Source organism: Bufo gargarizans, chromosome 11 (genome assembly GCF_014858855.1).
Source record: "Bufo gargarizans isolate SCDJY-AF-19 chromosome 11, ASM1485885v1, whole genome shotgun sequence".
Lineage (NCBI taxonomy): Eukaryota > Metazoa > Chordata > Amphibia > Anura > Bufonidae > Bufo > Bufo gargarizans.
The window spans coordinates 29900743-30029202 of record NC_058090.1 but is presented as its reverse complement, the minus strand read 5'-3'; the positions used below and the strand labels follow the sequence as shown (position 1 = coordinate 30029202).

The following is a 128460-nucleotide window of genomic DNA, read 5'->3' as shown; positions in this document are numbered from 1 at the left end:
AAAACACATTGCCCAACTTCTCCTGAGTACAGGCGATACCACATGTGTGACACTTTTTTGCAGCCTAGATGCGCAAAGCGTCCCAAATTCCTTTTAGGAGGGCATTTTTAGACATTTGGATTCCAGACTTCTTCTCACGCTTTCGGGCCCCTAAAATGCCAGGGCAGTATAAATACCCCACATGTGACCCCATTTTGGAAAGAAGACACCCCAAGGTATTCAATGAGGGGCATGGCGAGTTCATAGAATTTTTTTTTTTGGCACAAGTTAGCGGAAATTGATATTTTTTTGTATTTTCTCACAAAGTCTCCCTTTCCGCTAACTTGGGACAAAAAATTCAATCTTTCATGGACTCAATATGCCCCTCACGGAATACCTTGGGGTGTCTTCTTTCCGAAATGGGGTCACATGTGGGGTATTTATACTGCCCTGGCATTTTAGGGGCCCTAAAGCGTGAGAAGAAGTCTGCAATATAAATGTCATTTGGATTCCGTGAGGGGTATGGTGAGTTCATGTGAGATTTTATTTTTTGACACAAGTTAGTGGAATATGAGACTTTGTAAGAAGAAAAACAAAAAAAAAACAATTTCCGCTAACTTGGGCCAAAAAAATGTCTGAATGGAGCCTTACAGGGGGGTGATCAATGACAGGGGGGTGATCACCCCATAAAGACTCCCTGATCACCCCCCTGTCATTGATCACCCCCCTGTAAGGCTCCATTCAGACGTCCGTATGTTTTTTACGGATCCACGGATACATGGATCGGATCCGCAAAACACATACGGACGTCTGAATGGAGCCTTACAGGGGGGTGATCAATGACAGGGGGGTGATCACCCATATAGACTCCCTGATCACCCCCCTGTCATTGATCACCCCCCTGTAAGGCTCCATTCAGACGTCCGTATGATTTTTACGGATCCACGAATACATGGATCGGATCCGCAAAACACATACGGACGTCTGAATGGAGCCTTACAGGGGAGTGATCAATGACAGGGGGGTGATCAATGACAGGGGGTGATCAGGGAGTGTATATGAGGTGATCACCCCCCTGTCATTGATCACCCATCTGTAAGGCTCCATTCAGACTGTCCGTATGTGTTTTGCGGATCCGATCCATGTATCCGTGGATCCGTAAAAATCATACGGACGTCCAGTGGCGTACCAAGGGGGGGGACGGGGGGGGGGGCGGCCCGCCCCGGGTGCCACTTACAAGGAGGGTGCCATGACGGAGTCACCCCTCCATCCACTGCTGCACCGCGACGCGACTCCGCTAGGCGCCGGCTTCTGTCGAAGGATTATTGCGGCGGCGCGCAACATGACGTCACGACGCTGACACCTCCCCGCCTTCACCGAAGCGTAAGGATCCATTACCAGCGGTCGGACGGAGCCAGTGAGGCATCATCAAAATGTGAGTAAATAATTGTGTAATTAAGGGGTGTGTGTGTGCGTAATTAAGTGGGGGTTTGTAATTAAGGGGGGGGGGTGTAATTAAGGGATGTGTGTGTGTGTAATTAAGGGAGGGGTAAGGTGGGGAGGGAGGGGGTGTTATTAAGGGGGGGGAGTGTGTAATTAAGGGGGGGTGTAATTAAGGGAGGGGGTGTAATTAAGGTGGGGAGGGAGGGGGTGTAATTAAGGGGGGGTGTAATTAAGGGAGGGGGTGTAATTAAGGTGGGGAGGGAGGGGGTGTAATTAAGGGGGAGTGTAATTAAGGGAGGAGGTGTAATTAAGGGGAGAAGAGAGGGGGTTTAATTAAAGGGGGGTGTGTGTAATTAAGGGGGGTGTAATTAAGGGGGGGTGTTATTAAGGGAGGGGGTGCCAAATGCTCTAGGTACGCCCCTGCGGACGTCTGAATGTAGCCTTACAGGGGGGTGATCAATGACAAGGGGGTAATCACCTCATATACACTCCCTGATCACCCCCTGTCATTGATCACCCCCCTGTCATTGATCACCCCCCTGTCATTGATCACCCCCCTGTAAGGCTCCATTGAGACGTCCGTATGATTTTTACGGATCCACGGATACATGGATCGGATCCGCAAAACACATACGGATGTCTGAATGGAGCCTTACAGGGGGGTGATCAATGACAGGGGGGTGATCACCCATATAGACTCCCTGATCACCCCCCTGTCATTGATCACCCCGCTGTAAGGCTCCATTCAGACGTCTGTATGATTTTTACGGATCCACGGATACATGGATCGGATCCGCAAAACACATACGGACGTCTGAATGGAGCCTTACAGGGGGGTGATCAATGACAGGGGGTGATCAGGGAGTGTATATGAGGTGATCACCCCCCTGTAAGGCTCAATTCAGACGTCCGTATGTGTTTTGCGGATCCAATCCATGTATCCGTGGATCCGTAAAAATCATACGGACGTCTGAATGATCAATGACAGGGGGGTGATTAGGGAGTCTATATCGGTGATCACCCCCCTGTCATTGATCACCCCCCTGTAAGGCTCCATTCAGACGTCCGTATGTGTTTTGCGGATCCGATCCATGTATCCGTGGATCCGTAAAAATCATACGGACGTCTGAATGGAGCCTTACAGGGGGGTGATCAATGACAGGGGGGTGATCAGGGAGTCTATATGGGGTGATCAGGGGTTCATAAGGGGTTAATAAGTGACAGGGGGGGGGGGTGTACGTGTAGTGTGGTGTTTGGTGCGACTTTACTGAGCTACCTGTGTCCTCTGGTGGTCGATCCAAGCAAAAGGGACCACCAGAGGACCAGGTAGCAGGTATATTAGACGCTGTTATCAAAACAGCGTCTAATATACCTGTTAGGGGTTAAAAAAAATCGCATCTCCAGCCTGCCAGCGAACGATCGCCGCTGGCAGGCTGGAGATCCACTCGCTTACCTTCCGATCCTGTGAACTGCGCGCGCCTGTGTGCACGCGTTTACAGGAAATCTCGGCTCACGCGAGATGACGCGTATATGCGTCGCTGAGCCTGGGAGAGCCGCCTCCGGACCGCGATCCTGCGTTAGGCGGTCCGGAGGCGGTTAAAGTGAATGGGTCTGCGATCCGCTGCGGCTGCCCCACGGACTGTGTTCGTGCATTGCGGGCCGCAGCACGACCACGGGGTGCACGCGTTCGTGTGCAGGGGGCCTAAGGCTGGGGCTACATGCAGGGTCAGCGTCAGGTTCATGTGGGCCCTTGGGCGATAAATCTCAGTGGACATTTTTTACATTTACATGTCCCCCTGTAGCTCCCACACTGTGAAATGACCCCCAGTGTCTCCCAGAAAGTATAGTGACCCCCAGTGGCCCTTCACACAGTATAATGACCCCCCCTCCAATGTCAGCCACACAGTATAATGACCCCCAGCGGCCCCCCACACAGTATAATGAACCCCCAATAGTATAATGACCCCCAGTGGCCCCCCATTTAGAATAATAATCCCCACTGTCCCCCACACAGTATAATGGCCTCCTGTGCCGCCCTCCCCCCCTATACAGTATAATGACCCCCCCCCCCCATGTCAGCCACACAGTATAATGCCCCTTAGCGGCTCCCCACACAGTATAATGAACCCCCAATAGTATAACGACCTCCAGTGGCCCCCCATTTAGAATAATAATCCCCAGTGTCTCCCACACAGTATAGTGGCCCACTCACTGGGGGTCATACTGTATGGAGGGGCACTGGGGGTCATTATACTGTGTGGGGGCCACTGGGATCCTAAAGTACTTACCTCACCTTGCACTGCAACCATATGCAACCTATGGGGTCACACTGACTGTACATTGCATGCACGTGTGTACCTACCTATGTGGTCACACTGACTGTACATTGCATGCACGTGTGTACCTACCTATGGGGTCACACTGACTGTACATTGCATGCACGTGTGTACCTACCTATGTGGTCACACTGACTTTACATTGCATGCACGTGTGTACCTACCTATGGGGTCACACTGACTGTACATTGCATGCACGTGTGTACCTACCTATGTTTTCACTGACTGTTCACTGCTTCTCCTCTCACAGAATGAGCCACTAGTTCGTTAGGAACACCTGCTGACTGTGGAGCCATCTGCTAGGCAGAATCAATCAAGCGCCCATCTCTCACATTGCATAGTATTTGTATTTGCAGGAGAGAGATACAGTAGAAGTTTGCTTTTCTGATATATTTTACCTCAAAAGGCAGATGTGCAATGTCCGTGACTAGAAATGGCTAAAATATCCTGTTTTAGTATTTTTGAGGCGTCTTTGAAGTTTTTAGTTTTTTTTTGCCCATATAGACCCTATTCACACTGGGTGCCTTACACATGGCAAAATTTTCAGGCACAAAATCTGTCACATCAAGACGTGGCACAAGTTATCCTAGGGGGCTGAAAATTGCCCATCTCCCCGTTGTGTTCCGCTGCAAAATTTACTTTCCGCAGCGTAAATAACATTGCGTTGCGGATTTGCTGTATAGGAATCTGTCCATTCAATTCAATGGCAAAAACTGATTCTGCACTGGAAAACGCTGCAGATTTTATCGCATTTTTTTCCCGCAGCGTTTTCCACTGCAGAATGGAATGGAGAGATTCTCATACAGAACATTTGCAACAAAATCCGCGCGATAACTCGCCAAAAATATGCACCGGCAGATTTTCAGGTGGAATTTTCGAACACGTGTGAAGGCACCCTTAGGGCTCATGCACATGACCGTATGTATTTTGCGGTCCTTAAAACACGTAACTGCAAAAAAATGCATTTTTTTTTCCGTGTGCATTCCCTATTTTGTGGAACGGAACAGCTGGCCCCTAATAGAACAGTCCTATCCTTGTCCGTAATGCGGACGATAATAGGACATGTTCTATATTTTTGCGTAACAGACATACGGAAACGGAATGCACACCGAGTATTTTCAATTTTTTTTGCAGCCCCAATGAAATGCATACGGGCTGCAAAAAAACAAAAAAAATAACGGACATAGAAACAAAATACGCTTGTGTGCGTGAGCTCTTATGCTGCAGAAACCCCTCCGGTTTTTCAGCCTAAATGATGCAGACCCGCTCGTTGTTTAGCTGCATCGAATGTTACTAAACCACGAGCAGACACCCGCGGCCAACTGCCGCGCCAAGAAAGGACATATTCCTTTTTTTTTTTTTTTTCAAGTTCGCCGCTATAAATGGTGGCTGCACAAACTGCAGAGAGGACTCCCATTGAAAACAATGGCAGGTGGATTCTGCATGGCCCCTAATAGCTTTTTGTTGCCGAATGGATGCCAAATTCCGTAGGAAATATAAATGCAGTACAAACAGACTTTATTTTTTTATTTTTTTTGTAGGGGCATTTTTTACCCTTGAGGTACATTTTTTTCTAATCGTAGCATGCTCTGGCAGCTTTAATAAAAATATAAGTGCCAGCGTCTGTTGGCGTTTTTTTAGTGGTGTTTATTTTTACCAATGCTTTTTTTCCTATGCAGCTTTGCAGAGAAAGTGACGACACAAGGGCACATACTGCCTTGCAAAACAACACTAGGCGTGCAAAAAACGGCAGGTGCTTAAACACACTGGGGCACATTTACTAAAGTGTTTGTGCCTGTTTTTAGTCTAAAAAATGCTGTTTCTACACATTACGGATCCACAGAATACAGATGTGCGTTCCACATTTTGCCTAATGGATCGTCCAGCCCTCAATAGAGAAGTCCTATCCTTGTTTGTGATACGGACAAGGATAGGACATGTTCTCAGGATAGGTCGGTAATATCAGGTTGGTCCGACTCCCGGCACCCCCAGCCGATCAACTGTTTAAAGCGGTATTGGCGCTTGCGCAATGGTTGCTTCTGCTTCAAAATGACTTTGTAGAGGCGGTGCGGTGTAATTACAACTGCTCGTCTCTTGCAAGTGAATGTATTGTAATTGCACTGCAAATAAGATGGCGCACAGGTAATTTTGAAGCGGCACAAGCGCATCTACCACTTCAAACAGCTGATCAGCGAGGTTGCCAGGAGTCGGACCGCCTGGCGATCTGATATTTACAGCATAGGTATTCAATATTGTAGTGCTGCACAACCCCTCTAAATTCCACCGAGTTACAACTAAGGCCTCATGCACACAACCGTTAGTTTTTTTGCGATCCGCAAAACACGGAAGCCGCCCATGTGCCTTCCACAATTTGCGGAACGGAACAGGCGGCCCATTGTAGAAAAGCCTATTCTTGTCCGCAAAACGGACAAGAATAGGACATGTTATATTTCTTTTGCCGGGCCACGGAAAGGAGCAACGGATGCGGACAGCACACGGAGTGCTGTCCGCATCTTTTGCGGCCCCATTGGAGTGAATGGGTCCGCATCCGAGTCGCAAAAACTGCAGCTCGGATGCGGACCAGAACAACTGGTCGTGTGTCATGGCCTCATTCCCAAGTCCTGTCCGTGATTATATCTGTGATCAGATGCTTGATGGTTCTTCTCTTAAAATGTCCGTGAAGGATGCGCGTTTGGTCCATGAGTCTGTTTTTGCCCTTCCGTGTGTCATCAGTATTCTGCATCCATTACTAGGCTGAAAATTAGTTTTTGCTTCAAAAAACACACGGTGGAGACCCACAGCATCAGTCGGACATGCTGCAGATTTCAAATTCAGATTGCAAATTGAATTTATAGTGTAGACTTTTTTTTTTGTGCAGTCTGCATATGAGATTTCTAAGGGTGCATTCACGTGGGGCAGATTTTGCTGCAGAAAATCTCTGCAACTGAAAATCAGTTCCCTTCTCCTGAAGGTCTGATTTGCCACTGTGGATTTTTTGTGTTGCGCAGTATCGGTAAAGTGGATGAGATTTTAAGAAGTCTCATCCACAAGCTGCATTAAAAAAAAATCAGCAATTTAAATTGACCTGTGGTGCGGATTTGAAATCTGCAGCATGCCAATTTATGCTGCGCATCTACACTAGAGATGTCCCGAACTATTTGCTGGCGAACAGTTCCCAGCGAACATTGCTTGTTCGCGTTCGGCGCGGCGGGCGAAACATGTGCGATGTTCGGTCCGCCCCCCTATTCGTCATCATTGAGCAAACTTTGACCCTGTACCTCACAGTCAGCAGACACATTCCAGCCAATCAGCAGCGGACCCTCCCACCTCCAGGACAGCATCCATTTTAGATTCATTCGGAAGCTGCATTCACAGTGAGAGGAGGGACAGTGTAGCTGCTGCTGATTTAATAGGGAAATCGATAGCTAGGCCAGTGTATTCAGTGTCTACTCCAGTCCTGAAAGACACTTCTGATCTGCTGTAAGGACAGCGTCCTGACAGCACCCCAAAAAGCCTTTTTTAGGGCTAGTACATCAGTCTGCTTTTTTTTTTTTTTTTTTTCACTGTAATCTAATTGCAGTTGCCTGCCATCATGTGTGTCAGGCTCACAGCGTATACTGTGCGCCCACTTGCCCAGTGCTACCACTCATATCTGGTATCACACACAGTAGCTTGCATTTAAAAAATAAAATAAAAATTTAAATAAAATAAAAATTTTGACTGTAATATAATAGCAGTTAGTTTTCTGCAAACGTGTGTGTTAGGCCTACAGCGTCTACTCTGCCAACTTCTGCCAGTGCCACCAGTGTCACTCATATCTGGTGTCACACACAGTAGCTTGCATTAAAAAATAAAAAAAACATTTTGGACTGTAATATAATAGCAGTTAGTTTTCTACAAGCGTGTGTGTTAGGCCTACAGCGTCTACTCTGCCAACTTCTGCCAGTGCCACTCATATCTGGTGTCACACACAGAAACAAAAAAAACAAAAAACATTTTTGACTGTAATATTATAGCAGTTTTTTGCAAGCGTGTGTGTTAGGCCTACAGCGTCTACTCTGCCAACTTCTGCCAGTGCTTGCATTTAAAAAATAAAAAATTATTTTTTTGACTGTAATATAATAGCAGTTAGTTTTCTGCAAGCGTGTGTGTCAGGCCTACAGTGTCTACTCTGCCAACTTCTGCCAGTGCCACCAGTGCCACTCATATCTGGTGTCACACACAGTAGCTTGCATTTAAAAAAAAAAAAACAGGCAGAGGCAGGCCACCCCGCAGGGGCCGTCGTGGTGCTGTGATTCCCTTTGGCCCTAGAATAATGCCCAGTGTTCAGAGGCCACGTACCCTGAACTCAAAAAGTTCTGAGGACATAGTTGACTGGCTAACACAGGACACCCAATCTTCTACAGCTTCCGCTCGGAACCTTGACGCACCATCCTCCTCCAGCTCATCTTCGGGCACCTCTCAAGTTACCACTCGCCCGCCTGCCGCCACCACCAACACCAGCACCACAGCCGCTTCACTTGATCTGTCAGAGGAGTTATTTACACATCAGTTGGAAGAAATTAGTGATGCCCCCTCTCAACCACCCGCCACTCCGCCTCTCACCTTCAGCAGTTCCTGCTCATCTGCCCACAGTCAGGTGTCTGTCGAGGACATGTTTGAGCGTAAGAAGCCAATGTCACAGAGTCACCCCCTTGTCTGGCGTCTGACAGCTGGTTTGTCGGAACTCTCAGCCCGCCAGCTTTTTCCATACAAGCTGGTGGAGTCTGAGGCCTTCAAAAAATTTGTAGCTATTGGGACACCGCAGTGGAAGGTACCCGGCCGAAATTTATTTTCACAAAAGGCAATCCCCAACCTGTACTCTATTGTGCAAAAGGAAGTCATGGCATGTCTGGCACACAGTGTTGGGGCAAGGGTCCATCTGACCACTGATACCTGGTCTGCAAAGCACGGTCAGGGCAGGTATATCACCTACACTGCGCATTGGGTCAACCTGCTGACGGCTGCCAAGCATGGAATACGTGGCTCTGCAGAGGAGTTGGTGACACCGCCACAACTTGCAGGCAGGCCTGCTGCCACCTCCTCTACTCCTCCTACTCCATCCTCTTCCATAACCTCCTCGGCTGAGTCCTCTTCTGCTGCTACGTCTTGCTCCACATCAACTGCACACCCCCAGCTCCCCAGGGGCTATTCCACATCCCAGATACGACAGTGTCACTCCGTCTTGGTGTTGACTTGCCTGAAAGCAGAGAGCCACACCGGACCAGCACTCCTGTCCGCCCTGAACACACAGGTGGATCAGTGGCTGACTCCACACCAACTGGAGATCCGCAAAGTGGTGTGTGACAACGGAAGCAATTTGTTGGTGGCATTGAATTTGGGCAAGTTGACACATGTGCCGTGCATGGCACATGTGTGTAATCTGATTGTACAACGCTTTGTGCACAAGTACCCAGGCTTACAGGACGTCCTCAAACAGGCCAGGAAAGTGTGTGGCTATTTCAGGCGTTCCTACGCGGCCATGGCGCACTTTTCAGATATTCAGCGACGAAACAACATGCCAGTGAGGCGATTGATTTGCGACAGCCCGACACGTTGGAATTCAACACTCCTAATGTTCGACCGCCTGCTCCAACAAGAAAAAGCCATTAACGAGTATTTGTATGACCGGGGTGCTAGGACAGCCTCTGCGGAGCTGGGAATTTTTTTGCCACGTTACTGAACGCTCATGCGCAATGTAGGCTCATGCATCCTTTTGAGGAGGTGACAAACCTAGTCAGTCGCACTGAAGGCACCATCAGCGACCTCATCCCATTTGTTTTCTTCCTGGAGCGTGCCCTGTGAAGAGTGCTGGATCAGGCCGTAGATGAGCGTGAAGAGGAAGAGTTGTGGTCACCATCACCACCAGAAACGGCCTTATATTGCTGGACCTGCGGCAACGCTGGAAGAGGAGTCAGAGGAGGAATGTGGCTTTGAGGAGGAGGAAGACCAACCACAGCAGGCATCCCAGGGTCCTCGTTGTCACCTATCTGGTACCCGTGGTGTTGTACGTGGCTGGGGGGGGAGAACAGACCTTCAGTGAGATCAGTGAGGACGAGGAACGGGACATGAGTAGCTCGGCATCCAACCTTGTGCAAATGGTTGATCAAGTCAGGTGTTTTTTGTGCCTTTTTTATACAGCGGTACACAGAATAGTATCATGCTGTTCCATCACAGGCTGTATTACTGTATTTTCCCCAGAAGCATTGCTCCAGGGAGACACCATACAATGGCACGCAGAGGGCATATATGCCCCTACTACAGACTTGAAGCCTCCATGTGCCATAAGACATGCTGCTTTGCTTGTACACAGACTTTCAAGCCTCATTCACAGGTCAGTGTTCCACGGACAGCACACGGGCCCATTCATTTTATGGCTCATGCACACCACTGTATGTATTTTGCGGTCCGCAAAAAATGGATCAGTGAAAAATACGAAGGACGTCCGTGTGCATTCCATATTTTGCAGAAAGGAACAGCTGGCCCCTAATAGAAAAGTACTATCCTTGTCCGTAATGCGGACAATAATAGGACATGTTCTGTTTTTTTGCAGAACGTAAATACGGACGTACAGAAACGGAATGCACACAGAGTAACTTCCGTTTATTTTTTGGCGGACCCATTGAAATTAATGGTTCTGCATATGGCCTGCAAAAACAACAGAACGGACACAGAAAGAAAATACGTTTGTGTGCATGAACCCTTAGGCCCCTTTCACACGGGCGAGTATTCCGCGCGGATGCGATGCGTGAGTTGAACGCATTGCACCCGCACTGAATCCTGACCCATTCATTTCTATTGTGCTGTGCACACGAGCGGTGATTTTCACGCATCACTTGTGCGTTGCGTGAAAATCGCAGCATGCTCCTCTTTGTGGGTTTTTCACGTAACACAGGCCCCATAGAAATGAATAGGGTTGAGTGAAAATCGCAAGCAAGTGCGGATGTGGTGCGATTTTCACGCACAGTTGCTAGGAGACGATCGGGATGGGGACCCGATCATTATTATTTTCCCTTATAACATGGTTATAAGGGAAAATAATAGCATTCTGAATACAGAATGCATAGTAAACCAGCGCTAGAGGGGTTAAAAGATAAAAAATTTAACTCACCTTAATCCGCTTCTCTTCTGTCTTCTTCTTGGCTGTGTGCAGGAAAAGGACCTGTGGTGATGTCACTCCGGTCATCACATGATCCATCACCATGGTAAAAGATCATGTGACGGACCATGTGATGACCGGAGTGACGTCACCACAGGTCCTTTTCCTGCACACAGCAAAGAAGAAGACAGAAGAGAAGCGGATTAAGGCGAGTTAAAAATGTTTATATATTTTTTTTTAACCCCTCCAGCGCTATTGTACTATGCATTCTGTATTCAGAATGCTATTATTTTCCTTTATAACCATGTTATAATGGAAAATAATACAATCTACACAACACCGATCCCAAGCCCGAACTTCTGTGAAGAAGTTCGAGTTTGGGTACCAAACATGCCGATTTTTCTCACGCGCGTGCAAAACACATTACAATGTTTTGCACTCGCGTGGAAAAGTCGCGCATGTTCCCGCAACGCACCCGCACCTTTTCCCGCAACGCCCATGTGAAATGGGCGTTAGGCCTCTTTCACACAAGCGCTATTGATTAGGTCCGGATGCGCACCATTTTGCAAGCAAGTTCAGTTAGTTTTCTCTGCAATTGCTTTCAGCTGTTCAGTTTTTTTTCTGTGCAGGTGCAATGCGGTTTGATGCGTTTTTCAGCGTGATAAAAAACTGAAGGTTTACAAACAACATCTCCTAGCAACCATCAGTGAAAAACGCATCGCACCCGCACTTGCTTCCGGATGCAATGCGTTTTTCACTGAAGCTTCATTCACTTCTATGGGGCCAGGGCTGGGTGAAAAACGCAGAATATAGAACAGGCTACGTTTTTCACGCAACGTAGAACGCTCATGTACACAGACCCATTGAAATTAATGGGTCAGGATTCAGTGCAGGTGCTATGCGTTCACGTCACGCATTGCACCCGTGCGGAAAACTCGCTGGTGTGAAAGGGGCCTTAATGTGTGTATTCACACATCAGTTTTTACCACGGTCTGTTTTTTTTTTACCACAGATGCTTACTCTATTTTGTCCACGGATCCATCACTATGGGTCTGTGAAAACCACGGATGCCATCTGTGTTTCACGGATCATTAGGAGGAGATGCTTTGAAAATAGTTTTTCAGCTGTTCAGTGTCAGTGAAACATGGGTGACACACAGACGGCAAAAAATGAACACACGGATTTATCACAGACATTTTCACCGAGGCATCACTGACCATCCTATAACGGATTAAAGCATGGACACAAACGCGTGAATGAGGCTTTAGGCCCCTTTCACACGAGTGTGACTGATTGGCTCTGGATGCGTTCAGGGTGCGTTCAGAGAAACTCGCACCATTTTGCAAGGAAATTCAGTCAGTTTTGTCTGCGATTGCGTTTAGTTTTTTCCACGCAGGTGCAATGCGTTTACAAACATCTTTTAGCAACCATCAGTGAAAAACGCATCGCACCCGCACTTGCTTCCGGATGCAATTCAGTTTTTACGCAGGGCTGCGTGAAAAACGCAGAATATAGAACATGCTGCGATTTTCACGCAACGCACAAGTGATGCGTGAAAATCACCACTCATCTGCACAGCCCCATTGAAGTGAATGGGTCCGGATTCAGTGCGGGTGCAATGCGTTCACCTCACACATTGCACCCGGGCGGAAAACTCGTTCGTGTGAAAGGGGCCTTACTGTTTGTTTTTGGGCTTTTTTATTTGTTCACATCACAATTGTTGAAACATAAAATAAACCGATACCATCTAGCATGAAAAAGAATGATTTATTACACTTTTCATGGAAAATTTGATAAAATAGCAATCTATTCTGCATCAAAAACTAACATTACCACTTTTGAACATAGTGTACACATAATGTGAAAATAAATTACCAGTCAAAATAATAGACAAATGATCCGTCACATAGTGTAGTTTTTTACAGATTTTTTTTTTTACATTTTTTAATTAATTTATTTATTGTCCGGTTGCATTTGTGTACCATGCAAGTGGAATGTCCTGGTGGAGAGTTTTGAAATTAAATACAGCAGCAAGACAATACGACCAGATGACTTAGCAGTGCACAGCATTGCAAGCCCTCGGGCATCTGTCAGCAGTTTTGTACCTATGACACTGGCTGACCTGTTACATGTGCACTTGGCAGCTTAAGGCTTCTGTCCCATGTTCATATTAAAATGATGTTTTAATATATGCAAATGAGCCTCTAGGAGCAACGGGGGCGTTACCATTACACCTAGAGGCTCTGCTCTCTCTGCAACTGCCGCTCCCTCTCCACTTGGATTGACAGAAGCGGGCAGTGTATACATCATCAGGCCAGCGTGGCTCTGTCAATCAAAGTGCAGAGGGCGCGGCAGTTGCAGAGAGCGCAGAGCCTCTAGGTGTAATGGTAACGCCCCCATTGCTCCTACAGGCTCATTTGCATATATTAATAATTTTTCTCAGCAATGCGGGCACATATAAACATGGGACCAACACAGATGCCTTCAGCTGCCAAGCGCACATGTAACAGGTCAGCCAGTGTCATAGGTACAAAACTGCTGACAGATAGCATTTAAAGGAGTTGTCGGGTTTCAGGATGAAATCAGGATCCACATGCAAGAAACTGGTAATCAATATGTACCTGGCAGTTACCACGCTGGGATCTGTTTACTCGGCTGACGTCTCAAGGACAACACATGGCCGCCCTCTCTTCGGTGCATTGCTGAGGTCAGTGATTGGCTGCAGCGGTCATGTGTTGTCGATGTGAAACCGGAGCGACGGCACAGCATCTGCCAGGTAAGCAATGATCACTACTTTATTGCAGACCCTATAACTGAAGTGTCTATAGAGGAACAATATTCTCAGCATGGACCACATCTAAACCGATTTAAAAATATCACTTTTGACCCTAGATTTGACACAATAGCATTAGAATCACAAGTTTCATATATTTTAATAGGCAATATACAGAGTACTGGAAAGCATAAGCGGAACGGTCTCTCATGCATCATGAACATAGACATTTATTCATCGACATAAAACACTTGTCAAGAACTGTCCATTTTCCACTTGTGCAATAATAAAAAATACCACATTCTCCTAGAATATTTTTGAAGTATTAATCAAACCATTCCATTCTGTTTGTACATTACCCTTTATCTGATATTCAAGTACCCAGGATGAGAATGAATCCTAAACACGTCTAATACAATTACTCAGTAAATAAATTCAATACGAAAAAACTGCAAATAAAACAACAACATATATTGCAGTCATTTTATAATTAGTGCAAGAATCGGAAGAACAGAAAATCATATGAAAGCCGAAAACTAAACTAAAATCAGGACTTGTTTTAAGGCATCTCAGATGCAGACGATAAGAAGGACAGAGGAATGTCAGATGAGAGCTTCTTCGCTGAATACAATTAAAGTACCGATTAGAAATTTATTGTACTAAAGTGCATATGGGGGAAGCCATTTTTTTCCCTGAAATATGGGGGAATTCACTGAATATCAATGTTCTAAATATTTCTAAGAAAATTGGCCTCCTTTGTATGAATACAGCGATTGGGCTCATGCTCAAGACTGTATTACTTATCCATGTTGCTCCGATGTGTCCTACAGAGGGCCCATACTGTACCAGTACTTGTGGCAATAGTGGCATGCTCCATTGCGTGCCAAATTTCGGATGCATTCTCCCCTAGACATATCAGTTTAAGGTCTCTGCACAGTAACGTATTTTCTTTCTGTGCCCGTTCCGTCTTTTTTGCGGACCGTATGCGGAACTATACATTTCAAAGGGTCCGCAAAAAAAAACGGTATTCCGTTTCCGTATGACCGTTTCGCAAAAGAATTGAACTTGTCCTATTATTGTCTGCATTACGGACAAGGATAGGACTGTTCTATTAGGGGCTCCGTTCCGCAAAAAATGGAATGCACACCGACGTCATCCGTATTTTTTGCTGACCACACAATACATACGGCCGAAGGGTGAGATCTGTAGCAAAACTGCACCAAAAACCATAAGTAAACCACAAGTGGTGCAGAAAAGCAAAGTAATTTGTGCAGATCTTCTGCAAGACCACCCGGACCCCTGTACAGGTAGCCTAAAGCTACTTTCACACATTGCAGATTACTTGTGGTTTTTGAGCGCAGATTCTCGTTCGTAAAAAAAACTAAGGATCACACGGCGTTATACGCATTTATAATGCTGTATGCCTCTGCACGACCTTATTGTTACAGAATCACAGTGACAACTTTATGTTAGTATGATCCTGTAGAAGAAAGGCCATGCAGAGGCACACAGCATTATAAATCAGTATAATGCCGTGTGATCCTGCAAGACAAGCAGTGTCCAGAACGGAGGATCACGCTCATGTGAAAGAGCCCCAACATTTCTCCTTCCTGCTGGATCCACTTCTGGCTATGGCTGAAAAACCTGCAAGAAAATCTGCCCCCAAAACATCAGTGTGAACCTACCCTTTGAAAGGGCAATCGGGGGGAAAAAAAACTGCACTTTTTGGTTCTTTTTGCTCTAGTTGTGTTTTTTGGGGGAAAATGCATGGAAATAAATGAATGAAATGAATGAAAAAAAACACACGAAATTCATAGAGTTTTAAACAAGAAAAATGCCAGAAAAACGGTGTAAAGGAAACCTAAGGGATAATTTTAAGAAAGGAAAGGGGAAAGAATGTTTCCCTTGTGGCCTAAATCTCTTAATATATAACTTGGCTTCTAAAGACTGAAAAAAATACAGCAGTTTTTTTTTTTTTGCTGGTTCATAGCTGAGAATTAGTGAAGCTTAAAATACAAACTTGTGATCTCGTCTTTGGCTCAGTTCCACTGGATAAACACAATGCACAGTAATTACTCTTTCGAGTTCATCGGAGATGCGCAACCCAACCATAATTCTACAGAAATGAAAGGAAAGGGCAAGCGGAATACTTAATCACACATTTCGGTCACTTAGCAGATGCAGACTACATGTCCCTCACACAGTAAACACCTTTGTATCATTACATGTGTTTTATAGTAATTACTGTCTTTTTAAGCAATTACTTGTTACTTTCCATCAATGAAAGAATCTGCAAGATAGCAGTTAATAGGAATACAGATATTTAAAGAGATTGTACCAAATTAGCAAAACAAGGCTGCTCTCTACCAAAAAGAGTGCCCCATCTGTCCACAGGTCGTGCACGGAATTGCAACTCATCCCCGTGCTGCACTACCAGATGCAACCTGGAAGAAGCAGCCATGTTTCTCAAGAGCTGCATGGCACCCATAACCTGACAAGGTCAAATAAAAGAATGGCACTTGAAATAAAAAACACAACTTGAATACTGTAAAATGTTTTAGATTTTTTTTTTTTTAAGAGATTTTCAAAACGTATCTAGAAGTTTATTGGACATTGTATTTTGGCGAAGAGCCATGAGGAAAGATCTGAACGTGATGCAGGGACAGCTCTGCAAATGTGCGGTGCTTAATGGCTGCCAGGGAAGGGTAATCAAAAAGTTAACAAAAAGTTGTAAGGGGGGCCCAATCTGTTATGGGAAAGGGTAGGGGCCAGGTGGCCCCAAGGGCATAGAGTGCCATAGCTAGGTATGCTGGGCATCTTGTGAATGCCCTGCAGCTTAGTTTGCTTCCCTTCTTAGGATAAGAATAAGACATATTATCTAAAAAATATCTATCTATCTAAATATAATATATTTTTGACAGAGCTGTACAGTTCTGCAAAAACAAGTCACGGCTGGCACTTACATGATGTTTGGTCCAATTGAGTTATGGGCTACTGGACATCAACATGCATTCGAGGAACCATTGCTGGCATAGGGCTCATGCACAAGGCTGTTGCCCGGCCTTACCTGTATTGCGGACCACAAACAGCGGGTCCGCAATATACGGGCACTGGCCATGTGAACCCCGCATTCACTTTAATGGGTCCGCTGCGGAACGGAGGCACAGAACTTTGCAGTGCTTCTGTGGGGTTTCGCACCGCAAAAAAGTAGTGGTGCGGACAGATCACAGACTCATTCAAGTTGAATAGGTCTGGAGCAGTCTGCTGAATCCACACGGATGTTGCCCGTGCATTAGGGACAGCAAATTGCAGTCCCCAATGCACGGAACGGCAGGTCAACGGATGTGTACACGAGCCCTTAAGTGGGCCAGAATTTACTGGGAGTTCCTTGTGGCCTGGAAAAGCATGACCACTAATAAAAACAGCACGGTTTAGTTGGTCTGTACTGTTAATGGCCACCTGACACCTTCAATACCACGTTAACAATGTGGCCCGACTAAATACGGCAGTCCTCATTGGTTTAATTAGAGCCCTCTGCGGCTGTATGGCCATGCAGTACCTAACTGCAGCGCGGCCGCGTTCCAACCATCCCATGTGGTCGTACCCTTATCGTTTTCCCTGCAGTTGTGTATACAAAGGGCTTGAGCATGACCCATAGGTGGAAGAAAGATCATAAAGGGAGTTTTTGAAGTCAGATTTGTTCGAGTTTACTGTACATTGCCTAACTTTGTACCAAATGTATCCAAGAGGTTTGATACATTTTTGTGCATCTTTCACATCAAATATGTCTGGAGATATCCTAGTTTTTATGCTACCTCCCTACAGGAGTGAAATGGTCACATTGTTGCAACCTTAAACCTTAGCTAACCATGTCCACCTTCCCAAAGTGGAAAGAGCAGCATAAAAATCACAAAAAGTTGCAAATTGTTGCCTTAAAATGCAGAGTGCCCAAATTTTGCAACAATTTTACGCCAGAAAACTGGTGAACACGGCTCCATAAACTCCCCAATAAATTCTACTTCAGACCCTGCACAAGACATAAATAATATATCTGATTTGTCTAGTGTTTCTTTAACTATACCCTGGAACTGACCCTTAGGGCTCATTCACACAACCGTGGTTTGGTTCTGCATCCGAGCCGCATTTTTTGCGGCTTGGGTGTGGACCCATTCACTTCAACGGGGCCGCAAAAGATGCAGACAGCACTTCATGTGCTGTCCTGCATCCGTTGCTCCTCAAAAATTCTGAGTTATGTCCTATTCTTGTCCGTTTTGCGGAAGGCACACGGGCGGTATTCGTGTTTTGCGGATCCGCAATCTGCGGGCCGCAAAATACGGCACGTTCGTGTGAACAAGCCCTTACTTTGATCTATACGGTTGTTTGTATTCACTGGTGTTCAACCCATTGGACCTTTTAAAGTTGATGTGTAGTCACTAGTGCCCGATTTATATGATGATGCCTGCAAACGGCGACTAAATGCAAATGTGTTATCGGCTATCTTGAGAAATATCCGAATATCTGAACCATAAAAAAAAAAAATATTAATTCTAAACAAACAGAATCTCGATTTTAATTCTCACTTAAATTAAAGATATCAATTTACAGCTATGTGCAAAATAAATACAAAATATACATAAAAGAAACCCAAGGGGGGGGGGGGGAATAGATTTTAGTGCACATAATCAACCTATAAACACAACACTAATAATTCTTTGAAGAAAAAAAAATAATTTGCAGGCCCATGCATTTACAAATAATTTGACCAGAAGAAGGTCCCCATACCCTTAAACAGCAGCAGATACTGTACAAAAAATAATAATAAATCTTATATAGTGAGGTTGGCAAGAATACATTTTCACAGCCTGGCAATTCAGCATTCATTTTCCAGCATGGAGGACATCATGTTAAATGAGAAAACAGACATTATAGAAATTTTGACAAGACTCTTGATGACCCTGCTTAATATGTTAGAAAAATACTATGATTTGCTAAACGATATTAAAGTTACGTAGAACCTTCACTGGGTTCCATAATCTGATAAAATTATTAAATATCTCACAAAAATTAGGTGAATTTTCAATATTCAAAAGGGGTTATATCATGAAGAATACTGCTTCTCTGGAACTGAGGACCTCAGTTGTAATCAACTAGATCGGTTTTGTTCCTCTATACACTTCCCTGCATCCATCATAGTATTACATTCAAATGATTGGCCAACCATGCAATACATGAATGGGCCAATTCCATCACTGGAGGAGCCATTCTTAGCCTAGATTCACACTAAGGGTAAATTCTTCCGGCAGGCTGTTCCAGCAGAGAAAGTCAGCTTTGGGGGTTCCAAGCAAGGGGCATGGCCCACTTTATGATGTCCATATGTCCTAATAGGTTCTGAATAGTTTCAAAGGATCTACTCCAATTATATATATATATATATATTTATATAAACTGCCCTTTCAGATATTGAAATGGTGTTTCACAAAACAAAAAAACAAAACTCTATAAAATTATATTTTTCCAATAAGAATTTTGTATAACTATCTTACATATAGATGTCTTTTTTACAAATCTAATTTAAGATGGTTTCACTAAAGGGTTGTCCGGGATCAACAGAAATATGGTCCAAGGGGTGAAAATTGCATCATAAAAATAATAAAAGTACCATTATTTATCGGTCAAATTCCCTGCCGCTCCAGTGACCGTCACATGTAAGGTCTTTACTACAGCCTAGTAGACTGCAGCAGGCTTCAACAAGGCAATATTGGAGTGGCGAGGGAATTTAACAGGTAAGGCCGGGTTTACATCACGTTCAGCTTTTCTTCTCTTCTGATCCGTCAGAAGAACAAAGAAACTAAAAAATGATCCTTTATTTTGAGCATCCACTATGTTCATTTAGCATCTGTTTTAACAATTTCCGCCTGAGATCTGTTATTTTAGATGGAAGTAAAAGTACTTGGTGAAGGACTTTTTCTCCCGTCCAAAATTACGGCTCTCTGACGTAAAACGGCTAAAACGGATTCAAAATTAGCATAATGGATGCTCGAAATAAAGGATCCATTTTTTTTTCTCTGTCTGTTTTCCGTTCTTCTGACGGATCAGAAGAATGGAAAACGAAATGGAGATGTGAACCTAGCCTTAGGCCGGGTTCACATCACATCTGTTATTCCGAGTTATTTTTGACGGGGAAGAAAAAAAGTACTTTTTGACGGATCAGAAGAACAGAAAGTTTAATGGTGACGTGAACTTGGCCCAAGTAGTTGGTAAAGAATGGTAACACACAACGTGTCTTCTCGGTCTTAATCCATCAAATGCCAGAAATGAAAGCCATCACACCCTTCATCCTACTGCGGTGCCTTCTGCCAGCTCCCGATACAACCTCGCTCCAGAAAGGAACAGCTCCCGATACAACCTCGCTCCAGAAAGGAACAGCTCCCGATACAACCTCGCTCCAGAAAGGAACAGCTCCCGATACAACCTCGCTCCAGAAAGGAACAGCTCCCGATACAACCTCGCTCCAGAAAGGATTTGAAAAAGGTCCTCCTGTGACCTAAATTTGATCCTCATGTATTGGATGAAGTTTGTGAATTTTTTAAACTTGCAAACACACTGAATAAACTTTATCACATTTTACACATGAACATGGTGTCCCTTTCTGGGATTTAACAGGTAAGTAATTTTATTTATTAATTTTTTTAGAATTTTATGCAATATCACTCTTTGACCTGTTTTTTTTATTTATTTTTTTTATCCCGGACTCCTTAAATAACGGTTTCTCAAACCCTTTCAATTAGTGTTCTTTCTTATCTCAATCCTGATACTGTGCGTGACAATTGACTTTTTTTTTTTTAAAGAAATGGATAACTGTTCTAAGATCAAATATGTAATTTAAATGAACAGGAAAGAAAAAAAAAAAAAAAGGATGAGTACAGTCTATGCCATTTACAATATATTAGTGTGTTCCAGCTGATGGGAACAAACCTTATCTGGAAGACTTAAAATCTTAAGCATTCCGCCTAACAGGTCCTGTGATTGGGTGAATGGCAGACAAAATACAGACAGCACCACTGATGCAATGGGAATGTCTAAAATGTATCTGAGAATCACAATAAGTAAAAAAAACTAAAAATAAAAAAATACTGGGAAAAAAAATGTTAGGCTTCGTACATTACAAAAATGTAATATGGTAATGCGTTTTGGCAAAAGACCAGTCACATGAGCTTCTTGGTACTAGTTTGACCTAACTCTAATATAGTTTTTAAATTACAGACATAACCAGGAAAACATATTTTTTTGTCGTTAAGTGCAATCTACGTACAAGAAATATATACGTCAGCGTGAACAACTTACAATATGCAGGTCTTGAATTTATGGCACTTTTTTTCAAACCAAAATTCTACGCTAAAAAATAATCTTCAAGTAAATTTGCTTCTGCGAGGAGCATGAGCTGGTCAACGGTGCAAGTTTCGGAGACAATTTTAACATTCATTTGCAAAACACAGACTTTGTGCATTTGTGAGAACAGAAAGTCCTGAAGACAAGCACGCGGACTTAGAATACCATAACCAGAAGCCACATAAACTGTTACAATATGGAGCTATTTATATATATAAAAAAAAAAATATGAAATAAATAATATATAAAAAAAAAAAAAAAAAAAAACAATCAAACATAAGCATCTTCTTCATCTCTACCAAAGCTGGATTCCGGTGATCGTGAAGAGCCCGAGCTGGACTTTTGTATGTAATTTCTTAGGCGGACCGGTTGGCGCGACTCTATTTTTGAAACAGTGCTATTAGTCCTAGCCTGAGGTGCTGACGTTTGAGTGACTGGTGGGATTTTCTTGTTAGTAGGGATAACCTCGAAGTGTCCGGCTGGGTCAACAATTGCATTTATAACTGTGGGAGGAGATAAAACACCATTAATATTAAGAAGAACAACAGATACCTATAAAAATTAAAAGAGACCCATCACCTCTACTGACATGTCTATTTTAGTAACTACTTGCATTCCCCGTGAAATGTCAATTATGGAGCATCTATTCTTAGGACTCTGTGGTTTGCCATTCCTTTATTATTCCTGCTAGAATTTATGAATGAATTACTAGCAGTAGTGTAGGGCCTAGGGGGCGGAGCATGACACAGAAATTCAAATGCCTCCATGGAGAATCCCTGTGTTATGCTCCATCCCCTTATCCCCTGGACATATAACACAGTGGGGGAGATTTATAAAAACTGGTGCAAAGGAAAACTGGCTTAGTTGCCCATAGCAACCAGAGTCCACCATTTAATTTTTAGAGCTCCTTTTGAAAATAAAAGGAATAATCTAATTGGTTGCTTTGGGCAACTAAGACAGTTTTCCTCTGCACTAGTTTTGATAAATCTCCCCCACTGTATAAGTTTTTCCCCCCAGAATGTTCCTTTTGAAGAAGAGGTCCAATCACCTCTCCTGACATGTCTGTTTTAGTAACTACTTGCGTTCCCCATGTAATTACAATTCCAGAGAATCTATTTTTATGTCTCTATATTGCGCCATTCCTATTATTACTGCTAGAAGTTATGAATGAATTACTAGCAGTTTGCAGTGAAGGTCCAGCTGGGCGTTACCAGTTGGAGGTGTGCCCCGACACAGTCAGACAACATCGAATCAGTGCTGTTAGTGTCAGACTGTGCAGAGACACCCCCCAACTGGTAACACCCATCTGGACCTTCATCTTTTCCTACAAAACTATTAACATACTCCTCCTGATCTATAACATGCCGCCTGCAGATCAGACTCCATGATCAACTTGAGAGGTCCCCATCAAAATTGCTTTGCAAGGAATAAAAACATCCTAGTAATTTATGTTGCATCAATGTTCCTATATACAAACAAGGGGGGCACTGATTAACTTACAACATCCTAAATTATTATCGTACATGCACAAAGAATTAAAACCGATCCCAAGGGGACATAAATAGTATTCAAACAGGAGACAAAAGTATATGGCTATAGAAGACATACCTTCCAGTTGTTTCTGAACTCTTCTCAAAACTTTCAGAATAGAACTGATTTCCTTAAAAGATAAAAGATATCAAATAATCTAAGTAAGTAATAATAAAGGGTTCATTCCATTAATCCCCCTTAGGGCGGCTGCTAACCTGTTCTGCTGGGGCTGAGCTTTGGCCAGAATCAGTCTCCTTCCTCCTCTGGCAGCTAACAATATAATCCCTTCCTACTTAGGCTAGTTTCACACAAGCCTTAAAACCATCATTGTATCTGGCACAGCTGGATACTGCCTTTTCCTGCTGGAGCTCGCTATGATGGGACCTGTCTGGGATCTAGAGGGTTTCCAGCACGAGTGCAAGGATTCAGCAGGACAGAAACTGGAGCAAGCCCCACACTATTGCTGGAGACAGGCTGGATCCCTTTATAGTCAATTGATTCTGGCGATGCTCCTGTCCATTCTGGCTATGTCAGTATACTAGTAATGAGCGAAGTCGCTTCGTTCAAAACTTCGGATATACCAGTCAGAACCGAAGCAGAGTTCGGTTCCAAGTTTCAAAGTGGTTTCAATGAAGTCTCGCATGACTTTGCAAATAACTGACTTCGGGTCATCGGAGCCATTCATTCTAATACTGTACGGAGACAGATCTCCGTAAAATATTAATCTAAAGTAATTAAACTAAAGTTTTAAACAAAGCGACTTCGGATGTAGCATCCGAAGCTTGCTTCGCTCATCAATACTGGATACGATAAACTCCGGCAGGCTGTTCCTCTGCCGGATACTTTTAACGCTGGTGTGAAACTAGCCTTAGTCTTCTCAGCTACACTGTAATGCTACGGCAGAGGACCTGGTCCTTGTCTGACCAGCAGGGCTGCAGTGAATCGTAGCTCACTATGCAGAAACCTCTCTGTGGGGAGGGTGACAGATACAGTACAAACTACATATAGATATTACCCTTGGTCGCATCTCAACCAACCCCAGCTCTAACCACTGATTGGACCAAACATAAGTCTCATATAAGGCTGGATAATGGCGGTACAGGACGTACTGCTATCATGGGCCTGTCTGATAACCTGACTGGCAGCAAAAGCAACCACACAGGTGGAGTGAAAAACATAGAATTTGGACTTGCAGAAGACGCCAGTAAGCTAGGGATTTAGGCTTCATGCACATGACCGTATTTTTCACCCATGTGCTATCTGCTATTTTTTGCAGAGAGCACTCTGACCCCTTCATTTCTAAGGGGCCATGCACGCATCACTGTATATTGCAGGATCCGTTTTTCCATTCCAGCAATGTAATGGAGGAGGTGTTGCCTAGCCATGCAGGAATCTTTGGTTTGTAATCCAACTCTGGCCACGTCTGCTTGAAGTTGCCATATTGCGGAATGGTGGAGGTACCGGCAGTCAGTCCCCCCACCAATTAATGCTAGACAGCATATCCTAGCAATACGCTATCACTTGTAACAGCACGAAACTCCCTTTAAGAGATGGATGTTTACCTTGTTGGACGTTTTCAGTATTGGCACTTCATTTTCAGAGTTCATTTTTGCTTCGATTTCTTCCCAACTTTTTTCTTTGTTCAAAAATAGAACTCTAGGCGGAAGGGGGAAATTTATCATTTTAATACATTTTTGAAAAAAAATATGTGCTGTCTAGACGGTCGTGGTGAGGAAAAAATAAATTAACCTACTTCATTTTTTCAGTGAGTATTTCGGTATTGGAACATATTGTATGTGATAGCTGTGACACAGGATTCAGCATGAGGTTGTCAAAGATCACCTGCAACATAAGAAAAGAGTTTTGGAGATTTAATAAGGTGACATCAATGTATAATGTTTAGTGGCCGTGTAAACTGTAGTCATGTCAAATTTCTTGTGCTTTCATGGAATAAAAAAATTCCATATATCAAATATCTAAAGAGAATGTCTCAATAGCCCATATTGCATTTGGTAGGAGGAATGAAGGAGGAGTTCGGGTACATCCGCTGTGGATTTGCATGTGCGAAATCCAACAGCAGCAAAGTGAATGAGATTAAAAGGGACATCTGTCAGCAGACTTGTACCTATGACACTGGCTGACCTGTTACATGTGCGCTTGGCAGCTGAAGACATCCGTGTTGGTCCCATGTTCATATGGTGATGTTTTAATATATGCAAATGAGCCTCTAGGAGCAACGGGGGCGTTACCATTACACCTAGAGGCTCTGCTCTCTCTGCAACTGCCGCGCACTCTCCACCTTGATTGACAAGACCAGGCAGTGAGAACGTGATCCGTCAATCAGAGTGAAGAGGATGTGACAGTTGCAGAGAGAGCAGAGCCTCTAAGTGTAACGGCAACGCCCCTGTTGCTCCTACAGACTAATTTGCATATAATAATATATTTTTTCCCAGCAATGCGGGCACATATGAACATGGGACCAACACAGATGTCTTCAGCTGCCAAGCGCACATGTAACAGGTCAGCCAGTGTCATAGGTACAAATCTGCTGACAGATGGCCTTTAAGATAACATGGATTATTTGCAAAATAGAGTCCACGGCAAGCCTGCAGCAAAATTTGCATCAAATCCTCATGTTAAATGTGGATTTTGCCACAGGTTATTAGAGGGACCATTATGGGACCAGAATTACTTCTCACAGGGACTCAAACAACTAGGCGGACTCCCTGGGAAGTCAGTGGCTGCCATATAGGTGCTCGACCAACACACACAACGCACGATAGGATAAATTTAGTAGGAAGGCATTTTAGCCATTTTTATATTTTTTAGAGGAAGTCGGAGTACCCAGAGGAAACCCACACAAACACGGAGAGAACATACAAGCCTCATGCAGATGTTGTCCCTGGTAGGATTCTAACCCAGGACCCCAGTGCTACAAGGCACCAGGGCTACCCACTGAGCCACCTTGCTAAAGAGGAGGTTTCCTTTGAACCACATCTGTACATTGGTTGTTCACAGCATGAAAACACTCCATATATTGATTTTTAAGTAAGGTGTCCCATATTTTATGTTCTTACTATATAAAAATAACAACATTTATACAACCAGAAAATATGATAATGATGACATAAAATGACATATAACTAACAATTAGCTAAATTATGAAAACTTTTTTTTAAACCCTTGGCATTAAATTGACATGTCCATCATTTTAAACTTAATACTCCTAGAAAACAATTTTTTAAAGAATGTTTGCCCATTTTTCTTTTTCATTTTGGCAGTACTATGACATTGAAAATTAAATACAAATTCCTTCTGTGGCAAAAGAAGAGGGAGGACAGCACGCCTAGTCCAATTAGTAGTGGGTGCGCGTCTCCGGGGGGAGTGGAGAGTTCCCCGACAAGGATCAGAAGATCAGGAACACGGAAAGATCTGGTGGAGACAGCACGTCCTCAAGTGAAGTTACTTCACTTGAGGACGTGCTGTCTCCACCAGATTTTTCTGTGTTCCTGTCCTTCTGTGGCAGTCAGCACAGAGAGATAAAACTCCTATATAGATTGGTAACTTCTTGCCATTTTACTGCTGCTGTGATGGTAAGAGGTTATCTGTTAGTATAATAGTAGATTGGGATAACAGTTATACAGCTATAGTGTTCTCTTGACAGGCCCGGATGCTCATAGAAGAGCACTGCACTTATCAGTGTAATGTGTGATGCTTTAATTGAGTCACTAGAGGGGGGGGAGAGGAAGTTAAGAGCCAGGGCAGGAAGTAAAATACATGAGTGACCTCAAAAATATATCCAGAAAACCATCCACACATAAAAAATAAAAAAATACATTGAATATTCAAATATAGGCTGCTAGGGTGCTGAATCTCTTTAATGAGACCAGTTCTGTATGGAGACTTACTGTCAATGCTCCATAGGAAAAGAATATGCAAAGATATACCTCTCAAGAAAGAAAACCATCTCGCCAGCTGCCACCTATTGGAAGTGGCTCCCTATGAGTCAAGATCCAGCTTTCTAACAAGCCTTGGGATCTGACAAGATCTCTGTCTTGGCTATATGCCTTTGTGAAATCCCAAGACTTCTAGGAAAGTTTAATCTTGACTTATAGGGAGCCAAATCAATAGGTGGCGCTGGCGAGATGGTTCTCTTTCTTGGGAGATAACTCTTTGCAAATATAAGCTGTTAATATGGGAGGAAAAAAATTGTGATGGGATGTTTTTTTTGTTTGTTTTTTTTTAAACATACTTAATTTTTATATTGTTCTTCCCTTTATTTGGACTCTATTGTCTGTGTGCAATGGTCTATTTCGCAGCATAGAGGCATCTCAGCCAAAGGCCGGGATCCTGTGGAATGGATGACTGCACATGGATAATGGGGAGGGGTGCGACTCTGCTATAAAGAGGCCACATATGTAGAATGTGTCGTGTCTACCTCTTCTCGGTTTCTAGCCCTTCTCTTCATGGGATCTTCATCGCGATTGTCGTTCACGCTTTGATCAAAGTCTTTTAATCCAGTGGAGCCTGGTGGGACTTTTTGATAATTTAGACTTGCCTCTGGTATATGATGAACTAGCTGGAAAGGGAGCAAAACATGAAGAACTGTACAATAATAATACGCAATCAATTCACACAGCAGGATCCAAAAATATCATGTAATTGTCCTTCTGTCCTTTAGTGTATACAGTAATATACAGATATGTACAACCCCAATTCCCAAAAAGTTGGGACGCTGTGTAAATAAAAACAGAACACAATAGGTCTGCCAATCTCATAGACCCATATTTTATTCACAATGGATCATAGAACACAAAAAATATTAGTTAAAGTGTAACTGCCATTTCACTACCAAATATGTAATTCCTAATATGTGATGCTGAAGGGAAGATATTCATGAAGCTGCATTTTTAAGCTAATTTTACCTTTCTGATGTCTGCATTCAGCCCTTAGCAGCCTGTGCCTCTATTTCAGCAACTTCCTAAGATGGCCTCTGCTGCTCTTCTTTGCCCTTCCTTGAGGCCATCCTGTATTTCCCTCACTTCCCATAAGCCCTTGCTCTCCTCACATGAACTAGCAGGACCAATCAGAACGCAGATAACTTCCCACAGTACCCAGAGCAGTGTGTATCCTCACATACAGCTAACCAGAGACAAGCCCTGCAATTACATTAAATCAGTAAGCATTTCTTTTAACCTCTTAATAGCCAGCTGTCCCTCATTCTCTTCCAGACTGACAGGGAGGGGGGGGGTATGCTTTAGCTGCTTATATCTCTGGGTTGGTACCAGCTAGAAATATAGGCACTCCCCCAGGGCCTCTGGAGTCGGGAATATTCACCCAACCAGGAAGGTGAGCTGGATTAAAGTTTTGTATGGGCTTTGTATTGTCTGAAAGCTGACAGCTAAAAGCTGACAATACCAGAATGACATAAATCTGTTCAGTACAGAGTAAGATATCAATGATAGAAATCGGGATGCTATGAATGAAGCTGAAAGTAAAAGCGATTTCTCCCGACTCTATTTTTAACTGTGATTTCTCCTCTGTTGCTTGGACTAGAGCTGTCATTCTTGTATGAAAGCCTGGACTGTCAGTTTTCAAACAAAACCAGTTGCATATTTCTAGCTGCTACCATTGAGAAGATATCACCATCTAAAGCAGCCCTCCCCCCTCCACTTTCTGCCTGAGCCCAGCTCCAGGCTGTCAGGGCTGAGCTCCTCCTCCCAGAGCTCTTCCATCTCTTGTTAGAATACTGAGAAGACGGACTGCACATGGCAACGCTGTGAGAGGAGAGCTGCTGAATAGGAAAGTAGCATGCATTTGTGGGAGTTATTAGCAGGTAAAACTGAAAATGATAAAATTTTAAATCACAAAAGCACTTATACAGCAGGGTTTACTATACCATTAGGGAATAAAAAATGAAACGCCAGTTACACTTTAATTTAGAAGTTGATGGCAGCAATACATATTAGGTTGATGTGGAGGCAACAAAAGAATGGAAAAGTAAGTGTTAGGCCCCATTCAGACGACTGCATGGTCGCCGTGTCTGTGTTGCAAATCACGAGCAACAGCAGTTCCGGACCCATTGACATGAATGGATCCGGAGCAGAGGTGTAGTGTCTGGAGGAGCTGTTGCAGTGCTGGAACATAGAGACTTGCAGGTCATCATTTATGTCCAGCAGAGGGAGCCAGTTCCCAGCTAGAGATAACAGGGGAAAACAAAGCCTGCTGCACATGAGGAACAGTTCAGCCAGGGCCTGGGGAAGAAGAGGGGGAGTGCAGTGTCAGAGATCCAGAGCAGGGTCCGTTACCAGAGCTCAGGGGTGGTGTGATGCAGCCACCCAAGTGAAGCAGTGCAGCCCAGACAGGTAGAGAGGCTGCAGCAGGCAGAGCATTGTATGGCACTGAAGGAAGAGTGCAACACAACTGTGTCAGACCAGCAAGGCCTCAGAAGTGTCCTGCCAGATTCTCCACTGCAGCAGAGAGAGAGTTTCTACTGTGGAGAGATAGAGATTGAGCACCAAGAGGGTCTGTCGCCCACTAGCAGGATCAGTAGGTGCCCCCTCCTGATAAACTGTATAAAGTTAAACTTATTTCTCAGAGACTGTAGTTACACCCTCCCTGCTATCAACATATCTTCTTGAAAAGACAGAGTCCCTATTAAATATAAGTTTATCTGTTGCACAAGTTCAAGAGCTTTATCTCACGAAAATATGTGTGGAAAAACTGCACATAATCTGCATCGTGTTTAGGTAGCCTTACTTTCCCAGTCCCTTGTTGCCCCGATGTGTTGCTGCCATTAGGTTCTAAATTAGACAGTGTCCCAACTTTTTGTGAATCTATAATTTTTTTGTATGCTTATTTAAAAAGATAATTTAACACCAAGTAGCCCCCACCTTATATGCAGAAAGTCAGTGGAAGGGAAAAAAACAATGTAAATTGTAATGTTTTTACCTACAGAAGGGATATACCGTACCTTAAAAAAGCACCTATTAGCAGGATCAACCCAAATAAACCAGGCATACTTCTGCGTAGGGTCAATCCTGCTGTGTAAAATGAGACCAGTCTTGTGAAAAATTGGCTATGCAGCAAATTAGGGCTTCGGTGCACTGAAAGGACAGGTCTAGCTCCTCAGTGCACCTGAGCTTTCCCGTGCTGTCCACGTCCCTCAGTGCACTGAGACACTGGTTTAATAGGATTGATCCTGCTGACAGGTGCTCTTTATATGTGTTATGAAGAGTGCTCATTTTTTATCTGTGAATGGAATAGATCCAAGTTTAGCGATACGACTCAATATTAAAATTGCATTTAAGACTTTCTAAAGGACTGTAGATAAACCTACTACAAACACTTGACTGAAAGTCATCATGATGTAGCGCAGCCCATGGAAAAGAGGGTCTATTAAAGTGTATTTTCCAGGAGTACAATACTGATGATGACCCTTTCTCAGGATAGGTTATCAATAACAGATCGGTGGGGTCCGACTCCTGGCACTCTGCGGTGAATGCTGTGACCTCGCGTTCATCGGTCGCATGGCCTATGTGCAGCTTAGTCCCATTCAAATGAATGGACCTGGTCTGCAAAACAAAGAACAGCCACTATACAAATGTACGCGGCCTGATCAGTGACTGTGCTGGGAGTTGGACCCCCACCAATAACCTATCCTTATGATGGGTCATCAATAATGTACTCCCAGAGAACCCCTTTAACTCCACACTTGCCAGAATATACAGTACCATGTTGTTTGGCAGTGCGAGTTTTGAACTTGAGCAAAAAAATAATCAAAATCATAAATGACCCATAATCATGGAGGGAAAAAATAATTCTAAAAACGAATAAAAGAAAAAAAAAGAAATAAAATCAGTCATGCACCTGTGATGGGTATGGCCTTTGTGAGGTTCTTTTAAGAATCTGTGTTAAGAAAAAGAAAAAAGAGAATAAGATAAAATCAAGGATGTAAAAATAAATAAAAGTCAATGAAAATGGTCAACTAATTCAATGCAAAATAAGAAGCTATTTCCCCCTTGTTATTCCGCTACTGCCTACTGAAAGGCTAGGCAGCGCTAAAGCCTCATGAGTGACCGCCCTGGATCTCCTTGTGCCCATCTGTTGGTACTGCATATTGATGGTTGCAAAAGAGATGGTAGCATTGGTAGGGGCATATAGGGGTATAGCTATAGGGGTTGAAAAGTTTGTCGTTGTATTGTGGTCTTGGAGCCTGTAGGGGCACAGAAGGTGCATCAGTCCCATGTAAGGACATAAGTACTAGAAATGAGGCACACTATTCAGGGGTACGGCTACAGTCTTTGTATTGCTCCCTAGGGAGTTCTGATTACCCTCTGGGGGCATATCTCAAGAATAGGGATGAGCGAACCCGTGGAAGTTCGAGTTCTCCCGAACTTCAGGTCAAAGTTTTGGTTCAGGACCTGAACTTGACCCCGAACGCTAACCCCATGGAATTCAATAGGGACCCAAACGTTACTTTATAATATTCCGTTATAACATGGTTATATCGTAAAATAATGGCATTCTTAACACAGAATGCAAAACAATATGGCCATATTGACGGTCTGATCCTATACATGGGGTAAGCTTAGACTGTGTAGACCTGCACAAGATTTATCACAGCGGCTCAGCCTGGATAATAAATCTGGTGCAGGGATAGGCAGTTTTGTCTAATGCTATATCAACTATTGGTTGGCTTACTTTGACACATCATTTTGGCACCAACTGGTGCATTTTAGGTAACGTCCCTTTCTGAAAACTCACACCCCTTCCTGATAAGTACACCCCCTTTTCAAGTCAGGGGGAAAAAGTTATGCCAATAGAGTTCACTTCTTTCTTAATGGACTATATTTCTAAGGAATGCTCCTTGACGTATACATTATGTACAGTATAAGAACATTTTACTCAGCTATAATATAGGCGTATCTTAGCATTCATATTACTGCAGCAATAACCAGACCTCCCACGGCAATATGGAACTGGACTTGGATCCTCCTGTGGTCATCTAAGTTTTCTGGGTGTTTAATACTGAGGAGCTATCCTCAGACTAGGACTGGATATCACATAGGTGGGGGTCTAACACCTAGCACTCCCGGAGATTGTCTGTTTGAGGAGGCCACGGTGCTTATTGGATAGCGGCTATGCTTGGTATTGCAGCTTAGCCCCATTCACTTGAATGTGACTGAGCTGCGCCTATGAATGTGAGGTCACTGGCCTAGGAAGAGGTGCTCACCAGAGCCCTGTAGCCTCTTCAAACAGATGATTGTTGGAGGGTGCCAGGTGTTAGATCCCCACGATCAGACACTGAGGACTTATCCTGAGGATAGGCCATCAATATCAAAAACCTGGACAGTCACTTTTAGTAGAATGGCGTGAGTCCTGGAAATTATGGGCAGATGAAAGTAGCCTACATCTAAGGCACACTGCCATATTACTGAACAGTGTTCTACGAAGCTACAATATGATGTCCATAACCAACTTGGCTACTCAAGCAAGGAAGCACTGGTAGGACCGCATTCTTTACGTCAAAGCCCAGAATCAGCAAGAGCTGATCCAGGATTTGTTAACGATGACCTATCCTCAGGATAGGTCATCAGTATCACATGGGGGAGTGTCCAAACCTGACACCCCGCCGATCAGCTGTTTCAGGGAGCCGCCGTGCTCACCAGATGTCTGGTGATCCCAGCCGTCTCCTGGTAGCTATACAGTGTATGGTGCTGTGCTCGGTATTGCAGCTCAGCCCCATGGACTTGAACGGGGCTGAGCTGCAACTAGGCCATCTGACTGATGTTCGGTGATGTCACATGGCATAGGAAGAGGACTAAGCGCTCATGGAGTGCCAGTCTCTTCTAACAGCTGGTTGTGGGGGTCCCAGGTGTTGGACCCCCACTGATCCTGAGGATAGGTCACCAATATTAATTACTGGATAACCCCTTTAAATGAATAAGATGACAAATTATACAGAATCTTCCCCACCAAACTATATATCCTTCTTCTCAGCTCCTCCTGATCTGTAACATGCCGCCTGCATTTTCAATGTAAAGAGTTCCCTTTGAAAAGGTTCATTGTTTGCCGGCAGATGACGGGCTGAGAGGTACAGGCAGCATCAAACATCGAGGTGGAAAAATCAATGAGGGTATAAACCTGTAAATAAATGCGAGAGCGCTAAACTCATCATGCCCACTTACTGCAAGTAATTGCAGGTTAATGAAAGCCATTGCTTGTCTAAGCAATGCATCATTTGTTTTCCGGGCCCTTTAAATAGGATTTATGATTTGCAGCCCTTTCTGCCACTGGAAGCCTCGCAAGACACGTGATATCTGTGGTTTCACTAGACAAAACACAGAATTAAAATAGCCATTACATGCAGGGTGTTGTCGGCACACAGGATCGGCAGGCTGTAATTCTAGGGTACATGACATAGCATGGTGCCCATGACTCATTCTGCCCATGCAAGTGGCATTTTACTATGGGAAAGCATTTTAACATTTTATTTCCCAGTAATCTTCTCCTAATCATCCAAGGTGTGACGGTATTAAGCAGGAGAACTTCTAAATGGCTGACCTCTTAACTTCATTAGCAAGATGGCGTCCACTAGATTTTCCCAGCCAAAGCCTGCACTCTTATTACACAGGAATTTCAGCTAGGTCTATAGTCTTTGGTGGGTACTAATGCCTCATTGTGCTGCTCCTTTTGGATAAATCTAGGGCCCCACAAAATTCGTCACCAGGGGTGGACAGCAGAGGGGCCCCTGTGCAAGAAGACTGTATGAGCAACTTGCATTTAAAGGGGTACAATACTGATGACTTATGCACATGACAGGTCATCAATATCACATTGTTGGGGGTCATACTCCCAGCACCCCTGCCGATCAGCTGTTTGAAAGGGCCACAGCGCATTGACCTCCTCACAGCACAGCGCCATACATTAGACAGTGGCTGTGCTTGGTATTGCATCTCAGGCTAATCACTTGAATGGGACTGAGCTGCACATAGGCCTTGTGACCAATGTCCCTGGCCTGGGAAGAGGGCACAGCACTCAAAAGAGTGCTGCTGCCTCTTCAAACAGCTGATCGTAGAGGTGTAAGGAGTCGGAATCCCCCACTGATTTGACATTGATGATCTATCCTGGGGATGGGTCATGAATATTTAAACCTCTTTAATTGAGTGTGGGGTGCTAGTCATCTACCACCGTTGTGCCAGTCTTGTACTCGCATCCTCAGGCCGTGGATAGAGTTGAAATCTATGGAGCCGTGGGGTCTATCTATACCCTGCTGTTCTCTACAAGACTACTGGACATTAACATACCGGTGCAGGCACATACAGTAAGTGGGCATTTGTATTGTGTGGGGGCAAAAAGCAGGTTTTTATTAGTGTTTGGGGGTAGAAAGGGGTATTAATATCTTTTTCTGCCCCAAAGCAGTAAGACCCCTCTAAATCTGCCCTCCTTTAATATTTTCTAGGCGGCACAATGACAGTGGAAGTGGTACTATTGGTAATATTAGTCCTTGTATAGTGCACTTTGCTTATTAACTGTATGGCGGTAGAATTGATTCTAGTATCGTGGTATCATTTAAGAACTGTAATTAGGCCTAAATTAGTAAGACCCCAGCAATGCCACTAGAAGGTACAATATTTCAGCACATGGGGCCCTTGTTTGAATTTTTTCCCAGCACCATACTTTGTCTATTCTGGCCCTGACCATTATAAATAGGTTGTCAATTCCTTTTTGTCAGAAGGATCTTCAAAATCACAGATGCTGTGGAAACGGTCTGTAATTTGTTATGGCTGTAGTCATTTTAAGGCCCAATTTCACCAAAAATATCTAAATATGGTAGTACTGATGAACCAAAAAGGCAAAATAAAACACTAAACACAAAAAAATGCTAAATAAACACACACATGAATACAAAGTGTCCCCTCATTCTAGCACTAGGAGTAGAGCCATAGGGGTATATGATTTGTCATAATTGTACCTAATTCTGTATTTTATAATGGACAGCACAGATACATGTCAAATGATAGACTGAAGCTCTTAAAACAAGACAATCTTACATGGAAACCTCAAGCGCATTCCTCAGATTCCATACCTTTACCTTTATACACATGATGGATTAACACTATGCGGGACAACAGTCAAAAATACTGAATATGAAAATGCTCACCTCTTCTCTTGCAGATATGATTGGCCCTGGCGTGTTTGGTATAGAACTTATAGAGGTACTGTGTCCTGTTCCTGAAGAGCTCTGAGAATCCCCATCTCCGGCCACATCATGTATCTCTTTAGCTAAACTGGCCACATCATTTACCAGGGTTTGACTCAATCTGCGGTATCAAATCAAAAACATCAGAAAAGGTTTTCTGGCTCTTTCTAAGTAGGTCATGATGAATGAAAAGAGGCAGAGATAAAAAGGAGAAGGTCTGACTACGTGGTGGTCATGCATGGTCCATTAAAATTAGTACTGGGACAGGTTGGATAGAGGATACCACTCGTACGACATGTCAATTTGAGTATAGGCAAATGGTTTAAGCCATCATGGCCAGCTACCAAATATATGACACCTGTCGACTAAAAGGATACAACATTGTGATGGCCAAGGACTGTTAATTAGGACTGGTTAAACTAAGGGCAAAACAAGTCAAACATCCTGGCTCTCCAGCTGCATCCCATATTAACTAGACCATGCCAGTATCAATGCTACCAGCAGAACTTCAATGAACTTTGTCATGTCGAAAAGCTGCTGTAAATTGGGGAATCTATTAAATATCTTGATATCGACGACCTGCTTTACTTGTTTTTCTTCATTAGCAAATGTAGATGGGTAAAGAGAAAAATTCCAAAAACATCTCTCCTTAACACCCTTCTTCTCAGTTATGGAAGACACCTTGAAAGCTGAGCGACAGAATAAATCCACTATAAGGTTGAGATTACAAAGGAACATCCATGAAAGACAAGGACAATCTATCACTCAGATATTTCCCTTTACGTTATTACACTGATTTGAGGCTCATCAAGATAGCCCACTCTAGATGAAGATAGTACTGCCTTCTCGAGCGACTGGCCGACCGGGATCGTTTGGCCTCTTCTACGTCTCGGCTTTGTCTTTAGATGGGTCCATCACTGTGCAGATTTCCTTTCCGATGATGGACGTTGCTGTGTAATCCCAACCTAATTTAAAAATCATTTCTTCACAGCTAAAAAGTTGTCCATACTCTTGGCCAAACGTTGAAGAAGGTGAAAGTGCTCTTCAGAAACTCATCACCCATGGGAACAAAGGATACAACTTCTTTTCCCTGACATCCAGCATTGATTAGATACTTGGCCAGTCCTCCTCAAATCAGCACGTTCGGACCACTTGCATCTAGCGTACAGTATATGACTATTGGCCACCTTGACTGCTGCTCAGATTTCAAGATAATTTGACCAGGGATGTGAAGGCAAGTTACATACCGGTAGCCATTCACATAAACCTGGATCAAATGATGTGACAGTAGTCCTATTTTATACATGCCATACGTGAAGAACATTGGGTTCCCCAAGTCTACGCTGTGGGCACTCACCTGGCAATTTCAGCTATTTCTTCTGACTGGGCCATGAAGTTATGGTAGACCTCTTGGTCATCGTCATCATCATCCTGAAGGGTTCTCTGCCGGGGGCGGACCGGCACATTAGGTGTCCTGGGAGTCTGTGTGGCTGTTGAAGTATGGGATCGTTTGTGTTTAGGAGTACTGTGATTAGAGCCGTATTCCTCCTCAGATGTGGAAATATAATCTGAACCCTGCTGTCTCCGTCTTGAAGCTTATAAAATGAATTGGTTTTAGAAAAAGAGAAAGTCAAAAAAGATCATTACTTTCCTAACACCAGCGGGATAGACAGGTAGGAATACTGTGGATGGATTTAAGATGGCCAACATACAAGTTGCTTGATGGTAGGAATAGTTATGACAGCAATGTCGCTAATTTTTTTCATTCTCACTGTATATTTCGCACCTTAAAAGGTTTTTTTTCACTTCAGCAAATAGCATTTATTATGTAGAGAAAGTTAATACCAGGCACTTACTAATGTATTATAAGGTTGATTCATTTTTCCATCACATTATACACTGACATTATACACAGCCTATGTTCGCTGCTATGCTACCGGCTGACACTTTTTCCTATAGTGTACAGGCACGACCACCACTGATGGACTGTAACTGTAGGGTGGTCGTAACCATGGAAACTGGCAGTGTATAATGTGATGGAAAAATGTATCCAGCCAGCGAAGGAAGCAATATGGACAATCACAATACATTAGTAAGTGCCTTGTATTAACTCTTTCTACATGTTAAATGGCACTTGCGGAAGTGAGACAACCTCTTTTAATCTGTTGAGATTGTACTGAAAAATAATGTGTCTACAGCTTCTATGTAGGTCTATGGGTCTCCATGGTAACAGACTACAAACCTTGTGTAGTCTGATCAAGCAGCCATATGGTCACTCATCTGTGACCTGCTTCTCAATAACCTAATGCAAGAAACCATCACTGCAAGCAGAGCTAGCTCCAGTTTTATGCGAGTCCTTGGTGTCTTTTTTTGTTGGAATGATGAATATAATTTTTTGTCTTTCTTATTTTTACCAAAAAACGCCGCAAAACTGTCAATTGTTAAAATACCCTCGGGCTACTCGCACATGGGCCTGAAAAAAATCCATTGTGGATTTCACTGCAGTTCTGTGGGATTTTGACACATATTTCCTCTAGAAAAATCCACACAAAGAACTGACCTGGATGCTGATGCTGGCTCTGATCACAGGATCAGGGACTTGATACAGTTTGTAGCTTGTAACCATGGAGATGCAAAGATCAACATAGAAGACACAACATTTAAAGGGAACCTGTCACCGGGATTTTGGGTATAAAGCTGAGGACATGGTTTGCTAGATGCCCGCTAGCACATCTGCATACCCAGTCCCCATAGCTCTGTGTGCTTTTATTGTGTAAAAAAAAAACAGATTTTGTACATATGCAAATTAATCTGAGATGAGTCCTGTCCCTGACTCATCTCACGTACAGGACTCCTCTCAGGTTATTTTGCATATGTATCAAATAGGTTTTTTTACACAATAAAAGCACACAGAGCTATGGGGACTAGGTATTGAGGATGTGCTAGCGGCCATCTAGCAACCCATGTCCTCAGCTCTATACACAAAATCCCGGTGACAGGTTCCCTTTAAGGAGTAATTAATTTTTTTTATATTTTAATGTGCATCTGTCAGCAGTTTTGTACCCTATGACACTGGCTGACCTGTTACATGTGCGCTTGGCAGCTGAAGACATCTGTGTTGGTCCCATGTTCATATGTGCCTGCATTGCTGAGAAACATGATATTTTATTATATGCAAATGAGCCTCTAGGAGCAACGGGGGCGTTACCATTACACCTAGAGGCTCTGCTCTCTCTGCAACCGCCACACCCTCTGCACTTTGATTGACAGGACCAGGCAGTGAACACATCTTGGTCCTGTCAAACAAAGTGCAGAGGACCCGGCAGTTGCAGGAAGAGCTGAGCCTCTAGGTGTAATGGTAACGCCCCCGTTGCTCCTAGAGGCTCATTTACATGTATTAAAAACACAATTTTTCTCAGCAATGCGGACACATATGAACATGGGGCCAACACAGATGCCTTCAGCTGCCAAGCGCACATGTAACAGGTCAGCCAGCGTCATAGGTACAAATCTACTGAGAGATGTTCTTTAAAAGGTACCGTATATACTTCGAAGTGGCTGAAATATTTTTTGACTAAAAACATGGCTCGACATATGCAGTGAGACAGGGCTTGGTAGATGGATGTCTAAACTTGTACTGCAACTTGTATTTTGGCAAGAAGTCAACAGATAACCGATAAACATAGAAAATCATAGACCTTAGGGCTAGATTTACAACGGAGAACTTGTAAAATCTACAAGATCGAGAAGCAGTTAAAAGGGGTCACAAATTCTGTGATACTGATGAAGTGACTAATGTAAAGCATTGCTAAATCTAGCCCTTAAGCAGAAAAATTAATTATGCATTGAATTGTGATAATCTGCAGACCATATATATGTTTCTATTGTGTTATTTGCATTGTTTGCAGGGGCCCAGCTATTGGGCGCGTGGAGGCGGCAGTCACCACTGGGCCCTGAAGTCTCACTGCATCATAGGAACACGCAAGTATTATAAATGGAAGGCGGGGGCCGCGTTACTGATTTTGCATTGGCGGGTTTCATTTTACACCTTGAGCGTATGTAGTATTTTTTGAAGATGCCAATGCAAAGTGAACAACAACGTCATCCTCCATTCAGGATTTTGCCGAGCAATATATTCTGGCATGGGTCACCCGCACTGGGTATGCATGGATTTAGAGGATCTGCGTATGGATAGGTTCCCTGCACAGCTTGAAGGCTAGGAACACCTTCTGCAATTTCTCATTGCATTTTACCCCTTTGAAGTTATACTTTTTTCCTATTGGATTTTATTCAGCATTTTTACCATTTTTAAGTTCTTCACTTTTAGTGTGTCTGCAGACTATCTTGCTTTCTGTTTTACACGGAATCCATCTGACAACTGGATGTGTTGCCATTCATTCTGAACTCCTGGCACCTCATAAACACTCATAATAGCTAAATAGATAAGAATATGGCTTAAGGTCAGTTTACACAGGCCGAGAATTGGCCAAATAATTGCTAACAAGTGTTCATTAGCAATTATCTGGAGGTGCCGCTGATTACCCGATGAATGAGCGAAATGCTCGTTCATCGGGTAATGCGATTGTTTGTGTGGACACCTAAATCACTGTTTGCCGGCAGCAGATCATGGAGCTTCTGCTGTCAGCGAACAATGATTCTATATAGGGATGAGCAATAGCATTAGTGATAACTCCTCCCCATACTGTGGAGGAGATCGCTACATGTAAATGTAAAGCGGGCGATTGCCAGGAAAGCGCGCTTCCTTCCCGACAATCGCCTGCCAAATTGTAGGGGTGTAAAGGGACCTTTAAATGAGTGTTTATAAGCTGTCAGGAGTTCAGAGATAAGGGCCACACATCCAGCCGTCAGACAGATTCAGTATAAAACAGAAAGCAAGATAGTCTGCAGATACATTGAATGTCAAGGGCCAAATGGGAAAAAAAGGATTTTAGCCTAAAATGAGCAAAAAAAAGTGTGTGTAGCCTTAAAAATTCTCAGACAACAATAGAAACAGTTATAGGTCTGCAAAAGACAATAGAGAGTACCTATGTAGCAGAGTGGAGAAACTGCAATAATGGAATTTTAAAACACAAAAAATAAGCAATTTCTGGCAATTAATGTAATATACTAATGTAATACTAAGCTGTTAAAAGGGATACTCCAACCACAAACACTTATCACCTATCTACTGGATAGGACCCACGGGACTCCACTTCACTGTGGTCCGGCCATGGGGATGGCACACACTCAGATGCCACTCCATTCAAATTACTCCTCCAGTTCTAGCCACCAGTGGTAAAGAAGGCGAGCCGTCAGTCCCCCACCGGTCTACCAGTTATCCAGCGGGTAAGGTGATAGAGTTAGGTGGATAGTTTGTGGCTAGATTACCCTCAAAGCAAATTGATTTGCAGTATCTCACTCATGACTACATAGCTACCCTGGGAGATTTATATATATTTGATCCTTTTCTTAAAGGAGATGTACCAAAAGATGTATAGTAAGGTCCCCTTAATTCAAAATAATATCTGCCTTGACTTTGGCAAATGTCATAGGGACACTAGTAAGAAGCTCTTCTCTGATAAGACAGGGTAAGACTAAACCCACATGGGACTATATTACATCTCTTGGTAGTTCACCTTTAAAATGTAGAAGTTGACGAGGTTCTGATAGGAAAGGTATTAAAATCAGTGCCACAGTCACAGACTTTGGAATTAAATCAGTTAGTGCGCTACCCAGAGGGAAGGGAAAACCAATTCATTTGAATACATGTTTTTTTTTTTCTGTATTCATAGAACTTCTTGTTTTCATCCAGTTTTCATCCAGACAGAGGCAACATTTTCCACAACTAGAAACAGCAGATCTGCTTAAAATATTCTCACAAGGAACATCAATGAGTTTACACTGTATAACATACCGAGAAATAGAGTTCAAAGTGATCTTGCACAGACCCCCCATTGATAGAGGACCTATCACCTCTCCTGACATTTCTCCCTACATTACCTTTCTCCTTGTCAAAGAGGTACACACTGACACGGACAACACTGGTATTCCCATCAGTGTCAGATAGGTGTGGGTCCCACCTCTGGTACCCACTTAAATCTCCCCCCCCCCCTCCCCGAAGTGATGGGACAGTAGCCATGCATGTGTTGGCCACCCTCCATTCAATGCTATGGGAGTTCCAAAAATAGTTGAGCACTGGCTCAGCCATCTCCAGCAGTCTCATAGTGGAGATTGGAGAGGTGGCGGTGCATGCAACAGTATTTGTCCGGAAGAAGGGCAGCATTCTGCTGGATCCCATTAAAGTCAATGTGCATCTGAAGGTGCACAATGCTGTGCAGTGTTATGGTAACTCTGGTAGTCTGCTCCTTGGGTAGTCTACCGGAGTTACCTGACCAATATCTGAACATAGCCTAAACCAGGCATCTCAAACTCGCGGCCCTCCAGCTGTTGTAAAACTACAACTCCCACAATGCTCTGCTGTAGGCTGATACCTGTAGGCTGTCCGGGCATGCTGAGAGTTGTAGTTTTGCAACAGCTGGAGGGCCGCGAGTTTGAGATGCCTGGCCTAAACAGAAGACGTCCAGTTAGAACCGACTCTTTGTAATGTATTCCAAGTCTACGATTACGGCATATAGGGCTTTATTTGTTAAACAAAAAACGATATTATGCTGGTGATGTCCATAGCAGTCAGTCAAGTTACAGATATTCTTTCTCTGATAAAGAGGTGGTCCCTAAGAATTCAAAGAATGAAATAGCCACAGCAGGGCAGTGAAAAACTTTGTACGGGATGCAGGGCTAGAAGAGCACTGCGCCCCTTTCAATTTCACAATTAGTAGGGATTTTGGCAGATGGACCCCTCCTAATCAGAGAAAGATGGCATACCTTATCAATACGCCATAACTTTATGAGTTGGGAAAACCTCTTTAGGGTACATGGGACTGAAACATTGTGGATTTGATGCCGCAGATTTATGTGCAGCAAATCTACATAGTTTTACAATATCAGCAAACTGCATGAGATCTGCAGCGGCTTTTCACTGCAGATTTCATCAGTTGAAGTGAGTGGGAACAGCGCTACAGAGCTGTATAGATCTAGCACTGGAGCTACTGCAGAATAGCTGATCATTGGAGGTGCCGGGAGTCAGACCCCGCCGATCATATATTGATGGCCTATCCTGAAGATAGGCCGTCAATATTACAATTCTGGAAAACCCCTTAAAAACAAAGATCAACTTCTCCACTTTGCCCGTTCTAGTTTTCATCAAACACTTTGATGGGAACTATATATGTAGGTAAATAAAAACAGATAAACTTACAGGAAGAAGAAGAGTACTTCACACTACCAGATCGTGCCCTAGTTAGTGGTTGCTTGGGTGTAGGCACCACAGTTTTTTTAACAGGCTGTTTAGCTTCTGCCATTACTGGCTTTCGATTTGTAAAGCTGTGATCAACACTACGGCCTGAAAACCCAGTACGCGGAGTGTAAGTCTCGGAGTCACTCGGAACATTGAATGAGCCAGTCCTCTTTCTCGGCATTGCTAGAATATCAAGCCGGGAGAGCTTTTTTGACTCACTGCTGCTTTTAGCTGACGAAGAAGCTTCAGAACTAACATTCAGTCTTTCTGCGTCTGCACTTTCATTATCAGATGCTTCTCCAAGACGAGCACGACGTAACTTAGATGCCCTGGTCGGCCTGGGTGTTGATAGGCTATTTGAACGGGTAAGAGCTTGCTGGATTTTCTGTGCATTTGAAGATATTCGACTTATATCCTCTTTGGTTGATTGAGCAAAGGGTCTCCTCCTTGACAGATTTCTTGAGGAGGAATTTTCATAATCTGAAGATACGGTGTCTGGAATGGATATGTAAGGAAGACTAGTACTTCTTTCTTCATCTGTGAAATCCAAGGAACCACGCGTTCCAGTACTGCGCTTCATTTCAAACCTTTTGGTTACTTCTTTTCTGCTACCTCCATCTACAGGACCCACTCTCCTTTTTTCTGAGAGTCTGTCTCTGGCACTGGGCTGGCCGTATTGATCTTGTATGGAAGATGTAGAAGAAGACTTTTCTTTGTGAAGACCCACAACCCTGCTCTTTTGAGGATGACTTGGTACATTCTTGTCACTAACCAAACTGACTGTGCTTGCCGTATCCACATCTGAATCACCGGACAAGGAATCATCTGGCGGACAAGGCGTATTTTCTATATCATCATCTACATGATTCTGAGAGAAGAGCTTTGCTTCAAGAGCAGCCAAGGCATTTTCAGTTTCTTTAAGAATCTGCTGCGTCTCTCGACTGTAGTCGGTGCTCGGCTTTGTAACATTCATATCTTTAAGCAATGGGTGGGTGGAGATGTTGGGAAGTTTGTTGGGAGAGATGTTGCAGCTGGATTTGTCTTTGGTAAAACTTTCTTGCCTAACAAACGAATCTCTGCTTTGTCCATTTTCTTTTTTCAACAACTGGTTGTCTATTTTTGTAATAATTGAGGCTTCTTGCACGGATTGTTGGTTTCCTTTTGGCTTTACGTGCATATCATGAGCTTTATATGGTTTGTGCATCTCTACATTGGATAACATGGAATTGGCATGGGATAAACTTTCAACCTCGATTTCATTTCCAACATAAAAGCTAGTAGACTTTGGTTCATTAGAAAGTTTATTTGTTCTTTGGACACTTTGTTCTTGACTTCTGGGGTCCTCTCTCCTCCACTTAGTTGTTGGAAGTTGGTTAGATTTTCTGCTAGACAGGACACCATCATCAGACTTGCTTGTGTCGCTAAGGCTGTCCGGATCCAAATCTTCTTGTATAAAGAGCAGACTGTTTGGACCTGAGGAGACAGTTTTCACTTCGTTTTCAATCAATGTTTTCTGAGCAACTTCCGAGTAAGCCTCAGTACAGAGCAAAATAGTTGGTGTTGGACTTTCAGATTTGTCATTTGGTGGAAGTTGAGGAAGAAGCCGCCTTGTCCTTAAAGGGAATGCAGGATCTCCTTCGCTATTTTCGGAATGGTCAATATCTAAAAACAGAAGGAAGTCAATACGTTGATGATATAATTTCCAAAGTAGACGAAGGTGGTAAAATTTGTTATATGAACCTTCTCTAACCTTCCCAAATTGAATTTCCAGGGTCGAAGCTGGACAATTTCCAAAAAGAACAGACTACTCATGATAGCTAAAGACAATTTAGTGACTTACAACCAGCATTGTCTAAAATGCTGACGGAACTCTATACTGGTTCCTCTTGTAGGCATTCCTGAAGCGTAGGTGAAACCTGAAAGACCTCAGCCCTAATGCAAAAATGGTCACATGGCCCCAACCTATCATGTGATATTTATAATACTGATGTCTTCTTAGGTGGCAAATGGGCCTTTAGACCTCCACAGTCACCAGAGTTCAGGTCCAACTGCTTCATCTACACCTCCTAACACTACTCCCCTGATGGTCTGAGTGAACAGAGCTATCCAATGGTCTATAATTATTTAAACAAATGAATAATAAAAATAATATTTTACATTTTTTTTTTATATTATTATATATGTTCTTATTTTATTAAAGGGCATCTGTCAGCAGATTTGTATAATGACATTTTCACTGTCTGGTCCTGTCAGATCAAATTACAGAGGGCGCAGAAGTTGCAGAGAGAACAGAGCCTCTAGGTGTAATGGCAACGCCCCCGTTGCTCCTAGAGGCTCATTTGCATATAGTAAAACATCATTTTTCTCAGCAACACAACAACATATGAACATGGGACCAACACAGATACTATCAGCTGCCAAGCGCACATGTAACAGGTCAGCCAGTGTCATAGGTACAAATCTGCTGACAGATGCCCTTTAAAAGGGGTTGTCCGGGTTCAGAGCTGAACCCAGACATCCCTCCATTTTCACCCCTGCAGCCCCCCTGACCTGAGCATCGGAGCAGTTCATGCTCTGATGCTCTCCTTTGCCCTGCGCTAAATTGCGCAGGGCAAAGGCATTTTTTGGAGATCCGGTGATATACCGGGACTCTCATGGGGCTGCCAGTTTCCGCCCGGCAGTGTGTTATTGAAAACAAAAGAGCCCGTGCTCTGCGCGATTTAGCGCAGGGCAAGGGAGCGCATCGGAGCATGAGATGCTCTGATGCTAGCCTCAGGGGGGCTGTCTGGGTGAAAATAAGGGTATGTCCAGGTTCAGCTCTGAACCCGGACAACCCCTTTAACTACTGGTAAATGGTATGTATTGTTAACAAGTCATAATGTAGGCATTCTTATAGACATCAGTTTATTACTATGAGTGCTCGAGCTCATTACCCTCATTTGCCAGTAATTCAATCATCTGGCCATCTAATGGAGACGTCGGTGAGGCATCTGGATAGCTGTCAGCAAGACTTGCCCACCTAGAAACCCATTTTTGTCCACTTCTACTGGAGCCAGGTGATTTTCCACTCTGCAGAAAATTACAATTCAAATTTTAACTACAAGGTTCATACACAACTACAACAACCGGTCAAGGATGGCTTATGAACTTACCTGGACATCAGGTTGAAGATCACTATTCATTTTGACAGAATGACTAGTTGGCAGACTTGCAGGTTTGTGAATCATACTGTTTTCATTAAGAAAGGCTTCTTCCTTCTCTAGTTTGATGACTGGTCTGTAGATCACAGAAGAAATTTTGGAATACTCCTCAGGTTCAAAGACTCCAAAGACCTACAAGTGAAAAAATAGGATAATTATGTAACATTATCTTTATTATCCTTGACCACACACAGCTTAGTATCTATATTAAGGTGGACCTGTCGCCTCTCCTGACATGTCTGATTCAGCGCCTACTTGCATTCCCCATGTAATAATAATTCTGAAATATCTATTCTTATGACTCTATTTTGTGCCATTCCTTTATTGTTTAGACAAAAATTTATGACTAAGCGGCCAGCAGTCCGCAATAAAGGTCCAGCTGGAGGAGTGTCTTTGCACAGTCTGACACTGGCAGCAGTGATTGGATAGTGTCAGACTGTGCAGGGACACACCCTCAACCGGTAACGCCCAGCTGGACCTTTATTTCAGTTCAATCATAAATTTCATGTAGGAATAGTAAAGCAATGGCACCACATACAGTTATAGTAGTTTCCCTAATAGGGTAGGTTTCCCTAATAGGGTGTATGAAAGTGTTTTTTCTAAACTGGACAACCCTTTCAAGGCCTGCAGTGGTCATATTACAGTCTTAGGAATAGGATACAGATTGCAGAATAAAAGTGACTATTCAGTGCCCCCACCCGAAGTGACTCAGCTTCACCGACAAATACACACATGGCCTAGGCAAAGCTGGATAAGACCATGTCACCACTGAGTGCGAGTGCTTTCTCAAACAGCTGATTGGCGGGTACCCCGGGTGTCAGACCCCACCAATCAGATACTGATGACCTATCCAGAAGCATAGGTCTTTAGTAAAAAAGTTTTGGAAAACTCCTTTAACCCCCGTTCCCCTGTGTCAATTCTGCCACGACTATACCCAGGATTATTATTTGGATCCTACTGGAAAGGGGACGTCAGTGCTCAATCTATCTATTCAGCCTTGTCTTTACCTCCTTAAAAAATATAAGGAACTGTAATAGGAAAACCAAATCTATACAGAATCTTGTGATCAACTAAGGAAAAGTCAGCCTTCACTTTTACCTGGTCTATCATCTTCCTAGCTTCTTCAACTTCTTTATCTTGATTGTCTGTTTCAATAGTATACTGTCCCCGCATCACTAAGGCTGTCCTCCTCTTCTGTTTTCTTTACACTCACTGGTCTACATTCAGACGGTTCTGTCGCAGATGGTGGAGCTGATGGCCCCATTAAGGTAGACTGTACTTGATGGCTGACTGGTGGTGTGATGATTGTTGACAATGGCAACATCATAGGTTTTTCCATCGAATCTTTTAAGACCTCCGCTTGTTCCCGCAAATACTCGGCCACAAATTCCTGAGCAAACTTGGATTTCTTCCCAATGCTACCAAAACTCTTCACTGGAGGCTTTGCCGTTACAGGGCCAGAAGTATTTACTCGATCCTCACCCTTTTCTCTCCGAAAAGAATTGGACCTTTGAGGAAAAGAAGAGTTTACCAGTGGTTTTGGAACTACAGGGGCTGTGGTTGTCCCATTAGTGGTCAGCTTTTCTGCAGTTAGGACGCTTTTCTTTTTGTCATTTTTGCCTTTGTTGGCAAGTTCAGCCTCATTTTGAGAGCCATTTGCACTATGTGTGAAGGACTGAGACCTCTTTTTTCGAGGTGCATCGTCATCGAAGAATTCTATCACGAATGCTTGCTGATTGTGCAGCAGTTCTTCAGGCTCCCGCTTTATTTGCCGTTGAAGCTTGGCCTGATCAGTCTCTGCATTCTCCTTTTCTGGAACAGGTCCTGCTGGATCTTCTGAATCGCTCTGAGTGCCATCTTCATGTCGGTTACCTGAAGCAGTGGACAGAATGGATTGCATATTGAACACATATAAAAAGGATTGGCTCTTCGGAAGCAACCGGTTTCATAAAGGAGATGCGTTTCACAAAGTGTCTGGTCACCTGGCAAACATCTCATTTGCCACGTAACTCACAACCAGCCAGGAATTTCCCTTGTAATAGCAATATTAGAACATGGTGGTCATTGAAATGATTGGCCAACCATGTAATATATGGACAACAACTCTGTAAGAGCAGAACAAGAGGTGCTCTCTTACAGGGTAGTTCTCCATTCTGGTTCATAGAGGGGGATCCTCACATGCCCCTGTAGGGTTTATGGATAGGGGTTGTAAACCTCTTCAACATTTTAGTTGAAATCTACATAAAAACTTTGCAGATATTCTGCTTTATTATTTTCCACTTAGAGTAATAATGCATTTCCATCTGCAGGTTGCAATGTGGAGTTTTAATGGTTCAAAACCATACACCAGCAAGACAGATAGGTAAAACTGTCAAGCCAGGGGTTTACAAAATGTGCTCTTATGTTAAATGGAACTATTATCCACTAGCAGAGTGATGGAAATGTCAAGACATGTTTAGCTAGAGAGTGGATGGCAATAAGCCACTCAGCGTATTTAGATATAGGATTAACAAAGTGAACTGAATCTTTGTCTCCTAGTGAATAAAGACCTACCTAGGACTCTGTAGATACACACACCATCAAAATACATAGAGAACCCAATGCATCGGGAAAAGAACCCTACCCTTAAAGGGCATCTGTCAGCAGATTTGTCCCTATAAAAAGTAAGTGGCTGATCTGTTGCATGTGCACTTGGCAGCTGAAGGCATCTGTGTTGGTTACTAGGGATGAGCGAACTTTTGTTTTCAAGTTCAGCGTACAAGGTTCAGGTTGGGGTTATCTAAAAATTCCATTATGGATTCCGCTACCACGAACTTTAACTTAACGGAAGTCTTAGATAACCTGAACGTTATATGCCGAACCTGAAAACACAAGTTCGGTCAACACTATTGGTTACATGTTCATATGTGCCCTCATTGCTGAAGTTTTAATACATGCAAATGAGCCTCTAGGAGCAATGGGGTGTTGTTGTTACACCTAGAGGCTCTGCTCTCTCTGCAACTGCTGCGCCCTCTGCACTTTAGGAGAAGTCAAGGGTAGGCATGATCACATTTACACTGCCTGGTCCTGTCAAAGTGCAGAGTGCGTGGCAGTTGCAAAGACAGCAGAGCCTCTAGGTGTAACGGCAACTCCCCCATGGCTCCTAGAGGCTCATTTAAAACTTATTTTTTCTCAGCAATGCAGGCACATATGAACATGGGACCAACACATGTAACAGGTCAGCCAGTTTCATAGGTACAAGTCTGCTGACAGATGCCCTTTAGGCCATCCATACACTTTAGAAAGTTGACTGTTAACTAAACACACGCAAAACATATTAGATCCTTCAGACAATCTCTCTAAAATTGGGGGGGTTCAACCTAGTTTCATCTAATATATATGGACACCTTTACAAACGATGGCATTCTAATTTTACCAACTTACCTTTGAGATTGCTAATGTGGATGGCAAGGTCACTCTTCGTACTGTAAACATCATCTCCAGGAGTTGTCCTTCTAATTAAACTTGGGTCATTATGAACCAACCAGTCAGCTACTTTATTTTCAACAGACATCATTTCATTTGGGCCTGTTTCCTTCAACCCTGGCTTCTTCTGTCTCATTGAGAACTTTGTGACGTGGTCCTTAATCTTTATTCTCCCGGGTCTACAGTCATCAAACTCAATGGTGAAAGAGGCATGGCTCTGCACCACGGGGGGAGTAGTGGTGTCTGTGTCTTTAGTAGGGATTTCATGGACTTGAGTCTCTGGAGATTTGGCTGGTTGCTGAAAGTCTTTCGTAGGAATTTCAAAGTAGCTTGGTTCTCTTCGGAATGAGTAAAGCGATTGGTCAGCAGAATCTTTGTATCCTAAGTTACCGTTCATTTCTTCAGTCATGTTGAGACATTTCTTTCTGTTGATCTAAAACATAATGGAAAAGGGATAGTATGTAATGAATTATTTATTCTATAGCTTAATGGACTTAATCAAAAGGACTTCTGATACTATTTCCTTATAGAGCTGGGATGATCATACTGCTAGAGTGTAAAAAACTATAAAAAAAATAAAAAATATCGAAATGTGCTGTAGGTCTATTGTTAATGCAATGGATCAGTGAATGAAGACTGGGCAGCTTTTTAGTACTATGGAGACATACAGCCTTCGTACTTTGCTGGACAGGCTTCCAAGACAAAATACCACCGGACGTATGTAGGTCCAACAGAGCTCCATATGCCTTCATATGAAATGTGAGGCTTAAAGAGGTACATTAGAGGACTCATCCACCTCTATGTGGTGGAAGAGCCTTTGGGTCCCCTCAGGCACAGGGGCCTAACCGGAGACTGCTGCCTCTGTACCTCCTATGGCTCCTGGCCCACACATTAGCCAAACCCTGTCCTATCAGCTGTCTGCTAGCCGGGATGTACCTGGGTCTTGGAGGCTGAGGGGGCTCAAAAGTTTCCTCTGCTCTAGTGCTATAAATGAGGTATTATAGGTGGGAGACTAGATTACAAATTTTGCATTGCAGCCCCCGGAGCTTCACTTTAAACTTTTTATAAAAATAATTATTTGTGTGTCCAATACTTCAGACCTGCTTTTTATGATAACAGTACAGAAGTTATTGAAGGGGTTGTCCAGAATTTAAATAACCTGGCTGCTTTCTTCCAACAGCTGTTCATGGATCGTGTCTGCAGCTTTGGTTTATTGAAGTGAATGGCCAGGGGCGGATTATCCATAGACCATACAGGGAAATTTCCCGGTGGGCCTATGCCCAGGGGGCCGCCTGAGCTCTCCTAATGGCCGGCCAGTGGAAGATTTTGGGGATGTATTTTGTGCTGTTGGCGGCAGTATTTTGTGATGCACTATGGTATTTAGCTCTGTTGGGAGGTATAATGTGCCACAATATGGTATTGCTGGCCTCGCCTACTTATGTTGGCCCTGACTTCCATCAATTTAGACCTGACTACAAAACGGGGCCACTTTTAGTATTTTTTCCAGGGCCACTTTAAGTTCCTAGTCTGCCCCTGTGAATGGTGCAATATCACACACAACCAGTGGGCAGGTGTGGCGCTGTTTTAAGAAGAAAGCAGTTGTGTTTTTCTTATACCGGATTACCCGATTAACGCGCTTGTCTAAGAGGTCCATTACAAGACATCACCTCAATTATGTCCTGTAGGAACAAACAGCAGTAATTCTCCAAACAAATAAAATAACTAGATGAATAAATGAGTGATCACGTTGCCGACTATAAAGCTTTTGTATATAGGATTTGCTTCCTAGTCACCAGCAGAAAATTGGAGAAAGATAAACTGGACTTTACATTGCAAATATAACAGAACAAAAAAGATACTACACGAGGCTTAGAGCACATTAGAATGTATACCAATGTAGTTGAGATGTCATAAGGGCAATTTTTTTTTATCCTTTTGTACAAGACGTTTTAATGCATTTACAATAATGGACTGATTTTTAAGGCGTGCTGGAGAAATCTGTTTTTTCTACATTCATCTATCATGTTTCTGTTAACAGGCACTGAGCAAACAACATGGCGACTTTTGACTTTGGGTGCCATTTATCTATAGGGAAAGGAATAGGATAAAATAGGTGGAACGCTCAGGGTGGATTCTACAGTCCCCCCAGACATAAGACTGCCAGCGGTGTCACACCGATATCTACTGTGTACAGGGAACTCACAGGGCATGTTTCATGAAGACAAGCCTTTAAAGGGGTTTTCCAGTACTTAGATATTGACAATCTATCCTCAGGAGAGGTCACCAATATCAGATCAGTGGGGGTCCGACACCCGGCACTCCCGCCAATCAGATGTTTCAGGCAGCCAATGGTGCTGGAAACTATATAGTGGACAGAAGGCTCTGTCCACGGTGTAGTTTCCAGCACCAATGTAGTGCAGATTAGCTCTTACTCACCTGAATGGGAGCTAAACTGGAGTACTGTGACACAGCCAGCCTTCTGCTTCCAGCTCCATCCCCTGTATGTATGTTTTCTGTGGCTGACCAGAACACTAGATCGGTGGAGGTGCAGAGTCCTGATCTGATATTGAGGACTTATCCTAAAGATAGGTCTTCAATATGTAAGTACTGGAAAACACCTTTAAATATTATATAATATACACTCCAGCTGCTGCAGAACCTCTTTAAAATGAAGAGAGCAATTCATAGCAAATAATCAATGGCCGGAAAGAGGTAATGTAGCAGCTTGGGAGTCAGTGGGGTTGAATGGACTTAAAGGATTTGTTTATTTCCAGAAACCACCCCACTCTGATCAATGGGCTGTGTGTGGCATTGCAGCTCAGCTCAATTAACTTAAAGGGGTTGTGCCACTAATATAAAAAAGTATCCCGCCTAACAGATGATTTTCCCCAAAATACCACCATTTATCAAACGTTATTAGCCTACCATTGCGCTCTGTGACAAATCAGTTTCGACTTTCAGTTGCTGTTGGAGACAGGGTCCATTCACACATCCGCATAATGGGTCAGCAAAATTGCAGAACGGGTGCAGACCCATTCATTTTCAATGGGGCCGTAAAAGATGCGGACAGCACACCATGTGCTGTCCGCATCCGCACTTCCGTTCTGCGGCCCGCCCCGCAAAAAAAAAAAAAATATAGAATATGTCCTATTCTTGTCCACAGCCACGGACAAGAAAAGGCATTTCTATCATAGTGCCGGACAAACGCGGAATGCACATGGCCAGTGTCTGTGTTTTGCGGATCTGCAATTTGCGGACCGCAAAACAGTTATGGACGTGTGAATGGACACTTAGAATGTAGGACGTAGGAAGCCTCATTGGCAAGGACAAGGGGTGTGACTAGTATCACATGTTATGCTGATGTCCGGACACATCTCACTGCCCTAAGGCATGACATACCAGGAAGTAGGATTCAAGCATGGGGGATAAGAGAAAATGGAAAATTAGGTAAAATAAATAAAATTTAAAAAAAATCTAAGGAAGAGCAATGGAAGATAGATTAATTGATAAAAATATACTTTAGACTGAAAATAAGTTTATGGCACAACTCCTTTAAATGGGGCTGAGTTGCGGTACCAGGCAACAGATAAGAGTAGAGCTGTTTCTGGGCAAACAGCATACTTCTTTCTTCCTCATCTCATACAATTCAGTGAGTTATTACAATGCATACATCTGTAAGGTCGCCAGTGAGGATCTCCACTACAGATCCTTGCACAGATGGGACATCTTCATTGGAATCTCTGATCATGAAGAGCATCTGATGCCCACACATTCTCCTTCATGGACTGATGTCATCTTCTCACACAACAAAAAACAAAAACAAAATGGAAACTCCCTTGAACACGATCAGCCTGATGAATGAGGATATGGAGAGCACCCAGCTACCTCTTGGCACAGACCCAATGCATAAAATATAAAGCCTATAATAACCTAAGATAACAAGCTATGCAGTCATTCAGGCATAAGGGATTATGAGATCAAGGCTAGAAACGAAGCCGGAAATAGAAGGGATAAGAGCCCATGACATGTATTATACTTCCGTATATCAATGCTGTAGAGGAGCTGCTGAGTCATGAGGCAATCAGCACCTCGGTGAGGTTACCTGTTTCCATAGATAATAAGGGCTCCACCTACGAATGAGCCTTTCGTATGAATGGATATCATGGTTAACTGGATAGTGATCTTCTAGCCTCTTACCTTCAGATTTCTCATGCTTGTTATTAGCGTCATCATCTCCCCACCAAGATGGCTGACCATATAGTGGTGTGCGATATATCGAAGGTTCTACGGACAGTAATACATCAAGTTATTGTGCCAAATATTACTCTGTCACCTGCATACACATACATTGCAATACCTACAATGGACACACATGTTTAATGGGTTGTCCCAAGATTTAAACTTCTCCCCTCCAGCAGTCCCACAGAGATGAACGGAGCTGCAGGTCCATTCATATAGCATGACACAGGGCCCCCTATTGCCATGATCACTGGGGGTCCACGATGGTCAGACACTTATTCCCTATCCTTTGGATAAGGGGTACATTTTAAATCTTCGGACAACCCATTTAATATTGGCCACTATACACATGAACTGTTGATGTGCAACCCAAACAAAAAACACGTTGGCGTGACCAAACATGCTGTAGAACCCACATTTGTCCCCAAACATTTCTTCCCACAATTTATTGATAGAAGAATGTTTTTTCAGATGCACGTCCCAACCTTCATTCCAACACAAAGTATTCTGGATACACCTCTGATGGTAATCTCAAGACAATCTTGATTGAGACACACCAATTCCAGTGCATATAATAATGTCCCTGAACACAGGTCACGTCTGATATCTACACAGTGGTGTCACCTTGCAGCTTCCACTATACAGTATCCATACAGTGCAGGCCAAAACCTAATGCCAGATCACTTGTTAGAATCTGCACAAACAAGGCTTGATACATAGTGCAGTGTGGCCACCCTGACTATATACTATTCGGTAAAATTCCTTCACAAGACACATGTATCAAACTTGCTTAGGAATGCAAAAGATTTCCTGAAACGTCAAAGTTTAGTGTGTTATATGCAAGTTTGCAGAGCACAGAGAAAAAGAAAGGTGTCTGAAATAACTCCCCTGAAAGTGGTGTCATTTCTTAAATGGACTGTATGGGATTAGAACAAAATGGCTGGTTTCTTCCAAAAACATACCTGTCTATTGGCTGGTGCATGGGATTCAACCTCATTAACTGAACTAAGTCTCAGTATGCAACCTTCACTCCTTCATTAATTTTCAGACCCCTTGCTGTTCAATTTGTAACCTGCTCCTAGTTTCAGACTTTTCTCACAAGGTTACCCCTCCCTATAGTACATGATGGATGTGCCCAGGATGCTGCTGCCTTCCCTAGCTCTCCTGTATAAGCACATTGCATTAAGAATCTCCTCTCACTTGTACAGAGAGATGTGCGATTTCCCCCTAGCCCTGCAAAGGTGAAAGGTCAGATTAAAAGACGGGGTTTACGCTGTACGCAGTCAGGTCACGTGACTGTGCAGCGCGGGCTGTTGGAGACCAGCAGGGAAGGCACTTACATCAGGACACCCTGGCGGACATGGAGAGCAGTGGAGCAGGAGCGGTAAGTTTTAATTATTTATTTTTAGTCTGATCTGAGGTCTGATGGGGGGGGTCTCACATCGATATGGGGGCCTGAATAAATAATATATGTTCTATGTTTAGCTCAGGGGCCCCACTAATATATAGAGGAGAACAGAGGCTCCTTTGTAATATATAGAGGAGATCAAGTGTCATAGGGCATTGGAACCGAACCAGAGTTCGGGAAATGTTTTTTTACACCATAAATCAATTTCTGAAGTTATTATGCGAAGTCTTGCGAGACTTCGCGAAGTAATAACTTCGGCTCATCGGAGCCAATAGATTCTAATACTGTACGGAGCTCCTGCTCCCTACAGTATTAGAATGAAGTTTTATGCAAATTGACTTCGGATGTTTTATCCGAAGTCGATTCACTCATTCCTAATTGTAAGCTCCTGTGAGCAGGGCCCTCACTCCTAGTGTTTCAGTTGTATATTAGCTAGTTACGTTGTGATGTCTTTTGTTTTCATACATGAACCCTCTGAATTGTAAAACGCTGTGGAATATGGTGGCGCTATATAAATAAAGATTATTATGTGCCTATTTGTTAGGTGCTTCGAACACCTAGAAAGGACAATCATATAAGTAAAGACACAAGCAGACCTACCACCACTGGGCGCTTTCTTGTCAGCCTTTTCCTGTTTCCCTAGCATGGAGTCCACATGGGGTGGTGGTTCCTTGCTTTGCTCCGGCCTTGATGTTTTTGGTGTCTTTAAACTCATTTGAAGTTGGCTGGTGTATTTCTCATGCTGGAGATAAAGAGATAATACACTGTAGGTGAATGCTTTTTTAATCGTTATTTGGAAAACTGCATTCGGCACAACCATATGGTAATTTTGTGGTATTTTGTTAGATCACTTGGCTATCAGAATTACCATACATATTAAGGATAAAAGGTCGTAAAATGTTCATAGGGGTCTATCCTTAGGAGCAAAAATGAAACCTGGGACAGACTCCAATCAAAAGAAAGAAGGAGCTGCAATCTTCAGCAACTCTTTTGTCCTCAGGAAAGGTCACCAATATCTGATCAGTGGAGGCCTGACTCCTACCACCCCCAACGATCAGCAGTTTAAAGAGACAAAGGCGCTCAGAGTACCGCGGCCTCTTCCTAGGCCACTGACATCATGTTCATTGGTCACGTGGCCTTGGCACAGCCAAGTACCATTCAAGTGAATGGAGCTGAGCTGCAATACCAAGCACAGCCATAATACAATGGAAGGTGCTGTGCTTGGTAAGCTGCAAACAATTGGGGGTGGGTGGCAGGCGTTGGGCCCCCACCGATTCCATACTGCTGACCTATACCAAGGATAGATCATCAATATTAAACACCAAGACAATCCCTTTAAAGTGTGAACAGAAACTCTGCAAGGTTAGGCTGGCCCACCAGTAGACCAAGGGATCTTCTGATGCTCCTATGGAAGGTAGACCCAAGGAAATGTTTATTTTCTTGGGAACAGCCAGTCTAAACAAACTGTAATGTACTTTCTTTAACCTTTTGAAATGGAAAACTCAATAAAAGACTATATAAACAGATGTTGGGCGAGGAATAACCAGTTGTTCTTAAAGGATAACTGTCACATTTAGACCTTAATTTAAATTTTTATATATGTAGTTACTAATAACATGATATTTCAGAATCAGTTACTATTAGACTGACTCACCCCTTATTTAATAAGATTCAGCCCTTAGCAACCAGTCTGCATAAAACTGCAATTTCACTATTCAGTTAAGATGGCCGCCACTGCCCTCACTAGCCAGTAACAATAGCCCCCCAAAAGTGTCAGTAACCAGATACCTCTCCCCTAAGGGGTTAATCTCCTGCAGCACAAAGGGCTCCTATTACCACATGTTGCTTTCCTTTATACACTGAGCAGACGGCAGATCTCCCTTCCCTGCTCTGCGCTGCTTCAACTCTGCATTGTCCCAGTCTGCCGAGTGAGGGAGCGTCTGCCAAGCGCAGGGACAGGGAGAAGTGCACACAGCCCAGGCACTGTTATGAGCTGCTGGGGAGGACCTGGCTTTAATCATTTACTTACAGTCCCTGGCTGTCAGTAATCTGACCTTGCACGCTGATAGACGGACCATGCCTAGCAACCCTTTTTTAGGCACAAGTAAAAGTAGGCAGTACAGGGAACAAAAATGTGGAATTAAGGGGTAATTGAATACACAGTGAAAAGTTGAAATAGGGCCACCAAGGAGATGTCACCACAATCCAATACTCCAAAAAAAAAATAATATGACAGTTATCCTTTAATGATGATCAGTTCTTCACCCAAACAGTATGCATTGGTGTCAATTAGTTTTCAGACATATGCTCTTTCATACTAAGATTATTTATGTAATTACAGACCTTTAATGCCTCCTCTGGGACCTTATGCTGAATCTGTTCCAACACGTACATATTAAAATGTATACATGTAGATAAGGAAAAGCCATCAACACCAGGACTCCATGACGAAATGCCAACTCCCAGCAACATAGACACAAACTGCATGAACTATGTATGTCTGAAGGCACTTGAAGACTGGACCAAGCTCCTGTTCTCAGCGAGTCCTCCCTGTTACATCCTCTTCAAGATATAATGCATTGACTACTCCATCTCCAACATATGCAGTTGGGCAGGAAATTGTGAGAAGCACTACAATAAATGATCGACCCTTCCACTCTTTACTGACTACAAGGGGGTCTCTCTCTCCATCAACAACTTACATTTATTCTCTGATTCTTTTCAGAAAAAAAATCTAACTCCTAGGAGACCACAGACTGCTATTTACCCATTTTCAGGGATTTGGACCATTCAGGTAGAATCATTCTGGACCAGAATCAAGTTTTTTGAAAAATTTGCTGAATCGGACAGGAAACAAATTTCAAGAAATTTGCTCATCTCCATTTTAAAGGCTATGGACACCAGCGGGGGCATTTGTTTTAATGATTGCATAAAGCTTTAAAGGCTATGGACACCTTTGGTGCATTTTACTCATTTTGGGCTAAAAACTCATTTTTTTTCAGTAGAGAATTATTACAAAATCAGTCTGTTTGCAGGTTGTCAGTTTCTGTTTTCTTTGTATCCCATCATCTGATGTCTCATGTGTAGCTCTTAGCTCTGATCTCCTGACCCCATAAACATTTATTTAAGCCGCACATGAGCTGTCAGTGGACAGGATTAAAAGAAAACAAACTGACAGCCTGCAAACAGACTGATTATTAACCCTGTATCTCAGAAACAGATAAACATTTTTAAGAAAGACCTACTGAATGCAATCATACAAAAATGCCCCAAAGGTGTCCATAGCCTTTAAAGCTTTATGCTCAAAACTGATATGGTGGTACATGAAGTCTCCCTACAGATCTCGATGATGGATCCATAGGCAGTCTATGCACCTCCATATGGCTCTGTATTCTTCCCTAGAAGCAATGCTTCCAGGGAAGAATACTGCTGTAATACATGTAGCCTGGTACAATAGCCAAAGGTTGTTGCCTTCAGTATTTTACACTAAAATCCTTCTTAGAGGTCACCAGTAGTCTAGCTGTTGACCTTAATGCAGGGACGTAACAATCGCGGTCGCAGAGGGTGCGACCGGGCGGGGGAGGGGGGCCTGCAAGTGCTTTTAGCGAGCCCAGTCTCCCTCCGCTTTGCTTTGTCTATTTAAAAAGCAAGTGGCTAGTGCGGCTGCGCACATCCCCATACATACACCCTTTCTGGTCAATGTCGGCGAGATTCAGCGCTGGAGGTCACAGGTCTCGTGGGAAGACGTGATGATGCTGCCAGTGAGATAGGACGACCGAACGCGGAACAGAGCAGAGGTAAGTATTTTTTATTATTTTTTTTTTAGGTATGCACACGCTGCGCACCATACTGGGGCACCCGGCACTATTAATTGAATTTAGAGGGGGGGGGGGGGGCAGAAAAAGAAAATAAAATCTATACAGAGAGGGTGGCAGCTGAACTGAATTTAGAAACGAGGACCCGCACCAGCCATATAGGGGGCCACAACAAAATATAATCTATACAGAGCGAGAGGGGGACACGGACAGCCAATCATTCAATTATATACAAGGGTCAAAATGAAATATATACTGTCTGGGTGGGGGCCAAATAAAATATATACAGTCTGGGGGCCAAATGATACATATACAGAGCGAGGGAGGGGGCGGGGTAATGGGGTTGCAGATTAATGGGGAGCCCCAATCCAAAGTTTGCCCTGGGGCCCATAGACCTCTAGTTACGCCACTGCCTTAATGCGTTCCTTTAGAGGCCCTACAGAAGTCATCAATGCTCTCAGAAGTCCTCCTGACTCACGTGGCTGCAGTCTCTAAACTGCTTTCCTCTGACCTTAGCGTGCCTCTGCACAAACCGTCTGCCAACAGAAAGAACTGAGCCGTAAACCCAGCCGCCGATACCAGAATTACAAAAGGATATCGTAGCCAAAGCGGATGACATCATTGAGTTTAAGGGTTATGTATCTCTGGTCTGGTATCCTCACGTCATTCACAAATGTCTGTGGAGAGAAAGAGGAGGAATGCCTTAATTAATGAAGAATTAGAAATAATTCAAAATAAGTTAGATAGGTTATCCATATATACTGCCCATTGAAAGCACAGCATGACGTAAGCACAGTTCAAATACCCGTACCACAGGATGAGAAGCTAGGCCCTATGTAATGGAGAAGCTCATATACCAATGATCTAATTTGTATTCATTTTAACCAAAATGGCAGCCTCTGCCACAAGATAAAGGACAGGGGTGGACTAGGAACATACATACAAAAAAAACTAAAAGTGGCCCGGTGTTGCAGGTGTGAGATGGGGAAACGGCACTCATTGTCTGAACATTGTGTTTGTTTAAATGAAGTTAAAGGATCTGGACTGACATTCTGCTGTTTGGCCACAAGATGCCGCTGTTTCCTAAGCACAGCAACAGACTGCATTTCATGTGATGTTGGGAACTCTCAGGGGGTGGAGTTACAAGTCTGGAGAGGAAGGCAGCAGCCATCTTATAATGAGGCTGTGAGAGACACTGAGGAACTGTGTGAGCAGTGAATCCGACGGCATCCAGGTGTGAGTGACCAGAGCTGCAGCTAAGTGAAGCTGATCCTGTCCAGAGGAACGAGGATTGCTTTCACGAGCGCTAATGAGAGCAGAGGAACAAGGCAACATACACTGCGGCACCGCATGCTTGTTAGGCTGGGTTCAGACCTGAGCGTTCTGAAACGAGCGCTCTGTATGCGCGATTGTACGGGCGTTTACAATCGCGCATACAGAGACAGGCGTGCACACATTGTCGCACGTTCCCGAATATCTATGTGCGGGAACGCGCGACAAACGCCCAAAAAAAAGCTCAAGCACTTGTTTGAGCGTCAGGTGTTTTACAGCGCGATCGTACGCGCTGTAAAACGCCCAGGTGAGAACCATTCCCATAGGGAAGCATTGGTTCTTGCCTGTTGTGCGTTTTACAGCGGGTAGGAACGCGCTGTAAAACGCTCAGGTGTGAACCCAGCCTTAGAGAAACATTTGTTCTGTTCAGAGTCACCAGCGGATGCAGAGTAGACCCGGGTCGGTAAGATCGTGCACGCACATCATTACAGTGTTGGCACCTAGAGACTGAGACCAGGCCTGTAGTTAGTTAGTTAGGGTCTCTGTTTGTGTCAGGCCAAAAGTGTTCATTGCAGGGACTCTATAACTTAAAGTGACAGTTCACATTGGAGAGCTGATCAAATTTGCACAAACTCAAGCCAGGCTGGCGTTTTACTCAGGCACATGCTACAGGACCAGTTATGGGAGGGGGAATACTGTAGATCTGTGTAAGATTGTAAGCTGTTGTGCTGCACCGCAGGCTAACCCGTACCACACACCCATACAGCGATTCTTGTTCTTTTAGGGTAATAACAGGTAAGGTGTGGCAGTTGAGTTGTGCCCACCAGTAGATAAATTACTGCCGTTTCCTCCTGCATCCATCGGAGGGCGCCGTGCTGTGCAGCACAAGGGTCTCAGCCTTCGGGCTGGGTGTATGTAAATGTATTGTATGTTCTCAGCATTTGTGGTTGTGTTTATTGCCACATTTAAGTAAAATTCTGTTTTGGTGTTGGAGTTGCTTTCCTCGTTCATGACTTCACTGTATCCTGGGGAGCCCACCCCGATACACGACTTACACAGGTGGATCGAAACTTACAGAAAGCGGTGAAATACAAATAGACAGGGCCTGCAATACTGTAGTGCAGAACATAATACCGCCCCAGCAGAACCCAATACCACAGTGCAGCACAGACTACCGCTGCCTGTCCCACAGTTTGAAACTGGACCACCGTTCTGAGGAAGGCAATACAGTCGAATTCAGGAGGGCACCAGCGGCTGCTGGCCAGGTGCATAAGTGCCTGGTGCTCCTACATTAATGCTGAGAGCATCAGATCTCTATGTACCTGACCAGCGGCCAAGAGGGGGCCTTGGGTGGCCCCCTGGGCAGCGGCCCACTGGAGAATTTCCCAGTAGGGTATATCGCCAGTCCGCCCCTGTTAAAGGGATTGTCTAGTTCAGAAAACACACTTTCATATATACCATTAGGGAAGTATGAGTTTATAGAGGGGGGAGGGGGTCTTACTTCGAAGAACCTGACCTGTCCTGCATTACAAAGACAATCCAGGAATTTGATATGTATAGTCTATCCTCAGGATAGGTCATCAATATCAAATTGTCTGGGCTCTGACCACCGCGTCCCCAGCCGATCAGCTCTGATCATGGTGCTCAATGAGCCCAATACCATTTAAGAAGCAGCACCCCCTTCTGGTACACAAAGGAATATTTGTTCACATTTAAGCAACACAGTGTTCACTTAATTAGGACCTGTCCCCTCTCCTGACCTGTCAATTTTCGTAACTACTTGCATTCCCCATGTAATAACAATTCTGGAGCATCTATTCTTATGACTCTGATTTGACATTCTTTGTTATTCCTGCTAGAAGTCATGAATGAATTGCTAGCATTCTGCAATGAAGGTCCAGATGGGTGTTACCAGTTGGAGGGGTGTCCCTGCCCAGTGACGCTGGCAGCACTGATTGGATAGTCTCAGACTGTGCAAGGACACCCCACCCACCCACTGTTAGCACCCATCTGGACCTTCATTGCAGACTGCTGGCAATTCATTCATAAATTCTAGCAGGAATAATAAAGGAATGGCACATTAAGAATCGTAAGAATAGATGCTCCAGAATTGTTATTATGTGGGGAATGCAAGTATTCGCTAAAACAGACAGAACCGGAGAGGCGAGAGGTCCTCTTTAAAACCTAGCTCCACTCCTGAAAATTCAGTTGTGAGCATCTCATTCCCCTTAACTCCATTCACAAGAGGAGAGGGGACAGGTGCTCTTTAACCCTGGGTTCACACCTGAGCGTTTTACAGCGCGTTCCTACGCGCTGTAAAACGCACAACAGGCCAGAACCAATGATTCCCTATGGGAATGGTTCACACCTGGGCGTTTTACAGCACGTACGATCGCGCTGTAAAACGCCCGACGCTCAAACAAGTACAGGAGCTTTTTTTGGAGCGTTTGACGCGCGTTTGGGCCATAGACTCTTTGGACAACACTGCTGTCAATCACCCAAACGCGCGTCAAACGCGCGTTTACTATTACAAAAAACGCGCATAAAAACGCGCGACAAAAACGCGCATAAAAACGCGCGTTTGCGAAACGCTTAGGTGTGAACCCAGCGTAAAGGGAACACTCTGCGAAAAGCCAATACTATGTCTTATAGTGCAGGGGATGAGGGTTTGGAACATAGGGGTTGGGATTCTCCATGGCGGTATTTGAATTGGTCCGCCCCCCAGACCCTACACTAGATATAGCACATGATCAGTTCTGCTTGGAGTGCTCCTTTAAAAAAAAACTACTAATGTACTAATGAATATCACTTGCAGCTGTTTAGGCATACCCAGACACGAACGCGACGGCAGGGACTTTTCTATTAAAAGATGCAGATTAAGGCTACTATTTTCATGTACAAAATCTTAGATTTGTATCTGTATAACCGATTTCCAAGCCTAGAGTGCATGCAAAGAACAGGGATCATTTTCTACTATGCCAAGGCCACCGTGCACGTAATGTATGAACTTTGAACTATTGAATAGCAAACCAGTTCATTTTATCTGTCTGTGCCACCCTAGAGCTCCATCAGGTTAGTGTCCATCATTACGAAAAACATGACCGCTTTCTTCCCAAACAGCATCACACATGCCCACAGGTTGTATATGGTATTGCAGCTCAGCCCCATTCACTTCAATGGAGCCGAGATGCTTTGCAAAGACACAACCTATGGATACATGTGCGTCTAAGAACACAGCCATGTTTTTCTAATTCTTTGCAACGGTGCCATCAATGATGGAAAAAGTCTCCCATCAGCCATGGTCTTCCTGCCTAGGTCCTCCCAAGCAGCTGACGACTGTGGCGGATCTCCTTGAGAATGGGGTTGAGGGGAATGAGGTGCTCAAAACCGAATTTTCAGGATTAGAGAAGAGGACCTGTCCCCTCTTTAGTAACTACTTGCATTCCCTGTGTAATAACAATTCTGGAGCATCTATTCTTATTACTCTATGTTGTGCCATTCCTCTATTATTCCAGCTAGAAGTTGTGAATGAATTATTAGCAGTTTGAAATGAAGGTCCAGATGGGTGTTACCAGTTGAGGGGGTGTCCCTGACACTGGCAGCACTAATTAGATAGTGTTAGTGTCAAATACTTACCTGTCCATGCTCCAGTGGCTGATCCGGCCTCTCTGTTGGGACGCAGCCGGAGTCATGCTTTATAGTCTCACCAGCGTTTATTGTACTATTGTTTGGATCCCTGGTATTCTGACTTTTGGATTGTCCCTGACCTTGCTCCTGATTGCCGATTATTCCTCTGAAGTGATCCCCTGGCATTGACCCCATCTGGTATTTGACTCTGCATTTGTATCTCGTCTTGGTTCTGACGTATCTCTGCTTTGGAACCTGGCTCGATTTTACCTTAGCTTTTAAATTGTGATCCGGTCCTGGTTTTGCCTGTCTGGTTTTAACCTCCTTCTGTCTGACCTGTACTTAGGGACTGTCACCAAGTTGTGGGGCGCCATTTAGGACAGTGGTGAGGGTGGGTTACAGAGCTGCACTGTTCCCTGCCCTACGTGACAGTCATAGTGTGCGGGGAACTGGTAACATCCAGTTGGAGACTTGCAGACTGCTAGCAATTCATTCATAACTTCTAGTAGGAATAATAAAGGAATAGTACATCATACAGTCACAAGTATAGATGCTTCAGGATTGTTACTATAACAGCCATGTCAGGAGAGGGGACACTGTAATTGTAGGTTACGTTACATTGCTCGTGAACTTACTCCATTCAGGCTCCCGAGGTCCTTCACGCGATGCTCGTCCTTTTCCTTGTCATAGTTGATGACGGCGTGCTGTTTATCCACACTGCGGGACTAAGAACACACAGATCTATAATTTATTCTTTGTTGTCAGAGCTCCGCAGACAATGAATATGTACGTCCTGCAAGCCGAGGACATCTAGAACATCACATCTAGGGAATCTTGCCACCAGGAAAAATAAATTCTGTTAAAGAATAAACACTTTAATCCCATTATTCCAGGAGAATGAATGTAGATCGAATAGAAAGGTGCTTATCCACATTCTGCAAGCCCAACCTAGCGTGATAAGAGGGGGTCGGAGGAGTTCATCCTCTTCACATTGGTGGAGCATCAATCAACGTGCACCAAAAGACGAGACAAAATTGTTCATAGTGTACAATACCAAAATGACATAAATTTACCAGTATTTTCCTGGGGTCCTGCCGTTTTAGGGATCGAGGCAGAGGATGAATGGAGTGCTAGGTTATGCATGGAGCACCGCTTTTTCATCCCCTCGAAGGGCAACTGAAATACGCTCCGTGTGACAGCAGTATTTCCCGGACTGGGCGCTGCTCCTGTGACACGAACTCACTGCATTATAAGGATTTATAATGCTGTATGTTCCCGCCTGACCTGAATTGTACTCACATAGTGCTGTCAGTACAGTTCAGTACCGACGAGGTCAGGACGGAACACAGAAACAGCTGGCAAATACAGCTGGATTTCATGGACCGAATAGACTTGTGTAAAACTGTCCTAAGGAGTGGTGACGCATGTCTCCCCTACATCCTGATTCTCAGAAACATGCAACAACCAGTAAAAGAGGGGTTTAGAGACCAGATTTAAAATCTTGAACTGAAGATTGTATGGAAGTTGAGAAAACTCCTTAAAGGGACACCGACAGGCCTTCTGAGCATAATTAGCTCTTTATATGCCCCCCTAGGTCTTATAATAAGTTTCCAATTCATATAAGTATTATCCCTGTGCGCATTGTAAAACGTTAAAAATAATCTTTATAATCACCTGCCCAAGGGGTGTTCTTTGTGCCCAGCCGCGTCCCAACTGCCGGATCCTTAGACACGCCCATCTCATTAGTATTCACTTCGCTGGGCGGTGTTTTGCTGTCCCCGACATTCGGAGATCCTGCGCATGCGCCTGGCACCCTCGCTCGCCGGGATCACATTGCGCCAAGTGAATACTAATGAGATGGGCGTGTCTAAGGATCCGCCAGTTGGGACGCGGCTGGGCACAAATGCGGCACAAAGAACGCCCCTTGGGCAGAAAGGACAGGTGATTATAAAGATTATTTTTAACGTTTTACAATGCGCACAGGGATAATACTTATATGAATTGGAAACTTATTATAAGACCTAGGGGGGCATATAAAGAGCTAATTATGCTCAGAAGGCCTGTCAGTGTCCCTTTAAGGCTAGGTCTACACGACGACATTTTTCGCGCGACAGATAGGGCACAATTACGCTGCAACATTTGTCGCGCAACATTTTGTGTCACCAATGTCATGCGACAATTTTTATAATGGCAGTCTATGGCGTCGCACTGCAACATGCGACATGCTGCGACTGCGACACGAGATGGATTTTTCTGCGACCGTCACGTCGAAGTCGCGGCATGTCGCATGTGGCATTGTGACACCATAGAGTTGTGACAATGGTGCGACAAATGTTGCAGTGTAGTTGTGCCCTAGCGCGACAAATGTAGACCTAGCCTAAAGGGTTATCCTGCAGCAGAAAGGACACACCCTCTGAGCTGCCAGCTTGATATAGCAGACTAATTGGAGCAATGAATGGGGGGGGATCTCTAGATCCACATGAAGTACAGGGCTGGTTCTAATTTTGTTAGAAACAGACTGTCGTGTACTATAAGATGTCTGATTTTCTTTTTTTTTACATTAATCATGGGATAACCCCTTTAATGTGTTTCCAGAAACATGTAGCTATACTATGCGGTTTATCCTTATCCACCTCTATTTTCATTTTAATCAAGGTAGCGGGATATTTCAAGGACCCACAATTTACCTTTGTTCATATTGACAGAAATCTATTTAGAATTTTAAATTTTAATAATGATTCTTTTAATTTATTTTTTTTATTAGCAGATTTGTTACCAACACAGAATCTGCTCTGGGGACAGCACAGGAATTCCCTGACCTGTCGCATTTAATGGTTAATCTTGGCCTTACGTTCCTGTTTACTCTATATATAGACTTTTTCTGATGACATCACTGGCCTTGTCAGGGCTGTAATGCAAATTAGACCTGATGGCTGTAACGTACTGGAGCGTATACAAAGGGCAAGGTACACTAGCTGAGGTGATGTCATTTATCCCACAGATTACTGCAATATCGCCTGCAGGGGAATGGCAGGCTGGTACAATAACTCTGTTATTAAAGAGGAGCTCACTAAAGGAGCACTAACAGATAAGACACTTCTTCATTTACAGTCATGACAAGGTCCCTGGATGAAGATCTCAGGCTACGTTCACTTCTCCGGCAGGTAAATCAGGTAGTCTGTGCCAGCAGAGGAACGGACTACCGGAGTTACAGTATCTGGCATAGTCTGACACCGCCAGATCCCCGTTAACTATAATGGGATCCAATAGAGATCCGTTGCAGCGAGCTCCAGAGGAGCCGATGCAGAGGATGGGAGTAGTAGTGGCCCTGATGACATGTGTCATGATGTACTCCCTCAGGCCGTCACTGCTTGGAGTTCGGTGCAGTGAAAAGGTAGTTTGAAGAATCAGACCACAAATAAAAGTATAACAGTATAACCTGTGGCACATCCAGCAGTGTTTATTACACAAAGTGCAGCTTCTGGCACCAGATAAGGAGGTATGGTGGCTGGTTGGATGGCAACAGGTTGGCACTAGCAGGCACTTGTGGATATAGTTGTCTACTGTCTTAATGATAGTCTGGCCTAGCGATGGTTTAGGTAGGTGGTGGTGTCTGAGCTGTTGTCCCTCACCTTGCAGCAGTTTCTGAAAAGCTGCTATTTCGCTGATAATCTCCTGCCTTGTCTCTCAAGTGTTTTCATGAGGCAGGATTAAGTTGTTCTCACAGGAGATGAATACTTGGTTCCTGAGTGTACCTCTGGACTATTGGTCTCACGGGGAATAAGAAACGGTTCCTGGGAGTGGGAGCTCTGACATGTGCTTCCACACTCCCCCACTATCAGAACAGGAACTTTCTCTCCCTTACTTTCTCTGTCTCATGAGACTGGAACTCCACCTCCTGGCAGGAAGCAGGACCAGCCCACTCCTACCAAGGGGTGAGGAACAGTGTGGTTAACCCTGTTCCTGCCAACCATTACCTCCCCTGCTGGAATGAATGAGATAGCAGCACATTACATAAAACAGTAAACAACTGCAGATACCCCCAGTTCTGGGGTACTGCATTGGCTGGTTTCCAGCATAAATCAGTCTTTTGGCAGACAAATACAGCTGCATACATAGTCAAGTAGTGGCATTTGTATAGAAGAAAGCCAGCATTTATGCCAGTAACCCACCCGATCCCTATCGGAACCCAATGTAGTCAATGGGGATCTGGTGTTGTCCGGCTATGCCAGATACTGTAACTACGGTAGTCTGTTCCTCTGCTGGAACAGGCTACCAGATTTACCTGCCGGTGATGATCTCTACTGCAATCATTTATCCCCATACAGATTCCGCAAACAATGATTTTATGTGCTGCATAAAATACGCAATAACCCGACGAATACCGTAAGCGTTTGCATGTCTGTCAGGTGATCACCGGCACCGAGACACAGGGCAATTCTCAGTTCTCAGTACGAAGAAAAAAGAGTAAAAGACCCCTTTACACTGTTCAGTTGAGCAGACATTGTTGGAAAGGAAGTTATCCTTCCCGGAAATCGCCTGCTCGTCAGTGGAGGAGACCTCTGCATTTACATGCAGTGATCTCCTCCATTAGTATCGCTAATGCCATTGCTTGTCCCCATACAGAATCATTGTTTGCCGGCAGCAGAGCGCTGTTTAGACGCCACAAACTGCTGCCTGCAAATGATGATTTAGGTGACCACACCAATGTTCCAATTACCCAATGAACAAGCGTTCACACTAGCAGATCATCGCTAACAAGTGTTCATACAAATGCGTGCTAACGATCATCTGCCCAGTGTTCGGTCAGTGTAATGGGGCCTTAAACTGGCAGCAGGTTATCTAACTTGAGAACAAAAAGATTCCCTTGACATCTGCCATGGAGTCGAGACACAACCAAACACATAAGAAAGTCATCTGGTCCTGTTCGGCCAGCATGCATCCAATGTGTATGACCACCCTAAGGTCCGGTTCAGTTGTAATGCGGGCACATTTTAATGCCCATCTTATGGCTACAGCACCAGGATCCTACATGGTTCTGCTGAAATGAATCTAGAACACCATAGGATTCAAAGGAACCATGGAGGGCTCAGGGCCTTCCGATGTAATGATAAATACAACCATCTTAAACATAACCCGAGAAGATGTAGGTCAAAATAGTTTGCACAGTATAAGAATCCATAGCAAGCAGGCAGGATAAGTAAGGTTATTTCTGTGGGTGGTCACCTTCCCTTTTTGCACAGTGCACACTAGCCGTGGTTAATGAATAACCTCACTGGTCTTTGTCACAAGGGACGGTTAATTAATACATGGAAATCTGACAAAAACGAGAGCAGTCAATTCCCACCACGCGAGTCATGTCTTCCAGCAACCCAAACCGCAAAATACGCTATCACAATAATACTTAACGTGTATTCTGCTGGTTTCTATGTAACTGTCCACATCAGTCCCATAAAAGCGAATGGAACGATGCACCGGCATGCGTACTACTGCTCCGTCCATAAAGGGGACTTACGGACCCTCCGTTCTGAGGTCCAGGGGTCGGACCCCCAGTGATGCAAAGTTTATCACTTACGATCTGCACTGATGAGAAATACTTTTCATGGGTTAACCCTTGGAACCATGTCCCCCATTTGACTTTCACAGACCCAGAATCAAAGGCGTAACTTGAAGCCCCTGGGCCCCCAATGCAAATGGGCCATTTCTTTTCCTACTGTCCCTTTTTATGACAGAAGGGCATCTGACCCTCTGAAGTCAGGAGTGCAAGGGCTAATGCATTCACTACTTGCCCTATAGTGCCATCCATGCCGAGTGTACTGATTAACACAGAGCACGCTGGGATATTTAAGTCGCACAGATTGTATCTGCCCCCGAGGAGCCACTTAAAGAGGCACCAGGCTAATTTCACATTTTATCCTCACCAACTTTTGCCCCCATTTTGCAAATATTAATGAGAATAATTATATATGTGTTAAAACAAGTAAAATGCCAGGGGCGGAACACATGCAATGATATATCACTCAATGGCTGGCATCATAGGGGTTATAAAAAGGTACCATGAGGATCAGCATGAGTCATCTCCACTCCACCCTACCAAACAAATAAACATTATCTATGAAACACAATGGGAGAACACTAAATCAATGACTGTTATTCTAGCACAGACCTGCTTAGCCTGGAGCATAGGTGGTCATAAACACTAGATAGATGTAGGTTGATGGTTGAACGTACGATTGTCTAGTGAATGATCCTTATGCCGATACAGCCATACACAAATTAGTCCATATTGGCCGTTACAGTGGTTCATACTTGGTCGCACATGCTCAATAAACATCAGAAAAATCATTTGTGGACTAGTGACTAACGAATGTAAATTTAAAACATGGCCGACTTTCTAGGTGATAACGCACTGCGATTGATCAGCAATAGGGATGAGCGAACCCGAACTTCACCAGGTTCAGGTTTGGGTGGGTTAGGAATTCAGTTATAGGCTCTGTTATAATGGAATATAATAGAATTTGTCTGGTTTCCGTTATGCAGGACTTTGTTTTCCGTCTTGCATAACGGAAACCAGACGGATCCGTTATGCTTGGCCACAGACTTCTATTATGACGGATCAAAATGGAATGCCTCTTAAAGGCCTGTTTTTTGCATTCCGTCTACGAATTCCATTATATTCCATTATTACGGAACCTATAACGGAACTCCTAACACACCCAAACACCGAACCAGGTGAAGTTCGGGTTCGCTCCTCCCTAGTCAGCAATTGTTCATTATTTAATTTCGCCGGACAAATGATGATTTTGGTTGATATTCTCCATGTTCATCAACTTTAGATGGATATGAATGGCTTTGGTGCAACAACACATGAAGAAATTCAATAGGTCTCATTTTAAGGCCAAATATACAAGACTGTGTTTTTGGTCCACATCCGTAGGTCCGTTCCGCTGTCCCACAAAAAAAAGAGAAAATTAGAATGCACACGCGGACTGCAAAACGGAAACGGTTGTGTGCATGGGGCCTAAGCCAAATGGTTTAAGCAACCAGCCTACTTGACAGGTTTTGGCCCCTCAGCTTCAGTACTGTCCAGCTTTTGTGCAATGCTATCTGAATCTATCTATTCTACAGCATAGACAGGATGGATGATAAATGTCCGATTGCTGGGGGCCTCCCGGATCACTGTAATGGGGGCCTGTTTCTTCTTACTGCACAACCCCAGTGAGCAGGGGTTTAAATGTGCCCTGTCCATGCAATGTCTATAGGACTGATGGAAATGGCTGGATGAGTCAGTCGTACCCTGTCAATAAATAGATTTTTCTTTTTTGTGACGACCCATTTTAAAAGGTGGAAATCAAGTTTCACCACTAATTGAGGCTCCTTTGTCTGACCAGACTAAACTCTGGCGTACAGGAACTGCCTGAGCCTCCAGTGAGATTAAGACTACCTCAGACTCCAACAAGCAGTGCAGTTAAGCTACAGTACCTGATCAATACCTCTACGAGTCCTGCTTTAAAGGCCTATGTAGATGGCAAAGCTGCATACACAGGGCCTGCAACAATGGCACGTACTATTTTCCTATATCCCGATTTTCGGTCCGTTTTTTGCGGATCCGTTGTTCCTGAAAATGTTTCCGTATGTCATCCGTATGTCATCTGTTTTTTGCGGATCCGCAAAAAACGGAAACATGTATACATTTCAATAATCAAATAAAGTTGTTTGGATTTCTTTGAAAAAAAAAAAAATAAATAAATAATAATTTGTTATGTGTTTCCAGGAACGGATTCCGCATAAAACGGATGACATACGGAATGACATCCGAATGTCTTCCGTTTTTTGCGGATCCATTGACTTTGTATTGTACCAGGATCCGAATTTTGCGGAAAAGAATAGGACATGTTTTATATTTAAACGGACATGCGGAACGGAACAACGGAAACGGACAGCACACATTGTGCTGTCCGATTTTTTCCAGGACCCATTGAAAATGAATGGGTCCAGATCTGGTCCTGATCTGTTCCGCAAAAAACGGAACAGATCAGGAAAGAAAAAACGGACGTGTGAATGGACCCTTACGGATCCATACCACACAGCTCTTTTAGGCTCCATTCATACTTGTATTGAGAGCATTAATCAAAGGTTCTGTCCGCTATTCTCGGATTGTAGGGAAAGAAAAACTAAAACCTTGAAGGACCCCCTAAGTCAATGGAGTCTGTCAGTGTCTCTTGGACCTGGTAGAGCCACGATGCCAAGTGCAAATCGGGTCTACTTTTTCATTTTTATCTCACCTTAAAATGAATGCAATGTCCAATACCAGTTACAACAACAACATTACACGTACAATACCAAGATATACTGTAATTGACATTTACCTGGAGCATGAGCTCGCAATCCTCTCGGCCAACGAAGATCATCTCCCGAGGCAGCCGGTGGCGAGTGCCTGAGCTGCTCACCAGGAACCACGACGTGGCGCTCATCTTGTTTCTTGGCTAAGCACCTACCATGTGAACATCCTGCACAGAGACAAAACAAGCACCATGTAAGTTTAATGCTCCATCAGGTGGTACAGGACAGCCAATTGAGACATTTCAGCACATGGACGTACCCTCTACCTTAATAAATAAACCAGATCTGGCCGCCATTTTACATTCAGTGTTTTGCCAGTGTAGGGAGAGGTTGCCGTGTGGAGCAGGGACCGACTGTTAGGGACACCAAACGCTAGCTAATAGGGCCACAAAAGTTATTTTAAGCACTAGTATAGGTGTGCTATCGATAGATGTGATATACTGAGGGGTGTGATATACTTATAATATACTTTTATAATGAGTCAAAAACACATAGATCTATATAGTGATCTCCTGGAAGTCAGGGGCCTGGGGGCTTACTAGGGTCATTTTTATATAGGGTAAGGTTCCGGACGGGGCCGCTCTTACTAGGGTGGGTGGTCTGTGGTCTATGAGGGCCAGAATAGCACCCCCCCGTAGGGCAATATCAGGGACAGTTCTTTGCCCACCCTGTCCTTCAATACCACATCATCATCTAGGCCAGGGATGGTTGTTTTTTTGCTTTCCCTCCTGGAATTCACCAATGTGCACTGGAACCCCCCTGGATTGTGGCAGGACATATGGTTTCTGATGTGGTGCCGCTGAGCACTTGTTATTGCCTACCACATCTATGCTTTTTGCTTAACTTTAATATTTTGCAGAGCGGGTAAAGACCTATTCATTTTCAATGGGGCCGGAATGTGCTGTCCGCATCCGCATTTGCGGAGCTGCACTTCTGCATCTGTGCTTCCGTTTCAGCAAATAAATAGAGCATGTCCAATTATTGTCCGCAAATGCAGACAAGATTAGGCATTTTCTATTATAGTGCCGGCGATGTGCGGTCCACAAATTGCGGACTGCACATTGCCAGTGTCCGTGTTTTGCGGATCCGCAAAACACTTACGGACGTGTGAATGGACCCTCATAGTAACATTATTAAAAGGTTACGTTTTATCGTCATGTATATTCTAATGGATTGCCTTCCTTTTACAATGTTATAATATACTTTCTATGTTAGAAAGTATATTATAGTGCATTTGTATTGTGCGGCAGTTGTGTGCGGTTCTGCTGAGATACCGCAGGTATATAGAGGGACAAGCGTTATTGGAACAAATCATTTCTATTGGTGTGATATACCAGTCATCCCCCCAAAGAAACTGATTGAAGCGGGGTGTTATATACCAATATACTTTCTTTATAGTGCATTTGGGTACTGTATACTGCATTTGCGCATGAGCGTACGCGAAAATTATATTGCCGATATTTTGCATTGAAAAATAAATAATTATGTAGATCGCAAATTCGAATAATACATCTGGTATGTCACTGTCCATGTTGTGGGACTATTTGTGCACTTCTAGTAATTATTTCTTGGCTGCAAATATGAGCTGAAGGTTTAAAAATGAATGGAACCCGCTGCGAACTTGAGGTTCGCGAACATTTGATCGCGTTCGCGAACTGTCCTGGCAGATGTTCGTCCATCACTATACACAACCTGCTGCGCTAAAGGTCAGCACATATGCCAATTTCATTTTACCAATCTCGACTGAATTATGACAAGAAGCTGGGTAACATTTCTGCACTTTTAGCTTACGTTAGTGCCAGTTATTAATACCAGAGAACCCTAATAGGGTGCTGCCTCATGTTCAGGTGCCAACAGCCAAAAGCAGGTGTGGATTCATAAAAAGAGAAGTAGTATTTGTACTAAAACAGGTTTGCTGAGTTTGTGTTTTTTTTTTTTTTAACTAAAGTGCCGTGAGCCATGCAGAATAATAAAACAATTCCCTTCCTGTACCCACACCAGTCCAGCGCTGCTGCTTGGTCACTTTCCTCGGGCTGCAGCCAGTGACTTCTGCAGCCGTGTGGTCCACATAACGTTCCCTTGATGGCCACTACAAAGCAGACGGAGCCTTCTGCTTCTGGCTCCATCCACTCTTTTGTTCAGCGGCTGTTGAAAACAGTTGATCGGTGGGGGTACCGGGTATTGAACGACCCACCAGTCTTGACCTATCCTGAGGGTAGGTCATCAGTATCTAGAAATCAGAGAACCCTTTTGAAGGAAAACTCAGTGTAAAGTTGAAAGACTGTGTCATGCTTAGTGCAGGGCCTGAGAGGCGACGTACTGTAAAACACATGGACCTCACAGTCCATGGGTGGAAAAACGGGTGAATAAAATTCTTATTCAACCTCTGCCTAGACAGTGACAGAACAAGCAAATATATAAAAGGCAGAATTACTATGCAGAATTGAAAAACTAGGTCAGTGCAGTCAGGTGGCAGACACATTTTTAATCAGTTCTCACTGGGTAAGATCAGATGGTGGCCATTGCCACCCACGGCAGCCAGTGCACAGCCCTATTCTGTAGAGTATTTTTAGGTATAAGACAGGATATTATATCCAACTTCAGTTTAATGTCTGCCCTTAGGCCAGGGTGCTACCTGAGTTGCAGAGCTAGTAGTTGCACCAGGACCCTGTTGCATCAGGGGGCACACAGGCACCTCAGCCATATAAGACACCAGTATTATAAATGGCTTGGGGCCTTAACGTAGACTTTACCTTGGGGCAAGGAAATTTACGTCTCTAACAGTGGAGAGATATCTGAAAACGTGTGTCACAACAGCCATACAGGCTTCTTTCAGACCGAACACGAACTTACTAAGCCTCTTTCATGTGCTAATCCACACGTCACACCTGCTCTACCAACATTCCCATGGTCAACGTCACCTGAAACTTGACCTGTTCATTGCAATGTAAATGCTTATGTGTAGAAAGCACAGGCTTTCCACACAATTCATCGTGAAAGTATTTTTACATTGAGGGTGGTGTCATACAAAAGTATTTGGTCCCATAGACTTGAAAGTAATTTGGTTGGTCCAACGCTTGGCTAATTCACTTTTTTGCATCTCTATTTTTATCACCTTACAAGAGTGTGTCCTGATCTTGCGAGGTGGGGGTACAAGGAACTGGCAGTGGCCGTCAGACACCACCCTGCAACTTCCAGTCCCAAGTATTGAACACTGGAAAAAATTGGGATGCAGTCAGGCTTACCCCAGGACATTGAAAGGCTCTCTAAATTTCAGCAAGTAGAAGTATGTACTGGTTCTTCCCCCCTGCAGACCCATTTGGCTCCAGAAATGTTGGGGGTCCTTTCTCAATTTGGAATCTTGCAATAGACCATTGCAATAGTACTCTTCTACTGGGACATGTTCATGCTTTTCCTTATTGTTTTTTTACTTTTTGAGATAAAAAGCACAATGTCAAATATAAAAAATATAAAAAAAATCAGCTAAAGTTATTTTCTGTCATGGCTGTTGCGTCAGACAAGCGGACAATCGGCTGCGGTTTGTATCCGTCCGGGTCTCCGCCGGACCCCATTGTACCTAATGGGCCGGCGGACATTCCGTCCGCATCCGGCAGCGCAGGATCCGGGGAATTACTTCAGGCTGTTCCCATTTGGATCTAGGGCCTGCTGATCTGACCATCTAAAACATTATGGGTGAGGGCCTGCTGCCGCTTTGGTGACTCTAGTTAACCTGGTGCCGATCGCACGTCCCCATGAAGGCGACAATCCATTTGGTAGTCTGGCCTATCAATTTTCGATGTTATTGTCAGCGCAAACCATGGTGACTACGGGTAACAGGGAATCAGGGTTTGATTCAGGAGAGGGAGCCTGAGAAACGGCTACAGCTACCACATCCAAGCAAGGCAGCATGCGCGCAAATTACCTATTAGGTATAATTAGGTGAGGGCCTGCTGGTGAGCTGACCCTGTAAAAGATTTGTAGGGCGGGCCTGCTGGTGAGCTGACCCTGTAATAAATGTAATTAAATACGAGGGCCTTCAGGTGAGCTGACCCTCTTAAAAATTATATGCGAGGGCCTGCAGCTGAGCTGACCCTGTAAAACATTATACTTGAAGGGCATTATATGTGACGAATAAGCATGTTGATATGATGGAAGAGGAGGATGAGAAAAGGAAGATTCAAACATATACCCTTGTTTGTGGTGAAAGGGGTGCATGGGAATACAGTGTATTCAGTACATTATAAACAACACATTTAAAGTGCCTTTATGTTCAGCCGCTTTCCTCTGATGGAGTCGAGAAGTCTGGGGCAATCCAGGCCTTGTTCATTTTTATAAGAGTCAACCGGTCAGCATTTTCAGTTGACAGGTGGATACGCTTATCTGTTATAATGCCACCAGCAGCACTAAATACCTGCTCAGACAAAACGCTGGCGGCAGGGAAAGCCAGCACCTCCAAAGCATAGAGTGCCAGTTCATGCCACGTGTCCAGCTTGGACACCCAGTAGTTGTAAGGCATTGAGGATGCTGACAAGGTCTACAATGTACTTCTTCATCATCTTCCAAAAATTTTCTCTCCTTGTGACAGTAGGCCACGCATCAGGGTGAGGGTGCTGGCGGGGTGTCCTGAAACTGTCCCAGGCTTTGGAGAGTGTTGCCCTGCCTCTGTTAGAACTGCTCTGTGTTTCCCTTGTCTCCCCTCCTCGGTTGGCCAAGAGACTATGGACTGCCACCAGCGTTGTCAGAAATTTTTGGAGCAATTTTTCAACAAGGATCTTCTGGTATTGGCACCACAGCCATACAGGCTTCTTTCAGACCGAACACAAACTTACTAAGCCTTTTTCATATGCTAATCCACACGTCACACCTGCTCTACCAACATTCCCATGGTCAACGTCACCTGAAACTTGACCTGTTCATTGCAATGTAAATGCTTATGTGTAGAAAGCACAGGCTTTCCACACAATTCATCGTGAAAGTATTTGTACATTGAGGGTGGTGTCCTACAAAAGTATTTGGGCCCATAGACTTGAAAGTAATTTGGTTGGTCCAACGCTTGGCTAATTCACTTTTTTGCATCTCTATTTTTATCACCTTACAAGAGTGTGTCCTGATCTTGCGAGGTGGGGGTACAAGGAACTGGCTGTGGCCGTCAGACACCACCCTGCAAGTTCCAGTCCCAAGTATTGAACACTGGGTAAAATTTGGGATGCAGTCAGGCTTACCCCAGGACATTGAAAGGCTCTCTAAATTTCAGCAAGTATTAGTATGTACTGGTTCTTCACCCTTGCAGACCCATTTGGCTCCAGAAATGTTGGGGGTCCTTTCTCAATTTGGAATCTTGCAATAGACCATTGCAATAGTACACTTCTACTGGGACATGTTCATGCTTTTCCTTTTTGTTTTTTTACTTTTTGAGATAAAAAGCACAATGTCAAATATAAAAAAAATATAAAAAATCAGCTAAGGTTATTTTCTGTCATGGCTGTTGCGGCAGACAAGCGGACCATCGGCTGGACACAAACCGCAGTGGTTTGTATCCGTCCGGGTCTCCGCCGGACCCTATTGTACCTAATGGGCCGGCGGACATTTCGTCTGAATCCGGCAGTGCAGGATCCGGGGAATTCCGGCAGGCTGTTCTCTGCCGGAACAGCCTGCCGGTATTAAAAGTGAACGTGTGAAAGTAGTCTAAGCAGTCTACCTAACAGAAAAATAATGAAAAATCTGATTAGGAGAACATTTTTGGTTTCAATGCTAACCATATTTGGTGTCAATGCCAAAACGATATACGCGAGGTGCGGGCCTGCTGGTGAGCTGACCCTCTAAAAAATTATATGCGAGGGCCTGCAGCTGAGCTGACCCTGTAAGGCATTATATGTGATGAATAAGCATGTTGATATGATGGAAGAGGAGGAGGAGGATGAGAAAAGGAAGATGCAACCATATACCCTTGTGTGTGTTGGAAGGGGTACATGGGAATACAGTGTATTCAGTACATTATAAACAACACATTTAAAGTGCCTTTATGTTCAGCCGCTTTCCTCTGGTGGAGGAGTTGAGAAGTCTGGGGCAATCCAGAGTCAATCGGTCAACATTTTCAGTTGACAGGCTGATACGCTTATCTGTTATAATGCCACCAGCAGCACTAAATACCTGCTCAGACAAAATGCTGGCGGCAGGGCAGGCCAGCACCTCCAAAGCGTAGAGTGCCAGTTCATGCCACGTGTACAGCTTGGACATCCAGTAGTTGTAAGGCACTGAGGGATCATTGAGGACGCTGACGCGGTCTGCTATGTACTCCATCTTCCAAAAATGTTCTCTCCTTGTGACAGTAGGCCACGCATCAGGGTGAGGGTGCTGGCGGGGTGTCCTGAAACTGTCCCAGACTTTGGAGAGTGTTGCCCTGCCTCTGTTGGAACTGCTCTGTGTTCCTCTTGTCTCCCCTCCTCGGTTGGCCAAGGAACTATGGACTGCCACCAGCATTGTCGGATGGAAATTTTTGGAGCAATTTTTCAACAAGGATCTTCTGGTATAGCACAGTTTTGCTCGTCCTCTCCACCAGAGGAATAAGAGATGAGAAGTTCTCTTTGTAGTGGGGGTCGAGAAGGGTCGCGGGAAAGGCAGCCTAACATGAAGTCAGCCATGTGTGCCAGAGTACCAACAGGCAAGACTTCGCTGTCGTCATCAGGAGAATGACTCTCAATCTCCTAATCCTCTTCCTCCTCTTCTGCCCACCCACGCTGAACAGATGGAATTAAACTTCCATGGGTACTACCCTCTGTAGCGGAGGCAACCATATCCTGCTCCTCCTCTTCATCATCCAATTCTCGCTGAGAAGACGAACTGAGGGTGGTCTGGCTATCACCCAGTGTAATGTCTTCTCCATTTCCACCTTTTCCACATGCAAAGCATCGTCCTGAGCAACGAGCGTTTGAGTAGACAAGAAAGGGGATGGTTACGCTGATAGTGTTATCGCCGCTCACCATCTGTGTTGATTCCTCAAAGTTTCTTAAAACCTCACAGGGGTCAGACATCCATGCCCACTCGTCGCTTGTGAAGAGCATAAGCTGACTGGAAAGGCGACGACCATGTTGCAGCTGGTATTCCACTACTGCCCTCTGTTGCTCACAAAGCCTGGCCAACATGTGGGACGTGGAGTTCCAGCACGTGCTCACATTGCACAACAGCTGGTGAGCTGGCAATTTCAAGCGCTGCTGCAGTGTTGACCGACCAGCTGAAGCTGTTGGTGACTTACGGAAATGTGCACACACACGGTGCACCTTCACCAGCAGCTCAGGCAAATTGGGGTAGGTTTTGAGAAACCGCTGAACCACAAGGTTGAAGACGTGGGAAAGGCATGTGATACGTCCAAGCTTGCCGAGCTCCAAAGCCGCCACCAAGTTACGGCCATTATCAGACACAACCATGCCTGGTTCTAGGTGGAGTGGCGAGAGCCACAGCTCAGACTGGTCTCTTATCCCCTGCCACAGCTCTGCGGCGGTGTGCCGTTTGTCCCCCAAGCATATCAGCTTCAGCGCGGCCTGTTGCCGCCTCCCCACTGCAGTGCTACACTGCTTCCAGCTATCGACTGATGACTGACTGGTGCTACATGTGGATAGTTCGGTGGAGGAGGAGAAATGGGGGTTGGAGCCACTAACTTAGGTGCTGGCGGAAACCCTGATCGACGTAGGGCCCGCAATCCTTGGTGTCGGTAGCACCTGTGCCATCCCAGGGTACATCTTGCTCCCAGCCTCCACAACATTCAACCAGTGTGCAGTCAAGGACATGTAGCGTCACTGGCTGAATGAACTTGTCCATGTGTCCGTGGTTAAGTGGACCTTCCCAGTAACTGCGTTGGTCAGGGCACGTGTGATGTTACGGGACACACGTTGATGTAAGGCAGGCACGGAACACCTTGAAAAATAGTGGCGGCTGGGCACTGCGTAACGCAGGATGGCCGCCGACATCAGGCCGCGGAAGGCCTCAGTGTCCACTAGCCTATATGGCAACATTTCGAGGGCCAGTAATTTGGAAAACTATGCATTTAGTGCTATAACCTGTGGGTGGGTGGCTGGGTATTTTCACTTGCGTTCAAAGACCTGGGGTAAGGACATTTGGACGCTGCGCTGGGACACGGAAGTGGATGTGGCCGCTGATGGTGCTTGTGAAGGTCCAGGTGCAGGGCAGGAGGCATCCGGGCCTGCGCCTTTGATAGGGGATTGGCCAGCATGTAACATAGGGGAAGAGGAGGCAGTGGGGTGACCCGCAGACACAGATTGCTGACCCAGGCGTTCGTCCCACTTATTACAGTGCTTGGATGCCATGTGGTGGATCATGCTGGTGGTGGTGAGGTTGCTAGTGTTCATGCCCCTGCTCATTTTCGTACGGCACAGTTTGCAAACTACTATTCTTTTGTCATTCGCACTTTCTTCAAAAAAGCGCCATACTGTGGAACATCTACCTCTTGGCATGGGAGATTGGGGTGCTCCGTGAAACAGCTGCGGGCCTGTTTGGTGTGGCCAGCCTCCTCCCTTTTGCCACCCCACTGCCTCTTCCAGCCTGTTGCGGTGCTGCAGATCTCTCCCCCTCTGTACTGCTCTCCTCGCTTGGCTTGCCACCTTCCCAGGTTGGGTCTGTGACCTCATCGTCCACCACCTCCTCTTCCACTTCCTCACTCTGATCATCCTCCTGATTTGTTGACCTAATCACAACCTCAGTGATTGCCAACTGTGTCTCATCCTCTTGAGACAGTAATTGCGGTTGACTCATTGGCAACTGTGTCTCATCATCATCCACCTCATTAAACTCTAATTACCATTCACCACCGTCATGTTCTTGTGACTGTGGATGCTCAAGAGGTTTGGAATCAGGACACAAGCTCTCATGTCCCTCTTCAAGCGTGCTTGGCGAGAGGGCCAATTCAAGTAATGGCGCTGAAAATTGCTCCTCGGAATATCCGAGTGTGGGATCACTTGTTTGGCCACACTGTAAATGGTGTGAGGAAGGAGGATCAGGGTGAGAATTGTGTGGACTAGACTCCTGGCTACTGAGACTGGACTTGGTGGAAGACAGGGTGGTGCTTAACCGACTGGAAGCATTATATGCTGCAATCCAAAACGACCACCTACTCGCACTGGGCTGACTTGAAGAGTGGTGTCCCAGTTTGCAGGGTGGCGAAGGACATTAAGCTAGGCATCTTGGATGATTTTTTTTCTTGTGCACTGGGCCACGGCCTCTGCGTGCACCATCAGCATCAATGCCACTTCCCCGTCCCCAACTGCTTGCCTTCTTCATTTTAAACGTGATATATTCTTGAAAGTATGTCACACGTACAGTAGCGCAGGATTTGGAAGTGTATGTGCAACAAAAATTTACAACAGTATTTGTGATGAGGAAATGTTATACAGGACAGGTACCACAGGTCATGTCACAGTTCGCAGTGTATACAGAAAAACTGCACTGGATGTCACTGATATTTTAGGAATGCGCACACTTTAGACAGGAAATGTGGCGCAGATAATTTAACAGTCCGCAGCGGACACCGTTTACGGAAAAAATGCACTGGATGTCACTGATATTTTAGGGATGCGCATTCCTATTACACTCCCTACACTGTCTGTCCCTTCCTATGCACAGCTCTCCCTAACACTGAGCAATTTAGGGCAGGTTGCTCTACAAAAATATATCGCTGCTGTCACACACAATAGTCCTTACAAGTACTTTTAGGTCTCTGAAACGTTTTTGTACACTTATAATATTCCATTATACTCCCTACACTCTCTGTCCCTTCCTATCTTCAGCTCTCCCTGACTTAGAATGAGCTGAACACGCGTCATCGGGTGCTATATAGCACCCGATGACGTGTTCCGGCCAGCCAATCATTTACCGGTACTCGGTATTCGAACTGGTATTCGGCCGAGCATGCTTGCTCAACACTAGTGGTGATGAAAGAGCTTTTAAGATTTTCATGTTACTCAGTGTTTAGTGGCTGAAATATAGTAATCTAACCCACTATGTGTCATTGTGACACTAAAAGCTGAAATGCTGTAAGAAGATTTCAATGGTATCTACAAAAGCAAGAAGAACATCTGCAAATCTTTCCATTAAGAAGTTTTTCCTTGGTCCCTTAGGTGGGATCCATTCCAAGTTTCGGCTAAGTTACACTCAAGTAAATTGGACCATAACTTGCTGCCTACATTTATGTGGAGGTGGCAGATTTTATGTGGCCACGATGAACCTAACAAGTTTCAAGTGAACTTATGTGGACCTTGGGAGCTGGCCATAGATATTTAACAGCTGTGGGCTAAATAATGAACTTCACAAGAGTGGTCGCAATGCATTGGCAGAGTCTCTCCATGGAGATCCATGCCAGGGTCTGTTCACTCCCCATTGGTCAGTAAAGACAAGGAAAACATAAATTATACATGCCAAAAAAGAAATGTCCTGATAATTAAATAACAACAAACATGAGGCAGCAGCAGCAAGCCAACAGCAAACACATGTTGTGTTCAGGATCAATACAGGAACCAGTCCAGTCAAAGAGACATACGTGTCTTAAATAATTTATACACTTGGCTATCTGATGGCTCTTGGCAGGAGGTACTTTAATTCGAATTATCAAAGCAATGGGGACTTTTCTATTTCTAAAATTAAAACATAAAATTTAAGAGGTTGTATGTGACTCTAAAACATGGCTTTTGTCTTCTACATACCTGTCCACAGGTTGTTTGAGGTATTGCAGGTCAGTCCCATTCACTTCACTGAGCTTCAATATCAGATACAACTGATGGGCAGGTGGAGCAATGTTTTCGAAGGAAAGCAACCATGTTTTTGTAATTCTGTAAAACCCCTTACAGGGCATCTGTCAGCAGATTTGTACCTATGACACTGGCTGACCTGTTACATGTGCGCTTGGCAGCTGAAGACATCTGTGTTGGTCCCATGTTCATATGTGTCCGCATTGCTGGGAAAAATGATCTTTTAATATATGCAAATGAGCCTCTAGGAGCAACGGGGCGTTACCATTACATGTCAAAAATGCTATATGACCCAAGTCAAACGAGTGATCCGATTTCTTAATGAACCATCAAGAGGAGGGTTAGGTCACGATCTAAGTAAACTCTCTTTTGTCTGCAAGGAGACATATAATGGTCCATCACAAATATTTTGGGCACATCATTTGTTTAAAGGGGTTATCCGACTCTTTGTAACTGATTACTTATACTCTTGATAGGTCACCAGCATCTGATCGGTGGGGTCCGACGCCACTTGAAAGGGGCTGAGCTGTGCATAGGCCACGTGACCAATGGTATGTCACTGACCTAGGGTAAGCAGAAAGAAGGCCGTGGCACCTACAGGAATGCCAGGACCTTCTCAAACAGCTGATCGCCGGAGGTCCCGGGTGTCGGACCTCCACTAATCAGATGCTGATGACTAGGGATGAGCGAATCAACTTCGGATGAATCATCCGAAGTAGATTCGCATTAATCTTTTATTATAATGTATTGGTTCAGATGAGGAGAAGTTATTACTTCGCAAAGTCTCGCGTGACTTTGCATAATAACTTCATATATTAATTTTTACTGTAAAAAAACATTTCCCGAACTCGGGTTCAGTTCTAAGTGGTACCTTGGAACCGAACCAGAGTTCGGGAAATGTTTTTTCTACAGTAAAAATTAATCTATGACGTTATTATGCGAAGTCATGCAAGACTTTGAAGTAATAACTTTGGCTCTTTTGAGCTAATACATTCTAATACTGTACGGAGCGCTTGCTCCGTACAGTATTGGACCGAAGTTTTATGCGAATCGACTTCGGATGTTTTATCTGAAGTAGATTCGCTCATCCTTACTGATGACCTGTCCAGTGGATAACCCCTTTAAGCTATAAAGATTGGTGGGTATTTGAAATCTTCGACTGCCACCATTCACAAGGATAGGGATGCCTAGCTCACTAAAGCAGGCAGAGAAGTGGTCACAGGTCCATCATCACTCTCTATAAAACTCTATGGGAGAAATGGAAACTAACTCCCATTCACTATAATGGACAGCGGCTGCCTTTTTGCTAGGAACAGGGAACCCAGTGGTTAAACCTCCATCAATCAGACATTTAGGGATATCTAAAGATATGTTAATAGGTTAAAGATAGAAGCATGGCACTAAAGAAAAGGAAAGGGTGCAAATCCTCTAAGGGCTACTGACCCAGGGTAAAATATATAAAAACAATTAGGTAGCACCCCCAACTTTAATGGAGAAAGGATGTGATTATTTTTTTTTCACCCATGTGCAATGTTTCAGTCCAGATCAATGCGACCCTTCTCAAGCCTTCTTTACAAGGTCGTGGACTCTCACCCATTTGCCCCCTACATACCATAGAGACAGACTATGTGGCACTTGGAGAGAAAGGGGCCATCTCTGGTTATTCTCTTGCCTTTTGTTACTGTGCAGAAACAACGCTATTAGCAAGCAATGGCGTAAGGATTTGGTCCCAAGGATCATGGAGATGGCAACAATCACCAGCTCTAGTGTCTTGACAGCATTCACCATGTCAACTGCCTGTTTTACCATCTTCAAGCCTGGCGATAATGCACATTAGATTATTATCGGCCAACCCCGGCAATTTTGGCAGGGACCAGCCGACTATAATCTGATGTGCATGGGGGCCTCCTGACTATCCCCCTGACCAATGATGTTGGGGATATTAGAATCAGGCAAGTTAAAATGTCTGGCGGTGGCTTCCCCCCCCCCCCCCCTTTCTTGCCATTGAAAACACATGCATGGGAAAGTCTAGAGGAATAGCTCTCGGATGAGTATTTTGCTAACATCTGTTGAACGTGTATTGCACGTAGGCATAGTCTGGATTGCACTGAAGACCCCTTTCTGTCTAACACCTACTCACCAACTATGAAGAAAACAAATCCTTCCAAATGACTACATGATCCATGTTGGTACATGAATGAAACATTCTATTCTGTTCACCACTGTGCCAAAAATCGCTGTAGTAATGCCGCTCTCAAAATAGTTATTAGAGCTGATATCTTCCCACACGAGACATCTGATAGGTGACACATCAGACCACCCATGTCCCTGGAGTGCCTCCTCCCAATACAGATCACCAACGCTGCCTTTGGACTTGTCCTCTGATCCAATGATTGTTAAGCAAAAATAATATTTTTTTCTGTCCTTCCATGGCTGGTATAAGGAGTTTGGACATCTTGGAAAGGTTACTAATTCTATACCTCATGGACTACTCTCCACCCTTGTTGCATATTTTCTTAGACAAACCTATTTCAGATGGATTGGGTGGAGGCTACTCTACGCAAGGAAAGTGGAGCCCTGCTACCTTTACTACCTTAATATAATGTAAACCCAAAGCATTTTTGGTTTTACAACTTGGTACAATGAGAACTCTAGGGGACATCACAAGTTAACCCAGAATACTAGGTCTTGTTTGATCACTTCCCTCTCCATAAACCTATGAAACTTGCCATCTCTCCAACTTACATGTGTATACCTTGTACCCTTCTTGTTCCATTCCCCTTCCCTCCTGTCTTTCTTTCCCACCCATCTCCCCCTAACAAGTACCAAACCTGATTTACTTTCATGACCTCTGTCACCAGAAGGCACATATCCATAAGCATATTCTGATTGCCTACTTGACATCCACCCCTTACCCTTTTGTCACTAGTCTCCATCTCCAATATCCAAAATAAATAAAAATAAAAATCTACAAAACCATTAGATCATATGTACATGTGCTGAATATGAAGTGGATAGCCTTATGAAAGCCCCACTCAAATATGCATAAACCTCAGAGCTGATGTAGTGTGCTGGCCTCTTTAGTCTGTACGAGAAGGTGCTACATCCTCTGTTCCTAATGGTAAGCTCTATGTAAAGCTTCATTGTTATCCGTCAAACAAGGGTGGAGAACGGGTAATTGTTCAAAAAGCAAAAACAGTACCGGATCTTCCCAGGCAAATCTCCCACGCTGAGTAAATAAAGCAGGTAAGATCTGACATTATAATCCATCACTATGAAATTGTTGTGGTCCTGTGGACTACAGGCCCCATCGTGTTGTGCATAATTTGGGCAAATGCTGCTCCAAGAATATGAAGCTTTAGTTTGCAGTAAGGCTCTAGGGCGTACCCTGGACTGTATTAAATGTTTCACCATCAGCATAGAAGAACTTCTTTAATGCAAAAGCAGTGACAGTAAGAAACGAGGTCCATAGATACAGGGGTGCAGATGATGTAGTCACAGGCAGGGTTCCTCTGCCAAAGGTTCCTCTGCCATAGTGCACAAGTATTAAAAATGGGGCCCAGGAGCTTCAAATCATGTCTTCGCATTGAACGCAGCCATAGGCTGCTGGAATTATCAGACTGCATACAATGATACCTTCAAGCTTGAATAGTAAGTGACCAACATAAAGGAATAAATGCAAACACAGATTGAGGTAGAATATCTTTGATGGTTGACTTGAGGGTGGCCACAGCTTCATTGAATAAAAAATTCAACAAGTTTATAAAGCAGGGAGAAGATACTCCAGAAAGGAAGTCATGTATGGTGTCCGCTTTCCTAAATAGCTTCCACTCTTCTTTAGATCCCACAGCTTAGATAACACGGGACCTTAGAGGCCCTTTCACCCCAAAAAACTATTCCCTGACAGCAATCATAGGCCTGAACATCCATCATACGCCCCCTATTAAACCTTAAAGGGGTTATCCGGGTTCAGAGCTGAACCCGGACATACCTATAGATTTACCCAGACAGCCCCCCCCCCCCCCAGCTTTCTCTCCCTTGCCCTATGCAGGATCGCGCAGGGCAGGGGCTCTTTTATTTACTACAACACACTGCCTGGCAGAGGCTTCCTCCTGGCAGTGTGTTCGGTGACGTCACTGGCTCTGATGTACGGGCTTACAGGCTAGGGCAGCGCTAAAGCCCGCCCATCAGTTCCAGTGACATCACCGGGCTCACTGCTGGGCGGAAGCCTCCACCTGGCAGCCCGAAGGAGAGCCCGGTATGTCACGGGAACTCCACAAAATGCCTTTGCCCTGCGCGATTCAGCGCAGGGCAAAGGAGAGCAACGGAGGATCAAATGCTCCGATGCTCTTGCCAAGGGGGCTGCCTGGGTGAAATTCTGGGTATGTCCTGGTTCAGAGCTGGACCCCCATAAGGCCTTTTCTGCAGTCCTTGATCCAGCAGAAATACGACTATGGCCTACAACTGTTGAATGACTAAGGCCCCTTGTAGACGAGCATGTGTCACGCTGCGACGGGCCTTCTCAAACAGCCGATTGGCCAAGGTCCCAGGAATATAAACCCCCACCAATCAGATGCTGATGACCTTTATTAGGTGAAACAATATATAAAACATGCTTATAGAGCATATATTCACATTTTACGTGACGTGTATGAAAAGATTATTAGGCCGAACAAGCATTAGTACTAGGGATATAGGACACCACACCTGCAATAACATGACAGTGCTACCTGGAACAGTCCGTGTTTACAGATTTAGCTAGCACTGGAGCTGACATGGGTTCATATGTAGAGTTTGTATTCTCCCCACGTTTTCCTACCTACTAATGGTTAATTGGCCTGACAACATCCATCAACCATCTTTTGAGCACAGGGGCAGACTGACTACTGGGGTCAGGGAAAGCAATTATCGGGCATGTTGGATTCTAGGCGGCTCTGTGCACATGCTTCCAGACATAGGCCATTTTAGGCATATAGCAAAATATGTTGGCCATAGGGTCCTGCTATAATAGTTTTTTATATGGCACAGTATATGTGTTTTGCAGTGATCTTCTGTATAGGAAAGTTTGCTATACAAAGTAGAATCCCTTTTGTCCTCCATCAGGTGACTGGAATCCCATGGCTATAAGGTAATAAACGCCGAGCCTTAGGGCTCATGCACACGAATGTGGGCTGGCCAGTCTTATATTGTGGCCCGCAAACAGTGGCTCTGCAATAGTGTATACGTTTTTGCACCATATCACGGATGCGGACCCATTCACTATGGATCGCTTTCTCTCCGCCCCTCCGCACCACAAAAAAATATGGATCACGGACCCATTCACGTTTACTTCATCCAAGCATGTATGCTTAATGTGGAATTGGAGGCTTTAGTGGTTGGCTAGACGAGTATTGAGCCATTATCTGAGATTACAGGCCACAGATGCCGTATCGTCTGTAAGATAGCGTTGCAGTGATGTACAGTAACAGTTCATACCGTACTCTTTACCTGACCAAAAAAATAAAAAACTAGTTTCACATTATAATTACATGTTCCGGCAGAGGAAAACCTTGCCGAAGTTAACCGGATCTTGCCTAGCCAGATACTGTCGGACTCTATTGACTATAATGGAATCCAGTAGGTTTCCAGCATGAGTGCCAGGTTTTTGACAGAGAAAAACTGGTGCATGCAGCTAGGCTCGAGCGAATCGACCTTCGGATCATATACCCAAAGCCGATTCGTTCAAAACCTTAGTTTCTAATGCTCTTTCCGTACAGCATTAAAATGTATTGGCTCCGTGGAGCCAAAGTTCTTCTTGGCCAAAGTCGCGCAAGACTTCGGAGAATTCCTACTGTATTCATATCTGCCTAACTATCCAACCACATACAGCACGATGCAGATCTGACCTGTTACTATGCCACTACCCCTTTATAAATCCTCACTGCATATCTCATTCCAATAATAACAGGCCGCGGTCTGCGACCATTTTGGAAACGGCTGCTAAGTATCTAGGAATAAACAATCCATAATCTTCCTAACAACCACGACACACAAAGCAAGTGCTGGAATTCCTGAGGCAGTCACTGGGCACAGCCACCGAGAGAGAGAGAGGTCTGCCATGTACGATAATGCACTACAGAGGACCCTGAAGATTAGATATCAGGGGCTGCTTTTAACCCCTTTCCTGCCATTGCAAAGACGTGGAAAAAAAAGTCTTCCTAAAGTGAATCTCAGGTTTTTGTAAGAGTAACGTTTCTTCTCATCAGTGGGGATCTATGAGCTGGATCACTAGGGGGACCTATAGTCTTCCAAGGGCCTTTTGTAACCATTGGAAATGAATGCCTGGACACAAAAGTTTCTAAATGGACTTCACGAGGATGGGACCCCACAGTCCGTTCTTCTCACAGATCCGTTCACTGAGTAAAAGGATTTATGTGGAAAAAAAATTAAAAATCAGAGCTGGATGGCGGACTGGGAACTTAAAGTGGCCCTGGAAAAAAATACTAAAAGTGGGGTCCAAATTGATGGAAGGCAGGGCCAGCAATACCATATTGTGTCACATTATACCACCCCAACACAGCCAAATACCACCGTACATCACAAAATACTGCCAGCAGCACAAAATACATCCCAAAAAACTTCAACTGGCCGGCAGTGAGGAGGACTCCGGCAGCCCCCTGGGTATCGGCCAGCGGGAAATTTCCCTGTAAGATCTATGGCTAATCTGCCACTGAATACGAATGACACACCGAGGGCAAAAAATTGACACATGGACCAAACATGGATCCTTCATGGATGAACCACTGACCACCTTGTCACAGATGTCATCACGGACAGGAGCGTAGCTATAAGGCCTCATGCACACGACCGTTGTTTTGGTCCGCATCCGAGCCGCAGTTTTTGTGGCTTGGATGCGGACCTATTCACTTCAACGGTGCCGCAAAAGATGCGGACAGCACTCCGTTGCTCCGTTCCGTGGTCCTCAAAAAAAATATAACCTGTCCTATTCTTGTCGGTTTTGCGGACAAGAATAGGCAGTTATATCTATGGCTGTCCGTGCCGTTCCACAAATAGCGGAACGCACACAGACGCCATCCGTGTTTTGCGGACCGCAAAACACACAACGGTCGTGTGCATGAGGCCTAAGTGGAAGCAGCTGCTACGGGACCCACCGAGGAGGAGAACTAAAAGATTTTATTGTCAGGGCCCCCACAACAGTATTATACAATGACATGAGATACAGTATATACACATGTGGGAAACGAATGGTGCAGCTGTCGGGCCTGGTCCAAAAGAATGATACTGACTAGCCACAGGAGTGGGGGTTCAAAAGTTGCTGGGGGGGGGCCCATAAAAAAAAATAATAATCTGGTGCAATCACCCTTTATGAGACCACACAATATTCCCATCTGTAAAATACATAATACTTACAAAATATTTTACACTAAATATTCAAGTCACTAAGAAGCTTCGTCCTAGGACCGTGCCATACATGCACACATTCTCTAATACGCACGCGTAGATTAATCTCCGGCTCACCAAGGGTGAATCTACTCTTCGGGAAAAGTGACAACAGAGCAAGTGTGATGGAAACACAAATGCAGGACCTGGCACCAGTAAAAAACAGCGTTTTTTCCCCCCTTCTTGTGGGTGGGAAAAGCAAGACTGAGCTTGGTAAGAAGCAGCTGCCAAACAGACAAATCAAAGCGGTTCATCTGCCCCAGAGAGCACAGGGCCCTGCAGTGACCAAACCCAGCTTTATCATCTATTATTCAGTGCGACAGACACAATGTAGCGTGCTAGCACATATAGACAAGTACTGTCTCATCCGGGCACACAGCATGGACCATCCTCCAGTTGTATTGCAGCTGCAATTTTTATCCCTTTAAAAAAAAAAAAAATGGCAAAACCACTCCCCTCCAGGATTTCTCCTTGTCAGAATGTAATCATTAATCCCTCTTTTTTTTCTGCTGAAGAGCAATGGGAAAGTAGAGGGGGAGGGGAGGCTGATTACCAATACAGCAGCATTCCCAGATTTGCAAGGGTTAATATTTACACAGCTCCGGCATGTATATGTCATCCACCCCCCAAACCAACACCACCACCACCACCACCACCTTCACCTTTAGGAAGACCACAGGCAGGGGCTAGGAAAAATCAAACCTAGGGAAGGCTACGATACAATGTATCCATCTATGGCCAGTGTTACAGATGGCAACATTGTAACCAGGTATGTGATTGAGGCTGCAGGCCAGAACATGGATGATCAGCTGTTTCCTGTTCCCAAGGCAATGCCATACATTATAGCTTGGCACCTACCTGTCCTGGGCTCAATGTCTGGCACAGCCTGGAATTCTTCCGAGGAGTCTTGGGAATCAAGGAGAAAATGCTTCCCCTTCCTCTGCTGCAGATCTGAAGGTGTAGAGAGGCAGGTAATGCATAGACACAAGCTACACACCCTCTTTCCTCCTGCTAAGACACCCTTCTCCGCCTGCACTTGCACGACAGGTTCATGACATCACCAGCAAAAACCTCCCTCCTCCTCTAGCTTGAAAATCCAGGATAGGTGAAATTTTTTTTCCTTCTGTAATGGAGACTGCAGACGCCATCTGCTGGGCTGTTGCATAAAGCTGTCACCCTGCACCTGAAGCCTATGGGAGCTGGCCTTTTTTTTTTCCTTTTAAAAATTAAAGGGTCCTTTAAATTGGTAGGAAATATAATGACAAGATAACGTATTGAATGAAAAGGGTTATATGGACGTCAGCTCATGTTAGTACACCCCTTACACCACTAATAGCAGTAATCATTTTATTCTAAATGATATTATTTTTACACCACGTATTTTTTTTTTGTGTGTTTCAGAATTTTTAAATTTTTTAAAACTGGGCTGGCATTAGAGGTTTGAGAGCTCCTCAGCCGCTCCTACTCAAGGGGGTGACACGGGAGACCAGAGACAATTGAATCGATCAATTCTAAATTAATCGGATTCAATTAGAATATTGCAAAAAAAAAAAATATTGCATCCAAATCCGTAGTTTTGGTGATTCGATTTGGGTGATTTTCTTATATTATTTTCTTATGTAAAAAACAAGGAGAGATAAGGGGTAATTTACTCAAACGCCTGTCTTAATTCCTCCTTACGCTGCACTCAGCTAATTTATGCCTCATCATGAATGATTAGGCGCATCTACGGCAGTCTGTGCATGTGGTGTAAAAACAACGGTAGCTTTTTACCAACATTTACACCCGTTTTCAGAATTTGCTGGTGCCGGTATGCCCCTGTTTCGCCTCTGTCCCACCCAACTATCAAACATGGGGTAAAACCCTCTGTGCAACTAAGGCTACTTTCAAACTAGTGTTTTAGTTTTCCGGTATTGAGATCCATTCATTGTCAATGGGGACAAAATTAAACTGAACAGAACGGAGTGCTCCAAAATGCATTCCGTACCGTTTGGTTGCGTTCCCATACCGGAGAGCAAACCGCAACATGTTGTAGTTTGCTTTCCGTCCTGGGATGTGGAGCAAGACGGATCCGGCATGACCTCCAATGCAAGTTCGTTATCTCTGACACAATAGAAAACTGATCTGTCCCCCATTGACTTTCGATGGAGTTCATGACGGATCCGTCTTGGCAATGTTAAAGATAATACATGTGAATCCGTTCATAACGGATGCAGAGGGTTGTATTATCAGTAACGGAAGCGTTTTTGCTGAACCCTGCCGTATCCAGTAAAAACGCAAGTGTGAAAGTAGCCTAAATATTGTCAAATGGCCGGTTGAAGAAAGGACTTGTAATTTATTTTAGGACTAAAATTGGTGCAAGTCCCATGATAAATAGTGAAAACACCTCCACAGGAGACCTCAGAGTGTCATACACAAGTTTTGCGAATTCTTGGAGCACTTTTGATTCAGGTAGAATCATTTCAGACCCGAGCTGATTTAGTGGACTGATTCGGCCAAATCTAATCCGAATTTTGAGCAATTTGCTCATCTCTACTTACAAGCACCACAGATCATACTATTAATGAAGAATTCCAGTAATAACAACGTATGAACGGTAGCTGCTAGATCAGTGGATCTGACCCTTACCTGTGCCTGCACCGCGAGCCGGTCTGAAACAAATGCGGTCACCGGGAGCAGGCAATTCTGAGAACAGCCCGATAAAGGCCCCCGGCCACTGAGAGATCAGTGGATGTGACCACTGAGAGATCAGTGGATGTGACCACTGGGAGATCAGGGGATGTGACCACTGGGAGATCAGGGGATGTGACCACTGGGAGATCAGGGGATGTGACCACTGGGAGATCAGGGGATGTGACCACTGGGAGATCAGGGGATGTGACCACTGGGAGATCAGGGGATGTGACCACTGGGAGATCAGGGGATGTGACCACTGGGAGATCAGAGGATCTGACCACTGAGAGATCAGAGGATCTCCCCACTGATCATGAGATTTGAACTGAGCAACAGTCGAGCATACGCACTGCCAATCCATTCGCTGTATATGAATGGCTATCTCTGGCACTCCTATAGGGTCTCAATGAAGCAGCAGTGTGCATGCTCGGGCACCACTCCATTAAAAAAGGAGACGTAGGATGCCTATTCTTTGATCGGTGGAGTTTGGACCTCTCTGATCTAGCAGTGATCCCCTATCCCCTATTGGGCAGGGAACAACATGTCGCTGTCAGGCTCCCCAATGTTTTACTGGGGTCGGCCTGTATGACATGTGAGCAGCTTAAAGGGACTCTGTCACCACTTTCTAACCCCCACTTTTAAAACTATAGTTCTGTCCATGGAGCCCCTGTGATTTCAATGGTGTTGTTATATGCGAAATCCGCAGGCTCGTTTTGATAAAAAAAACTTTTATCTAACCTGTCAGTCATGAGGATAAGGTGCCCAGGGCGTTTCTCCCGGTCTGAACATGCCGCCGCCGCCGTTGGTGCCCAGCTCCTCCTCTGATCCTTTCAGCGCCGCCTGAATGTGAAGAAATACGCCTCCGGCTCTCCCTCAGTCCCCCCTCCTTTTCCAAAATTTCGCGCGTGCGCACAGGCCTGTGCCTGATGCGCCCGTGCAGACTTTACGATTCAGCCTCATTGAGCGAAGTGCGCATGCGCACTTCGCTCAACCTCCCGATAACGCGAACACTGCCGCACGCGCGGGATCTTAGAAAAGAAGGAGGGGGGACTGAGGGAGAGCCGGAGGCGTATTTCTTGACATTCAGGCGGCGCAAATTCAAGGCAGAGGAGGAGCTGGGCACCAACGGCGGCGGCGGCTGGCGGCATGTTCAGACCAGGAGAAACGCCCTGGGCACCTTATCCTCATGACTGACAGGTTAGATAAAAGGTTTTTTTATCAAAACGAGCCTGCGGATTTCGCATATAACAACACCATTGAAATCACAGGGGCTCCATGGACAGAACTATAGTTTTAAAAGTGGGGGTTAGAAAGTGGTGACAGAGTCCCTTTAAGGAATTACCAAAGTGGACAGGCCCTATTAGTTGGCCATAGACCCTAGGTCAGGGATCAGCAACCTGCAGTGTTCCAGCTGTTCTGAAACTACAACTCCCAGAATCATCCTTTCATTTCTATAGGAGTTACAAGAACAGCCAAGAAAGTGTACATGCTGGGAGTTGTAGTTTCACAACAGCTGGAGTTCCGAAGGTTGCTGATCCCTGCCCTAGAGCCATCATAACCAGCTGGATTGTCTGGACTGATGTCTATGGTCCTAGTATATGGTTCCAATAGGACCAAGAAGCCATGAATCAGATTGAAGGGTGATATCTGCCAATATTTTTAATCCATACTGATTGAAATGTTTGGTCAGGAAGTGACATTTTGACATCATCATCATCCCTGTGGGTTTTCCTCTGGCCTTTATCAATACGAAACAGTTAACGTGCTGACTAAGCTGGGGTTAAATTCCTACACACTGAAACCACAGGAGGGCCGGGCCTCCTAAATTATCTGGAATTGCTGACGGTGTACCTGTACCGAGGGTGGAACCTGCTTTACTATTAGTATGGCTGTGTGCGCACTTGGGCTTTAAAGGGATTCTGTCAGCAAGATTTCCGATATAGAGCTGTTCATATCATCCTATCAGTCTCCATTATCTAATTAAAAATATACTAGTTTTACCCCCACCTGTCCTTTCATTTCTGATAAAAATCGGTTTTATTTATATGCTAGCTACCTTACTAACGTGCCCAAGGGGCTCTCCCTCCGGCCGTGCCCCTTATCTTGTAGCCCAGCGCCGCCCCACTGCTAATGCGATGATGGTGCGCCGTAATCTCACGCATGCGCCATGAATTGACAGATCAGCGCCCGCGAGCAAAGTGCCTGCGACAGTTGGCGCATGCGCGCTTTGTTCGCTGAGGCTGCTGCCAGGACACAGAGTGGGCGCTGACCAGTAGATCCAGGGCGCATGCGCGAGATTACGGCGCACCATCAGCGATAAGAAGAGTGAATAATTAGCAGTGCGGCGGTGCTGGGCTACGAGATAAGGGGCGCGGCAGGAAGGAGAGCCCCTTGGGCACGTTAGTTAGCATATAGCAATTAGCATATAAATAAAACCGATTTTTATCAAAAATGAAAGGACAGGTGGGGGTAAAACTAGTATATTTTTAATTAGATAATGGAGACTGATAGGATGATATGCACAGCTCCATATCGAAAATCTTGCTGACAGAATCCCTTTACCCTGCTTTCACACCTGAGCGTTTCTCAAACGCGCGTTTTACGCGCGTTTTTATGCGCGTTTGTGTGATTGACTGCAGTGTCCTATGGCCACAAACGCGCGTCAAAACGCCCTAAAGAAGCTCAAGAACTTGATTATGCGTGGGGCGTTTTTACAGCGCGTACGAACGCCCAGGTGAGAACCATTCCCATAGGGAAGCATTGGTTTTCATGTGTTGAGCGTTTTACAGCGCGTTTGAACGCGCTGTAAAACGCTCAGGTGTGAACTTAGGGTAAAGGTTATCAGTTTCTGCTTATGATAAAAGGGATGGCCAACCAGAGGCTCTACAGCTGTTGTAAAACTACAACTCCCAGCATGCCCAGACTACCTACAGCTATCAGCCTACAGTAGGGCATGGTGAGAGTTGTAGTTTTACAACAGCCGGAGAGCTGCAGGTTGGCCATGCCTGGCCTAGATGATATAGTATGGGCAATACCCCATCCCTACCAACTGCGGCCTCCCTCGTAGCTTGTCAAGTACTTACCTTATGGTGCAGACTGTAATATTTTTTTCAGCCACTATTAAACACAATAATCTGAGCGCTATTATTCAGGCACTATATGTCGGTATTATATCAGCACTATGGGGCAGATTTACTGATCCATATATACCGACAGTGTAAACTTTGATAAATTTGGTGCCTCTTTACACTAGGTAGTCCAATGGAGTCATTTATCAAAACGGTGTAAAGTAGAACTGGCTCAGTTGCCCATAGCAACCAATCAGATTTCACCTTTCATTTTTCAGAGCTCCTTTGGAAAATGAAAGGTTGAATCTGATTGGTTTCTATGGGCAACTACCTTACACCAGTTTGATAAGTAACCCCATAAGCTTATATCATATATTAGGGTACGTTTGCATCTGCGGCATGCCTGATTCGGCACTGGACTAAAACCATTGCATGCAATGTTTTTTTTTCCAGTCAAAACCGCCGGACCTCATTACAGTCAATACGGGTTCCGGAAGTGAATTGTAGGATCCGGCAACGCTGGATGTGCTGGCGCAAATGCGAACGTCACCTTATTTGGCTTCCTTTGCACCAAATTTTTTTGCCAAATTCAGGTGCAATTTTAGCGCACATTGGGGTCATTTACAAAGACGGGAGGTTTACATCGGTCTTTGTTTCCCCTCTGTGCTGCCGAAGGATTCAGCTAATTTATGCGCCTCGTCATAAATTAGGCGTATCCACTGCAGTCTGTACGCCTGGAGTATAAACTAATCCAGCCCCTGACTGTTGGCAGGCTTAAAAATTTTGTAAATTTGTTGTTGGGGACTACGACCAGCGGTCATACATTTTTTACAAGTATTATTATTATTTTTTTTTAGAGTGCCGTTCTTTATTGAGCTTTTTCAGTCTTATTTTTTCAATATAGATAAGTTTATGGGAAAACGGCTGAAAAAAATACCACACCCCCAGTATGATGCGAGTTCAAAAAACACCAGTAAACCATCTTAAAACACCACCACAAAAAGAGCCACTTTTTCTTTTACACCAGTTTTGATAAATCTCCCCCTGTTGTGTCACTAAATCAAGGGGAGAGGCAATTCATCCATGAAAATTACCATGACCAATATTACAGTACGAGTCTCAGAAACAATCCCGGCTAATTATAATGTATTCACAGTCATACACGGATGTCATGTATCCGTCCCATTAATAAATGAGAAGTTTCATAAGTAGGATGAGCAAGACAATTACTTCCTTATCAGTCCCGCTGCCATTTTATAAATAGCCACTGACAGACTGACACCTCTGTGACTGACACTTGTGATTACAGAAAACCGCCACACCCAGTCCCTGCGTACTGTCATATAAACAACCCTGGGGAGAGGAGGGAAGTTTTCATTGTGGAAATTACCCTTTCATTCACAGGGAATGTATGTGACAGGAAGAAACATGGCCGCTGTCTTCCACAGGCTTAGTTGCCCATAGCAACCAATCAGATTCCAACTTTCATTTTCCAAAGTAGCTATGAAAATTGAAAGGAAGAATCTGATTGGTTGCTATGGGCAACTATACCAGTCTTCCTTTACACCAGTTTTGATGACTCTTTCCCCTATGTCTATGAGCTGGGTCTGGAATGGCAGCGTTCAAGTGAGCTTCAATACCAGCCCTACAATAAGAGTGGCGCCCTTTCTGAATAGTGCCAACTCCATTAAAGGGGTTGATCAAAAATGTTTTTTTTCAATCTCCACCAGCCAGCGGGACCTGTTAAAGGGGTTGTCTCACTTCAGAAAATGGCATTTATCATGTAGAGAAAGTTAATACAAGGCACTTACTAATGTATTGTGATTGTCCATATTGCCTCATTTTCTGGCTTGATTAATTTTTCCATTGCATTATACACTGCTCAGGGGTTACGACCATCACTTGCCGCACGCAAACAAGGTAGCCGGGACGGGACCCCCTATGTGCGCACCCACAGTCCCAGTCATCAGAGAGGCCGGAGCTTTTTCCTATAGTGTGCAAGCACGACCACTAATGCCGGATTGCAGAGTGGTCGTAACCCCATACTTACCAATGTTTCAGTTGGTAAAGCCGGAACATGCAAGCCCCAACCCTAGGAATGCCCTAACCCCCCCCCCCCCCCCCCCCCGCGCCCGGGACACCCACTTATGCGCGGCACATATGACACCGTCCGAGTGGAAGCTTACAGTCGGGGACATGATCTGCAGAGCAGCCAGCCAGGGGGCAGAAACCGAGCGGCAGATATGTTTCTTTCACAGGTCCTGCTGGCTGGGGGTAAGAGGAATAAAAAAAATATAATAATAATGGACAACCCCGTCCATTAGCAGATGATCATGCCTAGAGATTATATATTGGTGGTGATCTTCTGTTGGAAAGATTAACCCTTCGGGGTCACCGAGCTTTCCCAGACAGCGCAGCGGTATCTGTCCAGCCGAATCTCGGCATATTTGCCGGGGTGCGGCTGTATCTCTGCCGGTCCCCATTATAGTTAATGGGGCAGATGGCATTCATGTAGCTCCCGACAATGCTGAATACAGAACAGCCTGCCGGACCTCCCAAAGTATGAAAGTGTGAAACTAGCCTAACAGTCCCAATGGTTATTCCCATCTTGCACTTTGGGGGGCATATCGCTAGGATATGCCCCCCAATGTCTGAGAGGTGCGGATCCTACCTCTGGGACCTGCACCTATACCTAGAACGGAGCCCACAGAGTGCTGGAAGGTGCACTATGCATGAGTGGCCCCCGTTCAATCATTCCTATGAGAGCGTCAAAAATCGCCGAGCAGCGTGCGTGGCTATTTTCAGAAGTCCCATTGAAATGAATGGGAAATGCAACGGCAAGTTAGACTTCGACTATTTTTGGCACTCCCACGCGCAGTGCGCCTTGGCCAGCTTCACAGGACAGGACGACAAAAGGACATTTCCGACCAGATTTTTTTAATTTGAAGGCAGAAATGCCCTTTTGAAGAAGTGTTTTTTGGGGATTTTCCACCTGATGGCTTCTCCTTAGAACAGACCATAAATGAATCATCAGTGGGGGTCTGACAGAGCTGAAATCTTAATACAGCCATGTGAAGGGGTTGTGAATAGTGAAGATGACACTCCACTGAAACTCACAGGCCTAGATTTACTATTAGTTAGGCCTTCTGCACACGACTGTATCATCGTTTTGTGGTCTGGAAATCGCGGATCTGCAAAATACGGATGTGGTTTGTGAGCATCCCGCACTTTTCGGGGGACCCACTGTGAAAAAATTATTCTTGTCCGTCTTGCGTTGGGTTCTATAATTTACAGCACAATTGCACAGATGTGGACAGCACACGGACGACATCTGTGTAATATCCGTTTTTTGTTGCAGACCCATAGAAATTAATGGGCCAGTGTGTGAGCCGCAAAAATGCTTTTCGGACACGGACCAAAAATATGGTTGTCTGCAATTCAAATCCCGCGCCTGGGCCCTACGTGTCTTCATTCGGTGCAGGCACTCTGAGAGAAGGACGCTCGCTTCCTCAGCACTTCCTCAGTGCGCCTGCGCCGATGACGTCTTCTCTTTCAGGTTTAGAGGTGAAGTCATCGGCGCAGGCGCACTGAGGGAGTGCTGAGGAAGCGAGCGTCCTTCTCTCAGAGTACCTGCTCCGAATGAAGACACGTAGGGCCCAGGCGCAGGATTTGAATTGCAGACAGGGCCAGCCGGAGGAGGAGAGCGCTCGCTGGCCCTGTCAATCAACAGGAGGAGGGGGCGTTTTTTTAAAAGGAGGATGCGGCGGCTACCAGCAAGTAGACGCCCTACTTGCTGGTAGTGAAGTCATTTGCATATTTTAAAAGCTCGATTTTTAATGAAACCAAGCCACAGAACAAGGTAAGAGCCCTATATAGGGAATAGTCATACAATAAGGATTTTAATATGCCCAAAAATGAAAATTGAGTATTGGGGGGTGACAGAAGCCCTTTAACTTTTTTCAGGCTTTTAAGCCTAAAATTTTACCACATTTTGGCACAAAGAGACACATTTTAGGCCACACTACCTTTCACTGTAATCATCCAAACTGCGCCACATTTTGAGTTAAAATTAAGTCCCAAAGAGAATAGTAAATCTAGGCCGCGATGTAACAGAAACATCTTTAAAGGGAATATCAGAATCTGAAAAAAAAAGGCGTCTTTCTTCCAAACGCAGTGTCACTCCTCTCTGTTGGTTGTGTCCGGTATTGCATCTCAGCTTTTTTTAAAGGGAGTCTTTCACCTAATCTGAGCGTTTTAGACCGCTCAGATCAGGTTATAGACTCTTTAACCCTCATTACGATCATACCTGTCTCTTATCTGTCCCTCGCCCAGATAATGAAAATAACACTTCTTAAACTTATGCAAATTACCTTCTGAAGGTGCCCAGGGGCGGCGTTACTGGGCGATGTGCCCAGAAAAACACACCTCCAGCCGGCGGACGTCACGAGCGGCACCAGAGGAAGGCGGGCTGGGAACTGGCCCGCACCTGCGCACTGCTCTGCCCATTATGGGCAGAGGAACATCCTTTCATATTGAGCATGCGCCGGCCGGCTGTCTTTAGTTGGCCGGCGCATGCGCAATATGAAAAGCTGTTCATCTGCCCATAATGGGCAGAGCAGTGCGCAGGTGCGGGCCAGTTCCCAGCCCGCCGTCCTCTGGTGCCGCTCGTGACGTCCGCCGGCTGGAGGTGTGTTTTTCTGGGCACATCGCCCAGTAACGCCGCCCCTGGGCACCTTCAGAAGGTAATTTGCATAAGTTTAAGAAGTGTTATTTTCATTATCTGGGCGAGGGACAGATAAGAGACAGGTATGATCGTAATGAGGGTTAAAGAGTCTATAACCTGATCTGAGCGGTCTAAAACGCTCAGATTAGGTGAAAGACTCCCTTTAAGTAAATGGGGCTGAGCTGCAATACCACACACAACCTGAGGAAAAGGTGTGGTGCTGTTTTGGAAAGATGCCATGTTTTCTTAAAGGGGTATTCTGGTTAGAGAAAGTTACAGTGAAAGTTATTATAAGATCGTGCGGGTCCTACCACTGGGAACCCCACCGATCACAAGAACCGGAACCCCATGGAGCAGCTGATCGGAAATGTACACCGCCACTCCATTTATTTATATGGGAGTGTCAGAGATAGTGTCGGAGTACAGCGCTCGACTATCTACTGCTCTCCCATAGAAACGAATGGAATGGCGGTGTGTGCAGTGTCCCACTATGTGTTATATGTGGGCACTTTAAACATTTGAACTGTCATATTTAATGTATTGTGGTATCAAGCTGTAATTCCTATAACAGGCTGTTAGGAGTGTCATTAAATCTATTCGCCTCTAGGTGGTGCTGGCACCACTCATATATATATATAGTCTGCGGTTTGCTAATAAAGTTAGTTAGAGAGGAAGTAAATCAGTGGAGAGATAAGAAAAGCAAGTTAGTGGAGGAGCAGAACAGCCATGTTCCACAATGTAGCTGCCATTTCAACCTCTTGCCCTGATCAAGCCAAGGGAGTATTCAGAACAGTATTACAGCAGCTCAGCCCATACCAGTGAGTCTACATCTGAACGTAGAGAAAGTCTAGTGGAGGTTAGAGCTAAATTAGCCCATGGACTTCACAAGCACCAGTGACCAGGAGGAACCTAAAAGTACCTGGACACAGCCGGATGATTAGTGTGCAGAATTATCCTTTACCACATGCCTCTATGGCCATAGTGGACCGTAATTCTTCAGCGAGCATCCTTTCCAAAGAATGGAGCAGAAGACTGATGCCTGCCATTAGGGAGACCGCCCTGTGGATTGCTACTGAACAATAAGAGTTTATTATATTCAGTACCTGAGTGCTAGCCAGTGGACAAAGTATAGACAGATATAGAAAAAGGGAAAACTCCTCAACCTACAATTGCCAAGCCTGTTATAAGGAATACAGCTGAAGCACTATTTGGATTTATTGCTTTGCCATATACATGAACTGTACTGACTACCTGAAGACAAGTGATTTAGTAAAAGTTCTGTTGTTTACTACAATTGACTCTTCATCCTTTCTACCAACTTCATTCGCACCCAACGGTGCTGGTGTCACAAACATTGGGCCCAGCCTCCAAAGCACCCTAAACACCTACACCATCAAGGGCACCTCAACTACCATCTGACTGGTGTTCCCTGCAATAGAGAGTGCCCCTGAGGATTTAGTGCTGTCTTCTCCATCACTGCACGCCGGCCCAGGGAGGCTCTGGTAACCGTGAGTGGAAACATCACATATTTTTGTGTCAACAACACTGCTTGCTGTAATTGAATGGACTGTTAAGTTGCACCTAAAATAGCCGCCTGAAGGCTTTCCTGTTGTTTTACTGTGCCATCACTGTGGAAAAAGTGGTGACACCCCCTTCAAAAGCGGGAAAATTGAGTTGGCGCCCCTTTATTTTGCGGGAAAAAGAATATTTGCTGTACTAGAGGTCCAGAAGCCGGCGCTGCCCCTTTATACAAACACCTAGGGGCATGCCCAAGAGAGGAGCGTGCAGGCCTGCACGTCGTGAGAGACAAGCTGTTCAAGTAAAGATGGTTGAAAATCAGATAAAAGCTGTTCCGGAGGGAGAAAAAAAGACCTCCCACAAAGCACCTTGCGCCTGGGAACAGCCCACAGACACCCGGTACTGAGCGCACCAGCGCTTGCTATGGGAAATCAGTGCCGCTGGTTATGCTAGAGCAGCGCAGTCCCCATCTAGGGCCGGTAACAGGTCGGCGAGCTTTGAATCTATAGACCTGGAAAGGGTGAGGGTAGAGAAGCTTACCCTAGGGCTATGGTAAGCCATAAAGAGGAAAGCAAGAATTTAGTATGGGCCAGAGCACTCTCAAGCCCTACCCTCTCCCCCGTTGAGGAGCCGGACTAAGCACATTGGGATTCTTGGAAAGAACGCGGCTCCCGCCACTCTTCTTATTGGGCCCCGACCCCGCCTCAGATTCCACCGGACGTCCTTGCAGTGCTCACTAAGACAGCTGCAGAGACCCCCTCATCAAAGGCTCCCTTTGCAAGATCTCACCTGGGCCGCGGTATGCCTCCAGGAGTCCAGGTCCTGGTAACGCTCGGACCCAACCGCAGCTGGATCCGAGGTATGGGACCCTCCGGAAAAATAAGCCCCACTGTAGTTGAGACCCATACTCCTAAATAGGCTGGTTGGCCAACTAGCTAAATTGAGCAAAAGACATTGTCTGCTTGAGGAACTCAGCTGTTTGAGTGGTTGTTTCCCATACCACTAGAGAGCCCTCTGCTATTTTAAGGGACTCTACCAAAGACTCTAGCAATATTACAGTAAAAATTCCCAGTTGCACCCCTGTTTTGCACATTTTGTTCCCTTTTTACCCCCTTCTCGGGTTGTCTGGGACTTTAAATCAAAAATTTGATTGCTTGATTGTTTTAAGCCATGTACCCAGAAAGACTTTCTTCTGTGCATTATCTTATGCAACACACATGCTTTTACAAATCAAAGACTTTTGCACTTTAACCCTTTGGATTACAAATATTTTATACCCCAAATCTGGGATGGACTTTGTCTCAGGACTATGTCATGGACTTTCTTCCCCCAATAATAGATCAATGCCCATTTTTGTCACCGTCAAGCACCGAAGTTACAACGCCCCATGTCACCCTTGTGTCAGTAGAACAAGAAAAAAAAAATTATAATAAATGCGTATTGTTATGTATAAGTCTTTGCTTATATGAGGTTATCTAAATGCCATAATAGTACTTTGCAACAGTGAAAATTTGCATATTTTTGTATTTTTGTTTGTGGCATATATTTTATATCTTCCAGGTGTCGTCGTAGAGATCCACAGCATCCATCAAGACAAACGCTGAGGGCGGATTACCTTAAACCAAGGGGGGATGCAGTGTCCCACTATGTGTTATCTGTGGGCACTTTAAACTTTTGAACTGTCATATTTAATGTATTGTGGTATCAAGCTGTAATTCCTATTATCAGGCTGTTAGGAGAGTTATTACATCTATTCGCCTCTAGGTGGTGCTGGCACCACTCATATATATATATATATATATATATATATATATGGAGTCTGGGGTTTGCTAATAAAGTTAGTTATAATTGACTCTTCATCCTTTCTACCAACTTAATTTGCACCTAACGGTGCTGGCATCACGAACACAGGGGCCCAGCCTCCAAAGCACCCTAAACACCTTCACCATCAAGGGCACCTCAATTACCATCTGGCTGGTGTTCCCTGCAATAGAGAGTGCCCTGGAGAATTTAGTGCTGTCTTCTCCATCACTGCACGCCGGCCCAGGGAGGCTCTGCTAACCGTGATTAAAGGAACTACTACCCCCATCAGCCCACCGTAGCCTCACGTGTTGCCCCTGTGGACCCGGTTGCTGCATGTGCATTTCCAACCAGCCCCTCCATCCATTACAGAGGGGGTATGGGGCTCCCGTTCTCATGATCCTACAGCTGGGACCCCCTCTGATCTAAACGTTATCCCCTATCCACAGGGGTAACTTTCTGTAACCGGAATACCCCTTTAATCTCTATATTATTAGGGGATTGCACTATGAGCAATTTCCCACTATAATGTTATATTGGGAATCATGCTCACTGTGTGATGCATGCGGCACTACATTTCCATAATTCCATTATTTCCACAATGCTGACAGATGAAAGGAATGAGACGGTGACTCACAAGAGGATGAAATAAAATATGGATGCCGCGCTCTGGAGGAAGCTTGTAAATTACAATTGCTATGTACTTAGATTATTGACTGATTCGCTCAGCTTACACAGGCTCCTGCAGAATGTAAGATTTGCTTCTATAGGTCAAAAGTCATAAATGTTCCCTTGTCTGCCACTGGTGCTGCCCTTTACAGAACCGTGGCAAAATAACAGAGCGTGGTCCTTGTGCTGCCACCATTACAGGGTCATTAAAGTGATGCCTTATTTAAAGGGCATCTGTCAGCAGGTTTGTCCCTATGACACTGGCTGACCTGCTACATGTGCGCTCGGCAGCTGAAGACATCTGTGTTGGTCCCATGTTCATATGTGCCCGCATTTCATATATATGCAAATTAGCCTCTAGGAGCAACGCGGGCGTTGTCATTACACCTACAGGCTCTGCTCTCTCTGCAACTGCCACATTCTCTGCACTTCGAGTGACAGGTATCATGTTTACAGTGCCTGGCCCTGTTAATCAAAGTGTTAGTTGCAGAGAAAGCAGAGCCTTTAGGTGTAACGGCAACGCCCCAGTTGCTCCTAGAGACTCATTTGCATATATTAAAGCATCATTTCTCTCGGCAATGTGGGCACATATGAACATGGGACCAACACAGATGTCTTCAGCTGCCAATGGCTGATAGGTGCAGGTCTCACCTGTAGGACACCCACCTCTCAGGAATGAAGCCACCAGTTTGCAGATTGCTCAGTTGCATGCTTGCCTCTTTCCATATCTCCATTAAATGCTCATGGAGAGGGCGTGCACAAATACCACCTCTCCATTGAGGTCTATGGGAAGTGCAGCAGCCAGCAGTTTGCAAACTGGGATCAGCAGATCTTATTCTCCTGAAAGATGAGGATCCCATAGATAAAACCAATACCCATCAGGCATTTATATGTTGTGGTTATACCATAACTGCCTAAGATAGGAATACCCCTTTAAACCCTGCTCCCGTCCTGATGCTTTTATTGTCTGTTCATAGGGATGATTTTCTTAAAAAGTCTGCTGTGTATGTAATGTCCTGGAGTGCCATTACCACTCCTTTTGGCGCCTTGCTACTTTCTCCTATGTGCTAATTTATATCACCTAATGTGCTTCATGTCAGCTTCTCATAATGTGCATATTTATGTTCCTGAAACTGTTTATGTTCATGTAATTGTCTGGTCTACCAGCAGATGGCAGCAACATTGGCAAGGTTAGTTTCCCTGGAGAGGAACCTCCTAGTTCCATTCTAGCCCTCTCTAGAGAGGGAGGAGTTTAGTTAGTAAGTCAGTCTACCCTACCCCCTCGTGGGGAGAGGTTGTGAGAGGAGTTTGTCTGACTTAACCCCTGCTAGGGGAAGGCAGCAGGCCTGGTCCTGTCTGGACAGGTTCTGTTAGTCCTACGCCAGCCTTATCACTAAAGGGTTGTGCACACCCAAACATAACTGAGCTTAAGGTACTCCAAAGCCAGGACAAAAAGTTCCTAGGATTAAAGAAAGAGACAGACTACAACTAAACTAAGTTCCAGCAGAAGATGAAAGTTTCTGTTTACTCCAGCTAGCATAGCAGAGCTGAGATTCTTGCAGAGAAGTATTTGCCTGCCAGATTATGCCAATACCTGCTGATGACCAAGATACCGTTTGGATCACCATTTATGCCAAGTAAAAGCAACTGTTCAACGTTACTACAAAGTCTGGACTCCATTTATTCTACTTATTCATCATCCAAGTTTAACTACCCTTTTTGCACTGCTTCAGACAACACCACGTCTGGGATCCAAGGATATCCAGGTAGGAATACCGTGACACGTATATACAACATCTACAGAGACATTGTAGGCTACTCTACACCACTCTGGCAATCCTACCCTGGGTACCAACATTACCATCTACAAAGAGGACTCCATGTCCTCGTTGCTTAACCGCAACTGGTGTCACGTTTACTTGCTCTATAAGAGGGACATATTTTGTAGAAACCTCCTAAGGGGCAAGGAATACCCCAGACGCTGTCAACCGCCCGCTGCAAAGCAAGTGGCATCACAACAGGCCAGGGACACTTTCACTTTAAGGGACCCCTGGTAGGACCCAGTCCGTTGCATTACTCGGTGGCAGAATTTTCCACGGATTCTGCTGCGGTTGTTCACTTAGCATGCGGCGGACCCCCTTGTGGTTTAGCTCCAGGAGCAGACATCTCCTGCGGCTTTAGGTGGTGGCTGTCCATACACCATGCCAAGAAGGGACTTGTCCCTTCTTGGCGTGGTCATTGCATTAAAACAGCAGCCTGGAAGCTGCAGCGCTGCCTCCCACAGAAAACAATGGAAGGCAGGTGCCACGCGGCTGCCGGTGGAATTTCGCCTCCCTCCTCTGGGACCTGTATCTATCTCTAGAACAGAGCACCCAAAGCGAAAGTGAGCGCACTGTGCATGCACGGCCTCCCTCCATTCATTTCTATTGGAATGCCCACAGAAATTAAAGGGATTCTGCAGTTCTTTTAAACTGATGATCTATCCTCTGGATAAATCATCAGCATCTGATCGGCGGGGGTCCGACACCCGGGACCCCTGCCGATCAGCTGTTTGAGAAGGCAGCGGCGCTGGCAGTAGCGCCGCAGCCTTCTTGCTGTTTACCGCAGGCCCAGTGACGCCACAACTAGTCTGGCCTGGCCGCAGGGTGCAGGCCCAGTGATGTCACTGGCCTGGGCGCGGCTAAGGCTACTTTTACACTTGCAGCAGAGGATTACGGCAGGCAGTTCCGTCGTCGAATTGTTGGATCCAAACGGATGCATTTGTGAGACGGATCCGAATGCGGATCCGTCTGACAAATGCATTGCAATACCGGATCCGTCTTTCCCGTTGTCATCCGGAGGAACGGATCCAGTGTTTATTTTTTCAAATTTTTAAAGGTCTGCGCATGCACAGATCCGGAAACCGTATCCGGTTTTCTGGAAAACTTAGTACCGGATCCGGCATTGATACATTTCAATGGAAATTAATGCCTAATCCGGCATTCCGGCAAGTGTTCAGGATTTTTGGCAGGAGACAAAAATGCAGCATGCTGCGGTATTTTCTCCGGCCAAAAAACGGAAGAGGGACTGAACTGATGCATACTGAATGGAATGCTCTCCATTCAGAATGCATTAGTATAAAACTGATTTTTGACAGGTTTTTTTTCGGAAAAGAAAAACGCTAGTGTGAAAGTACCCTAAGCTCCATTTAAGTGAACAGCACTTAGCCCCGCCCAGGCCACTGATACTAGTCGTGGCATCACTGGGCCCAAGAAAAACCGAGAGAGGATAGATCATCAGTTTAAAAGAACTGCAGAACCCCTTTAATGGAGAGTGCACACCGTGCAAGCGCGACCACTGCTCCGTTCACTTCTATGGAACTGATGGAAATAGCTGAGCCAGTGCTTGACTATTTTCTCTACTTCCATAGAAATGAATGGAGGGCGGCCGCACATGCGCAACCACGGCTCCATTTACTTCTATGGAAGAGTCAGTGCTCGACTATTTTCTCTACTCCTATAGAAATTAATGGAGGGCGGCCGCGCATGCGCAACCACCACTCCATTTACTTCTATGAAAGAGACAGTGCTCGGCGATTTTCTTCACTCCCATAGAAATGAATAGAGGGTGGCCGCGCATGTGCAGTGCACTCTTGTTCACTTTGGGATCTCTGTTCTAGAGAAAGGTGCTTGTCTCAGAGGTGTGGCCTGCGCCTATCTAACATTGGTGGCATATCCCAGCCATATGCCACCAATGTTTGAGGTGTGACAACCCCTTTAATGTTAATCTTTACCCCTTGCAATACCTAGGGGGGAATCTGTGGCAAATCTGCAGAGGAGTCCATGTCAAAATCAGAGGCTAGTGCACAGACTTTGCTGCGGCGAGCTTTCTGCAGCAATATCCGTCCCATCTGGACCTATCCTAAGGCTCAATGAGACTTGTGTAATGGAGGGGAGGCTGCATGTCAAAGCAGGTTTGCCATTCAGCAGTTTGGGACGGCTAGGTAATTTCCGAAAAAGTGGTGAAAGCAGCCAAATTAGTAATACCTATTCATGGATCGTAGGTGGTGTGGGGATTCGCTCTGGTAGTTAGGACTCGCGGATGCAGTATAGCGGCAAAGTACACAGTTCTTGAATCAAACAGCGGTGTTTATTCACACATTGGTGTATCACAAAACGCAGGTGGCTTGGTGTTTGTTCACACACAAGGAAAGTCCATAAACTATAAAAGTCACCTTTTCTCCTGGGTGTTAATTCACACCCTGTTAGCCGTTCAGCCTCATCAAGTCCATAGGCGGCCTATTCACCTTTAGAGAGGCCTGAGTCCTCCAGCCCGGCTCAAACCTCAAATCCCAGCACAGCCCTCAGTTTCACAGCACACAGACTCCTGAGCTCCACTGTCAGAGGGAGGTAAATCCACCACAACTGGCAGTGCTGGCTGGTTTTTATGCCTGGCAAAACCCAGCCTGGAACATGGAGAGTAGTCACCCACCCAGCACTTTGACTACTCCCAGTAAGAGGCGTCCCGGATCAGCTATAACAGCCATGCTAAATCTTTAGGTGTCAATTAGCCATAGCTGCTGCAGACACATAAAATACAGCTCTTACTTCACCGAGGCCAGGAACCTCGGTGACACATATACCTTCCATCCACGATGATTCCAGGTACCTTCTTACAGCGGATATTGATAACTGATGGCTAGAAACCCTGGATCCCACACATTGCAGCACCTGACATCACCAGCTCCCATAGGTGTATCGTTAGTAGGAAATAAAGCACAGAGGACGACTTGCAGAACCCGAGGACAATAAACAAAGTGGAACTATCATATTTTCATAACGTTACTAGACACATAATGTACCAATGTGATATCCAGAGTAAAAAAGGGAGACGCGACCCACAGCACGCAATTCACCTATTCCTTTGCTGCTTTGTATACACGGGATATGCTATCAGTGTATGATTAGCGGGGGATCCGACCCTTGTGACCCTCACCAATGAGCAGAATGTAGATCACCCCCTTCATTGTTATCCAGGTACAGCGGCTTTTTTTTTAAATATTGGGTCTCTTCCTGGTACTGAAGCTCAGCCCAATAATAAGGATAGGGGATAACTAACTGATTGTGGGGTTCTGACTGCTTGGAACCCCACCAATTCTTAGAACATGGGTCTCTTTCCCCTATCTGATGGAACTGCAGGCCTTGCTCCATTCATTCTCTATGGGACTGCCGGAGATTGTCGAGTACAGCGGAGCATAACTCCAACAGTCCCATAAAGAATGAATGGCTGCAGCAGGCAAATACTCGGCCTGCAGCTCCATCAGAACGAGGGAACATGACCCCCGTTCTCGGGAACGATTGGTGGGGGTCCCAGTGGTAAGACCACTGCTGATCAGTTAGTTATCTCCTGTCCTGTGGGTAGAGGATAATGTCAAAACTTGGCAGGACTCCTTTAAGTGAACAGGGCTGAGTAGTCGCCCATCCATCATACATTGGGGAATGTATCCTAAATAGAAAAATGTAAGCCTTTAGTGCCGCAGTCTCTACATTTAATGAAAGAACTCCCTGACTCTCAGACTTCCCAAGCGGGACATACAAATTTTAATATTTAAAGGGAACCTGTCATGTGGATATTTGATTATAATCTAACAAATTATATACAATCATTAACTACTAAAAAGTGCCTTAGGTGTATTTACTTACTGGTGTGACAGATGGTTACCTCATAATATACACAAAAAGATGCCGCATTCCTCATGCTAATGAGCTGATTTGAGTCCAGCATGATGTCATTGAGTCCAGCGTATATTTAATTCAGAGCTATAGCCACTCCCCTGCCCACCTGCTGCTGATTCATATGGAAAATAACTGTCATTCAGCAGCAGGTAGGCAGGGAGAGTCAGGAGCTCATAAATATTTAGGACTCATCATTATCAGCTGGAGCTTAGTTAGGACACCATAAAACTAGGTGACAGGTTCCCTTTAAGGGCTTTTCCAATGACACCCGGGACCCCCACCAATCAGCTGTTTGGGTGGGATGCGTGGGCCTGTGAGCGCCACAGCTTTCTCACAGACTCATTTAAGTGAATGGGCCTGAACTGCAATACCAAGCACAGCCACTATACAATGTACGGCGCTGTGCTTGGTAAGCCGCAATAAGGCTTATACCCTGGACCCCCGCTGATCATATAATGAAGACCCATCCCGATAGGTCATCATTATAAAAAAGTTGTATATCAGTATAAACAATTTATATTTCCAGAAATGCCTTTAATCCAGCAACTGATAATCCAGAAAGTCTGGTAATCCGGCCCAGAACTGGAATTTAATGTGACCAGAATGAGAAAATCAAGCAGACATATACAATGAGATGATTTCCAGCCGCTGGGTTCCGGGTCCTTTGTTCTCCTGCCCTCGCTGGGGAACCCCGCTGTCAACATCTGCTATTTTCAGAACACCCATAGAAATGAATGGAGAGCACGCCGCACATGAGAGCATGCTCTCCTTCACTTTTGGGGTCCCCGTTCTGTAGATACGTACGAGTCCCAGAGGTGGGAACTGCACCTATCTGACATTGATGGATGTTATGTTATTATGGGCTATCAGAGTGAGTATAAGGAAAGAACTACAACTCCTAGTATTTGTCAACTTATAATTACAGAGAAACCACTATCCTGCCCTCCACACACAGCACAGAAGCCCCGCCCCCTCTCAGGTCCTTCACCACTTCTCTGCACTGCTAAGTTCTCTCTTCCTGCTCTGGTCATATGATGATGACATCACTCAGGTACTTCACCTGGTACCTTTTCTGCACAGCTGGAGTCCTGGCCCTGAACATACTGCTCAATTAATCTGCCGCCTGTGAATCAACCGAGTGCCCAGGAAAGAGGGACCGTTTGGCTTCAAGTAGGGTGACCACTTTCATAACCCCCAAAAGGAGGACACCATACACGGGACAGTGGGTGACGATATAACACACAGAATATAAACCCTAATCTATATACCAGAGTCAATGGGCATTACAAGAAGGAGGTATGAGGACTATAACTCCCAGCATGTCCAGGCTGTTATTATGAGATGTTAAAATATATTTCAGGAAGGGGGTATAAGAAGAGAGGATTACAACTCCCAACATGTCCAGGTTGCTATAATGTGATATCAGAGGACATTACAGGGAGGGGGTACAAGAGGAGAGGAATACTACTCCCAGCATGTCCAGGTTGCTATAATATAATATCAGGGAACATTACAGGGAGAAAGTACAAATGGAGGACTACAACTCCCAGCATGTCCAGGCCATTATTATGGGATATCAGAGGACAATTCAGAAGGGGAGAGGACTACAACTCCCAGCATGTCCAGACTGTTATTATAGGATATCAGAGGACATTACAGGGATGAGGTATAAAAGGAGATAACTACAACTCCCAGCATGTCCAGGCCATTATTATGGGATATCAGAGGAAATTTCAGAGAGGGGGTATAAGAGGAGAGGACTATAACTTCCAAGGTTTCTCAGGTTCACCACTTCTCCACTGCTGAATTCTGCCCCTGCTTGCATTGATCACATGACAGTAACATCACAGGTCCTTACCACTTCTCCTCTCCACTGATCACATGACAGTGACATCATCACAGGTCCTTACCACTTCTCCTCTCAACTGCTGAGCTCTGCCCCTGCCTTCACTTATCACATAACAGTGAAATCATCACAGGTCCTTCAGTTCTTGCACTGTAGCAGATTATAGTGCCCCCCGGCGATGCCCCTCCCCCTCAGCTACCCATTAAGAATCCTGAAAGTTTTTTGGTGATTTTTAAATCCTGGAAAAAATTTAGGTCCCAGAAAGAGGACATGTCCAGGAAAAAGAGAACGTATGGTCATCCAACTTCAGGAGTCCGAGATTGCACAGGACTCACAGCTCTAAGGTCGTCACTGAGTGGAGTCACCAAAGTGATCAGCTTTTACCGAATTCTGGCTTCTAGAAGAGGGTCCTGGCGCTCATATACCTTAAAGGGTGACCTGTGACCATGAAAAAGCAGTGCAGTCTGCAGGCAGCGGGTTATAGATCAGGAGGAGCTGAGCAGACTGATACATACAGTAGTTCTATGGGAAATTATTCACTATCACTAGTAACATATTGGCTGCAATCCCTTCCTATTGTGGGGTTAGGAGTCCAGTGGGCGGTCTCACTCAGTTTAGCACCCTTCCCTGTGTGAGCATATATACAGGGAAGCCTGACAATCACTGAGAGGACCATCCTCTGGACAACTGAGCCCGCAATGAGCAGAGAGTTTAATCAAGAAATTACCAGTTTTGCTGAACCTTTTCCCATAAAGCTATATATCAGTCTGCTCAGCTCCTCCTGCTCTATAACATAATGCCTGCAGCCTGCCCTGCACTTTCATGTTGACAGGTTCCCTTTAAGAGCTTTATTGACAAGAACACTGGGGAACAATCCCTTTAAAGGGCATCTATCAGTAGATTTGTACCTATGACACTGGACTGGCTGACCTGTTACATGTGCACTTGGCAGCTGAAGACATCTGTGTTGGTCCCGTGTTCATATGTGCCCGCATTGCTGAGAAAAATTATGTTTTATTATATGCAAATGAGCCTCTAGGAGCAACGGGGCCGTTACCCTTACACCTAGAGTCTCTGCTCTCTCTGCAACTGCCGCACCCTCTGTACTTTGACAGGACCAGGTGTGAAACCGTCACCACACTTGGCAATCAAAGTGCAGAGGGCGCGGCAGTTGCATTAATTGCTGATCCTCCAGGTGTAAAGCCAACGCCCCCATTGCTCCTAGAAGCTCAATTGCATATATTAAAACATCATATTTCTCAGCAATGCGGGCACATATGAACATGGGACCAACATAGATGCCTTCAGCTGCCGAGCGCACATGTAACAGGTCAGCCAGTGTCATAGGTACAAAACCGCTGACAGATGCCCTTTAATTACTTTGGGATGTGTCCCTTGCGCAGCCATTGAGCCCCAGAGATTTGCAGGAGATCTGTTTGTAAAATGTAACCTCACTTCCATCACTCCCTATGCCAGCAAGGCAACATGGAAAGTGTGACGTGAGGATACACATGACGGCTGTCCCCACTTCCTGCATTCCCAGTTCAGATCAGAATATGGCAGGAGCCGTCCCTGCATCCAGTAAGACACACAGACACAATTGTCCTCACCTTCTCGTCTCTGCTGTGCCTGGCTACAGCACCATCTCCTGCTGAGCATGCTCCACATTCCTCCTCCTATTGAATCCCTCAGTCAGGGTGGGAAATGTTGGCCTCTCCATAAGACTTTCGCTTTCTGGTCTAGTCGCAGACTGAGCTGCGGGAACTGTATATCATTACCCTGCATAACATACAAGAGCCTTAAAGGGACACTAGACCTAAAGCCGGCGGCGTTCTAATATCATTGGCGTGTTTATGTAATGTATCTGGAGGATCTCAGAACTGGAGATATGTGAGACAAGGAGGTTTTCTGGACTCCCTGGGCCACTGGGCCAGATTTATCATGACTCTGACAGCTCACTCCACTTTCACATATGGCTAAAGTCAGTTTTAGCCAAGTCAGATTTATGATCGGCCCTTTAAGACTGTAATAAATGTGGTTTGACGGTAGCAGTTTATCCGTCAGTAAGCAGCTTTACAAAAGTCGCACGTCTTTACGGAAAAGTCGCATGTTCTATTAAAAAGTCTCATAAGATAAGCATGGTCCTCACTGGAGTGAAATTGCACAATTTTTTGCGACTTTTTTGCGACTTTTTAAATAGTCTCAATAGTAAATCTGTCTAGAGATTAATTTACATAAGAAAACACGCCCACTTTCAGAAAACTGGCGAGCATAGTGCAGAGCAGAAAAAAGTCGCAATTTTTTGCGCAGTTTTAGTGATTGCGCAAAAATTTGCGACTTTTTCACTCCATTATTCTGACTTGAGCTAATGATAAATCTGGCCCCCTGTCTCTAATCTTCCTGAAGAACCCTGCTGTGGTCCTCTCAGCAGCCCGGTGGTAGATAACAGGGAGCACAAAGTGCATGAAGATAACATCGCTGTTATTTTGGTGCCCTCTTTAAGTCTATATGTAGATTGCATTCAGCAAAACGCGGATGACGTCAGTGTGGCGTCCGTTTTTTTTTTTTTTTGCAGACCCTTTGACTTCAACGGGTCCATGGTCCAGGTATGAAGCCAAGAATAGGACATGTTCTATCTTGACATGTTCTTCATTTTCACAAACGATAGAACATGTTCTATACTTGGCTACAAAATGCAGTTCGCTGACCATTGAAGTCAGTGGGTCAGCAAAAAAAACCAAACAGATGCAACACGAATATCACACGGAAGTCATCCGTGTTTTGTGGAATGCTAAATACATATGGACGTGTGAATGACCCCTAAAGGGATCTGTCACCAGGAAATTCCCTGATTAACCAGGCACAATGTCTTGTAGGACTAGCTCAGCTGAATGTAATGATGCCTTTCACTTAGTGATCTGTTGCTTCATTCTGGAGGAAAAGTACTTTTAATCTATATGCAAATGAATAGATTAAGTGCACTGAGGGCGGGCCCAAGCCACTCTGTGCACCCTTGCTCCTCCTGCTTCCTCTTCCAGCCCCTCCCACTCTTTCTTGATTGACAGGAGCAGGTTCCTACATAGTCATATTCTGTCAATCGAGAAGGAGGGGCAGGCAGAGAAAGCAAGAGGAGCAAGGGTGCACAGAGTGTCATGGGCCCGCCCACGGTGCACTTAAGGCCTGGTTTATCAGATGGAATGACTGCTGCAGCCAGTGATGGGTAACATTTCTTGTGTCGAGAGGGGCCAGGAAGTAGACCCCAGTGGAGGACTCAGGAAGTGGAGTGGGGGGGATCAGTAAGGGCTGTTTCATACGGGCTGTTTCACATTGCGGGAATCACGCTCCGTGTGCGAGTGTGATCCTCCGCTCTGGACTTGCAGGAGCGCACGGCATTATCATGATTTATAATGCTATGTGCCTCTGCTTCACCTTATTTCTACAGAATCATACTGACATAAAGCTGTCAGTATGATTCTGTAGAAATAAGACCAAGCAGCGGCACATAGCATTATAAATCATGATAATGCCGTGCGCTCCTGCAAGTCCAGAGCGGAGGATCACACTCGCACACGGAGCGCAATTCCCGCAATGGACACGCCCGTGTGAAACAGCCCTAAGGTGAGTATTTTTATATATATTTTTTGCTTTTTAAGGCTACTTTCACACTTGCGGCAGAGGCAACGGAACTGCCTGCCGGATCCGGCAATCCGGATGCAAACTGATGGCATTTGTCAGACGGATCCGGATGTGGATCCGTCTGACAAATGCATTGAAATACCGGATCCGTCTCTCCGGTGTCATCCGGAACAACGCATCTGGTATAATTATTTTTTGGCATTTTTAAAGGTCTGTGCATGGTCAGACCGGAAAGCCGGATCCGTTTTGCCGGAACATTTGATGTCAGGATCCGGCACTAATACACTTCAATGTAAATTAATGCCAGATCCGGCATTCCGGCAAGTGATCAATATTTTTGGCCGGAGCGAAAACTGCAGTATTTCTCTGTCCAAAAAAACGTAAGAGGGACTGAACTGATGCATCCTGAACGGAATGCTCTCCATTCAGAGTTGGAAAACAAAAATGCTAGTGTAAAAAGTACCCTAAGAAATTTTTTTTCCAGCTAGACAACCCCTTTAAATTCCCACCATGCTTCCTACTTTAATATTTAATCACACTCATTCACAAGTTTTCAACATTTCTTTCTGTTTGTTCATTTTATATTGTTTTTGACCTTTATTTTATTTTTTCTCCACCATTAGACCTTATTCACACAGTCAGTGTTTGGTCAGTGATTTCCATCAGTGATTGTGAGCTAAAACCAGGATTGGATCCTCCCCCAAGGTAAGGTATAATGGAAAGGTTTGATCCTGTTCTGTGTTTAGAGCCGCACCTGGTTTTGGCTCGCAATCACTGATGGAAATCACTGACCAAACACTGACGTGTGAATTAGGCCTCATGCACACGAACAAACAGCGGGTCCGCAATATACAGGCACTGGCCATGTGTGCTCCGTATCACTTGAATGGGTCCACAATCCGCAAAATACGGAGAGGCATGGAGTGAAAGCTTATGGAAGCACTACGGAGCGCTTCCGTGGGAGTTCGGTCCATGGCTCTGCACCATTAAAAATATAGAACATGTTCAGACTGAATCTTGTGGATCATGGACCCATTCAAGTAAAAGGGTCCGCATCCGGTGCCCGTGGATTGCGAACCGCTATTTGCAGGCAACACACATTCATGTGCATGAGCCCTAAGGCCTTAGTGAGCTGCTTTGTTATATCTGGGGAACGTATTAGGCTAGGGCCAGACGACGACATGCGTCGCGCAACATTTTTTGTAATGATAGTCAATGGTGTCGCACTGCTACATGCTACAACCTTGACGCGACAGTCGCACAGAAATCCAACTTGGATGGATTTTTTGCGACTGTCGCATCGCAGTCACAGCATGTCGCAGTGCGACACCATTGACTATCATTATAAAAAATGTTGTGTGACTTTTCTGCTGACACATGTCGCCGTGTAGCCCTATCCTTACTGCTTTCAACTCCATATTGTACACTGCTGTACCGGAAGGGGTTAAAATCCATTTTAAAACACCATATATTTTATTGGACCTCTGAAATGTCGCTACGGAGCAGAGAGCAGTCCAGGAGCAGATAGCAATTAGTCAATGGAATGCTTTGTAATTTTATACTTGTCCAGATGGTCCACCATACCGGCTCCATAGGCAAAGATGTTTGAAGGCTTCATCCAATATTGGCCTCTATTCAGCATCTCCTGACTTTGGGGGTTTAAAAACATTGAATAGGCAATAAATGTATACATATACAGACAGATGGGGGCTCAAGAAGCTCTTCTCCAGGGTGATACATTGTAGCAAAAAGGAGAGGCGGTTGTGCTGTATGGGTTTGTATAGGCTAATAAGAACATTTACTGCAAGCAGAGATCTTTAAAATGGTGAGGTACTGAAATAAAAAATAAAAATTACAAAGTTATGTATGCTTTCATTATGGTATGATTTACCCTTTCCCGACCAACCGCTGACTATAAACGCCCATGCGAAGATTGCAGCCGCACGCTAAACGTGCAGCTGCGGGAGCAGAGATCCGGCTGTCAGTGACGGCAGAGCTCCCCTTAGAGAAGACAAGTCAGTTTTTCCCGTCCCTGCCTTCCCCATCACGCTGTACACAGCACTGAACTAGCGCCGTGTACAGACATCTGAATGGGGCAATTTTGCTTCCTGCTCCAATCCTGGAAGTCATTGATGAGTGATGAGTCTGTGTGAGCTGCTCGCTCTTAGCACACCCAGATCAGCTCTGCAGTGAGGTTGTACAGTCCTGTACAACCTCTTTGGGGGGCTGTATTCCCTTTGCAAGTGGGGATACTGTGTCAGGAAAAATCTGCAAAAAAAAAGTTAAATGATCTTGTATGGCCCTATATGGGACACAAAGTGTAAAAAAAATATTATAAAAATTATAAGATGCAACTGACTATAAGACCTAGGATATGGAGGAGGAAAATATGAAATATACATTTTTCATCAGACCTCAGTTCAGACCCCAAAATCAGACCCCCATTCTTCATCAGACCTCAGATCAGTCCCCCAAATCAGACCCCCAAGCTCCATCAGCCTCAGATCAGATCCCCATCAGCCTCAAATCAGACCGCCATCAGACCTCAGATCAGACCCTCATAAGACCCCAAGCTGCATCAGCCTCAGATCAGACCACCATCATCATCCTTAGATCAGACCCCCATCAGCCTCTGATCAGACCTCAAATCAGACAGTAAGAAAATAAATAAAACACTTACCTTGCTTGCTCCGGACGGCGCTGCCACTCACTCACCGCTCCCTGGTCTTCCGGCATATGCTGCACTGTGATATGACTTTGCACAGCATCAGGTCATAGTGTGCACTAGGGATGAGCGAATCGATTTGCATAATACTTCGTTTGAATACTGTACGGAGCGAGCGCTCGTGAGACTTCATAAATCAATTTCTACTGTAAAAACATTTCCCGAACTCGGGTTCGGTTCCAAGGTACCACTCCGTACAGTATTCAAAGTATTATGCGAATTGACTTTGCATGTTTCATCCGAAGTCGATTCGCTCATCCCTAGTGTGCACCTACGTCCACTATGTCCTGACGCTATATGCAGTCAGGACCTGAAAGAAGACCAAGGATGGTGAGTAGAGCCAGTGCAGTGCTTACCTCACCATTCCTTGCACCTCGTGCATGCCTGATGACCACTTCCTATAATGGAAGCAGTCATTGGCATTCGGTCTATAAGACGCACTGCCATTTTCCCCTCACTTTTGGGGGAAAAAAGTAAAAAAAATACGGTAAGTGAAAAAATAATAAAATCTGCCACCGTACGCCACACTGCAGCTTCTAGCTCCGCCCCCAGCGACAATAAGCCATACATCCATAATATTAAACTGACCTTTATCGAAAGGGGACATAAAAAAATTGTTTAGTTGCACGTTGTGCTATTAACAAGAAATGGTCTGTAGGTGGAGGGGGTAAATGGCTCGGTCTTGAGCTGTGAATGTCTATGAGCTGTCAGGGAACCACTGATAAGGGCTACAGATGGAGGCCTCAGAGCAGCTCTCTGACAGATTCACAGAGAAAGAGCAGAAACATTCTGCAGATGCAGTGTGACCAAAAGTTATAGAGGAAAAACTGTTTAATTTTAATAAATTATTTTTATCCTAAAATAAAAAATTGCCCCCAAGGGTGTCCATAGTTTATGGTCTACACCGTACTCTGCACATCAGAGATAATATCAACTCATCGATAGTTTGTTGTTGTTTTTCTACACATATTGAAGAACTCACTTTGTAACCTCTGCAAGAAGAAAATCCAACCGCATCTGTTACCTGACTTCTCCGGCCATATGTTCACCTTGCTTCACTTTAGTAATCAGATCTTGCTTCAAACACAGATGGCTTTAAAACCTGTGTGTCGGATTATTAATATAACTTTATCTCTGCATATTAATATCACTTATATCATGAATAAGTGAACTGTAAATGGGATGCAATACGCAATGATCATGAATGGTTTACTACACAGTTCAAAAAGGTAACATATGGTAAAGCACACTGCGCCACTACTTGTATTTTTAACAGCAGTCTGGATGTGTAGTCTGGAGAACCCCCTATAACAGCAGTCTGGATGTGTACTCTGGAGCGCCCCCTATAACAGCAGTCTGGATGTGTAGTCTGAAGCGCCCCCTATAACAGTAGTCTGGATGTGTACTCTGGAGCGCCCCCTATAACAGCAGTCTGGATGTGTACTCTGGAGCGCCCCCTATAACAGCAGTCTGGATGTGTAGTCTGGAGCGCCCCCCTATAACAGCAGTCTGGATTTGTAGTCTAGAGCACCCCCTATAACAGCAGTCTGGATGTGTAGTCTGGAGCGCCTCCTATAACAGCAGTCTGGATGTGTAGTCTGGAGCGCCCTTATAACAGCAGTCTGGATGTGTACTCTGGAGCGCCCCCTATAACAGCAGTCTGGATGTGTACTCTGGAGCGCCCCCTATAACAGCAGTCTGGATGTGTACTCTGGAGCGCCCCCTATAACAGCAGTCTGGATGTGTAGTCTGAAGCGCCCCCTATAACAGCAGTCTGGATGTGTACTCTGGAGCGCCCCCTATAACAGCAGTCTGGATGTGTACTCTGGAGCACCCCCTATAACAGCAGTCTGGATGTGTAGTCTGGAGCGCCCCCCTATAACAGCAGTCTGGATTTGTAGTCTGGAGCACCCCCTATAACAGCAGTCTGGATGTGTAGTCTGGAGCGCCTCCTATAACAGCAGTCTGGATGTGTAGTCTGGAGCGCCCTTATAACAGCAGTCTGGATGTGTAGTCTGGAGAGCCCCCTATAACAGCAGTCTGGATGTGTACTCTGGAGCGCCCCCTATAACAGCAGTCTGGATGTGTAGTCTGAAGCGCCCCCTATAACAGCAGTCTGGATGTGTACTCTGGAGCGCCCCCTATAACAGCAGTCTGGATGTGTACTCTGGAGCGCCCCCTATAACAGCAGTCTGGATGTGTACTCTGGAGCGCCCCCTATAACAGCAGTCTGGATGTGTAGTCTGAAGCGTCCCCTATAACAGCAGTCTGGATGTGTAGTCTGGAGCGCCTCCTATAACAGCAGTCTGGATGTGTACTCTGGAGCGCCCCCTATAACAGCAGTCTGGATGTGTACTCTGGAGCGCCCCCTATAACAGCAGTCTGGATGTGTAGTCTGGAGCGCCCCCCTATAACAGCAGTCTGGATTTGTAGTCTGGAGCACCCCCTATAACAGCAGTCTGGATGTGTACTCTGGAGCGCCCCCTATAACAGCAGTCTGGATGTGTAGTCTGGAGCGCCCCCCTATAACAGCAGTCTGGATTTGTAGTCTGGAGCACCCCCTATAACAGCAGTCTGGATGTGTAGTCTGGAGCGCCTCCTATAACAGCAGTCTGGATGTGTAGTCTGGAGCGCCCTTATAACAGCAGTCTGAATGTGTAGTCTGGAGCGCCCCCTATAACAGCAGTCTGGATGTGTACTCTGGAGCGCCCCCTATAACAGCAGTCTGGATGTGTAGTCTGGAGCGCCCTTATAACAGCAGTCTGAATGTGTAGTCTGGAGCGCCCCCTATAACAGCAGTCTGGAGTGTACTCTGGAGCGCCCACTATAACAGCAGTCTGGATGTGTAGTCTAGAGCGCCTCCTATAACAGCAGTCTGAATGTGTAGTCTGGAGCGCCCCCTATAGCAGCAGTCTGGTTGTGTAGTCTGAAGCGCCCTCTATAACAGCAGTCTGGATGTGTAGTCTGGAGCGCCCCCTATAACAGCAGTGTGGATGTGTAGTCTGGAGCGTCCCCTATAACAGCAGTCTGGATGTGTAGTCTGGAGCGCCCCCTATAACAGCAGTCTGGATGTGTAGTCTGGAGCGCCCCCTATAACAGCAGTCTGGTTGTGTAGTCTGGAGCGCCCCCTATAACAGCAGTCTGGAGTGTACTCTGGAGCGCCCCCTATAACCGCAGTCTGGTTGTGTAGTCTGTAGCGCCCCCTATAACAGCAGTCTGAATGTGTAGTCTGGAGCGCCCCCTATAACAGCAGTCTGGATGTGTAGTCTGGAGAGCCCCCTATAACAGCAGTCTGGATGTGTAGTCTGGAGTGCCCCCTATAACAGCAGTCTGGATGTGTAGTCTGGATCACCAGGCAGTCGTTTTGTGGCAAACTTTGCTCGTTCGCGATTCGCCGAACATGTGGCGATATTCGCACGCGACATATTTTTTTGCATAGCACCGAACTTTGACCGATGACACATTCATCAGGTGGGACAGGACAGCCAATTGAGAAGTATCAGCACATAGACACCACCCCAACCCTATAACAGAACCCGATCTGGCAGCCATTTTACATTATGTGTTTTGCCAGTGTAGGGAGAGGTTGCATTTTGAAGCAGGGACAGTTAGGGACACCAAAATTTGTATTGTGCAGCAGTTGTGTGCGGTTCTGCTGTGATACCGCAGCTATATAGAGGGACAAACGCTATTGGAGTAACTAATTGCAACGGGTGTAATATACAGTACAGACCAAAAGTTTGGACACACCTTCTCATTCAAAGAGTTTTCTTTATTTTCATGACTATGAAAATTGTAGATTCACACTGAAGGCATCAAAACTATGAATTAACACATGTGGAATTATATACATAACAAAAAAGTGTGAAACAACTAAAAATATGTCATATTCTAGGTTCTTCAAAGTAGCCACCTTTTGCTTTGATTACTGCTTTGCACACTCTTGGCATTCTCTTGATGAGCTTCAAAAAACTTTTGAAGCTCTGTACTGTACCTGTTGCCCCTCCAAAAAAACTGCTTGAAGGCTGTGCTATATCTTCTTCTACAAAATCCTGATTGAGGGGTGCTATATACCTGTTTCCGCCAAATACCGATTGAGGGCTGCGATATACCTTCTTCCACAAAATACTGATTGAGGGGTGCTATTGCTATATACTTTTTTCCACCAAATACTGATTGACGGTTGCGATATACCTTCTTCCACAAATACTGCTCTTCTCTACGGACTTAGGCCTCATGCACACGGCTGTGTTCCGCGGCCAAGAGCGGACCGTGGAAACCCGGCCGGGATTCCTGCTGACAGCATGAGCGCACGGCGTCATTGGTTGCCATGACGCCGTGCGCTTCATGCAGCCGCTGCTGTACAGTAATACAGAAGTATAGTGTATTACTGTACAGCAGCGGCTGCATGAAGCGCACGGCGTCATAGCAACCAATGACGCCGTGCGCTCATGCTGTCAGCAGGAATCCCGGCCGGGTTTCCACGGTCCGCTCTTGGCCGCGGCACACGGCCGTGTGCATGAGGTCTTAGGCAGAGTGTGATTTAGAAAATGACAGGCAGAGGAAGAGGCAGCCCGTTCCGCAGGGATGGTAGGGGTCATGTAGGTGCACCAGGCTGGAGCCTAAGTGGGAAGTTGGAGAAGGCACATGCGATAACTTCAAATGAAAGATAACTTCAAAGATTGAAGATAACTTCAAATGAAACTTCAAATCTGCAGCCTGTGCGGTCATCGCATAAGTCGCGGTAAGCCCAACACTCACCTAGGGATGACCGCCTTAAGAAGGCACCTGGCCCCCCCATTACCTAGCCCAGTGGGAGCAATGCCGTCAGAACCCACAAAGCCACACTCCTGGCGCTCCACGTCCTGCCTCTTCTCCTTCTCCTCCCATTTGTCCTACACTCCACCTTCCACCGTGCCGTCATCGCGTTCATCTGGCACAAGACAGGCTTCCGTGGCCCAAATGTTTGAGAGTGAAAAAATGATGATACCGGATAGTCCTCTTGCCCAACAGCTGACCGCTGGCTTGTCGGAACTGCTAGCCCGCCAACTACTGTCATATAAACCGGTTGGACTTGAAGCCCTTTAGAAAATTTGTGGCCATTGGCACACTGCAATGGAAGGTCCCTGGAAGGAAATATTTCTCCCAGAAGGGCATCCCAGAGCTATATGGCCACGATCAGCAGCAAGTGAATGTATCTCTGGCACACAGTGTCGGTGCCAAGATACATCTGACCACAGACACGGGCAGGGAAGGTACATCATTTTTTCTGCCCACTGGGTAAACCTTCTGATGGCCGTCAAGCATGTAACCCGTGGCACCCGTGTGGATTTGGTGTTACCGCCACGGATTGCATGCAGGCCTGCCTTTTCTTCTCCTTCTCCTCCTACTCCATCCTCTGTCTCCTCCTCGGCTGACTCGCTGATAAAGGAGCACGGGGCTCCGAAACGCGTCTGGTAAATACAATAGCCATATAGCCATAACAGGCTAATAATAAGCAGCATGCCCAAAAAACTTTAAATCCGGATAATACAGCAGGACTACTTTCGCTCTCATCTAAATCGAAAATCCTGCTCCTGACCACGTGGGATGGCGAGCTGAGACGCCCGGGAGAGCACACATCGCTCGCACGGAACTAACCACGTGGGACGCCATGCCGAGACGCTGAGGTCCACCAGATCCACACCACAGATCCCTAGTGAGACATCATATCCAGGAGTGGTAATGTACCTCTGACATTATTAAAGGTCCCATAAAACAGCAATATTATTGTATATTGTTCCATGAAAGGAACAACATCATTTACATAAAAACATCTTGATATATAAACATTCTGTAACCCTTGGAAGGCCTGGAAAGTATACCTTTGGGAATACAGTGATCGATGTATCTAAATGACAATTCGATTGATACAACAGAATGCTAATATTGGCATCTCTGATATTTCTGGCTGGTTTCCCAGATTAACTAAATAGAAACATTTCTCCTTTCTTCCTATTGTTAGGATCCAACATTTTGGACACCTGCAGGATTAGGCAGCTTTCACACTGGCGTTTCTGGGTCCGCTTGTGAGATCCGTTTCAGGACTCTCACAAGCGGCCCAAAACGGATCAGTTCAGCCCCAATGCATTCTGAATGGATAAGGATCCGTTTAGAATGCATCAATTTGGCTGCGGTTGGCTTCCGTTGCGTTTTTTAGACAATCACGAAAAGACAGCTTGCAGCGTTTTTGTGACCATCCGACTATGCGGAGCCTAACGGATCAGTCTAGACTTATAATGTAAGTCAATGAGGACGGATCCATTTTTCACTGACACAATATGGTGCAATTGAAAACGGATCCGTCCCCCATTGACTTTCAATGTAAGTCAAGATGGATCCGTTTTGACTTAGACTTTTTTGAATGAATAATGCAAACGGATCTGTTATTAATGGATACAAGCATTTGCATTATCTGTGCGGATCTGTCTGTGCAGATACAAGACGGATCCGCACTAAACGCGAGTGTGAAAATAGCCTAAATCCCATTTACTCCCAAATATTGCTGCTATTCTCACCATTGCTGCTACTAAAGATATATACTTTTAATACTAATACTTTTATTGTTGCTATAGGATTGTGACATTCTTGATATATATTTTTTACATTTTTAATTGTTGCTATAGGATTTTTGCCATTCCTTATTCAATATTGACATCAATTTATATGGTTGATTAATATCTATCGGCGGTATCATATGCTCATTGGTAGCACTGCTTCACATCATTATTGCAGTGTTTCTCATTGATACAGTATATTCTTTGACTCAGCCGTCGTATTAATTGCACTCATATATTTATATACAGATTGAGGGTAAATCCTCTCCCCTCTTCATATATAAATTATTGAGTTATATACCTTATTGATGCACCCATATTTATATTTGTATTTATTTTTGTATTTATTTATCTTTGGACTATCCTTAGAGGTTAACCTTCTTTTTATACTTTATTTGTTTTACAGTAGAAGATAGAAAGTGCAGAAGCCAAATTCCTGCCACATGTTTAGAGCTACACAGCAGGCGTCCTTTCCTGTAAGCTCCAGGTTGATAGAGCAGAAGATAAATTCCTGCCAACCAGTGCTGAAAACCTGCTGGGACCTAAGACTAAAGCTGTACCTTGCTTAGATGAAAGTTACCCTCAGTAAAGACGAGTTTGATTTTTATCTAAAGGTCTGGACCTCAATTACTGCTTCAAAATCCCTCTATTACTCCTCCTATCACTACACTAATTTTATTGCAAGTGAGACAGGAGTCCAGCCGTACCCAGGTAGGAAACACCGTTTGACACCATTATCACTACCATACAGAGACATTACACCACTCTGACATTCTTTAACTGGGACGTGAGTTGTAACATCCTTAAAGGGCCCTGTGATAGTACCCTGTGCATGCTGCAATTGGCGTCACAAACAAACATAGACTATTATTTGCACCTGACCCAGACATTGCATAAATTAGCGTCAGTGTGTATACCCCGCATCCTGCTCATTGCACACCCATTTGTCTTTCAATTACTGCTACCTCCTCTTACGTTGCACCCCCCCCCCCAAGCTCCCCAGAACCTATTCGACGTCCCAGGTGAGACGTTGCCATGCTGTTCTGCGGCTGTTGTGCCTGGAAGCCAAAAGCCACACCGGTCCTGCACTGCTTTCAGCTCTGCGGTCACAGGCCGATCAGTGGCTAACCCCGCTCAATTTGACAGTTGATAAAGTGGTGTGCGACAACGGTGCCAATCTGCTGAGCGCGCTGCAACAGGGCAAAATGACACACGTGCAGTGCATGGCACACGTCCTGAACTTAGTCATGCAGCGATTCGTTGCCAAATACCCTGGGGTACAGGACGTCTGCTGCAGGCCAAGAAAATCTCTGGCGATTTTAGAAGATCTTACACGGCCATGGCTCGCCTTGCTGACGTTCAGCGGCGACACCACTTACCCGTCAGACGTCTGAATTGTGACTGCCCGACGTGCTGTAACTCCACCTTGTATATGCTTGATAGGCTGCTCCAGCAGAAAGGTGCCGTTAATGACTACCTGTACGAACTCTGCGGCAGGACAGGTTCTGGGAGCTTGGTATCTTTTCACCGCGCCAGTGGCTGCTCATGTGCGACGCATGCAGACTTCTGCGGCCATTTGATGAGATTACCAAACTGGTCAGTCGCAGCCAGGGCGCCATCAGTGACATCGTACCTTACGCCTTCTTTCTGGAGCGTGCACTGCATCGTGTCATTGATCAAGCCGTCGAGGAGCAGGAGCTGGAAGATGAGGAAGTCGCAATGCTGAATGACTTCCCGGGGGGGGGCTACTCCATCTGAGACAAGTCAGCAGGAGTCTGAAGAGGAGTCAGAGGAGGATGGTGGCTGGGGAGAGGAGGAGGAGCAAGAAAAGCAGGCTTTAAACTTTTCGGGGATCCCTGGTGTTGTCCGTGGCTGGGGGATAGAGACCGAGGATGACATTCTCCTGAGCGATGAGCAGGAGCCAGGGCGCTCCACCACTTCCAATTTAGTGCAAATGGGGGCTTTCATGTTTCAGTGTTTGAAGAGGGACCCCTGTATAAAAAGCATAAAGGTCAAGGACCTGTACTGGGTGGCAACGTACTTAGACCCCCGGTACAAACACAAAATGGCGGACATGAAACCAGCATCACAGAGGGCTGTCAGCATGCAGCATTTCCAGTCCTTGCTGCGAGAGATGCTGCATTCTGCTGTCGGGGGCACTGGCAGAGGAATTTCCACCCAGAGCAAAACAGGTGCGGGTAACCAATCGTACTGCGCCTGCAAAAAGAGGGCGGTTTGAACATGTGTTGGTCACTTCGGATATGAGATCATTCTTGCAGCCAACCCATCAACAGCAGCCCTCTGGATTCAGCCTCAGGAAACGCCTAGAGTGTCAGGTGTCCGACTACATCGGGTTAACGGCCCATGTGGACGCTCTGAGAAGCGAGGAACCCCTGGACTACTGGGTGTGCAGGCGTGACCTGTGGCCAGAGCTGGCACAATTTGCCATGGAACTCTTGGCTTTCCCCTCATCGAGTGTCCGGTCCGAAAGGACGTTCAGCGCAGCAGGGGGGGTCGTGACCGATAAGCGCACTCGCCTAGCTCACGACAGTGTCGACTACCCCACATTTTTAAAAATGAATGAGGCATGGATCTCGGAGAAATTCAACACCTGTGATGACCACGCGTTATTGAATTTCCTAATGCCAGCCCACACATATCCGCCACCACCCAGAAGAAAGAATGGTCCTTGCCTTATGTATATACAGCCGCAGAAAAGGCCTTTTATGTCAGGTGAATGCCTAATTTTTGGGGCCTGTGCTAGCCGACAGTTACATATTTATCCTGTAACCGCCTAATGTACCTCCAGCCACAGAATCCAAAGTTCTTTGCTGTCAGGTGAATGCCTATTGCCTAATTTTTGGGGCCTGTACTGGCCGACAGTTAAATTTTTATCTCTAGCCACATAATCACACCCCTGTCTCACTCCTCTGCCTCTGATTATGGTGGCGTATGAACCGCATTCGCCATAAGGACCTTCTAATGTCACAGGGTCATGTGACTGTGCCTCCCACCCTGTACTGTGCCCCTCACCCCATACTGTGCCCCCTTATACCCTGCATTGTGCCCTCTTACCATACCCTGTGCAGTGCCCCTAGTCTTTCCCTGTACTGTGCCCTCTTATACCCGTTTATCCGGTCACGGTATGGAGGTGTTATCCGGTCACTGTACAGAGGTTTTATCCTGTCAATGTATGGCGGTAGTATCCAATAACTAGATGGTCATAACTATATCCCTTTCCCTGCCCACGCCATCCTTTTTTAGACCTGGCATGAGCGGGAAAAATATGCAGATTGCGATGCAATCTGTGTCAGAAATACGCCTAACATAGATGTATTTCTATATAATAAATGACCACCTAATTGTATTATTATTCGGGGGTAGGGCTAAATCTTTATATTATATAGATTCTAGTGTATTATACTGTGCCCTGTATTTCCCAATAGATAAATAATCCTTGGGAAACACAGTCCTCATCCCTGACCACCAGGACCAGGCAGCGCTCTGTCAGTACATGGCGGCCTCCCCTTTCCACCACGCTGCTCCGCTGTGTACTGGTGCTTATTCTGACACTAGGGCCGGGTTCACATCCTATTTTTGCCATCCATTTAATGCATACCAAAAATGTATGCGTTACCAGATGCCTCAGACCGATGCCGTACAGTAAAATACATATTTTTTGTGGGAATTTTTGCCAATGATCCACCTCTGGTATCTCACTGTCCATGTTGTGGGACTATTTGTGCACTCATAGTTTGTATTTGTTGGCTGCAAATATGACC

The 128460-nt window shown here is 45.0% G+C and overlaps 1 protein-coding gene across 1 annotated transcript; it reads right to left on the bottom strand.

Annotated features, from left to right (window-relative positions):
• Nucleotides 1-18319: 18319 nt before the first annotated feature.
• On the bottom strand, nucleotides 18320-90724 carry CEP170B (centrosomal protein 170B). Its single transcript, XM_044272187.1, is given in 21 exon segments — nucleotides 18320-21561; nucleotides 22667-22718; nucleotides 24151-24244; nucleotides 24342-24430; nucleotides 27027-27167; nucleotides 30458-30496; nucleotides 34755-34914; nucleotides 36151-36388; nucleotides 42109-43809; nucleotides 45081-45216; nucleotides 45300-45479; nucleotides 46446-46508; nucleotides 46510-47219; nucleotides 48771-49245; nucleotides 52984-53096; nucleotides 55060-55201; nucleotides 56803-56861; nucleotides 58873-58951; nucleotides 63809-63898; nucleotides 71543-71683; nucleotides 90569-90724. Coding segments are annotated over 20 exon segments (4899 nt in total). The 5' UTR covers nucleotides 71648-71683; nucleotides 90569-90724; the 3' UTR covers nucleotides 18320-21328.
• Nucleotides 90725-128460: the final 37736 nt, after the last annotated feature.